General features: G+C 43.2%; 3 protein-coding genes across 5 annotated transcripts; all 3 read left to right on the forward strand.

The window, feature by feature from the left end:
- The first annotated feature begins 20,105 nt into the window (after positions 1-20,105).
- Positions 20,106-36,130, forward strand: LOC142585549 (mitochondrial tRNA methylthiotransferase CDK5RAP1). Of its 2 annotated transcripts, XM_075696384.1 has the most exons (12): positions 20,106-20,486; positions 21,116-21,219; positions 21,282-21,420; positions 22,767-22,895; positions 23,009-23,090; positions 26,157-26,277; positions 27,077-27,322; positions 27,696-27,849; positions 29,801-29,931; positions 33,820-33,969; positions 35,153-35,293; positions 35,934-36,130. In XM_075696384.1, the coding sequence occupies exons 1-12, from the start codon at positions 20,228-20,230 to the stop codon at positions 36,039-36,041; spliced, it is 1,764 nt and encodes a 587-aa protein (XP_075552499.1). In that variant the 5' UTR covers positions 20,106-20,227; the 3' UTR covers positions 36,042-36,130. The 2 variants fall into 2 exon arrangements, with proteins under 2 accessions (XP_075552499.1, XP_075552500.1); XM_075696385.1 differs by lacking the exon at positions 21,116-21,219 and having other exon boundaries at positions 20,319-20,486.
- Positions 36,131-37,620: 1,490 nt separating this feature from the next.
- On the forward strand, positions 37,621-47,667 carry LOC142585551 (uncharacterized). 2 transcript variants are annotated; one of them, XM_075696386.1, is made up of 7 exons: positions 37,621-37,956; positions 39,654-39,723; positions 40,111-40,387; positions 42,435-42,620; positions 43,575-43,943; positions 45,084-45,224; positions 47,454-47,667. In XM_075696386.1, the coding sequence occupies exons 1-7, from the start codon at positions 37,680-37,682 to the stop codon at positions 47,568-47,570; spliced, it is 1,437 nt and encodes a 478-aa protein (XP_075552501.1). In that variant the 5' UTR covers positions 37,621-37,679; the 3' UTR covers positions 47,571-47,667. The 2 variants fall into 2 exon arrangements, with proteins under 2 accessions (XP_075552501.1, XP_075552502.1); XM_075696387.1 differs by lacking the exon at positions 37,621-37,956 and adding an exon at positions 38,929-39,563.
- A 4,627-nt stretch (positions 47,668-52,294) lies between these two features.
- On the forward strand, positions 52,295-97,970 carry Etl1 (SWI/SNF-related, matrix-associated actin-dependent regulator of chromatin, subfamily a, containing DEAD/H box 1). Its single transcript, XM_075696388.1, has 18 exons — positions 52,295-53,092; positions 53,173-53,233; positions 53,751-54,042; positions 56,011-56,196; positions 56,889-57,347; positions 58,562-58,773; positions 62,207-62,397; positions 66,982-67,120; positions 69,600-69,735; positions 71,702-71,839; positions 77,176-77,376; positions 79,211-79,339; positions 89,347-89,442; positions 90,194-90,286; positions 90,603-90,721; positions 92,838-93,020; positions 96,599-96,705; positions 97,728-97,970. Exons 1-18 carry the CDS (start codon positions 52,912-52,914, stop codon positions 97,787-97,789), a joined length of 2,985 nt encoding a protein of 994 aa, XP_075552503.1. The 5' UTR covers positions 52,295-52,911; the 3' UTR covers positions 97,790-97,970.
- Positions 97,971-112,227: the final 14,257 nt, after the last annotated feature.

Raw genomic sequence — 112,227 nt, forward strand, 5'->3', positions numbered from 1 at the left:
TAATTTCGAATATAATGTTCAGCATGTAGTATAGCTTCTGCGTTCTGCACAGTGATCCATTAAATCATAATCAGGCCGTGCAAGCAAAGGAAACGACGGGTTTCAAGTTTTTGCCGTGAGCCAAGAACCAAACATAACTACCCAAAGCCGTGCTTTTGTGGGTTTCCTCGCTCTTTGCAGTTTCGCAAAGAGCGAAAGAGCGAAGTTTCGCAAAGAGCGAACGTACTACATTTCCTAGATATTTTTTTTTCCTGGCCCACTTTAACGTCACGACGCAGCGCGAGAGCGTCAACCAAGACGCGCACGCGGTCTGAGCGGTCGTACAGTACACCCCGAAGTTTATAGCGGGATAGCTCCCAGCGCAATATATATATATATTTTTTCTTGAGGTAGGGCGCGAGTTGAACGAAATTTACGATCTGCGGGATATTGGTGAACGTCTCCCGAAGGTTCCGAAGTAATTGACGCCCGCAAGGAGCCCCAATTCGTGGCCCCATAGGAGCCGATCCTTCATCTACCAAAGTGAGGCCAGTTTCGGGAGCAAACACGTCCATTTCTCGGCCGGAAGAAGTATGGCGGGCCATCAAATCGGTGAGCCGCGAAGAAGAACCGCGTCGACCGCGACCAACCTGCGTCATCAATACCGAGGGGGAAAACGGGTTTGCTTATTACGACTGCTGTTTTGTTTTGCTTTACTTTCATTAACATGGTGTTTGATGTTGCAGATTGGCTTCCTGCTGCTTCTGCACCTGTATGGTTTAATTTTCAGTTGCGTGGACTTGACGTCAAGCTCTGCGGAGCTGGTTGAAGAAAAAAAGGCCTTGATTATGGAACTCGCGAAGATTCGGTGTTGTGCGACAAACTCGAAACACCTCTGTGGTATTGTGCACCATGGAAGAGGTGGAAGATCAACACAGTGCCGACGGAGTACGATATGCTGTCCGGGACTTGGGGACCGCGACTTCTCCACAGGACTTCAACCTGGAGGCAATCCTTTATATAATTTATAATATGTTAGTTTTCCGGCGGGAGATTGTTGGTCGATAATGATCTGAAGTACTGAAAGCGTTGCATCATCGAGTACTGTCTATTGCTGCGCTCACGCGCAAGTAACACGACCCATACCCACAAGGAAGATTCAGCAGCATTACGCGCTCTTCTTTCTCTTCTTTTCATTTTTGTTTGGCTAGGATGAGACAAAGCATTGAACGCTTCGAATTCTATAAAAGGCATCACAGCTCCAGGCCTTTAGGAATTGTACTCGCATCTTGTTGGCCTTCCTACTTTTAAGGAGAACCTTTCTTTATGAATCCTCCGGGACCTTCCTGACTGTGGCTGCTGGATGCTGCTGCTGTCTCGCCGAACGCTCACACTTTAAGAGAATGTTTGTTTTAATTACGTACCAATGGGAGGGATCGAACTTCGGTTCCCCGTCACAAGAGTCCGGTGCTTTAAGCATTAGGTTACAGTCTCACGTGAACTGTATCGTGCCAACTCCCAACTAGCCCCTTGAGATGATCTCCGTCTGTGTCACTTTCGTGTATAGCATTGGTGCGCGCGAAAAGACACATGTGTGAGATTGCGAGTTTCCCTTGCGTCAAAGACACGGAAATCAAGTGGGCAAACTCACAGCATTTGCTTAACCGCTTCACATAGATTGACGTGCTTGGTTTGCTGTGTTTTTCCCTTTGTAGGTGTCTCTGTGTGCATCTCAGTGTATGTTTCCGTTTGCGGAATGAAGGAGAGGGGAGGCTCTTATGCGTGTGCGTTTAATTTCGCGCACTTTCATGCACGTACGTCACACACGCACAGCAGTGCATAGCACGTACGGTAGCATGCGCATACATGAGCTCGACCGCGTGCATCCGCGTACACACCGAGAAACATCGATCTTTGCGGATTGCGCGAAACTGCAAAGAAGTGCCTGCCGGCTCCTGAGAATTGCGCAGAAATATCTGCTCTCCATCCGCGCCACCGTGCAAGACACGCTTCCTTGACGTCATCGTTACCTGGAAAGTAGCTGGTCATGCATCATGCCGTTCGGTGTCGCGCAGAGTGGCACAAACACACACAAAAATGTTGCCTGGGATGGGTAGCCGAGGGATGCGGTTCTGTGGGAGACCATTTTCACTCAGAGCAACGGCAAGAAAATAAAACCGCACGAACCGCGCCGAAACGCGATATTTTCTAACGATGCTGTAGGCGCGAGGCAAGTATAGAAGTTGAGAGCTGGACATTTTAGAGGACGCTCAACGAAGAGGTGTATCATGCGTTTCTGCCGAGGTTATGTGAATTCTCAGAGACAATGCACAGAACAGCGAAGCGGCCTCTGTACTCTAGGTTATTACGCACTCTGTTACCTAGAAGGTATTGGTCAATAGGAAATCGGGCATCAATGCGCTGTGTGCCTAGCAAAGAAGTGTGCAGTGCATGCTCTGACCGCATACTGAACATTGATGATGATCACAGTCAAGTAGCATCGCGCGACATGCAGGTGAGCTTGGCCTGGTAATCCAAATCGCCGACGGCTTTGCCAGAGCCGCTCCATTACTTAATACTTCTTAATGTGAATTCCGCATTCTTTTAATAACAATTGGTTTACGTTCGGTCCGTCTGAGCGGTAACAGGAAAGAAACTTCAGAAGAGCACAGAGCATTTTATGTATATATCAAAGTCTTCTGTCACAAGTTCTACATATATAAAAAGAGTCTAGTGATCCATCATACTTGTAAATCGGCAATCAGGCAATCAGGAGAGGATGAAGGATGCCAGCAAATCATCATGTACATGCATGCCTTAGGTGACCGGCTTTAACGTTGGATCTGAGAAGCTACAACGCATGAATAATTGATTGTATATATATATATGCTAAAGTTACAGGCGCTCTGTCATTTGTTCTTGTTTTTCAGAATTGTATCGGTAGATATTAATATCCAGCATCTAATATCCTTTGCAAATCATTATAAGTAATACTGATTATAATGAAGTAATTTATTCTTATTAATTGTGCATTCATATCAATTATTAATTGATTCGTAAATGGCCGGGCACTGATGCACGTCAGTGAATGTCCAGCAAACTGGTTCTACGACGACGGAGCCACCGAAAGTCTGTCAAACAGGTGTCGCGCAGGTAAGCGACGACGGGACCTTCGGGAAACGTCAAGTTGCAGCAACAAACCGTGGAATTTTACTACTGCCACTGGTTCATATGCCCTTAACTGTTAAAGAAAACTGCCAGCTCCATCCTCCGCAGGACATCGGTAGTGCCGCAGAACACCTGTCACGCGAACTGCAGTAGCAGCGGTAGGTTTGACATTTGGGCGAGTTTGGTACTATATGGATCCATAATGAAGTTTGTGCGCGTCACCTTTATTCCTCATGTCTCGAGCTCCGTCTGATATCGTTCTAATGCATGTAAAGTTTTATTCCTGTACGTTCAATTATTCTTATTTAGTCGTCGCTTTCATTTGTTCCGGTGATTGCATACGTTGCAAGGATTTTGTATTTCTTGTATATATATACACGAGTATGTACAGATGAGAATATGAAGTATATGAATAATGCTCACATTAAATATATATGTGCGTGCGTGTGCGTGTGTGTGTGTGTGTGTGTGTGTGTGTGTGTGTGTGTGTGTGTGTGTGTGTGTGTGTGTGTGTGTGTGTGTGTGTGTGTGTGTGTGTGTGTGTGTGTGTGTGTGTGTGTGTGTGTAGAGAGAGAGAGAGAGAGCGGTGAGCGGTGAGCAACTGCAGACTGGCTCTCTTCAACAAATGTGCAGCGTATACAAGGACGGAGCGTGGCTGCATCCCCTCACTATTCGGCGGCATTATACGGAAGCTGAAGCGCATAAGATTAAAGTATGCGCATAATACGTTTCTTCAAGTAAGCATTTAACCGAGGATTGGGGTAATTAGAGGCTTGGCATGTGAGCGAGCCAGACGAGCCCGAGGCCCGAGGCTGGTTTGGCGAGTTAAGGTTGTTTACTATAAACGCAGCCGCACTCGTTGCGAGAAACAGGAGACGTCGAAGTGCGCTACATACGCTGGCACTTCTATCGCCGCATGTTCGTAAAGTCTCGATACTGCAGATTTTGAAAATGCGTCCTCTCCAGCGTGAAACACAGACGTAACCCCGCAGATATATCTGCCCTGAAGGCAAACAATGGCGAAGCCCCTGCGTTAGCGCGCATAGCTTGATTAACCGCTTTATCGTGCTTTTGACACGTAAAACCCCATACTTTACATTGGTTCTACTCTCAAATATTATAATTAGATGAAAAGTGTCAAGGAGAAAATTGCGAAGCAACATGAAATACTCCCGATACAGCTTTCTGTTGCTCAATATGTGTTATATAAGAGTGTGTTTTTCCCTTGTTCTGATGGGGGCGCTGCGATCAAGCACTCCGCTCAGTGGCCGCAGCGTGAAATGATCTGCACCAGGGAGAAGCAGATACGTTTATGATGTTTGGTCGTGAAATATAGCCGTAACGTACCAGATGGTGCAAGTCCCGCCACGTCTTCTGTTCCGTTGTCACGTGACGTCGCCCACGTTTCGAGAGTCATGAGCTGGGCCACCCTTCATCTGTTGCCACGCCTTCTGCGACAGCGGGTCGTACCACGTGAAACCCGCAGATGACGAAACCTCAACGGCAATAATTGACGAAACCTGACGGCAATAATTGGAAGTAGTGACAATGCACTGGTAATAGGATTAAATGAAAATACATGAATTCACACCAATATATATATATACATATATATATATATATATATATATATATATATATATATATATATATATATATATATATATATATATTATAAGCAACAACAATAAATACCTATACCTACCCCTATACCGACACGTAAAACTCTATAACTTTACATTGGTTCTATAACTGGTGTTGCTTGTGCGCAGGTAAATCAGTATACAGGGCGTCCCAACTGTCATGCGCCAAGATTTAAAGACGTGCAAATGCCACGTAGCTGAACGGAATTACCGTAATTTTGTTTACCGTCACTTCAAGGTACTCAGACTATCTTATTGCATTCTGCCTAATTACACAATTAGTCTTAATTAGTTAATCAACTTCTCAAATGTTATAATAGATAAAAAGTGTCAACGAGAAAGCTGTAGACCAACATGAAAAACTCCCGATACAGCTTTCTGTTGCTCAATACGTGCTACATAAAAGTGTTTTTCCGAGTGTGAAAGAAGCCCGTCAATACGAGAAAAATTGCCGCGCGCGGCAATTTTAAAGCAAACCAGAAGCCAAACAGAGTTAATTTCGAGCGATATTAGGGCTGCGATAGCAGAGCGATCAATTTCAGGGTGAGCAAGTCTTATCGGCAGTGATTCGCCGGGATGTAAGCTGTCAGGGGGGGGGGGGGGGTGAAACATCCGTTTCTCTTATCTCCACACACGCAGCCTTTGCTTCCGCACTATCTCTTCAATAAGCTTCACCACATCCGTACAGCTTTTCTTGTCTTTTATTTTGTTCTGGAATGAACTCATTGCAAGTGACAAGTTCAAAACCAACAAAAATACGTTGATGGCACTCCAGAACCGACGTTATCCTCAGCATTAGTGCGGGCTCTTTCAAAGCATTTCCTCCGATTTTTTTCTATCTCTCTCTTCTTTTTTTTATCCATATTATGTAAGGTACGTTTCTGAGTGTTCTTTTACACGTCTGATGAACCTCAGTGAGAATAAATATATGCAGATTCAACGCACATGTTGGAATCTATGTTAAGCGAAGCTTTGGTAAAGCCGGTAATTAAATGTCATGGAGCTTACGATGATGCGTAGAATTTGTGTTTACATTCGTCGCATGCAACGTGTAAGTTCAAGAAATCCAGCAACCCATGTTTATCCCCCCCCCCCCCACAAAGGTCAAAACATTAACCCCATGCAATTGTTATGTTTATGCACTACAACGCTCACAAGTTACACCCAGATGTAAGCGCCATGCAAACGAGGCGGATGCACAGCGTGTGACGTATACGCAGCGACGTCACGAAGGCGTCACCAAGTCGCCCGGGCCCAGTCAACCTGTCAAAATACAGCTTTTTTGCCCAGGCACCCCTACCAGAAATGTCTATTTTTTTCTGGAAAATAAAAACTGAATTGAATGAAATGAAAGCGATATGCATGATGCTTGTCGAGAGAAGAATGGCGGTGAGGGATGTACGCACGGAGACGTACGTATACGGCACGTCTGTAAATACACAAAGGTGACGATGTTCGCGCTGCAAGCACGTATTGTCGTATGGCAACGGGGTATGAGTGGCTGTAATTACACGACTGACAGTTATGTGAGGCCTATCAGCATTTAAAGAAACAGGACGGTGAGAAGGCAACCAGGCAAAGTGTCGAATATGCGCCCTGATAGCTTCAGTGGCTATGTACGTTGGTATTAGGCGATTTCGCGCTATGACTATCGTCCCCGCTGCAGACGTACACTTCAGAACACCGAGACAATTTCCTGGAGGCTTGAGCCTGTATTTCCTGGAGCGCAGCGCAGGTTCGTTTTGCCGGTGTTGCCTAGCACAGGGAGGCTATGTATCTTGCAAAACCCAGGAACAAAGCATTACAAAGCTGCAGCACCGACCCTACCGATGTGCCCCGTGACTTTACGCCCAGATATTTGGGAATGTGTGTGTCATTGTAGTTAACCTCCTTTTTAGGGCATGAATCGAGCAGGCTCCATGATAAGTTCCGGTTGACAATTACCCCTAAAAAAAGCTGTATTTCTGTGCGTTTGCAATTGCTTGCCCATTGACACTTACAGAGTAAGGCATCATTGCCTTTTTCGTGCGAGTGCAACAAGGCGGCAATACTCTGAAGACAGCTCTAAATTCTGTTTCGCATGTACAACGATGTTTACGTAGCGGGCTTTCATAGCCTCTCTCGTACATGCAGTGGTGTGACGACAGATTCCCAGATGTCATCGGCATAGCTCGGTACTTGGATTGTGCTGGGCAAGCATCGGACGAAATCAACCAGGGGCGCTATAACGTAAAACTATTCCAAACTTTTCTATTCCAATTCTGCAATCAGCCTTACGCGATTGGTTAAGAACTTTTTTGGACCACCCAACTCCGCCTGGCTGTCACGGGACATCATGAAAACCGCGATAGCTACCCGTATGATATGACGTGTGCACACTGATTATGCATGATTTGACTGAACAAAAGCAAAATAGTTATTTCTGATTCGACGCCTTTTCGCCATTAGCGCTCGGCTATTGGCCAAAGGCTTTAGGGCTGCACTGACTTCACCTGCCTGTCCCGCGACGTCACAAAACCACAACCCACCGCGTGAAAGTGACTTGTACGCGTAAAAGAAGCATTAATATGCCTAACAAAACAGAGTTTTCTTCTGAATAGCCGCAGGCAGCCCCGTTCCGAATGGAATAAAAGATGGCTGCCGCCCTACGCCTAGGCACTGGCTACTCGCACCTACCGGAAAGCATGGGTTTATTTGCGTATAATAAAGCTTTCTGCGTGGTCGTGTAATGTTTTCGAGCCCTTTCGGCACGTTTACGACCTCGTTCTGCAAACTCTTCTTTGCTGAGGATCCATTTTAGCGTCACTCTTAAGTTTCCGTTGCATGCCGCCGCGATTTTCGACCAACCACCGCGAGTTAAATAAGGGAAAGCGGACAAATCGCAGATGCCGGCACCACCCTCTTCGTCCGGTTATCGATTTTCAGTGCTGTGGCTCGGCCCCGTCAAATCCCTCTCCACTTGAGCGTGCTCCTCGCCTCTTGTCAGCCAATTAGATAAGATAAGCCGCTCAGCGTAGGCAGTGTTATTCGTTTTTGAAGCAAGCAAAAGTGATCTCCTATGAACGAGGAGAGCGTTTGATTGGTCTGTTCAGCCAACCGTGCGGGAGACCGCCCCATGCTTGCGTCGGCGGTTACGCAAATTTCATGTAAAGAGATTGGAATAAAAACATTTTGGAATAATTTTACGTTATAGGGCCCCAGCACTAGGTTGATAAGTGTCGAGTTCAATCAACACACCGCCTTGCGGCACCCCACGGCATGTTTGGTGATTAGTCGTGGCGAATTATTGGTCATCGCGAAGAATTGTGAGTCGGTCAAAAAGCCGGCAGATCCCATGCCCTGTGGGAATCGGTGTTATGCGAAGCAAAGCGCGGGAAGTCTACCAAGTTAACGATGTGACCATGAGAGCACCAAGACGTAGGCGGGCTCTTTTACGACCTACATGACACACATGTCGTAATATTCATGTCATGACCGATCATTTATGTTCGTCGTACACTCTTGTCATACTATGCCAATGTTCGTTTTGCTGGTGTTTCCTAGCACAGGGAAGCTGTATATCTTGCAAAACCCAGGAACAAAGCATTACAAAGCTGCAGCTTCGTAGTGCTTTGTCGGATGACGGCGACAATGCGTGCTGCTGGCCGAGCGCTGCCGATGAGATAAAGAACGCCCTGCCGCTTCCTCGTCGCCAGTCATGATGCAGCCGACCTTGTTCACCGATCGCACGCTTGAGAGCAGCACAAGACCACTGCGCAAGCACTAGCTCCGTAACGAGACTTTTTTATATTTCGCGGGCTCTCTTTGCAAACCGGAAAAAAGGACCGCGGGAGACGTATCGAACGGAAACAACTCGATCGGTGTTTTCTGAAGGTGCTCTACAAATCTGCGTACCGTACTTGGAGTCTTCAGCCAATAATTAAGATGTTGGGTAATTAAACTTAATTGGTGAGTTATGGGGAAAACAAAAAAAAAATTTCTGATTTACTATAGTCTCTTGAGAATAGTATGCGTTCGATTCAATTCGCTTCCGACGCGCCTTTCATTTTTCAATTCTTGGTTCAAGTTATGTGGGACAACGTATATATATATATATATATATATATATATATATATATATATATATATATATATATATATATATATATATATATATATATATATATATATATATATATATAACCCTGGGAGAACTCCCAGGGGTCTACTAGGACACATAAATACCCAAGAAAGTGGTTGGAAAAACAGCGCCGCGGTAGCTCAATTGGTAGAGCATCGCACGCGAAATGCGAAGGTTGTGGGTTCGGTTCCCACCTGCAGCAAGTTGTTTTTTCATCCACTTTAATTTCCATTAATTTATCGTTTCATTACTTCATTTATTAAGCACAAGTAATTTCCCCTATGTTGTCCTTGGTGTCAGTGTTTGTTGGCTTCTTATGATATGACTAATAAAAATCGGGCCCCTCGGTTAACGCCCTTTCTTCTCGTTGATTATATATATATATATATATATATATATATATATATATATATATATATATATACGCCAAATCTTGGAAGGTATAGACAAAGAAAGAAAAAGAAATTTCAAGCCGCCTAAACTTTCTTTTTTACGTTTTCCACTTTGGCCGGCAAAGGTAATCGCCAAATGCAACCGAGACAAACTTCAGATAAACGAGTGTAACAGACCGAGAAATTAGTGCTTTAAAACAGTTTGTGGTACATAAATACACAAGACATCCCGCCAGAGGTACGTGCATGATATTTCTAGATGCAATTTTGTGGTTCTTGAGTAACCCAAATAACGCTCTCAAACTTTCCGGAGTAACCTTCTGGCTGCGGCGTGCGCAATTCGTCAAAGAAAGCCTAGCTGCTCTCCATGAGGTTGTTTTGCTTTCCTTTTGGATGCAATGTAACTCCTTGGCATTGTTGTGGTTTCAGTGTGGTTTCTGCCACATCATTGAGCCAATTAGTTGTAATTGAGCATGCAAAACTCTTTCAATAGCGCGTGGCGTGTTATGCCATGAGAACCGTGTGCCTTTTGTGACATTGTATATGAGGTAAGCTTAGTTTAGTGTTTTAGCGTGGGCGTCTGTGTGCGAACATGCTTGACGCATGTGTGCGTGTGTGTTTGTGTGCGTGTGTGTACGTCTGCGTGCGTACGTGCTTGTGTGTGTGCGAGCTTGAGTACTTGCGTGTGTGCGGGCGTGTGTGTGCGTGTGTGTGTGTGTGTTTGTGTGTGCGTGTTTGTTTACGTGTGTGTGTCTGTGTGTCTGTGTGCGTGCGTGTGTGTATACTTGTCGCACAGCTGACACTTGCACCTTATATTGCACGGTTTGCTGGCGCAGCGTAATACCAGTCGTGGAAGTGTCGCATATACTGCCGACGTCGTGGATATCAAGTATAGCCAGGTTGCGAAGCAGCGGAAGAAAAAAAAAAGGACGCTGTTCCTAAACGCGTGCTGGCGCGCAGACGTGATGAAATGGATGGCGCGTCGCGCGGCCCTGCCGCCTTATAGAAAAGTGAGGAGTTTTCTGAGGCGAAGCGGCTGGTATTATGTTCCTGCTTGAACTACGCGCATAACTGTCAAGACTCCGCGATATACGTACCGTTTATGCATGTACTCGAAGCATAAACACGGTGATATTATTCGCGGTGCTTCCCAATTCGCAAGTACGCATTTTCTTTTTCGTTCTCCGATCGCGAGTGGCCCAGCAAACCACGCCTACGCCACTCTCCAGCGACGCGTCTCTTCGTCGGGTTCTTATGTTTCACGAAGTTTCGGAGAGCTGTATAGTCCTTGTTTACGCGGCGTGCTCGTCGTAGCCCTCCGCTGGATGCACGCAGTGTATACGTAAATCGATGAACAGCCTCGCGCGCCCTGTGTGCTACGTGTCCTCGTGGTACTTGTGTGCGCTGAGAACGTCCTTGTTATCTACTATGTTTTGCGTCCATCCTTCTTAGTCGGCAGCGCAAGGTTGTCGCGCCCCAGAGCTGCTGCGTGGATCCGGCAATAAGAACGTATGCACGGATCGGAAGCGAAGTCGATGGCGTGGATTGATCTGACGAGGAAACCTTGCTCGTTCCTTGGGGAATGCCGCACGCAAAACCCAAGTGGTGTGTACGTTTATCAGTACGAGAGCGACATACAAAGATTTATATTGAAAATAAATAAATAAATAAATAAATAAATAAATAAATAAATAAATAAATATAAACACCTGTGGTGCTTACGGGGTTAAATCTCAGTTAAACATCTTGTTTTACTCCTTTGCGGTAAAACAGTAATTTGTCGCAGATGGTGAGCGGAGGATCTCTCTTGGAAATGTTGGGTTTATATTTTTTTATTCGGCTGGATTGTCACACGGCATAATGTCAGAATGAAATTACATATAAGCACGGAGGCCCGTTTCATGCAAATACTGATTTAAAAAAGCTGACCATGTGTTTCTTCAGGCCAATCGCAAGGCTTGTAGTTTCGTGCTACATTCCGGCGGATGACATTTTCTTTTTTCCCCTTTCATGCCACTTCCTCTACCTTGCAGAGCTGATTTAGTGTATACTCAGTGTCCTCGTGCTTCGAGTTTTGTCAGTTATTTCGACCTCGCCCTGCGATCTGCTTGTTTCCATGGTTAGCTCAGATGGCAGAGCGACCTCCCCGCAAAGGCGTTGGTCGCAGGCTCGAATTCCGGACCGGGACGAATTTTTCCTCAACTGTGACTGTTTCTTTCTGAGAAACCCGTACAGTGTTTCCTTGTATAGTCTCACGCTATACATTCGGCTGGATTGCACTTTTTTTTTTCATTTCATGACACTTCCTCCGCCTTTCGGGATTCCGCGGTACTGATTTTGCCGCTGCCTGTCTGTTTGTCTGAAGCAGGCCTGCTGGCAGGTGCCCCAGGTCACCGGACCACTCCGAGCGATTAATACATTAAGGTGTGGTAAACTGACTGCACTGGCGTAAAGTTCCTTCTCTGCACCTTGATTTCGCATGCGTGCATTCTTTCACAGAACGTTGGGAGTATAACGGCCCCAGACTGTTCGTGAAGGGTGATGCGATTCGGCAATAAACCAAAGAGGGACGGTTCTGGGGAGGGCTGCTTCGCTCGAGAGCGGTGCTGCAAGAAAGATCTCTCCTGTGGGAGTGATTCAAACTGCGTACGATGCTGCGTGGTGGAGTATACGTCTACACGGATGATCCGAACGCGGCGTTAGAAAAGTTGAGGTGCGAATGAACTTTTCACGCGACCCTTACACTACTAAGAATATAAGAGTGGCAAGAAAAGTTTGATCGTTTAATACCGTGTCTAGCCAAAAGGTTATCGAAAGTCTTACTCAGTGTGTCACCGCATATATATATATATATATATATATATATATATATATATATATATATATATATATAACAGTTTTTCCTACCATGCGTTCTCGTTTCTTATTTTTTTTTTTCTTTTTTGCTTAAGCCTTCTGGAGGAAGATTGTTTTTAACTCATTTTCAAAGCAGTCGTTTGCAAACTGTCGTTAGCGAAGGCTGACGGTCTGTCCAGAGCAGGAACGCGTATATTCTGTTTCTTAAAACCCGTTCCCTCCGTGCCAGACAGTGGCTGCAAACCAGACCACGAGCTGCTAACACTATCCATATAATCGAGTTTACAGCGAGCTAGTCTCCGCCAAACTACAACCAGAACAACTGTCGCTTCCATGCTTAATTCGAAATGCTTTATGCTAATGTCTCGTCTGTGGCATCTTCCAAAGCTTACCAACCTCGTTTCGCCGCCGAATGTGCGTCGGATATGACGTCCCCTAATTGCTCGACACATGACAGGCCTGCTGTCGTGGTTAGCGCCAGGATTATGTCGTTCAAAAAAGCGCTCGCTCTATAGAAGCGTCCTTAATCATGCCCATTGCAAAACCCAGGCTCAAATGCTGCGGTGATAATCTTTTCTTGGACCAAGTAAATGGATGCAATACTTATTGCAACGAAAGACCGCTGGAGTTCTATGATATTCACTGAGCAACTTCACAAATATCTGGGAAAAATTCGGGGTCTCCGCAGCGCCTATTCTACTTGCATGCCCTTATACATTAAACCACTGACTTCTCTGCCTGACGCACAAAATATATGGTGGAGCATTACTTTTTTTTTTCGTCAATTAATGCAACTGCTTGGAAAGTTTAATAGGAATTATAATTGTCGAACTAGCGGCGCCCTGCTCTAATGAGGAAATTATGGGGAAGAAATCCGAGAAATACAAGTGTGTCCTGTTGCAAGCCCGCCAGGATTCGAACTCGGGCCGTTTAAGGCCGTAGCTAAAACAAATTAGAATCGTACAAAAATTAATAAAATTTGAAAGTAAAAAAGAAAACAGAGAAAACAGCAACGCTGTACGCAGCCGCGTAAACGCACGCATCGCAATTACTGAAGTCCGTACGAAATAAAGGCGGATTATAGGTAACCTGTATAAAAAAATTCCGATATCAAATTAGGGACAGTGCGTAGATTGAACAACCTTGGCCAGGCGGCGCTGATGCGCCTTACTAAAAGCGCCCCCTTGTTGGAAAAATGTCACATCGACGGTCGTCGGCTGTTGCTTTACACTGCGGCTCGATACTCTCTCCCTTGTTGCTTGTGGTGCTCGCGCTGTAGGTTAAGCAGCAACGCGTGGATTTGTTGGGAAATACCAATCTGTAGACTACAGTTGCGTCTTCCAGAAACTGTCCGACGCAGAATACGTTTTTTTTTTCGCGGCGGGACAACCAAGAAAGGCGAGCGTCTGCTGTGCCTGTCATTTAGGGCGTCAGGTAAAAAATGTGGTCGCAAGACGCAGTCACAAACACCAAGCGCATTTCGCACACCAGCGGCAAGATCTTCCGCGGCATCGCGCTTGAGGTATGCGCGAGTGCAATGCAACAGAAGCCGCCTATGGCTTAGAAATGTGCGAAACAAAAACGAGTACTGTTCATTCCTTTCCGATGTGAAGCACGCTAATATACATGACGTGCTGAGTGGCATTCATTTTTTGGTAGGTGCAATCGATTCCTTTTTTTTTTTTTCGTCATGCCTCAGAAACATGGGCGCGATGTTTCGTGCAACAGATTTCAATGGCTTTGTACACAGTATATAGCCGCATGTTTCTCCGTGCCCACGCATTTTAAGAAGGAAACTGCATCACAGAAATTTCTGTTCGGCGATTATAACATCGTTGCGCGTTTGAGCGACAGAAAGGAAGGGTTAACCAGCTCGTACTCCGATTTTACGCTGTTCAGAAACGATTCTACTAAGAAACGGCATATCTAAAAGAATGATAAGTTATCTTTGTTTTAGGCAACGGCTACGTCCAGTTATTAGTGCAAAGATTTGCAAAGGCTTACGAAAATAGAATAAACTAAGTGTTCAATGATAAACAGTGCGCAATTGCCTAGTGTCTAAACTGCTATAGCTGTCACGAGACCGCCTCACAAGCTCGCAGAGCGGGAACAGAACTTCCAAAAAAAACAGCCATGATTGCTGCCAGAGCCTGCTGTCGCAAATACAGCGTTTCGAAATGCTCGCATTGTGCACTTGACCACGACATTGTTCTTCCATCAGCTGCTGCTGCAGCGCACTTCTTGAAAGGGGAAAGCGTTAGGCCTCCTCATCGGTGTACTCGATTTGGCTGTACTTTCGGCACTATAGTGCACTAGTGCTGCACTCTGGCGCTCGATTTGGCGAGTGCGGCGCGCCCCACTTGCACTGCCGCACTTGATTTGTCATCGTGCAGTCTTTTTCGTGCACAAATTGGTTGCACGCTGGCGCTCGCTCCGCTGTCAGTTCAGCTCTGTGCACGAGGTCAAGAGTTGTTGCAATCCGGCTGGAGCAGACGACAGTGTCGCGCCGCACTTGCGGCACTTGCACTGACGACACCTGCACGACACTTTTGTGAATTACGTGCAGAAGGCGCATCAAAATCGAGGAGACCTTGCAGTTTCACGAGCTGGTGTCGGCGTTTCGTGTTTTAGAGGTTGACGTGGCACTGAACGACACAAAAATAATGTGTACCAAGCTTGCGAGATGACGATGCCATGATTTCCATTGGGGAAACGCAACCACGAGTATCACGTGCTTCAACGCACACGGACGCGCGGTCGCTCCGACGGGACATGAGGCAACCTATAGACCTAAAAAAATTTGTCCATTAGTTTGAATTCATTATTTAATATAACTTTTCTCTTCAAGTTACGCGCAAATGTTAGATTATCTCATCCTGTCCCATTACTAGATAGTGATGAGCAGCTGCACTTTCGTGCAGCTGCTCGCGGGGGTAACATCTGACGTTTTCAGCTTTATACAGACCACCATACAAGCACTTTTAGTTTCTCTTTAATTACACCAAAGAGTGGCCGGCAGGATCCCCCTGATGTCAAACTAAGATACGTGACCTGCGTACGCTTTCGAGACTTTCCGGTCCCTCTGGAGTGGCCGTCGTGAACACCGGGCTCTCGCTGCATGGCTGAGAGTCCGTCCCGACAAAATGTTTTGTTCGTCTGCATACTCGTTCATTTCGTCTCACTTTCATCTACTGCTGCTCAATCTGTTCTAAGGGCGCCCTTTTCTTGGTTGCAGAGCTTCTTAATGCGAGGCTTTCCTTGTCTCATACCTTCGCACTTGGCAGCAGGTACGTAGTTAGGTAGGGTACTGTCTCGCCTCGTCTTAATAAAAAGAAAGTAATGTGTGTCCGACGGTGCAATGGAACCTCTGCTGTCGAGCACAGCAGCCGTCCCGATCTTTTTTTTTTCCCACGTGGTATTCATTGCCTCACGTATAATACTATATCCGAGAAACGTGCAAGCACTAGCTGGCACGTCACATATTAATGATCTAGAAATGACCTATAAATCACGATAACGAAACTATAGATCATTGCGTCATAACTTGTAAAGATGCAACATTCTTTCGGGATGTGCTTCACAGAACTCTTAAGAAAGACTTCATCTTCAATCAGCATTCCGTCCGATACTTGATTGCACCCCACAGAGAAGGCGTACCATTTGATATGTTGTTTTTCCAATTGGACTACACAGCATATGGAAGACACGTATGTTGTGCTGAATCGCTGAACCCATTGTTTCGTCGAAATTTCAGTGCGCTCAATTGCTTGGTCACTTGGAGGACGTGTATGACCTAACAGAGTTTCAACCGGACTGGTACCACCTCTTGATAAGTTGTCTGTCGTTGCCACTTATTTAAGTTCAAAACTACTTGTAGTGTTTATTATTATTATTATTTTTTGGTAGTGCATGCATAGTGTGAATATCGTGATTTATCCACGATCGCACTCGTGTAGTTCTCTCGTTGCAAAGTCAGCCAGCTCATTGAAACTCTCGGCGCGCGAGCTCCGTGCCGCGTCTTCACATTCTTTCCTTAAGACAGCTCGCGCTCTGAGGCGCCGTGTTAGAATGCACTATCACGGGGACCGGCCTACTTTCCCTAGTACTTTCCTCATGAGACGCTAGGTAAAAATTCTGCGCCGTTAATAACCCGAGTTAATCAGGTTTTAACATCGCTTCGCCGCTGCACAAATGTCATCGTTGTTTCACATAAACCACGTGACGTACGATTCCACAGACATAGTCACTGACTACATCACAATCTGCGTTCCTCTCGTCTACTGCTCGTCTACAACCTATGTAGAAACCTACAATTACCATGTCGTAGGCTCGCGTCGAACGACCGGCGTATAAATCATGTCGTTGTTCCGACGATCGTCTCCAACTTATTCATCGTCGGGGTGCTGTCGTCGTAGAGACGTACTCTAGCGACCCACACCCAATTTACAAAAGACAATTGGTCCACCTGCTATCGCTTTGCTGAACCCGAAACAATGCTAGATAGCCAGGTACCTGCAAACTGCTTCGCCTAACATTGATTCCTGCAGTGCGGGGGATCCGCGAAATTTTCTTTTTCTCATCTTTCGTCCGTACGTGAAACCCCGTTCGTTCATTGCGATGAGCAGTATCTCGCGAAAGGGCCGTTCTGGTTCTTGGGGCGTTGTAATTGAAAACCAGGAAACACCCCTGTTCGCTTTGTCTTGCCTTCCGGTAGCTGGGCGTGTTCGAATAGAATAGGAATATTCGAGAAAAATGCCCTTCGAACGTAGAATAAGATATCGAATATATTTTATTATTTCTAAACAAAGTAAAATATAAAGGTTGCGTCTAGAACGTTAACAACCGTACGTCCAGTAAGCTGCAGAGGAGCTTGTATACGAGAAATTACTGGAAGGTTATTGTATCTGGCGCACCATAACAGGGACTGTAATGAAACGAACGGGTATCACGTCACCAGATAAAGGAAGATCGTTGTTTTCGTTGAGGGAACTAAGTGTAATATTATATACCGCACATGGTTTTACGGCGTATGAACATGATGGATATGGGTAAATTGATTATTGTTCATCTATCGCGACTACAAATTCACAGGCTTTATAAAGGCTATACACATTATTGAAAGACTGGGAATTATTGAATAGAAGCTGTCTCCTCTAGGCGTTTGTTCAAGAAGTGCTTTCACTTCGCAACCGCTCGTGTATACGTCAATAGAGCAATCGGAAACAGTCGCCGCTTGCAACCATCTTTCTGCCTGTAGGTACCATTAATAAATGTTACCGCTTATATCAGAACGGAAACAATATTCGACAATTCCGACTGGAGTAAATGATGGAATCTAATAGTTCCTTGCTATTCGATTCATATTCAAACTTTCAGGAGGATGGCCGTCGCGCTGCTTATTTGGCGGAGCACCGCACGCGTAATGCGAAGGTTGTGGGTTCGACTCCAACCTATGGCGAACTATTTCTTCGAGCACTTTCAGTTCCCTTTGCCTTATTAGCACGACACTTTATGAATAATATACATACACTGTTAATATAAAACGCTTTTTTTTACATCCTGATATTCACATCATTATAAAGCTTCTGTCATTACACGGAGCATTATAAAGAAGGCTTCAACCCGCCGTGGTTGCTCAGTGGCTATGGTGTTGGGCTGCTGAGCACGAGGTCGCGGGATCGAATCCCGGCCACGGCGGCCGCATTTCGATGGGGGCGAAATGCGAAAACACCCGTGTGCTTAGATTTAGGTGCACGTTAAAGAACCCCAGGTGGTCAAAATTTCCGGAGTCCTCCACTACGGCGTGCCTCATAATCAGGAAGTGGTTTTGGCACGTAAAACCCCAAATATTATTATTATTATTATAAAGAAGGCTTCATAAAACCACAAACTGGAGCATTAGGAACAATTACGTAAACAGTTCGTTTGCAAACTTAGCTAGGGCTCTTCGGAGCATACGGGTCATGCGTTATCACATAAAGTTAATAAAGGCAGCCTTCTAGGACAACTACCATCTGTGTGTACCTTCGCGACCAATTGAGAAATGCGTACTGTCTGTGCTGATGGCAGAGCGAAAAAAAAATGCTTTTTCTATAGTACGGATGGTCGCGGCAGCCGGTGCCACTATTGTGTAAAGCATGTTTCAATGAGACGTATTCATATTTAATGCGCTGAGAGAACACGTGTGCTAGCTGCATCTATACATAGTACCAAACAATACCCGCTGCCGAGTGGCGTGTGTGAACATTTTAACGCAGTTTAAGGGCACCGTGTGGCAGAAAATCCGGCGTCGGTGTATCGCATCCTAGGTCGACCGTCGTTTCAGTAGAAATCGTCTCAAACCACGCATACACAACCACGCAGGCCTCTCCACATAGCGCAATAAAGTTACTGAACTAATTAAATTTCTCAAGGTAAAATACGTTAGAAAAATCATAAATTACGACTTACACACAACGAACAGACATGATAGCGTCGGATTGTAATTTGATTATACGAGAAAACATAATTCTGTTGCGCGGAAACTCAAAACACAAACCCCTTTTCCAGAGTTTCTACCATTCACAGAGCGGCCATGACCTCCGACATTTGCGCGCTCAAATTTCAAAGACCCTAAAGCGGCGCACCCGGTTCTTTGCAACACCTGCAGCTGGCGCTCGCCTCCGCCGCATCGCATTTCGTGTTTGTACCAGAAGAGGCTCCCCTTCGTGCTTAGCGTTCGCCGCCAGCATTTCGTGGTAAATATTGCTACACGCGTTACGGTTACATAAGCTGCAGTTGCCGGGAAGCGTGAGAAGCAGTCAGGGAATCTTCGAATGCTATCGTATTCCACTCTTAAAAGCGAAGCTTAGGCGTCCTCCAAATTTTTTATGTCAATGGTCATGTTTAGCTAAAAAAGTATGGTTGCATGTCTGATTGACGCAAGATGTTATTTATTAGACAATGTTGACGACATGTTGACCTGATTGAACACTGTGAGTTGGATGAAAGTTATCACATTATTGCTTCAATTGTATGTTTGATCGTGTGTAGTCGACCTCGTAAAGTATTCCAATAATATTCGAAAAATATTCGGATTTTCGAATTCCGACTACACTCGAACCTCGTTATAACGAAACGGGATATAATGAAGTAAATGAAATTTTCCTTAAAATCCCTATGGAGATCTATGTATGTAAAACCTCTACTTGGACGAAGTGGTATTATTGCCCCGCCAACGGATATAACGAACTCGATTCGTCTCCGGAACTAAGAAATACCTGGCCGTTACGCTCCGAAGACATCGCTTTACGCGTGGTTTGGTGCTAGTTCTCCGCGGCAGTTCAAAGCTCCCGCGTCCTCGCGTCCAGTACGCCGCCGAGCAACACTGGTCTTCCTCGGCCTCCGAGATCTCCCGACGCAGATATGGTGGAGGGGCATAACACCTAGGCCGTGCATTCGCTTCTCCCCGCGGTGCGCCGCGCGGACTAGCAGCTGGGCGTGGTCTCCGAGATTACATTGCCACTGGTGCAGTCTCGGATGCCACGAAATTGCAAGCTCGTTGAATAGACCGGTGCAGAAGCATAAATGTGGATGTCCTGAAATTCCGATGAAAGTCACAGCAAAGTAGCGGTGTTGGGAGCGTAATAATCTACTAGGAGAAAACTTTGTAAACATCATAAACAGCAACGCTTGTACCTTTTGAGCATTGTAACAAGACAACATGAATAAAATCTCTGAAGACGCGCTATGAAATATGGTCTTTCGCGTCATCATGCGTCACCCACGTGCACCCACCTACGTTTTGCACCCACGTAGAGGCTAAGCAGGATCTAGAATTGAAGAGACCACAAAATAATTTTCGAGTGTTTTCTGGTTTTTGAATTGCGTTCGCAGAGAAGCAGCAGCGAGTTGTTGGTCTGGGGTCTAGCAGACGCCAAGTTTTCGGGAGTTATCCCCATCATCACCATCATCATAGCAAAAGCAATATGGCAGCGCCCAGGGAAAGTCAACTGCTATGAACCACACTCGACATGCCGCTGGTGTCCTGTGTGACCTGAGTCCAATTCGCAACAACATCCGCTTTTACGATGTTGTCAGAGAAAGTGCTTCTCTCGAAAGTGCTTTGCCACTTACGGCGGAACGTTCCGATCTGTCGGTGGTTGTGTCACTCTGCCTCGGGCGAGCTGGATCCCGGTGTTAAACAGAGAGTATCCCGAGGTCCTTCGCTCGAGTATTTCATTGCTAACTCTGCAAATAGCCTTGCTGAAACTAAAGTACCATGCTCAACAGAAGAGTTCCAACATCCCTACGTTACGGCCGATGAAGTCCGGGCAAAAGGGAAGAAAGGTGAGCAGATGGACACTAAAGTGACTGTGCCCTTGAGTGCACTTGCGTTAAATATACTAAAAGCTGAGCGTAGAAAGCGCTTGCACGCTTTCTTTCTGCTCCCCCGACGACGTGCTGTAACAAATTAGCGGCCTTCAGCCGAGCACGTCTCTTAACAAGCCCGTGTAGCTGACTGCATCCTAAGCATTTGGAATAGAATTGCTCTAGCCCGAATACTGGTCACTTCGAAAAACAAGAAGTATCAACAAAATTCTATGCCTATGTTGATCTCAATACTGAGTTAGGATGTGATCGTTTTTAATTATTATTATTATTATTATTATTAATGTTGTTGTTGTTGTTGTTGTTGTTGTTGTTGTTGTTGTTGTTGTTGTTGTTTACAATATACTCCGTGCACTTTGTGTGACCCAAGCTGTAGTTGAAACTGCATGTCCAGAAGAAATAATATATATATATATATATATATATATATATATATATATATATATATATATATATATATATATATATATATATAGCAAGATTTGCTTTCGTGTATGATAGAAGGTTTTATTAATTTATAAAAAAATGACTGTGCATATGTGCTTCAAGCTCATTATAGTTATCGGAGCCATTTTATGCTTTTCCAGTACATTTCGAAACATATGGGTGTCAGATGAATGTTAACGATACTGAAGTAGCCTGGTCCCTGTTGAGAGACGCTGGCTTCGAAAGGACCAACTCTGCGAGTGAGGTATACCATTTCAACGTGAAATCAACATCCAGCAGACCATGAAAGTTTTTTTCACATTTCAGGCTGATGTTGTGCTCATCATGACATGTGCCATACGAGAGGGCGCTGAAGGAAAGATCTGGTCGAAGATCAATCAACTCAAAACGCTGAAGAAACTGCGCAAATCCGACAAGTGTGGGCCTCTGCAAATTGGAATCTTGGGTGAATTGTCATGGAAAACATTTTCTAGAAGATTGACATTATAGTGGCTGAAATCTGTAGTATTTATTTACACCAAGCTAGTGCAGGCAGGCAAGAACATATTTTTACTGTCCGTCTTTCTCTCACTGACACTTTGCAAATATTCTTCTACTTCTTCTTTTTCCTGATGTGTATGTATGTTGTAAGACCTGGGGTTTCCAGACTTTTGTTTTATTCTTACTTCATCCTATTAAACAGAAAGATACCTCTTTTGGTTTGCAAAAGTTATTCTACAATATTAACATATTCACTCTGATGTGTGTCACAACAGTTATTATCTCTGTACACTGTGATAATGCAAATCCTTTGTGTAGTGCGTAAGCAACATGCTTGTGAAAAGTAATTCAGCAGAAATAGTTGTAGGACGATTGTCAAAGTCGAACGATAACATCCCTGTTGATCTGCTGAGATATGCTGCTGTGAGCACTTATTGGTTATATCTATTTGTCCGAAGTGTGTGAACGCTGTGACATGCTGGCTCCAGTATCAACCTGCACTACAAACCACATTAAAGACTTTGCAATGACATTTATTGTGACATGGTATCAAGATTAGCCCATCAAGTCACCACCTTCGATTACACTGTCTTCGGGGTCAGCCCAGCTAACTCCACCCAAAGTGTAGAAAGAGCCAAGGAAGGCTTTGCCGTAATAAACACATATGAAAATTTCTTCTTGCCTCCACTTGCAAATGTGATGGCAGCATCTCTATGTTGTTACAGAGAAGCAAAGGTACTTCGAATGACTGAAAGTTGGGCGAGTTGATAGAGATTCAGCTTACAGTTGTGCAGACACGGACACAAGTAAAATTAAAAGGGCGACACAAACGTGTTGTCCTTTTCATTTCTACTTGTGTCCATGTTTGCATGCCTGTCTTTCAGTGACAAGCTAAAGCAAGTGAGTCACAAACAAGCCAGTGAGTCATGACATGCCTGAGGGTTATGACATGTGCCCTACTGGTGGGTAATGGTACACATCTATTCAGACCTCAAAAAGGCTGTAGTAAAGTTATGCCACAGTGAACATGTTAAAGTGCACAACGGAGTACACGGATTAATTGCGTTTTATTCCCTTGCACTTCTCATTTCTTGTATTATGTCTAGACCTGTTGCTGTACCAAAAAAAAAAAAATGTGCAAGAAAGAAAAAGCCCTAATTTCCAACCTGCATACTTCTTTTTATCTTGTGATCATTGTAACATTTGCTCACGGAGTTGTTTTATTACTTTTTTAAAAAATCTGTTATTTTACTCTCATAGCCTACAAGTAGCAGTATGTTGTTGCTTTGTTGAGTCCTGGTTATTTTACAGGTTGCATGGCTGAGAGACTTAAAGAGAAGCTTATAGAGAAAGAGAAGGCAGTAGACATAGTTGCAGGCCCCGACAGCTACAGAGATCTGCCACGTCTCCTGGCCCTTGCCCGTTCAGGACAAGTTGGTGGTATGCTCCTTATTTCTTCTTAGTAATATGGAAGTAGTTGTGTGGCGTATGCTGGTACTTTAATCAAGGAGACATCAAATGTAAGCATGTGCTACTGTGTTTTCCTTTTCCAGTAAATGTTCAGCTGTCTCTGGATGAAACATATGCGGATGTTGTTCCTGTTCGCCTTAATGAGAACTCAAAGTCTGCATTTGTGTGAGTGCATTTTCAGTGTCTCTAAAAACCAAACAGTAATATTTGATTTTACTTCATTTCATTTGTTATTACCTTGAATGCCCGAAGGCATTGCATGCTCTTGAATGGCTTTTGAGGGACAGCCACACTTCATTTGAAGCTTTGCAAATGATAAGAAATGTATTACATACTCAAATGAGCTAGTGCTCTTTCAGTGTGCAGCATTTTTCAAGAAAAACATTTCACAGTGTCGCAACTCACTCTGACCTACCGAAACTACCATACTAACCACCTTTGTTTTGGGAGCCAGTAGTCCATCTCTGCGTGTACTTCCCGATGAAGTGTTAGTGAAGCATTTGGTTCTTGCTTGCATGCATTGAAAGCCTGAAGCGTGCAGAGGAAGAGAAGCGCAAAATGTACAGCACTTGTAAAAAAAAATGAAGCCACTGCGTGTGCAACCACAGCAGACTTCTGGACATTTAGTCAGTGTCCTGTCACATGTACACCACTGAAAGGCTCTGGAAAGGAGGTGGACTGTTCTTCTCATCCACCACAGCTTTCAAAAAGTACCAGAAGCTTAAGAGCTGTGGCACAACATAGTCAAGACTCGACACCATTCCTGCTCCTTGTGGTTTCATTTCTTTAGACAAATGCTCTACAGGATAAACTGAAACACTCATTGGTTTAACTACTCAGAAAAACAGATCAGACAAGTCGAAGTAGTCTTAGAAGAATCTGTGCCTTCATTGTCACAGAAGTATCCAAAACATGCAAGTGGTGATGGAGACACATTACTGCACTACCAGTAGTTCACCTACTCTTGAGACCACAACAAATGCTTGTGCCTCCTACTTATAAACACATGTTTATGTGCTGGTCATTTGTGGTGCAAAATGTGCCTTGAAGCCCAGCGTATGCTGCTGCTGGTCACCGTGATTACTGGTGTGTAGAGCAGTAGCTGCAACTAGAGGTTTTGTTTCACTATGTACGTTATATACAATATATTTGGTGTTATGAAAGTTGCGAGGAAGATAAAAAAATTTGCAGCTTAACAGACAGCCTGCAAACTACAGGTGCACCTCCTAATTGCAGGCACCAGGTAGTATGTATGCTTGCTTAGGTGATGAAGTAATAGTATAAGGTTTCTTCCACACTCCAAACACTTTTGTGAGGAGGTATGGTTTATTTCATGGCGTGCATCTGTGATTAAATTGGCCACCGATGCAGCATGCTGCGCCAAATTCTTAGGTCTCACATCACAGAAAAAACTGCGAGACTGCCATTTGGAGAGCAGGAGTCACTGCTGTGCTTGTTTCATGACTTCATATTAATGATTCATGCACTGGAAACTGCATATGTCTTTTGGGACAACCTCCCACGGTGGTTAAGTGGCTATGGTAATCTGCGACTGAGAAATAGGTCACGGGTTCGATTCTTGGCCACAGTGTGCACATTTCAGTGGGGGGAAAATGCAGAAACACTTGTGCAAAAATTTAGGGCCACGTTAAAAATCTTAAGCGGTCACAATTAATCCTGATATATCCACTAGGGCGTTTCTCATAGCTTCAGTGTTGCTTTGGAGCATTAAACCCCACAAATAGATCAATCAATCAATCTCTCTTTTTGTGCAAGGCTACCAAAAGTTAACCTGAATTCTTTTGTTTTGCAGACTTACATGCAGTTTGCGCAAAATTCAGTTATAACACACAGCGATCATAGATTCACTGCAAACTAACAGCCCATGTTTATCAGTGTGATTAACCATTTCAGTGCCAGGTTTTTTTCGGAGGTGATGCTTCCGCAGCGTGGTTGACCATCCTCCACGTCTTCCTGGAGTGCCGGGAAGCCGAAAGAGACAGGAGGAAACATTTTCCTTTTGCATTCTGCCATTGCGTCCCCCTGCATCCGGCTATATTTCTTGGTGAAGAACTGCTTTTTAAAACTAAAGCACTCCTCACTTTCTTGAAAGATGTCGTGCTACATGTTACAAGCCCATTAATTTCTTAACACACCCTCTTTCCAGAGGATGCCACTACGATAGTTTTCTTTGTATAGCACGTGCCTCTAGGCCCTTGGGTTTCAAGAGCTCTGGTGAGGCAGTAGTGCTCTAGACAATTTTAGCATCTTGCATATTTTGTATATTGCATCACTCTTTTTCAATGCATTTTAGTGTTCATAGTACACGTAATTTGTCATTGCTATAATTTTGTCACACATAGATTTTATGCAATTTACACCAACTCTTTTAGGCGCCTTTACAGCCACGTCACATTAACTTCACAGAACCCATCAGTCCACTGCGAATTCACTAACACTAGCATGGCGCCCTTTGGCCATGCCTGGCCCTTGCGACATCAAACATCATTCATTCATTCATCTACACTGTCTTTCTTTCTTTATTGTCCCCACGTGACTTCCTTCTTCTTCTTCTACGTACAGCAAATAGTGTATGTTTGGTTCTGCAGAAATTGAAGAAAATGACACTGATAATGGCACATGCTCTCTTGGTGTGGTCCTCATATTCCTATTTGACAAAAAGAATGTCAAAAGGAATATGGCAGGGCTGAAATGCAGAAACACACCAGCACGTCAGTGATGCTGAAAGGGTTAATATGTGATTTATATCATCTTTGTTGTGTAATCCTTCATTCCTGTGCTTTTAGCCTTAGTAAAAGAAATTGTTGGGCAAATTGGTACATGTTCGTAACTAAGAAACTGAGCCTAAAATGAAAACAACGACAAGTGAGGTAACTGGACAGTCTGGGCAAGAATTTGTCAGTACATAGCTAAGTGTGTCTGCCAGACTGGACAAGCTTCTCTCTTGCCCTCATCTTGATTTCATGCTCACCTTATTAGCTCTTAAGCTTAACGACCTCATGGGTCACAACTCAGCATTTTTATAAAACTGTCACAAACCTCATTTTTACTAGTGCTTTGCATTAATAACCTTTGTTCGCTTTGTGCTTTAGTTCTTGTTCTTGCATTGACTGCCCTTCTTATGCATTGTCATACCCCAACAAAAGCATTCTAGAAAAGGAAGTGCCTGCAAATGTTTCGGTTGACCATTCACGACTAATTTGTCTACAGGTCCATCATGCGTGGCTGCAACAACATGTGCTCCTATTGCATTGTTCCATTCACACGTGGCCGAGAACGAAGTCGACCACTGGCGAGCATCTTAGATGAAGTGAGAGCCCTCTCAGATCAGGTCAGTGCTGTGGCACCTTAACAAATTCCTCTAGACCACTGGGAGGAATATTATCGTAATTCACTAATTCGGTGTAAAGATTTGTATGGAATAGATATTGGAAAAAATATCATGTTCACCCATGTGTATTCAGCAGTTATAAAGCTTCTGTCTTTGGACCCTAATAGTGGCTACTGATCGTTTCTTGTTTCTTCAAGTTGCACATGCATATGGCTGTAAATTTTCAACCTTTCCACTAGTGATCTGCCAAGTGGCCATTTATCTGCACGTCCTTTAGCACTTGGCAACACTATTCTAAATTATCCACATGTACTCTCAAACCACTCTTAATGCACTCTTAATGGTTTGAGAGTACATGTGGATAATTTAGAATAGTGTTGCCGAATACTTGCAGAGCATCCTGCTACAGGGTTATTCTTGATTGCTTTGCGCAGAAATAATGCTGCATGTTAAGAGAGTAAATGGCAAGTAGGTGCATCAAAGTGTACAAGAGCATTCGAGCCATAATAAGTTAGTGTTTATTGCTATACTGAGTGCCTGATGCTAAGCCAATGCCAGACTGCTACTTCAGATGCCAGCTGAAATGTTACTCAGCTATTTCAGTTCACAGGGGTCTAATATAAGAGAGTTAGGCGCAGATCATGTGTTCAAGTAGTGTAGGTTTCTTGTGATTATGAATCTGAACCAAAAAGTTGATTCAGCCATATGTGAACGACACTTTATGTGTATTAAACCATATCTCAGTGGTCTTGTAATAATCATGCACTTGTAACACTGCCATTCCTTTGTACTGTGCCAGGGTATTAAAGAGGTCACCTTGCTGGGGCAGAATGTCAACAGTTATCGGGACACTTCAGCTGAGAGCCTGGCTCTAATCGAACGTAGCAAGGATGGCCCAGAGATCTTGAGTCGGGGTTTCCGCACCATCTACAAGTTGCCTGTCGGTGGGCTACGGTTCGCCGATCTCTTAGACAAGGTCTCACAGGTGGACAAGGAGATGCGTATTCGCTTCACCTCACCCCACCCCAAAGATTTCCCAGATGAGGTGAGCATAAGACTGTGTGTTAACATTGGGAAGCATATTGTTCAAGTTACCGCTGCAGACAAGTACTCACATCGTGCTTCTGTTTCCTGGAGGTACTCATCACTATGGAGCAACACAGCCAAATTTTAAGATGGTCCATGGTATTAAATGCAGATGTAAAGAAACACTGGCAAATGAGAGACAGAAAGGACAACACAAACTACGAAACGAAATGTTGTACTGTAGCACTAAACAGAAAAAAATGGAGCAACTCTCTGCACTTGCTCAAGCAAGGGCAGCATGAACCCGTCACTTGCATCATTTCTGAAATATGACCTCGTCGTAACTTACACAATTTCCAATTGTTCTGATATTTGTGGTGGACCTTGAACAGGTGCTGGAGGTGATCAGAGACCGGGACAACATCTGCAAACAAATCCACCTACCTGCTCAAAGTGGGAACAATGCCATCCTTGAGCGCATGCGCCGAGGCTACACACGCGAAGCATACCTGGAGCTCGTGCACCGGATACGCGACGTTCTGCCAAGTAAGGCATGCAACCTATGTGTGCTTGGAGATGGTTTTGCCAGATGCACTTTTACAGCAAAATCAATTTTGCATTGTTTTGTTTTTTGTGGGAAATTACATGCACATGGTAAACGTGTAGTGAGGAAGATGCACAGAATAAGGAAAAACATGCAATGTACCTACGCACTTCTACTGTTATACAGTTAAACCTCGATATAATGATGTCGCTAAAATCGGCAATGTCCTTCGTTATATCAAAATTTCCTTGTATTGAAATTCGACCTTTTATGCAAATAAGTACAGCAGCCAATCAATTTTTCTTACAACGAAAATGGCCGCAGAATTTTCAGCATTATCAGGCAGTTGAAAAAAGCAAATTTAAATGAGAAAGCAATGCATTTTGATGAATTTGGCAGTTGGCAACGAATTATATGGTTTCATGCCACGCCGATAATATCTTCACATCGGTGGTATGAATTAAGCGAAGCCAGCCACGCTTTCGCTTGCACTCCGCCCCCGTGGCTGACAGCGTCACCTGCACTGAGACGACGCTATCATGAAAAGTGCCAGCAATGGAGAGCAAATGATTTGTCTGGTTCTCACTCCGGCTGGTCAGCAAAACTCGAGATTACAAAACTTCCAATACTAAACGTGCGGGAAGACAGCTTACATGATGCCACGCCGTCTCAGCATTCCCATTCTTTGCACACGCTGCAATTTACCCCTAAAGCAAGGTGCGCGGCTGCGTATGTTCTCAGCTGTGCTTACAACCATGCGCAGCCACGGCCGAAGCGCGCGCGCCAGGAATCAAGGTGCGCACCAACTTACCCCCCACTCCGACCCCTCGCGCGCTTGATCAAGCTCGCTCCCCTCCCCCTCTTTCCCTATGCTGACATGGGAAGGCAGCACTCGTGAAGCCACCATCTTTCTCGTCTCACCCTTGCACACTTTCACTCGCACCTAATCCACACAGTGCTCGGGGCACAGTAAGATGTTATCGCATTTGGACTTTATGCGGAACATCATGCGGCTCCACTTCAGCGGTCGCTCTTATCACGTGGCACACAATTTGAAAGGTGCGTTTTCATGCAGGCACTTGTAATTCAATCATTTGACCATCTGCATCTGCGGAAGTTCCTATTTATTGTCTCGGCATTCCTTTGTGGCGGCAGTGAAATTTCGTTATATTGAAATTGCATGCAAACACACTGTTATATTGAAGTTCTAAACACATGGTGTTGTATGCACAAGAAATTGCGAAAAAGTTAAATACTTCGTTATAGCAAGAATTTTATTGTACGTGTTAAGTTCATTATATCAAGGTTTAATTGTACATTTTCCTTTGCTCTGTGTCTACTCATTTGTGCCTTACAATGTGCACCTAAACAGTGTGATCAAACCTGCCTACATCATTAATCTAGAGCTTGCAATTCCGTTTAATATGCTCCAAGCCTTGGCCAACTCTGTGTCATGTTGAATATGCTGGTTCTCATCAGATCATGGAGGCTAAGCAGCATTGTGCTTGCTTAGTCTTTGAGAGGGTGAGTACTTGCGAACACTGTGTGCTGATGGCTTCCCTGCTTCTGTGGGACATTTGGGTGTCCACCTTGAGTGAGATATTTACCCAATTTTTAACACACACTATAAACATTATTAATAATTAGTAATACTCCAAGTCATATTCTATTGCCAATGTGCAACCTAGTTTGCTACCACTGAAATGAAAGCTGCTTGGATGTTTACTGCTAAAGAGAATTAAGTTGGCTGCAGGCAAAGTATCTGTGTAAACATACCTCATCATGCAACTGGTGTCCCCGGCTGAACATTTGAGTCTCCCTAAAGCACTACCACGAACAGATATACTTGAAAATTCTGTTCACAGTAACACCACAGGTGGCTTTTGTAGCACACCACAAGTTGTTACTGCGCCCTCCTGTCATATGCTGTATCTCTTTCCTGTTCTACCTCAGATGTGGCCCTGTCTAGTGACTTCATATGTGGCTTCTGTGGTGAGACTGAGGCAGCCCACGAGGAGACCATGTCCCTTGTAGACCAAGTGCAATACAGCGTGGCCTATGTATTCCCTTACAGCCTCAGAGAAGTATGCGTGCTGTCAGCATTGCCCATCTTTTTCTTTATTTTTTGTAACCACGGTTTGTAAACTAACAGAAACTCATTGTCCTTTCCTTGAACAAGCTCACGGAAAAAAATTCAATTCAGGTTCAATGGGTATGTGAGAATGTATGTGAAGCAAAGTTTTGTATAATGTTTGTGCTGAAGTTTATTGATGTTCAAGCTTACACTGGTGTGCATGCTTAAGAAATGGCACCTTCACCTGGATGTGTCTTGAGTACACAAGTTGTTCACGTGAAGTTCCCATAGATTCCAACATGTGCTCTGGAACTGCATAACTTGTTTGCACACAAGTACACTTACATGTTTCGCAGCAGAACATTTACGTGCCTGTTCAGTGAGGTGAGATGCCTCTTCTTGGATTCCACTTCCATGGCAGTTAGAATGCAATTCAGTGCCGTGGCGTGCACCCACCGCTAAACCCTCACTGTCAATGCACAAGTAGGCGCAGCTGCACTAAGTGGTCACGGGACCTACTAGGCGAGGAAACGGCAAGAAAAACCAAACTCCAGGAAACAAGCAAAGAAAGCTTCATTTTAATACATTGAAGTTGTCTATTCGGGCAGATAGCCAGTGGCACAAGTTGTCTACTCAGCAAGACAATGACCGACACATACCTGAGGGCCTAGGTTGTCTCTATATATGTGTTGTGAAATATATCCAGCAAGGAAACTGTGCTTGTCTAGCATCCAACTTGTGTACTCGGCAAGACAACCGTCAGCACACACTCAGTTGCCCAAGTTGCCTATACATACAGTCAAACGCCTTTATAAGGAAGTGCTCAGGACCTCAAAGATCCTTCGTTATACAGGTAACATTGCTGTAATGGTCGTGTACCTTACTGCTTGCACTAGAGCCGGCAAACTACGTTCAACGAAAGAAAAAATTTATTTCACATGAATTCAGGAGAGACTTAGTGAAAAAAGTTTCTAATTTTGTTGTGCACACTTTGTCTGACAGAATGTGCAACTGCAGCCCAACCTTATTGCAGCCAGGTTCACGGAATGCTCTGCGGTGCAACGGGAGCTATGCAAAGTAGAGCTGCAGATTGTCAAGTGCCACTATCGCTTCTCTTGGTGTCAAAATTCTTGGATCGTTTACAGGGTCTTAATTACTGTTGCCTTCATTGACATTTACGTCCTAATTTGCCCTAGCTGGCTTCGAAGACTCTGCCTGCCGGTTTCAGTAACGGTTACGTACATCATTATGTTCTCATCAACTGTGGAGTATTCGTCAGCAATCGTACCTGCTGATGCACTGAAACGAGCAGCACATGAATTGAACGATTCCTGGCGCAGTGCAGCAGGACCACTTCCGAGATTGGCACGCTCTTCAATTGCGTCGCTAGTGCTACTATTGGCCCTAGCGAAAAGTGCGCCCTGGTGATGTTTGCCGAGAGCAGTGGCAGCAATGCTACGGGGCGTTCATTGTAAAGCAAGAAATCAGCTGTTGGGGATTCCTGAATTTCTTCTTTGCACAGACAAATTCGTCGTTGTGGTCTTTGCTATAGAGGTGTTCACAATGCATAAGAAAGCTAGGAATTCTGCTGGGACTTAATCAGCACTTCACTATACAGGTAATTTCACTATTGAGGCATTCGCTGTAGAGGCATTTGAGTGGATACTGTATCCACAAATACATTTGGTGTGGCAACAAGAACGATTAGGTACTAAACCTCAGGGAAAGCAGAACACACACTTTTAAAGCTTCACTTTAAGTTAGTGCTTTGTAAAATGTGTTTGCCCAATAGTAAAAAAAAAAATTAAATTATGGGGTTTTACGTGCCAAAACCATTTTCTGATTATGAGGCACGCCGTAGTGGAGCACTCTGGAAATTTCGACCACCTGGGGTTCTTTAACGTGCACCTAAATCTAAGTACACAGGTGTTTTCGCATTTCGCCCCCATCGAAATGCGGCCGCCGTGGCCGGGATTCGATCCCGCGACCTCGTGCTCAGCAGCCCAACACCATAGCCACTGAGCAACCACGGCGGGTGTTTGCCCAATAGTATGTTGCTCTTATCAACCAATTTACATGATGTTGTATGTGGGGTATGTAGGTGACAGAAAAAGCAAAGCATTACGAGCGTAAACGTGCAATTTGTCATCATGTGGACAGTTGGCACTAAATCTTTATGAAGGACTGGTTGTCATGTGCACTGTCTAAGAATTGTTCATTGTGTCTTGAATAGATTTATATTGCAGATGACATACTTGTACAGGTTACATAATAAACTAACTGATTACAAATAAAATTACCTCATTAAAAGCTGTAATTGTTTACAGTAACCAATTACTCACCCACAAAATTTAGCAATTACTAAAATGTAATTGATTACTTTTACGTTACTTTCCTTCAACCTTTTATTAACATTGCACAGGTAAAGTAAATAGAATAAGCTGGCCTGACTGTTCCAGTGTGTTCATTACAACCCTAGCTAGTGCTTATTGTTGCTGGGGCTAGAGGAAGGCGCTACCGATGAGCGTTATTGAAATGTCCCGTATGTCATTCCAATATTTACAAATTTTTCTATATAGTTCTTATGGGATGTGTATTTATTATGTGTATTCTATTGTAATCGTAATTCTATTGGATGTGTAATTCTATTAAGTAAGTAGGAAGGGCCAGTTAAAAATATAAAAATCACGCATACATGTTCCCTGGCATCAACATTCTGAGTGCCCATCGCTATGGAGCCATAGAAGCACTATTACAATTTGTTGAGCAACGTCTGGTGGACCTTCTGTTCTCATGCCTCACTAGTTAGCCATTTTTACTACTGATTGTAACAAATGCCAGCAGTAATTAACGTCTCTCAAAAAGGCAGTCAAATCTGCAATGTAATTTAAATTGCAAGAATAGTTGTATAGGATTCATGTAGTGGTGGGGGACAGATAGAAACATGTGTATTTGCGGCCAAATACCTCATTCTTTATCACAGAATTTGTAGGCTGCACTAAGTGAATAAGAATTGAGCAGAATTTTTTACCACCTATGAAGCTGCTTAAAAGTTATTCCAAAAGCGGGAGAGAAATTTATTATAAGAGAACAGCTGAGAGGTCGGACTTCCGAGGGAGCTGTGCGGATCTGCAAGCCTGCCAAATCTATGTGATTGAGGCTCAGCTCCAGGGCCCTAACTGTGGGAAGGAGGTAACCCATATACATGTTTTCGTCCCTTTGAATGATGTCAATTGCTGACTGGCAGCATTCTGCTGTAGTTCCCACCAAGTCCAACTGTTAAAGGTGTGTCACCTGTAGCAATTTGTTTCGTCAATAAATTAACTGGTTACCAAAAAAAGTAATTGAATTGCAGTGAACCTTACTGGGTAAACAAAGTAATCTTTATATTATAAGACAGAAAAATAATTGATTACAAGCAATTGATTACATGTAATTCCTTACATACAAGTATGGCAGACTTGTACTGTATCTGGTGACTAGAAGTTGGTATAGGCTTGGTTTCATGCTTTCCAAGTAAGATCATTTGATGTTTTATTCGATACAGTGCTGTTTGACTTTATAAACACATTAACATTTCTTGACAGCCAATGTTTTCAAAACAGATCTTTCCAGTGTTCTCGCATTATTTATTTTTCAATTCCACTGCTCGCATTGTATACCAGCAAAAGATCTCAGACAGGTTTTCACTCATAAGAGAGCTTCTGATCGTATTATTGAATTGTGTATATTGTAATTTTGTGAAGAGCTGTGCAAACTGGCTCCAATCTGTCATGTGTTGCGATTACAGTATTTATTCTTATAGTTTAATAGTCTGTGTTGAATTAAGAAAAGGACTTAAAATATTGTGTCGCACCTGGTCGACTTGCGCGCTTTCTGCACTCTTGCCACTTTGCAGAAAACGCATGCCCATCGTCGCCTTGAAGATGATGTCCCACTTGATGTCAAGAAACGCAGAGTTGCGCAAGTGTTATCCGGCTTTCGTCGTCATGCGAAAGAGCTCTTCGAGCAGCAAATTTCAACACATCAGCTCGTCCTGGTGGAAGGAGTTAGTATGCTTATTCCTTATGCGAAGTTTTGTAGAACAACAGACTTTGAGCACCTGCAGTTATGAGTGTTCCTTAGTGGACGAAGAGCAATTCAGAACTCGCTCAGCAGAAGCATCTTGGATCAGTGCTGTCGACGGCTATTTCTGAAGGAGTCCTGACATGAAATTTCTGAGTTGTTGTTCTTGCTCTCACTAATGCCATCAGCACATATCAGGCTCAGCAATTGAGTAAAACATATTTAATTTTGATGGTAGTGGGGCCAGCCAGATTTCGGCAACTACATATGAACATTGTGATGCGGTAGCCTTCGTAATAGCATTAAGTTACACTGGTTTGCGTGAGACCATTCACAAACGCGGGCACATAGTAAAAAACCTTGCATATGCACGAATGTCCTGTCACTTGCCTGAGTGCCTCATATTCATGTGGCAGCACTCTTGGAACTACAGCCTGACATTGCTTTATGCTCCCCTGTCCCAACAGTCAAATTGAAAAATAACGGCTGCAATTAATGCTATAATTAATTTCTTACAGTGTTCCTCCACTGCTGTTACTTAGAGTTCTTGATGTTGGATTAATTGTCACAGATCAAAGCTGGCGAAAATGGAAAAATATATAGTATTAGTACAATGTTTGTGACACAGGCACTTTAATTTGTTGATAGCAGATTTGTGCAGTAGTATTGCTGTGAAACAGTACAGATTATGCTCTTATTTGCCTCAGTAAGCAACGAGAGCCTTACAAGTGTTTGACAATCACTTACTACCTGCCTGCCAAATAATATAATAGGTTATGCAGGAGGCGTTGTTTTGAAGATATCTATTCTTAAACAGCTTTTTATATCAATTAAAGCAGTAAATGCACCCCTCTCCCCCTCCCCTCTTTTGCTCATTTAGATTTAGAAGTGTACACAGTTCACAGGTACTGTATTAGCACAAATATAATGTGAGTGTTGCTTTTGTTTTTGTTGTGGTTTCAAAATTTTCTAGCCTCAGAATGCGCCTCACATTACACTATTCAGGTTCTTGGCATGTATAATCTTTTTTTTCTTAGAGAGAGAGAGACCCAAATTTCGTGTTTGCATTATATTTGTGGTCGCGTTATTTACATGCCAATACAGTATTTATTTTTTCTTAATTCACTTATGCCCGCTCCCCATTTCCGCACTTTTTTTTACTACAGGATAGCCGACGTTCGCCTGAAGACATGGTTGGCAGAAATGACAACAACGTTAGGGTTGTATTTCCAAAGATTCTTGTCCCAGAACACCCATCATCTTCAGTGAAGAAGCAGATTCAACCAGGCGATTATCTAGTTGTTCAGGTACTCCCACTGTCATCAGAGATTCTTTCTGTGACGGCAACCGGCAACCGGGATGCCATTTGCACATTTCCCTAGAAGCTTCTTGTACTGGTTATTCGTAAATAGGAGCACCAGGTAATGTGACTCATCCTGCTAAACCCCACTTGCTCATTAGTGCTTGTATTTTGCACAGAAGTAGCTTTCTGCAGTGACTTTAGTTTAATACACTACATCTGCAGGCATTACCAGTTTCGCCTACAATAAATCTGAATTGTGTGTCTGCAGCAATGCCACTAAATTCTTTTTTTTTTAATTCTGCTGCAACATAATGTTAATGCCATCCGTAATGTCAGCAGACAAAATACCATGTTCACTGTAGCCATGACAGATGATGCCACCAGTTTGTTGGAGTGAAATTAACATGTCCTGAGTGACAGACGATGTTCACTTGGATTTATTGTTGACCAAACTGGTAAATAATGCCTGTAAACTTTGTTTTAAACAAAACTAACTACAAAATGCAACAGCCCCTGCACAAAATTTCAGCGCGAACGAGCAAGCATTTTGGCAGGAAGAGTCATGTATATCTGCCACTGCTATTTATGCAACAGTCTGTCCTTCACTTGCAATTTACTTTGTGGTGCACTTCATTTGTTTTCAGATTCAAGACTGCTCAAGCCAGGTGCTCAAAGGTGTACCTTTGTATGCCACTTCTCTGCAACAACATATGGCTGAAGAACGGGAGCATGTGCGCTTAAGACACATGTAGTCGCTGTAGCTTCCTCACTGCTTATGACTACAAAAATCTGCGGTCAGGCTTCCTAGTGGCACTTCAATAAAGCTTATTCATGCGCATGCCATCTGTTTTCTGTGTGCATGCTTACATGCACTACACCTAGTACCAATGTAGACCAACGTTGGGAGAGCATTATTTGTCCAATGTAGGGTCAGTGTGGCACACTGTACACTGTTAGGTGTACACTGGCACTGCTTCCTATGCTGGTATGGGCGTATACCTAGGGTTGCCAACTGTCATGAATCTAGCAGGGCAGTCCTGACTTGACCCATTCAGGAAGACCAAATGTTTCGACTTTTGCATTTCTTTTGCTGAATGACAACCAATAAACCAGGTTTCCTTTCTATAATGCTGACAACTTAGTTGCACACTTTTGTCTTCTGTTGCATTGTCCTTGTCAGTTCATGAATTTGATTTCTGTTGCTTTACAGAAACCAAATTCACAAACTGAACAACTACATTTTGCACGAATGTAGGGACATCTAGGGAAATTCCCCATCTGAGTTAGGAGAAAACTGGCTTTGGAGGTTGACAGCACTAGGCTCAGTTACGATCGCATGCGATTGCTTTGAAGTGGTTGGATGCGGTGAGACGTCTTCCTTCAATGCCACCAAAGAAACGTAAGGTTGGTGAAACAGACAAGTAGCGTAAGAACACCGAACTAATACGGAAATGTCGGCGTCCCAAGAAAGAAGATGAGCAACAGGAAGTAGGTGGTAAACAGAAACAAACGGAGGAGCAAAAGATAGAAGAGAGGTGACGTTTAGCAGCTGATCAGCAATGGGAGGGGGGGGTGGGGGTTGCAGGGCATCATTTAGTGAATCGCAAGCTCAAGCCATTCAAGAAAAGGAGACAGCGACACCGGGAATGCAGGGCTCAGCTTCGCCAAGACGAAAAGCAACGCAAAGTGGCTCAGGATAAGTACATTAATGGCAACTTCATTGATTATCACTTTGGTTAGTCTTGCTCGATATGTGACAGACTAGTTTCAAGCAGATGTGAAGAAAAATTCTGCAGAAATTCTAAGAATTCTCTACAAATGCGTAAGCATTCTTTGGCACCAGAAAAGCAATGGGTAGACATCCATAATATAGGAAAAGCAAGTAAGCAAAAACAACCGAGGCAAAGAATGCTTATGCATTAGTAGACAATCTCAGAATTTCTGTAGCATCTTTTGTTAAAGCAGACTTTTTCTGATGAAAAATTCGGCCTGACATAATCGCTCGTTTTAGGCGACTACTTGTCACCTAATACATTTTGTCCTTTCAATTTGTTGCGAGACTTGTACGATTAGTTTCCCAGCAATTTCCCTCAGTCCCTTCTGGCCACGTCATTCAGTGCTTCAGCAGCTTCACCCTCAGCTGCGTTAGTCACAAATACATTGAATGTGATATGTTTGTTGGTTTGTTCTAATTATGGTCTCCCAAGGTCAATCTCGGCGCGCGTTTGACCTTCAGCCGCTGATGCGCAAGTGTGGTGTGACGTCACGTCACGTGATCCGCTACGGAGAAACGTTGCAGCTGCGCTCGCTCGAGCCTCGCCGCTGCGTACCACGTGATTAGGCGAGGCTTGAACAGCTGCTTCGCCGGCACTTGGTCGCTCGGTCTCGCCATGGGTGAAGCACGCGTCGGTGTGAGCGCGTCAACTCTTCGCCGCAGGCGCCAGGCCGAGTCTGATCACCCTGCCGATATAGCTCGCCGGGAAAAAGCACTGAAGAAGAGGCGTGCTAAATTAGCGACAGAGACAGATGAAGAGCGAGAAGCTCGACTGGAGAAGAAACGTAAATATGACCGAGACAGGAAGGCTAGAAAGTTGGCGGCAGCAGCAGCAGCAGCAGCTGCCGTTAACGCAGCATCGACCTCGTCTTCTACGGCAGCTTCGCTTTCTGGTGAGACAGAATCGATGATGTGCCTGCATGTATGTGTGTATTTTTCGTTTGCGCATCTGTCGGGCAGTGCAGCTTAAAAACTTCACGACAGTTTGGAAATGGGCTAGTAGGCCTTCGCTCTACTTGACTCTTCGCGCAAACTACGATATACAAGCTGAACAGATGCGTAACGGTGAAGAGATCGAGGAACAACCTACGGTAATGTGTCCGTCTGCCGTTCAATAACAAGCATGTGAATAACTACAATTTGTGGATTGCTGAAGGGAGCGAAAGTACAGTTAAGCATTCCGTGATACACTGGAAATTTATTGTTCATGTGATTAAGACTTCTGTCAGATTGTTAAAAACACGTAAGCGTGGTAATAAAATAATTGAAAGGCCAACAGCACAACACGACTACACCACCGGGAAACGAAAATTAGCGACTACCATAAAAAACCAAGCCCCGCCACTAGGCAAACTGAACTGCGTTTTCAAATCACGGCTATGCACCGCCTTCGACCGACGCGCCATAGGCGAACGAAGAAAAAACAGGTATCGGGCATATTGCAAAGTCAGAGAAAAAAAAAATGGGGGCACCATTGCTTGTTTCTTCACAATGACAGTGAATGATTTTATTTTTTTTTATCAGCAACGTCCAGGCAATGGTGGGAAATTGGCATTCGCCATAATTTTGCGCCACGGAGACTGAAAGATTCATGTAAGTTGGTGTGCCAGATTGTTGTAACACGGGACGTTATATGTGGAGCACGTACCGAGCATCACTTAATCACTTTTACGAAAGAACTCGAATGCACTGAACCACGACCTACTGGACTGAACAGGCCGCAGTGGACCATGCACGATTGGCATGGCCACTATGTCCATGACCACGTCCAACATCAGACATATGCACATACGATCACAGCGCCACGGTGCCACGCTCGACTCGCTGGAGGAGTGTCACAGGTAGCACTCCTCTATTCTAACCTTGTTTGCCTGTTGCGAGCCCAGTCGGCCCAGTCGAGCTCGATCTGTGAGCTCAAGCCTAAGACACGGCAAAGAATGTTTAACGCCGAGCCGCGGTTACCGCGGGTCCGTGCTTGTCGGCTTGCAATTTCAACAAGTGCCAGAATAATGATTCTACTGTCCCAGTGGTCATGCTTAGCTTGCAACTGTGATAAGTCAGCGCTTTTGTGATAGTTTTTCGGGAAGTGGCGTGTGAGACTTTTGAAGTTGTTTGTGTGCGTACTTAAACAGTGCGGTTTCGCGAGTCAAGTGAGTGCGCTTGTTGCTGTTGTCACGCGCATGTTAGTGTCTTGTGGTGAAGCTCCGACTATGGCATCGCATTGGCAGTTTCAAGTTCAACTCTTCTTCGTCCATGTTGACCATTGACCATCATTCTGAGCGTCGTGAATGTGATTTGATACCCCGGTTACTTCGCATCATGTCCGATTCGCTCGTCAGCAGCGGCACCGGATCATCAAGCCCGTTGAGCACGCTCAGGCAGTTTAGGTTACGAAAGAGATGTTCGCAGCAGAGTCCTGCCTCCGAACAATGTCCATCGCAGAGCAACGAGGGCCAGAATCATATGCATGGTCATCCTTCTGCGCTGGGCCGAATCGAAAGTTAGTTTGTCAACTTTTGGGTGCTTAACTGCCGACGAATATCGAGTGTTGTGCGTGAATGTAAGAGCGGCTCTGTATGTTGATTTGCAGATGATACTGCCAGCCCCGGCGGGACTTCTGAATCGGCACTGAAGAGACCTGGCCGGGACTTGGTCAAAAGGCGAGCGACGTTGTACTCTCCTATTTGAATTAGCATCGTGCTAGCGTTGACAACTTGCTCTTGAAGCGTGTTTGCTTGTTGTCTTGCATGAACGGTCGCTTGCTGAGGGCTTGCGAGCCCCTAAAGTGACGGAAAGGACACGTTTCATTATAAGTGTATGATAAAGCAGTACGATAAACGCAACTCGTTCTCGTATAATATCAATACTCCAAGAATAATACTGCCACATAATTCACACATTGTAATTTATGAAATACATAAAACCATTTACATACATTCAACACAGGTTAGTTAAACCGTTGTTATTTTGTTGTCCTAATAGATATGAAAAAAATAATTCCGTGCCTATTTCTTTTTTCTTTTTTTTTTTTTGCACATTGACTGCAGTGCACAAAAGACTCGGGGCACACAACCAAGTGGCTCAAAAGTCAACTTGGAACAAAGTTCATCAACATCCACCGGAGTTAAGCGAAAGCTTTCAGAACGCAGTGGAGCATCCAGAGGATCAGGACAGCCTGCTCGCAGTGCCTTAAAAAGAACTATCAAGGAAGAGAAAGAGAGCAGTGAGGAAGACAGCTCGGATGATGAGGACACGAAGTATATGACTGACAAAGAGAAAAGTCTCAAGCAGATCATTGAAGAGTTCAAAGAAGCTGATGTTATGGTATGTAGCAACATGGATAGTTGTACTACTTTGTGCTGTTGTGAGCAAAATTTACAGACCCCCCCCCCCCCCAACAGTTTTCAAACCGCGATTGGGCATCTATTGATGGAATAGTTACCATTGATTCTAGTTTCAAGGCATACACGCATGCCTGAAGAACATCCTCACCTGGAAAGGGTGACAACTTTGCTACCTATATAAAAATGGAGGTTAAAGGAATGGTGACATGATATTTCGAACTTGTCATGTGTTTTGTGTTAAGTGAAGGTCCACGTCCTCTTACCTGCCTCCCCCCCCCCCCCCATATATATATCAATAATATTTGGCCAACTTCAGAGTGCTCAATACAATTTGCTATAATACTTTCTACGAACCAGTCTTGGTATTGCTATCTAGGAAGTGGAAGTGTCAAAGTCATGATGCACTGGCTCGCTTTATTCTTGCAATTGTTGTGGCTGCCATAGACAAGCACAGAGAGAAGAAATTCACATGGAACTCTTTTTTTATTAGCCATGTCATACGGTCTAGCCTTGTTGTTACATTACATCAGAATATTTTGCTTGATGTCGTGACACCACGATAATTTCGATGACACCAGGACCATCATTTCGAGACCAACCTTAGTATGAAATTAAAATACCTTGCTAGCGTTTCTCAACCTTCATACTTGCCAAATGTCATTTTTGTACATGTTAAGAGCATGTAATAAAGCATCTACAATTCGAAAAAATATTTTTCAGTATTTCCTTAAAATTAGAGACAAGAGAGGGGCAGGGCATTGGTCATTACTCTTGCACATGAGTGAGTGAGTAAAAACTTTATTGAAAATAAAGTAAGGCATGATGATTGGAGGTTATCACGGTGTTGTGAGCTGCATTGAAAGCAAAATGCAGGAGGTGAAATGGCATAGGTTTGGGTGAGTTAGTCATCTATCTTGACAATCAGTGCAAGCATGACGACACTTGCGAACAAGGCAAGGGCAGCGTGAAATGTTCTTTGAGTGCCACTTCCACACACAAACTTTCTTTGTTGCCTTTTGTCTATGTACCTTCTTTCTTTCCATGTTACTTCTATACTCAGTTGCACTATTATACATGCCCTGGGTGCATCGCAATACATACCTAAGCTTGTGTGGTTGAATAATTCTTAATTGGAAGCTCAGAGCTTTTTTTCGTCCTTGTCCTCATCCCTGGGCTGGTTGTCAGGAAAGCAGTTCCCATGTTCCTCCTCCTACTTGTCCTTTGTCTGTCTCACTGACTGCACCAAAATTAAGATCAGTACCTGCTTTGTTAATCTTTGTTGATGGCTGTAGAACACATCCTTGTTGCTAAAGTATTCAGTATGAAGTCGTTTGCATGGTTGATATTGCCCTGTCGCTGAACTGCATTTTTAGGTTTCAAGCGGTCGTGTTATTTGTAAAAATGAGTCATTGACAAATGTACTGGTACTTGTGAGCATTCCTAAGCAGCACAGTAACAGTGTGAGTATGCACACTAAAGAGTGATCAACCAGAGTAGGTGAACTTACATAAAAGAAAGAACTTGTACATCGAGCAAAATAATCACACAGCCGAGTCATAAAGAAGTGCTAATAAAGCAGCCAAAATGCCATGCATCAGACGAATGTAAGAGAACAAAGTATTCATGATAATCAGCAATATGCATGTACAGCACACCAGATGATACAGTCATAACAGTTTTGTATTGGTTAAAAGAACACGTGGTTTCAGGCGTTCAGTTTGCAGTCAACACAAATGATTACATAAGCATCCCACTGGTTGATTGAAGATCTAGAGTCGGGACTTGGAGTCATGTCTCTGGTCAAATTTATTACAGATAAAATTTACATGAAAACCCCGAGTTGTCTTTCTGTAGTGAGTGCACACAGTTTTATACTATATGAAACTCTTCTGTGTGTTGCAGGAGGCGCATTTTAACATCAGCACACAGGTGTTATGCACTGTATGGAAATATGAGTTGGTGTGAAGAATTAGCTTTCTGTGGCGTGCAAAATGGTTCCCTCTAATGTCAATTACTATGTGTTTCAGGCTCTGCAAGATGCTTTGGTGACATGTAAATGGGACGTCTGTGAGACGCGTGCCTATTTGCTGGAAAATCCACCCCGTCGGATGGCTCCTAACCCATATCGCAACGCACAATTCAATATTTTTCCCTCGTCTGGCAGCCGAGATGTGGATTCTGACAGTGAAGAGGAGGGAGAAGTGACACCTCAGGTATGTCCTCCAAGCAGCAGTGGTGAGCAAGTTGCCCTTGGTGATCATCCTAGACAATAGTGATGCTTGCTTTAAGTTTTCAACCTAAGTGAACGGGTGTCTGCTCTTGGGTGACCAACACTCAGGTACACTTTTTCTTTAATTCTAAGCTTTCATGCTAATGCTTATGGGCAGCCAAACGGTGCTGCAATAAAACATTGTATTGGGACATTTGGTCCATATCAGTTTTACGTAAAATCATAATGATGAAATATGGACGAAAGGAAGCTGCGTATATAACAGATGAGTGCAGAGGCAACAGAACTACATGCATCTCTCTTGTTTATGTGCCTCCAATTTGTTCACATTTCGCTGTGCAGTTTTAGTTCAGAAGGATGGTTCGATGGACGTTTTATGTGGAGTTTTTACGTGAAGCTAATATGTATTTTGGGAGCTTGTGAATGGTAATGTTTTTTTTTTTTTTTCAATGTATTGAAAATTGACATTTGGGAAAGAGTCTCGACATCAATTTCAATGCTGAATATCTGTATATTTCTAAGGAAGTTAAAAAACTGAAGAAAATGTTAAATAAAATGCAAAACCTGAATTAAATTGCTATAAAGTGCACATAGTCAAACATAAAGCTATAATTAAGCAGTACTTGCTACTGAAAACAGCATTGGATGCAAGCTGCTTAATTGCAGCATTCCCATGCATCCAGTGAGTGTCTGTTTAATAATACAATATTAAGTTTTTTAATTTATGCAAATAGAAAAGGCAGACACTTCATTTGTAATGAAAAAGAAGGAAAACTCTGTTTAAAAAGAAAACTATCAATGATAAGATAGATTATAGTTGCCAGTGAAACTTGAAATTGTGTTTCAACTGTGTCAGTCTCAGGGCCAGTCCAGTCTCAAACCTAAATTTAGTGTATCTTGCACTGGTCTGTTGTCACATTTTCACATTAAAATGCAGGAGACAGTCATTACAAGGAATGAACCACCAGTGAAGAACACAACTGGTGGCCTGCCCAATCCCGAAGCTCCCAGCGACACTGATTTGTGTAACTCACAAAAGACAGTGGAGCTTCTGCCAGTGAATGCGATAAAGGTTGAAGTTGTCAGTGATGACGAAGAACAGATTGACGGTGATGTCCACGGTATGACCAGTGACAGTGATGAAAGTGATGAAGAAATACATCGCAAACCTGTAAAGGTTGAACCACACATTATTACGGGCTTCTTGGACAACGCTTCTTCAGATGAACTAGTTACAATCTCTGTCTGCCAACCAAAGGTTGAAGCTGTTGAGGAAAACAGGCCACATGAAATGTGGAAGACTGTGGTGGGTATTTTCTATCTCTTACTTAAAGGCTAACTGTAGTGAAATGTCACTTTGGTTTAAAATACTATAAAGGAGTTTTAGCAGTAGTAATATTGAAGCAATCTTGGCAGAGCTACAGGGTGGGTAATTGTCTTTTTCTCATTAAAAGCCTTTAAGTAACACCTAAGCAAATGTTGCGTGCTCCTGGTGGTTAGTGAATTTGATGCAAATCTTGCACGTCGCCTCTGAGAGTTTAAGCATGCCATAGGCACTGCTTAACCTCAGATGTCAGGCCAAGGAGCTGCGTTGTTTCTCAACCTTCATGGTTCTGCATTATTTTTGCCGAGCAGTAATGGTGGCGCTTTTATTTTAGTATTTTTTTTTAAGTTTCAGTACTTAATTTTTTTTATTTTGCAAGTTTTCATGACACATTCACTCATATTTCAAGCTTGAAACTTTGCACAAAGGCTACTCTATACTTCTGCTGTCTGAAGCTAGGCCTTTATGCAGTGCAAAATTTCTTTGCAGTTGACCTTCTAGCTTCCGAAATTCCAGCTTTGGTGGAAAGGCTCTAACAAACTGATGCTGTTGAATGAAAGAACAAAACAGTACAAAAACCATAAGCACTTCGAGTAACATCCTGTCATCAAGTGTTGTACAACACTGCAATTTCCCTAAAGCATGTGCCTCGCAAATACATATATCTGAACAGCGCTGCACTGTGTAGTGTGTACACGAGTAGTGGTAGTGAGATGTGTAGCAAATGTAGAGGTTGCTATATCTGTGAGAATGCTGTTGAAGCACTGCTTTCTTTGACAGCTTCCTAACATTCATGCTGGAAATGGCACTTTGTCAGCATTGCTGCACTGGGCTTGGTCTTACTTGTTAATTTAAACAAACAAAAAGTAGCTTACCATAGAAGGTAAACATTCTTTTTGTTTAACATTCCACAGACTATTTTCACTAAAAATAGTGAATGTTAAAGGCAGCTCTATTTATGGAACTCTCATTGTTCCTTGTGTAATTTTTTTCCAAGCATAGGTTTGTTTATGAAAAGTTCTTGCTTTTTCTAAAGACAACCTTTTGGAGAAAACAGCACACAAATTTGTGTTATGAAATAGGATCTAATCGCTTTGTTGGTTGGATGTTACCATTCTTCAGACTAGCCAACGAACACCAGAGGACGTGGTTGGTAGAAAAGGCAACAATGAAGAATTTATACTCCCCACGGGTCATGTCCCAGAACACCTGCCGTCTTCAGTCGAGAAGCAAATCAATCCTGGTGATTTTGTGGCTGTTGAGGTACTATCACTGTTGTCAGTGTCTCTGTATCTCTCTAGAAATAATTTGCAACTGCTCCTTAGCTTCGTGTTTCAACATGGTAGCTGTTTATATATACAAGCACCACCGCATTCAGTATAAACTGCAACAAACGAGCCGATGCCGCAGTAATGCTCTCGAGAAAATAGTGAAGGGTCTGCCATTACAGCAGTGCGCATACCCCCTGCTTTCTATCATCTGCCTTCTTCGTGGGACAATAATACACTGGTCTGCTGAGCAGCTGTCACTTCATCGCCAGAGAAAAAGGGAGGGAAAAAAATAAAGAATGAGAATAGTTACAAAGCTAAAGCAGTGGTGCAGCCATGACAAAGCACACTGTGCTAAGGGCTAAGAATGTCCGCACTGCTCTGTCCGCGCTGCGTAGACTATGGAAAGCCCTGGGGTATGGGCGTTCTGGAATGGCGAAAACCTCTCCACTTTTTTGTTCTGAGCATCACTGCGACCACGGCTCGCACATTGCAGATTATATTGAACATGATAGTAGCTACAGCGCATCTAAACTTCTATAGGCATTTAGTACATTGAATGATCAGGACATACGAGTCAGAGTACATAATTGCAGCATTTTTTACAGCGAATAATGTAAGAAAGAGCACGTAAGATGTAGGCAGCACAACTAATGTCATGGCAGCAATAAAAGCTCAGTACCCTTTCACCATGTGAAAAAAGATGACCAGCAAAGCTGTTTATGTGGGCTCCTTAATGGTGAACCGCACCTCTGCAGTGCGTCGGCCCTGTATCGCACTATCTTCGCGATTGGCCCACGTATGGAGAGTGCTTGAAGCCTGCTGCACCACTGCCAAGGATCGGCCCGGTGTTGCACTATTTTCGGGATCAGCCCTCGTATGGGGAGTGCTTAACGTCTACTTCACTTCCGCAGCGGGTCTGCCCGGCATTGCACTATCTTCGGGATCTGCCCACGTATAGGGAGCGCTTAACATCTGCTTCACCTCCGCCACCAGTCGGCCCAGTATTGCACCATCTTTGGTACTGGCCCGCGCATGAAAAATTGTTGGTCAATGCGCGGGCACGATCCGCCAGATCCTAGCCATATACAGCTTTGCTGTATAAAGAAATTCAGCAATTGGTGGTGCAGTAACAATTCACTCGGGGAGGCAGGGGTTGTGTTAGGGGTTCTTCCAGCTGTGGGCATTCCCATGTGCCTACATATGGTCATGCCTCAAAACTAGCTACAATACACAACCTCCATAGTTTCTTCGCGTATCTGCATGACAGTTGTCTAAATGTTGTGTGTAAGCTCAGATTTGTAAAACATTGGCTGTAACAATAAGAAATTCTAGTGGAAACATATTTTTTTCAACTTATTATTGCAGTTACTGCATTGCTGTGTTCTGTGTTTTATGTCATAAGCAGTGTCAGACTGTCACCATAGTAAAAATGATCCCAAAGTAATACCGTTAGCAAGGCAATGGACCCAAAAGTGCTTTTAAAGGAAGTAAACATACAGAGGAATCAAAAATAAATGTGAATGCCAGAGCATACTATATGAGAGCATTGCCGTACTCTCCAAGTGATGGTTTCGAAAGGTTAGGCAATAGTGTGGCTACGGTATTGGGTTAGATATTGCACACATACATAGTTTTTGAAACCTGCAGATAGGAAGCGTGGCAATACTCTCGGACTGCATGCTCAGGCGTTCACATTTCTTTTTGATACCCCTATACACTTCTGTATTGTAAACAATGCAACTGTACTAAGGTGAACTGTAAGGGAACACTAGCTATTGCACATAAACATTCTGTTTAGGGCCAGCTAGGTAAAAAAAAAAGTGAAGTGCCACTGTTGAAGAACCTCGATTTCGTGGTTAACAGGTGGAGCTGCTTCCTTTCATGGCTTCAAGCTCTGCACAAGGTTACTATAGTATGACCAGGCAGTTATTTCGCTAGAATAGCAGCTTGGGCTTGTTGGTTTTCCATCCTGCTAGTAACAGCGCAAACAGCGCATCCTGCTAGTAACAGCGCAGTCTATATTTTGCGCTGTTACTAGCAGGCAGGCAGTTATGGTGCCAAATTGTAGCAGTGAGCGACAATAACAAGTCATTGTGAAAGCCAAGTAGATAAATGGTGGCGTCAAAGTTCTGCTTTTATGCTGTGTCGCTGTTTTTCAAACTGGTCCTCACCTTATCATTTTACGTTGTGCTGCCATTCTTTGTTTTGCTTTTTTTTCCAGATTAAAGAAAGCTCCAGCCAGGTACTCATGGCTGCATCTTTGTATGCCACTGCTCTGCAACAACGCTTGACCGATGAACGAGAGCGCACACGGTTGAGGCATGTGCAGCCGCTGTAGTTTTTCTTACTTCTTTATGGTAAAGCTTTATGCAGCAAAATATGTGTGTTCAGACATCATCTCAAAGGTGATTCATTAAAGTCTACACATCTGCAGACTGATTGTTTTTCTGTGCACACATGGACAGTGGAAATGAATAGCTGCAAATATGATATTAAATTTCATATGTCCAATACAAACACATGCACCAAACTTAGTAACTTAAATATTTAATCATTAAAATTTAGTAGCTAGCTACTAGTTGAATGGTTCTGATTAGCACTCGGCCAGGCTGTGATTGCATCTGTCTATAACCCATTTGTAAATGTAGTATGCACGCCAGATGATGTTTCAACAATCTGAAATAATATAAGAAGTTTTTGAATGCCACGTAAAGTACACTGCAGTAAAACTGTGTGCTTATTATCCCACAACATTGGTGGCTTTGGAAACGGGCATTTACCTTAGGGCTATCCCATTGAAACAAACATCTAGCAGACGCTCGGCAAGTGCATCACATCACGCACATGTTATGGGGGGGGGGGGTACTGTTGCCAAATTTTTTTATGCTTTTCCTGCTTATTTTCATTTACTCTCCTTTATTCTGTAGAAGTAACAGTATGGAGCCTGCATAGTTCCATAACTCGAAAATTACGTCATCGTTTAATCAGACCAATTCAAAATGCATGCCGAGCGTAGTACACCTTCACCGCTAGTGAGTGATGTCGCAGCAATTTCCACTAGCTGTTCTCATCTCTTCACAAACGCACTAGTCAGCTTCATGTCGTGATCTATGGCTACACATTCAAGGTAACTGAAGCCCTGTACATTGTAACTGACATTATCTTACAGTTTGTCTACAAAGACCAACACTACTGCTGAAAACTATATTTGGTATGCTAGGCATCATCTGTGTCCTCCAACAGCCTCCACACATGATGCAGGGGGCTGTTGGCTGCCTTTGTGAGGTGGACAGCCTACTTCATGTCAGCACCTTGCTAAACAAATAAAATCATCCTGCCATGCAACGTGACATATAAGCCAACAAAGGGATCGCCAAAATGAAAGCAACCAAATAAAAGGCAGGTGGTAATATGATGTGGCTTGAAATGGGCCCAGCAACACATTTTATGAATGGTGTCGAGCATATCTGCTATTAAATGCCAACACCTCGAGAATATTTTTAACAAAAGGATTTTGTTTTAATGGGGTTATGAGCGTTTGTGTAAATCTTGTATAAATGGAGTTATCTGCAATTATATGCAGCTGCTGCCACATCCTTGTAGCTTTGCCATTCTCATTGCCATTCGAACTGTAGTGGAAACTGTACCGCCATTTACACAGGAACAATACCCATCATAGCACTGTGCTTTCTTGTGCCATGGCGTCGAGATCACGTGGCACCATCCTTCTCCCCACTACCCTTTCTTGCCTCACCTTCTTACTTTTATTCCTGGCCCCCACCCCAGTGCAGCACCGTTGAGGTGTCCTTCTTTTGTGTGACAGTTACTGTACTGCACAGACCCACTTCCTTTTCACCTTTCCATCAAACAAACAAGAATCTCTAAGTCGGTGTGATGCGTGCTATCGTCTGCCACAAGATGGTGCTGCCCACCCCATGAGTGAGATTTTCCGTTTCTGTCCAAGGCACTGCACACTTGTGACATTTTAAAAAATGACGCCCAGTCACCCAGTTTACTCTCAAGTATGAGTAAGGGGGTGGGAAAAGGGGGGGGGTAGAGATGTTGTGGCAGGGGTTTTCAAACGTTGAAGGAATAAGCAGGCAGCCTTTAGAGTGAAATTGTGAGGACCCTTCTTGCATGCAGAGGGATATTTGGCTCTGATGATCACGGCACTATTGTCTAGCAATCTAAGCAAGTTTATTTACCATGTTTGAAAAATATTCCAGCCCAGTCAAAAAACAAACATTAGGATTTCCAATTTAACAAATTGGTTTATTTAATGCAGTTGCACCCACCTGGACACATTTCTTGTGTATATTTCATGTTTGTACCCCCCCCCTATGTAATACCCTCATGTGAGGGCCCTTAGGGGTAATGTAAATAAATAAATAAATAAATAAAATAACTGTACCCATGGTCTCTCGATTTGACTCGGAACCAGTATGAAAAAAAAATGGGGCTTAATCTTGATACAGTACTACACAGATATACTACTTGAATATCCATTCGACAAGCTTACTGATGAACGTAAACCTTATATGGCAACCCACCACTTGCCACTTCACTGTGAGAGGTACATGTCAGGTGCTATATATATGTAAGCAAAATTTGGTTGACCAAGTGATGCCAATGCAAGAGAAATTGGTAATGTTTCAAGGCAAATTTCTAACCTCACAAAATGCTAAGTTCTTCTCTCCATTGATTGCACCAAGAGTTTTTTTTTTTTTCATTTGAAGAGTCTCATTAGAATTATGCTATTATTCTGAACTGTTGTTTCATGGGATTACTGAGCCAATGACTTCCAATTTGGTCCAATGGAGACCACTTGGCATACCAAGTCCACGCAGTGAAGGCCAGTTGGAACGAAATGAAACTGTCCTACTGCCAATTTGAACTGCAGTAATCTCCAATTGGACCTTTCATTAATCATGTTCAATTTGAGCCTACTGGACCTCCAATGATGTCAAATTGGAATCATTTGGGTCCCATTGAAAAGCCCAATTAAACTCTATGGCTTTTTATTTATTTATTTATTTGTAGGAAAGGCTGCACTTGTGGGCTACGAGAGCCACCTTAGCTGAAAACTCCAGGTTGATTTTAGATTAACTACGCACAAAGCAGTGCTCCATCATCACACGCTCAGTTTCTCCAGCACATTGGAGTGCGTGCTTCATGTTAAAGCTCTAAAATTTGAACGAGCGAAGAACTTTTTTTATTATTATTGTTATGGGCCCTGAAAATGGTAGATGAATAAGTGGACAGCTACAATCAGCAGTTGACCGTTAAATATTGCAGACGACAGCAGGCGAGAAACCGTACGTCGATTTTTCACTTGGGTGACCGCTGCCGCATGCACGCTAATATGTGCAAATCTGTACAGTCCACTGTGTTCTATATCTCTCACATCGGGCGGGTGGCCTTGCCGCTCAACTGGGGAGACCTCCTTCCTCTTCTGTCCTTTTATTCCTCCCACCCCTCCCCTGTGTAGCGCTGTCGAGATGTCCTTGTAGTGAAAGACAGTTACGGCACTGCACTTTTCATTTTCCTTGCTTTAAAAGTCGCATACTATACTAATGCCTCAATCTGTTTATATTATATATGACACAATGCGTATTCTCGCATGTGCATTTGTAGGTTCGTACTCCCCAGGTGCAACAACTCCCCACACTAATTGCCTGTGGAATAAGATGCAATTAGATGCGTGCTGCCCAGCCTTTATGAAACTGCGTGTTCTTATAGTGCCATAGCTTGGAGGACACACATACCATATATATAGTCCCATGTCACGTTTTCGTAAATTCTGTCGGAAGTTATCATACTAATTCTTACACACACTAAGAATTTGAAGTCTTTGGAACATGATAAGCTTGTTTACTTCTTTTAGAGTGATAGCTCTATACTACTCCAGCTAGAAACCCCGAAAACGCCAGGTACCGTAAATCTGACCTTTAAGCTCAGCCAAGGTCAAACTGGGACTTAGCTTAGCCACTATCGCGGCGGCTACTGCGTACGCCGCGTGGGTGCCCTTATCTTAAACGCGATCTGCGATGTGTACAAAGTGTGCCGAGTGCTGGTAGCTTCGTGTGCGCTGTGTTTTCGACGCTTAGTTCGCGTTCAATCGAGACGCAGCATGAAGGTCAATTCGCTCGCCGCTGCTGCTGCGCCGAGCAGCGTCTGTGTCCTTTCCCAAAGCAGGCAAAACCGTGCTATCGCTCGACAAACTTGGCTTAACCGCGTTCAACCACGGCACCTTGTTTTTTTTCTCTCTTTTTTTCCCCATGTCTTTCCGTGATTTGCCATAGTTGAAGAAGAAGAGGGCGACGCACGCACGTTCGTTCGAGCTTTCTGTTCTCGTGCGTTGCAGTAAGCTGTTCATGTGCTTACGAGTCGACGGACAGAAAACGGCATGAAACAGGAGATGGTAACACAAATTTCGTTATCACATAGTGTTACAAACTTTTGCTTTCCTGTCCAACGCAGTTGTAATGCAGTGAAGCTTGATTGGCAGAACAAAATTTGGTTGATTATTTTATGAAAAACTCATCCGAAAAGTTAGATCTGAGTTTATCGGTTTTAGTTTAAAAGTGTAAGCATTTGAATGGGGCCTGAGCCGTGCGAGTGGGAAGCGGGTTAATAGAATTTATTATGTTTATTTGTTTTTGCTTTCGTTTTTGCCGGCTGAAGTCCCTTAACGGTACGCGGGAATGTCCACCTAACCAATTTGGAAACTAAATTCTGGGACACCTAGGGCGCCGTTAATGCTGTTTAGAAAGCTGGCCTGGGGTCGCTGGAACGCCGGCCTTTTGAAAAACTTGAAAAACGTGAGAGTGGAAACACCTGGTGGGACTCGTATGGCTCATGGTTTACGACATATTTAGTTAACATGTAAAAAAAAAAAAAAACCGTGACTACACTTGCTGCATATACAAAAGAACAACAAATTGCGGCATATGGTCGTAAAAGAAAATGCATATTAAAAGAAATTAAAACGCTACGATCACACAAAAGCAAGCAGTTGGTCGAACCGTCGCGGTGCTCCGTGCACTCTTCACTTCCGCGACCGACAAGTAAACCGGATCTGGGTCATTGTAGTTCTCCTTACAAGCTTTATTTTGGTTCGCCCTCTCGGTAACTCCATGGGCACTGACCTAAAGAAAATGGCCTTTTCAAGCAGTGACAATTAGCGGGAAATGAGAAGTTAAGCCTAGTTTTCTAATTCCGGCGGCCAACGAGCCGGCGACCACAGCGCCACGCTTGACCCTGAGCTGCCTGATCGCGTTCAGGCCCGTCTGAGCCGAGCGCTGAGCCGCGGCTACCGCGGGTCCGCGGTTGTCAAGCTTTGAACAAGTGTGTGAATTATGTTCCTGTTAGCGAACGAGTTCCTGTTCAATGTGAGAATCCCTGAATACTAGCGGGGCACAGCTTTTCGTTTGCGTAGGACTTTCTTGAGGTTATGGTTGTTTTGTCTTTGTCCAACCACTGCCGGAATTGACAACGTGCAAGGTTTCGCGGGTGAAGTTTGTCTTGTCACGCCGGGCTAGTAACTGTTGTGTGGTGCTGTCGCCGCTGCTGTGATACAGGTCTGTCGGCGTCGAGTGCAATTCAACGGAGTCTGAGCTGACACGTAGTGACCTATCTGAGTTCGTGAATGCGATCTACTTTCCGGGGTACTTCGCATCATGTCTGATTCAATCCTTGCTAACGGCGCCGGCTCACCGAGCTTGTTGAATACGCTTAGACAGTTTAGGTTCCAAAAGAAATGTGCGCAGCAAAGCCCCGGCTTGGAACCATGTTCATCGTCGAGCGACCAGTGCCAGAACCTGCGACATGATGTTCATGGTTCTCCCGAGAGAAACGAAGGTTAGTCTGTCGACCTAAGACTCGCCCAATATCGAAAACTGTGTTAGCATCTAAGAGCTGTTTGATGTTGTGATGTGCAGATGATATTGTTGTCCCCGAGACTCCCGAATCAGCATTGAAGCGGTCTGGCCCGGATAAAAGGTGAACGACGTTATGCTTCTGGCCGAGTCAACAGCCTATTTCTATCGCGACTCATTCATTCTTTGATGCTTTGAGGTGTGCTAACGTGATAGTGAATCCCGTCATTACAACGCGTTAGCTATAACGCCCCTGAATCGAGCAGTAATGCTGCCACTTAACGCGGATATTTTTTTGCAGTAGACATTACTGGAGAGCGACGCTATTTGCTGCCTTCTTGCCATCATTTTCATAATTTTTTTAAGGCGTTGCATTGTATTTGTTAATGTTTTCCAATTTCCTTGCATGCATTTGCTGGGACATGCCAGTTTTATTTCTGCTTTACATGCTGAATGATACGATGAAGAATTTGAACAGAACTTCATGTCATGGTGTTGTAGGTGTGAGCCTAAAACCTCGGGTTTTTATAAAATCAGCCAGGTTGTAGAAACTGCTATGCCTATTGTTTCTTTTTTTTGCATTTTACATAGAGCTTGATTTTGCGCTCAATCGTTTTTTTTTTTTTTCATGCTGTCAACAGTGCTGAAGAGTCTCCTGATATAGCAGCAAGCAGCTCAACTCCTGACTTAGAAGAAAGTCCAGCAGTAACAAATGGAGTTAAACGAAAGCGTGTCCTCTCAAGCAGCTCTGAAGATGATGCAGCGAACAGCGGCTCAGGGCGACATGGTTCACATGCCAAAAGGAAAACTAATCAGATAGAGGATGACAGCAGTGGTGAGAAGGACTCGGAGGATGAGTGCACAAGGTACATGACTGACAGGGAGAAAAGTCTCAGGCAGCTCATCGAAGAGTTCAGAGGAGCCGACATTATGGTTGGTAACTGCATGTTGCATTTTGCTTGCTTACAGCTGGAAAAGATATGCTTGACTTACTATTTCAAACTGTTACAAAATACATGTGAATTAACAGAGCACTAAATAAATGAAATTGAATAAAACATGGTTAAATAAATAATTTTTATTTACTTATACCGACAGATAATTGTGCACACCACTTTACGTTGACAAGCATTTGTGCAGTGAATCCGGTTAAACAAGTCTAATACCAATTCAAGTTCAGTCAGTTGTGCCATTTCATCAGCATACATTGCAGCCTGATTATTAAACGCTGGCATATGTCGACCCTGCATGCCTTGTGAACATCCTTCAACCAGCCGTGTTTAGCCACATTGTACGAATGCTATAGGGCCACATTAGATCGCAATTATCAACCGCTATGTGATAGCATCATCTGACACTTGCATAACTCTGCTCTCAAAAGCCAAAGTTTGCGTGAACTGAAATTCGTGATTGACTTGTTTAAATCGAGCAATTTAAAAGCCATCCGAAAGATTACATGCCAATAAAATATTTTTAGCTCTGATTGAATTAGTTGCAATTTTGAATTATTCAGGTTTTCATTTACTGGTCTATGCTGAGGCAGCCACATAGTTCTACAAGGTATTTCTTTTTGACAATGCATTGTAGTAGTAAAGTTTGTTAGAAGACATTGCTAATGAAGATTTGACAGGGCCATTATCCTTGCCTTGATGATCAAGACGATAAAACAAAAAATCAGAAGTTTTCTGTTTATCTTGTGGACTACATTTTATGTGTGCCAGTTCACATATTCTTGAGCTGTTATAGGAGAATACTTGATATTTCCAGTATCATAAGATGTCAGGGTTGCTGGTGGCAACGCAACATATCCTAGAACACAGTGAATAAAAAATATATATATTTACATTATACTGGGTGTCCCAATGCAACTTTAGCCAAACTTTAAAAAAATATGCAAATGCCACGTAGCTGGACAGAACCAAGGTAATGTTCGCGATTGCTTGGACATAATGCTCATTATTTTTTTCATTCTGACAAATTACATAATTAGCCTTAATTAATCAACTTTTCAAATGTTATAATTAGATTATAAGTGTCAGTGAGAAAATTGCAGAGCAACATGAAAAACTCCCAATACAGCTTTCTGTTGCTTGGTGCGTTCCACATGAAAGTGTTTTTCCGAGCCTGAAGCCTGTGAATACTTGCAAAATTGCCACTTGACTGGCCGCTTGAAGCACTTTGCAGGCTTTCACGCTTGGAAAAACTTTTATATAGCACATGTTGAGCAATAGAAAGCTCTGTCAGGAGTTTTTCATGTTCCTCTACAATTTCCTCATTGACTTTTTTAATCTACAATATTTGAGAAGTTCATTATTTAATTAAGGCTAATTATGCAATTAGGCAGAACGAATAAAATAATCTGAGTTTCTCCACGCGATGAAAAACAACATTACCTTGGTTCTGTGCAGCTACGTGTCATTTGCATATTTTTTAAAGTTTGGCCAATGTGGGACGCCCTGTATACAGGAGTTCAGCGGTTGCATTAGAAGACAGTCGTTGGTGGACTCTCTTCTTTCCTTTCTTCTATCTGCCATGATAGCATGGGCATTTGCCTGCTGCTTTTACTTCTTAGCCTGGCTCTAAAAGGAAGAAATATTTAACACAAATGTTTCTTTGGACAAAAATTTGCATGCATGACAGAAAAACCAAGTTATTTGACTTTATTTGTGCTCACTTTGTCATTAAGCAGCATTTAACTTTCCAGCGTTTGGGCTTTGTCCTTCTGAGCTTTACATTGCAACATGCAGCACGCAGCAAATTTCTGTTACCTCTTTAAAACAGAATGTTGTTGTGGAATCGCAGTTGAAAACCTTATAGCCCTGTTGCACTCAGTCGGAATCGCCCTTTAGTTTGTCAGAACGGGTGCTCGTCTTGTGCAGCACAAATTTCTCTCTAATCCAGGACCTCCAAGACGCTCTGGTGGCATCTAAGTGGAACATTTGTCAAGCTCGTCTGTACTTGGTGAGAAACCCACCAAACCGCAAGGCCTGCAGCCCACATCGCAATGCGCGGTATAAGACAGTTTCCTCATCTAGCAGCAAAGGTGTGGACTTTGGTGGTGGAGAGGAGAAGGAGGTTACACCAAAGGTATGTCTCCTAAGCTGCAGTGGTGTGCAGAATTCTCTTGTGATAACCTAAGATCTGGTTGAAATTAGTTGCAGCTTTTAGGCACATTTAGGTAACAAATTGCAGCCCAATCACTCAACCTATTGCCTTTACCCACATTCCCTGAGACTGCTGCATATTATCTGTACTAGCTCTTTCTTTTCTGCATGTTTTGTGCTTTAAAAGCCTAATATACTTTAAATCACCATCTGACATGCCTTTAAGCATGTTAGCAAAATAATGTACTATGCTTTAAAGGAAATGTTTATTTTACGGAAGATAACCGAGGACAAACGTCTATTCTTGAAATCAAGGCACATCACCCATGACATCAGTGTAACCCCACAGATTTACTATACACGAAAAGTTGTTTCTAAAAGGTTGATGTTTCGCTACTTCAAGTTCTATGTAATCTTTTATCGATGAACACTTAACTAGCAATAGAACGATGCTGGAGTCGATGACCTTGCAAGAAGCTGGTGGGGGAATTTCAGTTGTCGCCATCTGTACTTTGTCTCTGTGCTCCACCTGGTTTACCAAACCTATCATACAAAGATTGACTTTTCCAACATTCCATAAGTGAAATATACCTATCTAGTTTAATATATTGATTCTAAACAGTGTCCATTTGACCTCTCGCACATTGATGTTCTTGTTCGTTGCCACATTCGCAGGTCAAGCTGCAGACATATGTTGCTACAAAAACCGAGTCAGCAGTGAAGAGCTCGAGTGCTGCAATAACTGAGTCACCTGTGAGGAGCTCAAGTGCTGCAATAACTGAGTCACCTGTGAAGAGCTCGAGTGCTGGTCTTTCCAAATTTAAAGCCTTCAATGACCTCAAGTCACGAAGCTCCTACAAGAAGGTGGCACAGCGGCCAGCAAAAGCACTAAAGATTGATGATGTCAGTGATGAAGAAGAATATTGTAATGAGGACATCTATGGCTCAGCCGATGACAGTGAGAACAGCGGTGAAGAGTCAAATGACACACCTGCGAAGATAGAAACCAAGCGTGCTATCACAGAGTTCTTTGACAATGCCTCTTTTAATGAACTACTTGCGATCCCTGGCTGCAGCCGGAAGAAGGTAGATGCTGTTCTGGAGAACCGACCATATGAAACATGGAAGAATCTGGTAGGTTATATTACTCTCAGTGATAAAGTTTTTTCTAGAAAGGCGATGTTTAGCTCACTGTTTTCATCGCTTCAGTCATATTAAGTAGCAAAGTAAGCGTACATTCCATACTCCTTTCCTTAAATCCTGGTGCAAATAGAAAATAAATGCTGCCTTGATTTGCTACTTTAGTGTTTTCTAGTGTGCGGTTTTGAAGTTGCGCATGCTTGGAGAGTAGTACCATTTGCATCCATGCATGGACAGAAAAAAATGTGGTACATTATGTGCCATTGTCTAAGCATTGCAACATTTAACTATTTTCTTGTATTGCAGCATTTTGTTCTTTATACTCGCAACGGTTTTATACAAGTAGTTGATTTTGTTTGAATTTAAGACTTGCACTCAAGGACATTGCACCTTTGTTTGTGTGGTTGTAGCAGATGGGCTGCCTGAGAACAGATTCTTCAACATTCTAATTGGCTATATGTGCATGTGTGTGAACAGAGGAGGTATTGTGTAAGTTTCCACCTAGTGGAAGGGTGGGTACGTTTTGTCTGCTGCTGAAGTGCTGATTAGCTGGGGGCACCTGTCTCCTTCTGACACATACCTAAGCTCAGCCAACCAGAACTTCAACCGCAGACGATATGGACATGTCCACTAGATGGACGCTTACAGAATACACCCCCAGTAGCGATTCCGATAGAACTGCATAGTTTAGTCATAGTGCTATAATTCATAGGTTGTACAATGTCATTGGCAAAGCACATGATTGTGACATTGTAGTCATGCTCTGATTGACTTGTAATTTTTCTTATATTTGTTTGAGGTGCGGAGATACTACAAAGGTTATCCAGTGTTTGTGTTAAGCCTGTAATACTTTTATCATAATTTGAAAATTTTATCATCTGCTTATTCTTTGAGACATAGTGAGTTGTTATCATAGGAAACGTTCAACTAACAAATTAGTAAGTTTGGGTGAGTGAGCTGAGCTTGTCCAAAATGATTAAAGACAGTACAAAACAAAGGACGCAAGAGACAACACAGATGTGTCACCTGAGTCAATTGCCCTTTATTTGCTTCATGCTGTTTGATTTTGATGTTAACCTACCAACGCGCCAGCTTGCCGCCATTTTGATTATAAAAGCAGCATTTCACAATTCATTGCTACCTTGTTTGGGAGCGCATTGTTAAACTAGCGGCGTTTGCCAATGCAAACTTTCACTCTCTTTGTCCAGGTGTATAAGTTTGAAACCTGCAAAAACTTGACGCCCACTATGCTGAACAGTTCCAAGAACTTGCTTCATACACGTGGTGTGGTCAATCGCCTGATGGCCCGCTGCCAGAGCATCTCAGACCAGATGCAGGAAATTGTGTCACGCCTTGTGAGGGGTGAGAGTGAAGACTCTGACGAGTACATCAAGACCCAACCATCCCTGCTCAACCAAAGGTTGCCCATTCATATTTATTTCTCTTGTTTTCTTTTTTCCTCCTCTTCCTTTTCTTTTTTTCTGGCAATTTGTTGAGTGATCTCGTACACCAGACAGTTTTGCATGAGTGGTTGTCAAGGAATGGCTGAGGTGTATGCTCATCCTGAATGATATTTGCTATGCTTAGACCAAGCTGTTGTGTTTTGGATTACCTCCTTTCATACCGTGATAGTTTGGTTTAGGCTGGAGATTCACTCCATGAATGGAGCTGCCAGTGTGCATCTTATCTACGGCTCATTGAATACAGTTATATCTTGATTTAGCGAAGTCGATGCGACCAAAGAATTCCTTAATCAAATCAAGAGCCTCAGTAAATTGCAAACACTCGTGGGAATAACACTACATTAATGAAGAGCTAAAAAATATGTGTTCACCACCGTATGAACTTTTCATAGACAGTAAGACCGTGAAGTGCATCTTGTGTTTCTGCATGAAGTGGGAAACCTTAATAGGTCAAGGGTGTCCATCACCTAAACTGAAGCTCAACGTAATATTAAATGCATAAGCATTTCTACTCCTACCCAACAAGAAAACCCATCTGTCCATCTCTCGCATAAGACGAATCGCTATAAAGAAATTAATGTATAAAAAATTAATTTGGAAGGGAAACGGCAGTGGTGAGTTCCGAACGTACAACCCCACATTTATAAGCTGAGTGTCTTACCCACTGGGATAGACACTAATGCTTGCAGAAGGTATATTGAAGATATCTGAATCATATGAATGTGTTATTCCGGCAGTACAGAAGAAATGTCAAATAACAGTTTCTGTGAACGCTTTGTGGAAAGATTTAGTGATGGTGGAATAAAAGCAATCTCTAGGACTTGGAGTGTTGTACACATAAAGAATATTTCGACTTTGCAAAAATTTAATGCCAAACATTTCACATCCCCTATGCATTTTGGTGGTCGTAGGATGCGGCTTCCATTGGGACATTCTTTTACCGACCGAAATGCCACCGATCTCTGAGGGATCATGCATTTCACGTCGTGCAATACTGACAGATAAGCATTCAGTGAATTGATAAGGATCATAAGGAGCGATGAGGGGTATATGGGTCTCATCACAGTTGATAATGGTTCAACGCAGATGGATAAGGTGCTGAAGAATGATAAGGGCTTATAATGATCGAAGCTATTCTGATGAGGATTGATAAGGATAAGATGATTGCGATGAGGTTGGTAACCGATAAGGGTTGATAAGGGCCATGTCTAGTCCAATAAGGTTGATGACAACTTAAAAGGTTTGATAAGTGTTTTACTGGTCAGATCAAGTTTGATAAGATTGATAATTACACTGGGCTGGGTGGAGATAACCAAATGGCACAATGCTTATAGTGCAACTTCGGTGTTTCTTTAACCATATTAGGATATTGTTATCTTCAAATGGCATTGACAGTCCTGTCAACGGTAGGCTGGCTCAGTTTACTTAGAAACTCATTGATAAATTTGAATAACAAATAAATGAGGTACCGAAACTGTAACGGGTAGCTGCTTCATGGGACGTCATGATCAGTCGATCTCATCAGATCCTACACCACCATATTATAGACATGCAGAATGCGTGATAAACGCGCAGTACACATGGTGCTAATGCCAAAAAGGCGAAGCTAACAACGTCTTCTGAAGACACGGGAAAGTTTTTCACCTCTTTTGAACAAGACAGTTGTTCACAATATAAGTGTGGAATTGTTTTAACGTCATTCATGGTGACGTGGATGATGACCCTTCCATGTTCGACATGGCTAGTGCGTTGTGTGTCATGAGGCCGTTTGCAGGAAAGTGGGGCTTCATGGAAAAACTGACTCGCAGAATTGCTGAGTTTGAGGATGCCATCATTGCTGTAAGGCCGCCACAGTGGCAAGTGAAAATCAAATTTTTGTGCAGCCTGCTTACAAATAAAACTTGGAGGCATGTTTGTTTGAGTGAGAATTAAGGTCTCTTTGGCCGGAAAGTCTATATCCACTCATCTGCCATTGTCGGTTAATTCATACATTGCTTAGTGTGTACCTCATCCACGTTTCTCGCTAACTACGTATTAACGAGGTTTTACTGTAGACAGTGCACTTCCTCTGCAAACTTGTCTTTGCACAAAGCATGGAGTATAAATTCACAAACCACCAGCAAATCCACCTGCAGATGAATGAAGCAGCTGGTCAGGCCTATGCCATTTTGCCATATGGCTGACTGGATGTTTACAAGCGAGAGCTGCTTTCACCGCTGTCCCAGCTCTAGCTTGTAATCTTGCGTTCTGATTGGCTTGCAACAAGTGCCTTTTTCTCCACTGACAAAAATTAGTCTGGGACTGATTGGCACAAGGGCTTTTTCACCAGACCTATCTGTCACCAACATAGATTTCTTCTTCGCTGATCTAAATAAGTGACTGGCAATCCCGCAGCCTTTAGATCGTTTGCTAGAATACTGCTATCACTTGACCCCTGGTCCATCTTAATTCTGTCTGGTTCTTTTCTGCCAACCCATGAATGATTAATTACCATATTGGCACTAAACTAATGCACACCTTTCTTAAAAAAGAACAGTAGGTCCGAAAACTGCCTGCGCATTACATTTAGATACAAAGCCAAAACCGCATTCGTCATGTTGGCAACTGCCTACTGTCATAGCAGTCAGATGTAGCATCATTGCCATGACGAGATGGTAGTAGGGCATGCTTTCTTGAGAGTATGTGGGGGTTTATTTTGTGCTTGACTACGATCACTTTTGGAGATACAGCACTACCACTTTTGCAAGGCTTCGTGTGACTCGAAAACGCACATATCAGCGCATATGGCCAGCAGCGTTTCTAGTGCTGTGTGAAGCTCGCTATATGCGCAGTGCGCCAGGAAGACTTTCGAGCACCATATTATGACAAGTCCATGCAGAGTCATGTAAAATCTCATTAAAGTGATAGTAGTATTTCTAAAAGTGATTGCTCAAGAATGCCGCCTTATGTGCTTGGTATCTGTGGCCAGTGAAGCACAATTGGCGACAATGACATGCTGCTTTCCTTATGAAAGCTCATGTTAAAAAACGGTTTCTCTTCTGTGAAAGGTAAATTCTGCATGTCTTGTTTTTCTGATTGCGAATATGGGGACTTTGTATATTTTTCTTTTATAAATTGACCGCATATTACATTCAGGTGCAGCTTGCATTCAGATGCACTTTTCTTTTATTCGGGCGTGTTTTGTGTGTGCCTAAAAATTATACAAATGTGGTAGTCTTCTGTGAAGTATAGATGCAAGCTGTCGCTTTACACTGCTCTAGTTAATAGCCAGAGGGAATGAACACATTTGTCACAGCTCATTGCTATGTCTCTTCATCTAAGCTTGTGCAGGGAATGAGTGAGCTATGCATGGAGATTATGGATTATGACCTCAAACTGTCTCCTTTCCAGCTTACATCTCTCCCCATATCAGCTCATTGGCCTCAACTGGCTGGCAGTCATGCACAAACAGGAAGTGAATGGCATCCTTGCTGATGAAATGGGCCTGGGCAAGACCATCCAGGCCATTGCATTCCTGGCCTACCTGCAGCAGCAAGGGGAGGCTTCGCCACACCTGGTCGTAGTGCCTTCTTCTACTTTGGGTACGGAAAGGCTGTTTGACCTACTCTTCGCTGCAGATAATCTTGTGTGCTGTTCATAGTCCACACAGTGGTAATGACTGATTCATTGATCGGTTGATCGATTACACACTAATGCTTTCTCACTACTGTTGATGAATATGCTGATAGAGTACAGTAAAACCACATTAATTCGACCCTCTTTGATTTGGAAAATTAGTTAATGCGGACCTGTCCTCTGGCCCTGGCAGGCATGTGCATTATTTAATGTGATCAAACTCATGTTGGTTCAGATGTATTTGGCCGCACATAGGTCAATTCGGACAACTCTCGGAGCTCGCCAAGCATAGGGCGGTGCAAACGTGCAATGCAAAAGAGCAAAAACAACACTAGCATCCAACTGAAGTGAAGCGGCAGGGCACATCACCATAGTCATCAGCAGAAATCGTATGTGAATGACAGCAGCGGCATAACACTTTGTCCATATTTGTGCCTTTATAGACCAGAACACCGTGAATTCAAAGCGCGCCGCCATATTGATGAGCGCTGGTCGCGCCATCTATCCTAAGCGCCGCGAAGTAGCAGGTCTGGGCTGCCACGCCGGGAGATGCTACCCGGCGCAGAAGCGAAACTTGGGCTTTTTAGCTGGGCGGAAGGCGTGTTTCGCGTTTTTTCTAACCTGTCATTTTCGCTGTCTCGATCCAATCAAACTTCAAGACCTCATGCAAGTCCGCAATGGCCACACTGAGTGCTGTGCAGGCTGCAGAAGCGAATACATCGGGCAAGTACGCTATTACGTTTGTACAAACCGCGCGCTATGTGCTAGAACACGTGTGAGCTGTAATATCTCCGCATTTTTGGCACGTAACCTGTGAAGTAATATACAGCACTCTGCGTTGGTGCCATATATTATTAAAGCACGCAGAACATTGTCCTCTGCACTTTCAGTTTGGTCTTGTTTGTCATGGTCACTACTTGGTTGGCCGAGTTTGGCAACCAACTGGCGAGGTCGTTTGACTGGGCTTATAGCCTGCCTGATTAGCAGACGCCTGCCCTTCACGACCTGCACATTGAAAACAAAATACATGTTATAGTAAGAAGGGCTGTAGTTCTTTCCCATGCCATCACTGTTGCGAAGATATAAAGTCCTCTGAAAATGAAATAGAAAATACACCAGGCCAGTTGTATCGTGCAGTTTATCGTACAATATTCAGAACACAAGCCTACAGCACTCGGAACAAGCAGCATATATGATGCTAAACCTAAACTCATTGGAAAATGAAGAATTACAGTAGTTATAATGTTAAACTACGTGTGCAGACAAAGCCCCTATAACAGGGTGAGCATGACAGCTGCAGGTGTTGTACAGTTGTTGCACAAACCATGACAAGGCAATAAAATTACCATACCTACTTTAAGCTGCATCATCGGGGACCCCTTTGGTACAACACAACAACCGCACCTGCATTCCAAGAAATTAGCCTCACCAACTACAGCTACCTGGTATCAGACCTGTTTCACTTGTGCGAGGCCATATCGGATTGTTGGCGCTCCCTTAGGAAAAAAAAAAAAATAAAACAGTAAAAAGAAACTGGCGAGAACGAGCAAAATTTTGTTACAAAATAAAACAATAATTAACCACCTTATTTTCCTCGCTATAAGAACGGAAAAATCTTGTGCTTTGCCCTGCATAACACCCCGCACGCAGTTAAGAGCTCAGGAGGCTCAAATGAATTCGTTACGAATGACACCTGCAGCACCAGTTCGTAAAGACAGGCGCGCTGCAAGAACACCTTCGACGACGAGCAGTCGTCGTTTACGTTTTTGTGGACGCGTGCTACGTGACTAGCAGACTTCAGTTTACTTTCATAGCAATAACGCTCACCAGCAGGGCAACATTCTATTGCCTACATCTTGTCGTTCGCGCCTAATGGTCATGCCGTGCACCAGCTGCAAGTATCGCTAACCGCAAACTCAACTGTTCCGCTTAACTGTCGAGGGCTCTGCATTACTGAAAACACGAAAAGGTTTGCCTTTTTGTAATAGCCAAGGCGAATCACCGGCACGGGATTCTTCCCTGTAGGCTTGTTGTTCAGAAAGTGCTCGGAGAAAACCTGCGTGTTGCACATATTACGTTCGTAGGGCGCAAAGTTGAACGTAGCACTAAAATATACACAGATCGAATACTCACTTGTGTATTTTCACTGGGTTGGTAGTTCTTCCTATTCACTGCAGCTTTCCACCGGTGACGCAGCTTGGCATTCTTCGTTGCGGATGGAAATCGGTGCAGGCTGAAAACACCGCACCGGCACGATTCCCTACGTGCGTTGTGCTCTTCGCAAACAGCGCTAAGCAACCTGCTCCTTTTGCGCTGGTTGTTTTGGCATCCAAACACAACGCAATGATGCCTGGATGACTTCTTGTACTTTCGATCCGCGTGAACGGGCACATTTCCGCACTTTGGAGTCCTAGAGCTGACGCTTGCCATGTCTACCGGTCGCCGGCGAACACACTTCGGCAGCCCAGTACAAAATGGCGCCGGTCGACCGGGCAACCCGGTGCGAGAGTATGCGTTCGGTTAGCCTGCGTGCGAGGCTATCGTGTTCTGGTCTATAGCCTTCATTCTTGCATTTACTGCCGCGCATAACACGGTTTCGTCCGCAGCGGTACTGAAAAATGGTAGTTTCGTTTTGACTCGGTGCATGCATCGGCTGCATGCCCACAGAACCGCATGTCACTGTCCATGATCGTGTTGATAGTGATTGCGGCAAACAGTTTCGTTCTGACTCAGTGCGAAGCTGTTGAGGGTGAAGAGCGCCGGCTACATCACAATGAACAGATGATCTATTGGAGACCAGTTCACTTGTGAAAAGATAATTGGGATGTGCGCGCGGTAGTAAGAAATGTGTCTCAGATGAAGACGCACACTGTGCCTGCGCTGCGAGCGCTAATCAGTCACGAGATAACAAGAATTGTAGCTTCCGCACTGCTTTTATGAAAAATAGAAATGGGATTTGCAAATTCATTCAGTAAATAAAAGCATATCGATGTAAGCATTTGTTTATTGTTTTATTTATACCCTCGATAATTTCGCATTTGGTTAATTTGGAAATTTTTTTTAGTCCCATGACATCTGAATCAACTAGGTTTTACTGTACATATTGTAGGTCTTAGTCTGATCTGGAATGAAGTCTTTTCTCTCTCTCGCTCTCTCTCTGTATTGTGATGTGCAGTTAGGCTGCTGCCAGCATGTTCTCATTCACCTGCATAATGAACAAGTAGTCATTGACTCACTCGCCCGCTCTATTGATTGATTCATTCATTCATTTTGTGAAGCAGCCTTTATCTGCATCTTTACACTTATGTTGCTTCCATATGGGTAAGCAATCTGTTGCATGTCTTTTCTTGCAGTGATGCCAGGAGAGCTGATAAAATGTGTTTACAATGAGGGGTTTCATTCCTTATTGCCTTGAAACTTGGCAGGCAGATAAAATTTTCATCACAAATTCAGCATTCACGAACACACTAAGAGGGCACCCTAATTGTACCATATAGCAGGGGTGTGCGAATATCAAAATTTTCAAATTCAAATCGAATACGAATACTTAGCATCGAATATAATAGCGAATATCAAATAATGATATGCACATGCATTTATTAGCAAGTTGGGTTGATTTGTTATGTTGGAACATTGCAGTTGCATTGTCAATGTTAAAAAATTAGACTAGTAAGTCGTTTTACCGAAACATTATGTATTTGGCTCATGTTAGCTTGGAAAATTTAGTAATTCTCGCTAGCTGTCCTTGCCAGCCTGTGCCTTATTATACTGCAGCAAACACTTGTAAACTTGTAGGAATTTGACACTGTGCCATTTGTCACACATCGAACTTACTGTCAAGCAATAGACTCAAAATTGGGGGTGGCGCTGCACAAAAAAAAATAAAAAATGGAAAAAAAAAAGACCCTTTGTGCAAACCCATGCCCCTTGCTACTAAGAGGCTGGCTTTCCCGCAAAGTTTTGACGTCTAGCGGGTAAGTGTGCTTTACGGGTGAATTTCGCTAGCAGCACTAAATCGTCACGTCACGAAATCCAGCACAAAATCGCCACTAGCAGTCTTAGATCAGATAGAAACAAATGCTAATAACTGCATTTGCTCCTGCATAGCCAGTAATATAGTCGATTTGATTTGAATATTCGTATCCAACCAAATATTCGAACATTTTCAAATATATATTTTTTGAATCGAACACAAATATTAAAAATATAATATTCGATAATGTTCGAACTTTAGAATATTCGTACACCCATACCACATACATATAAACTGTTGGGCAAAAATTTCAAGAACCACTGAAGAGGAACCTAGCCACCAATCAGTGAAAGCTCCTGCCCCATCTGGCTTTGAGCTGTGCGTTAGGTTACCATATGTAACCCAAATCGCATCAACTTATCACAAAAACAGGTCACAATATCCAAGTGGAAGAGCAGCTGCTTGTATTGTTAAGGCTGCCGCGAGACACCAAGCTTCTGCTTTGGTGGCCCTCTCTACTTTTCTTGTCATTATGGTGTTCTTGAACTTATGGACCTTCTTGATATGTTTCACGCAGAGAACTGGATGAGAGAGTTTACGCTGTGGTGCCCCTCGCTCGACATTCTTGTCTATCATGGCAGCCAGAAGGACCGACGGGAGCTCAAGTACAAGATTCTTGGGGGCGAAGTGGGAAACTTTGATGTTCTTATTACGACGTAAGTGCATCTTAACCGCTTAAGAAAAATGTTGGCTGTAGTAGAGTAATTTTATATGCTTACTTTGAATGTAGGGGCCATCTTTGTTAGTCTCATTTGGTTTAAACTTGATACACGTTTTATTTACCTAATTTTTGGAAAAGTTTGCAAAAGATATGTTAGTCAGATTTTGCTAAACAGGATGCAGGGTGTATAACAACTGGGAAAACTGAGAATTCTCAGGGATTTCGGATAGTCTGGAAACATTTAGGGAACACTCGGGGACTTTGTGCTTCTATCAGCTGTAACTTTATTGAAAGGGAATGAAAGACATGGTAATGCTGGCTCGAGTAACAGAGAGGAATCGTAACCAATTGTCTTTGATGCCGTGTCGCCGGCTGGAGGAGTTGCCAGCGCACAGTCAACGACCGATTTTCCAGATGCCTGATAATTCGGACAGCTTCACGTCACTACCATGTACCCGACAGAGCCAACGTATCAGAACGTCTGAAATTTCGGACACAAAAACACTTCGCAGTATGATTTTCCGGACTTTTTGCCATGACCGCAGGTCCGAAACGGCATTAATCACAGCCGCCATCACCGCCATTTTGATTACCTCGCCGCCAGGAACCGGCGCTATCACATGCAGATCCGCTGGCAGCCATAGCCACCATTGCGGCAATATGCTCAGCTGCTTCAATGTTCGCTATTAAGCTTCTTGCTCTGTGCCATGTTTTTCATTGAAAGAATTTGCCTCTGTCAACCATGGCGCTGACTCTGCCTTTGTAGTCCTCGTCAATCGCTTCAAAGCTCGGAAAGCACGTTGCATTACATAATATTGGTTCCCAAAAGTCAACTTTTCCTCGGTATAGTGGTGTTACGCAGTGAAGTACGACACGCGAGACGGGGCAATTGTCACGTGTACAGTATGCATTCCTTAATTATACATGAGTGCACCCGCGTCTCTTGTCACAGTACAAGGTTCGATATGCCTAATAAGTGTACTGGCAGGTCGTCAGAGTTTTTTCGGATGTGCCTGTGTCAATTTCAGCCCTTAATGGCAATAAAAGACGGGCGTTCATTTTTTTTTTTTTTTTTTTTTCGAACTGTCTCATTTTTCTGACGTTTACGCTTGCCCTAGGGAGTCCGAAAAATCAGACGTTGGCTGTACAACTGACCAAGAGGATGCTACAAATGGTCCATGGGGCAAACGTGCATTGAAAGGAGGATGAGCACAGAAAAGACCTATGCGTTGAGGAATGAACAGGAAAGGAAACGTGTTGCCGCTTCTTTGAAGAAGCTTGAGCTCAAAAAACCAGTGTTGGCTGACGCCGAGATGCAGGTGTCCCTCATAGAAACCAAAATAAACTCATTAAAGTGGGGAAACGCAACACTGAGGCGTTGTGCGCAGGCTGAAAGTATGTCAGGACAGTTGAAGTTGACTTAACAGCTGTTGAGAGAGAATCTCACTTGTGACAGTTCGGGCTTCATACCAATGAGCTTGCTATCAGTTGATAGAAATCGCTCACACTTGAAAATATTTACTTTGAATGCATCTACTTTTTAGTCATATTTGATAATGTTCGACTCGATTTACCATACTACCATACCATACTTTTTGAAGATAATTTTATTCACTGTGCATTTTAGTAACCCCTTCCTTCTCTTTTCTTTTTGAATAAAATAAACATTACTTCTTACTGTTCAAACTCGATTACGTTTTTAAAATTTTTTTAACATGCTCATTAGAGAGTGGCAGCATCAGGCGACATTGTGTCAGCCCGGCTTGACATAAAACAAAGTTCCGTGTTGCTCAGGGAATCTTGCAGAGGCACTCAGCGAAAACCTGGAAAACTCGGGCAATTTTAAAATGTCAACTTGGTAGACACCCTGGGAAGTTAATGTCAGGGTACATTGTGCTCTTTAAGCCGCTTTTTTAAATACTCATTCACTAAGTTGAGACTGACGCTTTGTTTTTAGCTTTCACATAGATTTTCAGACGTTGACTATTTTGTGGCTTTATGTTGTATTAATTTTGCACATGGTATACTTATGTATATTGAAAGCAAATGTGCTATTATTTGTTACCTCGTACACGTAAATTCCCAGATATTGAGCAGCAACATTTTTCATAATTTATTCACAAGAGACCAGTTCATCATGTATGAAAGTACGTTCTGAAGTGCGGCAAGGTTAATAGAACTGTGACTTCAGTTGTATCAATGAATTATGGTCATGCGAAGAGTGTGTGCCAAAGATTTCACAATGGTGATCAATTTGATTGTTGCTAATATGGAATACGTCATTGGTATATTATTGCACTGACTAGTCTTTAAGCCTTGAAATGCAGAAACATTAAAAATCCAATGACTGCATCAAGAGACACTGTTGGCAGTAGTATGATTGTTTTTTTACTTTTCTCGTGCATTGTTTGGTGCCGCTGGTGACACACCTAATTGGTGATGGCTTGTTCTCTCTCTATGCCTTGTCGAGACAGGTACAACATGATTTCTGGAAATGGAGAAGACAGGAGCCTCTTCAAGAAAGTACCATTTCATTATGTGATCTTTGATGAAGCCCACATGCTCAAAAATATGGCCTCACAGCGCTATGCCAACCTCATGAAGATCAGTGTGAGTGCAGCTTCATCACCTGTACCTTCGCTACTACTGCTGTAATTGGTTAAAAATGAAATACAATCAACAACCGATCTTTAGGACGTTCCTGATCATTTGAATACTTTTGCAGCACCGCCGCAGACCCCACAAAGCCAATCGTAACAATCTGAAGTTTTGGACACAAATGCTCTTTGCCCTCCAATTTTACCGGCTTTTATGCGTTGCATATTGCAATCACTCAGTTCAGCCCTTGGGCGCGGCCGGGCAGCCACCATTGACCTTTAGGGCAACCACGTGACGTGGCGTCACGACAGCCGGAGGGAAAGCTGGGCCCCAACTCGCGCGGTCGCGCGCGGCCGCAGCCACCACCTGACTCCCGCTCCTCCCGCTAGGGGCGCTGCGCCGGCACGTGACGTCACGGAGGAAAAGCTGGGCCCCAACTCGCGCGGTCGCGCGCGGCCGCAGCCACCACCTGACTCCCGCTCCTCCCGCTAGGGGCGCTGCGCTGGCGCGTGACGTCACGGAGGAAAAGCTGGGCCTCAACTCGCACGGTCGCGCGCGGCCGCAGCCACCACCTGACTCCCGCTCCTCCCGCTAGGGGCGCTGCGCCAGCGCGTGACGTCACGGAGGAAAAGCTGGGCCCCAACTGGCGCTGTCGCGCGCGGCCGCAGCCACCACCTGACCGCGCAATATGCAATGCATTCTTGGCTTAACCAAGCTAAGCCTGGCCATTTTTTTGCCTAGACTGCAGGTCTGAAACAGTATTAATTGAAGCCACCACTGCCTCCATTTTTATTATCTCACAGCCTCAAACCCATGCTCTTGCAAGCTGATCCACCAGTAGCTGTATCCACCACTGTGACAACTATAGACCTAGCTGTTTTGATGTTCGCTGCCAAGCTTCCTGGTTTTCGGCGCCACATTTCGTGTTGAAATAATTCGCCGCTGTCGGAAATGGCACCAACTCCGCCTTTGAAATCCTGACCGATAGCTTTGAAGTATGGAAAGTACAACGTGTCACATAATGCTGGTTCCCAAAAGTCAGCTTTGCCACAGTACACTGCAGCATGCACGGTGTATTGCAGTGAAGCATAGCAAGAATATAAAGGGGCAACTGTCACAGGATACATTATGTATTGCTTAATTTTACACGCATGCACTTGCTGTCTCCTGTCATAATGCGAGCACCGACATGCCTAATAAGTGTACTGGCAGGCCTTCAGAGCTATTTTGGACATGCCTGTGGCAATTTGAGCCTTTGAGGGCAGTAAAAGACGTATTCATTTTTTCAAACTGCCCATTTTTTGGAAGTTGTTGCAGTTCCTAGGAAGACCGAAAATTCGGATGTTGACTGTATATTGCAGTAAGATTTAGACATTGCTCTGCACACAAGAGAGCTTGTTAAAAAGAATTCACTGTCCGAATCAGGCACTCAAGCAAGGAAGTTGCAGTTTTTAGAAAAAAGTTTAAAATTTGCTTGGTAGACCTCGGTAGATAGTCACTTCCATTGTGTAATATCCTTTATGCAAAAATAAAATTATAGAAAAGGAAAGAAAGCACGTACAGCTTAATTACGGCCTGGTAATTTGGTGGTTTTATGCAGTCTTCTTTTAATGGTTTACCTACTTTACAATCAGTATGTTGTTCATGTGAACATACTGGGAGCAGTCAACTGAGAACCAACCTAAATCTGTGAGTTGTCCTGGGTGGCTGAATTTGTTGCTTCAAGGGAAGAGACAGCTTTCACAAAGCTTTTCTGCTGCAAAACAGTTTAACAAAAAGTGCTTGTGCACCTTCTCCACTCGAACCACCAGACGACTGCTGCCAGTTAAACTTTCTGCGTTCGCAACATTTAGCTGTATGAGTCTTGCATTAGCCTTGCAGGAACAAAGCATTATGGCAGCACACTTCAAGAGATAAGACTACTTATTTGAGTACATAAGATTGTATATTTGATTGCATCCCACTTTTCTGCTTGCAGGCAAAGCGAAAAATTCTTCTTACTGGGACCCCACTGCAGAACAACCTTGTGGAACTCATGTCCCTGCTCACATTCGTCATGCCCAACATGTTCTGCAAGAAGGCGGACCAAATCAAGCTCATGTTTTCTGCAGCTTCTGTGAGTCCCACTTGTTACAGTTAATCTCTTCTAGCCTGTTGTCCCGATTTTGCAACACATCAAATTTTAGCTCATAAATTCAAAGAGAACTCTAGAGGAATCCTGATCTTGACATCCTGTGTGGTCATTCATCAAAAACGCATCAGCGCACCAACTCTGATACAGAAAACAATGCTTCATACATGGTGCTTCCAACAAGGGTGAGTACTCCAAGAAACTGAGGAACTGATGTGGCTGCGTTCATTCAGATGCATAAATTGAAGTTGCCATCTCTGCAATACCGTGTGTCTTGCAGACTGCCATAAGATGGGAGACAGTTCACTTGCAAAGTTGGCGTTTGTTCGGTGTGAAAACATGCAAATATAAAGGCATCGGTTTTTGCTTTGTGCTAGATGCCCTTTTCAGTTTAGTTTAAGCGAGTCTACAAATCTCACCTGAAGTAAGAAATAGTGAGTAATTTTGGATGTTCTTAACTCGCATAGAAGTATAGTAGAACCTCATTAGTACGTTTTGGAAAAACTCGCGAGAAAGAACGTACGATCCAAATTAACTAAAAAAAAAATAACGTACTGAACTATCGTTGACATCTACGTAATGCGAAGTGTGGCGCTGATCGTTGCAGCCCAAGAGTGCTGACGCGTGTCGAGCTGGTGGTGCTCCGGTGGCCTGAGACGCATATTATTGTTTTCCTATTGCGTGTTAATTTAAGAGGGTGACGGGAAACCGAAACGAAATTGAGCTGGTGGGCGATGCCGGACGCCGTCGAAGCAGGGAACGGCGGTATGTTTGGATTACCGCCTATTAAAAGCCTACCAATGGCACTACGCACCATGCGCTGTAAAACAGGTAGGTGAAGATGCTTATCACACTAGGTTGGTGGCAATAGCTGTGAATGCAGCATGCAAACACCTGGGCAAAGATTTGCTGGTACCGGAACAAGAAACTGTGCTCACCATCATTTTCACTTGAGGTGGGCGACAATATACTGCTCCCGAGCGCACGCGCCTCGCGTGTGCAAAACACGTGCAGTCAGGTTCCGGAACGGCGGTGCATATCAGTTATCGCCCTTTAAAAGTGTGTGCTGCGCTTCAGACGGCACCACGTGCTGTGAAACAGATAGGCGAAGATGCTTATCGCAATAGGATTGGCGGTGATTGTGGTAAATGCTGCGTGCAGTGACCCCGGCGAAGATTTGCTGGTATCGAAATGAGAAACTCAGTGTGCGCCAGTGTTTTCACGTGAGACGGGCGGGCAAGTATTGCGGTGAAGCTGCCGCGGCAGGCTGCTGTATACTGTTATCGATCGCGTGCGCCTCGCGCATTTTCTTGTTTACATAGGATCTACTGGCTTGACAACGTATCATACGATCGCAGTTTGGCGATGTACTGAACATTTGTGCCGAAAAATCAAGTTTTCCAGGAACATATGAACCAGTAAAATACGAGCGTAACTCTATTGGGTCATTTTTTTTGTTCTCGATTGCGAACATTGGCACCGGGAAAATGTACGTAATAGAACGTATCAACGAGGTTCTACAGTAGCCGACCGATTTTCCAGACCTGGAGGGGACTGAAAATTAGTCCGAATAACTGAACAATCCGAAACATCCATGAGTCATAAAACCGAACTTCATTACAGCTAAACTGGACTGAAAAAGTCGCGGATGATTCCTTGTTTTAAATTCCTGCTTTTTGTAGCAACGTCTGCTTGCATCTGTGCCAGCGTCATGTTCTTGTCGTACACACTAGACAACAATATTAGAGTGTTGACAACGTCTTGCGTTGATGTTTGCGGGTCGCCAGAGGTGTCGTCGTCGGAGTCCGAGTCGCTTTGCGGCGATGCAGTCACCTGGCACACGATCTCGTCATCCGTAAGCTTGCTGGTGGCGATGTCTTCAGCGGTGCCGTTTGCCTCTTTGGTCGCGGGCTTTTCAGAGTTGCAAAATCCAGCATGTCTAAAGCAATCTGCAATCGCCGAAGGCTGAGCAGCCTTCTAGGCATCCACTAGCATGCCGAGTTCCGAGAACAGGTTAATGGAGTAAGTCTTCCTGTTGTCAAAGCACATGTCTTCCTGTTGTCAAAGCACATGAGTGTGGCCATATAGACAGGCCTGGTAGTGGACCTTGAGGTTTTTAATGACCCCTTGATCCATTGGCTGGAGCACACTCATTGTATTCATTGGCAAGAATTCAAGACGAACAGCTTGCAGGTTGTTTACGGCACCGTGCGCCCCGCAGTTGTCTACGACTATTACCACTTGCCTCTTCTGGCGCTCAAACATCCGGTGCAGACAGCGACATGATCTTCGAACAAGCTTTGTGTAATCTAGGCCTTTGCATTACTGCTGTACCACACAGGCAGGTTCTTCACACCCTTAAAGCAAAGTGGGTTTTTCGCCTTCCCCATCACTAGAAGGGGCAGCTTCTCGGTGCCAACCGCATTTGCCCCAACCATGACAGTTACCCTCTCCTTACTATGCTTCCCACCAGCGCAGGCCTCACCAGTAAAGGAAAGTGAACGGTCTGGCAGCATTTTGAAGAATAGGCGTGTCTTGTCACAATTAAAAATGTCTGCAGGAGCATTCTCTTGTAGCAGAGCCTTCAACTTACTCGTCCGGTAATCCATGGCAGCAGATGGATCCACGGCACCGCTCTCCCCGCACACTTTATTGAAAGAGACTCCATGTCTTTTCTTAAACCCATGAACCGACCCATCAGTGAACTTGAAGTCCTGAATGCCCATTTTTAAATTCAACATCTCGGCTCTCTGCTTGAGCATGTTGCCCGAAATGGGGAGGTTCTTTGCTAGGACTCCTTTCAACCACAGCTGCAGGGCCTCTTCAAGCTTCAGATGCTGTCCTTTCCGGTCATTTTTTGTGGTCTTGCAATGCAACTGGTCGAGTGCAGACAAGATCAATTCTTTGTTTTTCATGTAATCAGACAAGGTCTGTTTGGAGATATTAAACTCCTTCTTGACGTTGACTTGGGTCAGTCCTTGCTCGATAAGCCTGATGATGGCGGCCTTCTTGTCCAGCGCCATGGTTGAATTGCTTCAACACATTCGGTAGAGGCGGGTGAAAAGCAGGGGCCATGACATTGAGAACCCGTCACCGTTGCGCTGAATGAACGGCAGCAACACACTGGAATAGTGATGATAAGTTGTATGGCAGCTAGTGATGGCAGGTGATGATTTCAATTGCATTGTACTGGATAAAAGCAGGCAGATCACTGCTGGACGAAAATGTGCACACCATCCCCTACGACACTGAGGCAAAACTGATGATGATGATGGTTATCATGAGCATCACCTGACGTTCAAAGGTGGTGTCCAAAACTGGCCTTGCATGACTGGTTTCCGGCTCTCAAAATCGCTTCCGCCACAGGCTACAGGCAAAACCATAGCCTTTAAGATTGGCGTTTCTTACAACAGGCGCCACTATTGCCGTGTGTATTTGGATGCCTCCTATACTTGCTACTCAAATTACTCTACCAATCCAAGCCACTTCATGTCCGATCCGAAGCTAGTCAGGTGGCTCAAGATTCAAAATGGCGTCCTCCTTGACTCATAGTGCGGGTCCATCGCAGCAAATTTTGGCTGGAAAATCAAACTTCTGGCTTTATGTTGTCCGAAAATTCGGTCACGAAAATGCATTAGCTCTAGGTAACCCCGATGGTGCATGTATGAAGCCCGGAATCCATCCGAATTTTTGGAGTCTGAAAAATCAGTCGGCTACTGTACTGTATTTCTAACTGCGATGTGAATGTTGCTCTGAACAGTGGTGCAGTTGTAGTTTCCTTATTCAACACTGTGCTGCCTGCTAATAACTAATAACTGTTCAGCATGACCAACTTGCAGTTTTCCACAGTGCTGCTTATACCAGCAATGAAGCAGGCACAATGCTAATGCTTACTCGCTAGGTTTGGCATTCTACTCCGTAGAGTTCTTAGTGTGTATGTTCAAGTATTGTCTGCTTATTACAAGTCACTGGACAAGAGTAACCTTGTCTTCTAGAATAATCAGGTGTAAAATGTTATTTCAAGTTGGCGCTGAAAGCAGGAGTGTCGCTTCCCAGGACCTCATCAATGCCACAGCAATTTGTGCCTGCTCGGTTATCATGTTTCATATTTTCACATTCCATCTTGTTTTGTGCGATTTTTTGCATCTGCATTTTTGAGGCAGATGCAGATGCTCTCAGGGGCAGGATGCGTCAGTTTCCACAGGCAGCGGCGTTCGAAGTGTGTTCCTCACGCATTTTCTATGCCGATCCTAGACAACAGTCCCCGATTGGTGGCGCTACGGTGAATTACAGCGCATTTTATGCACGCGGCAGGCTGCAAGTTTTTTTTTTTTTTCTTTTCTTTTTGTCCCCCCCCCCCCCCTGCGATTGTGGTCTTGGCCCCTGCAACTCTGCTCTTTTGGTGGCAGTAAGTGGCAGAGGTAATTAGTGCCATCCAGCAAGCTGATGAGAAAGCAAATCCACCTCCCTCCTGCCCTTCCTCACAGTTACGCTATCCTCCCCTCCCTCGTAACTCCCTCACCTTCGACGATCTTCGCGTGTGCGCGCCTCCCTGCTGGTGCCAGATTAGCCAGCTCCTTGAAATGTCGTTTTCTGCCGTTATCAGGAAGCGAGCGTTGGGCTAGCGTGGGGCTGTTTCATGGTCCTCATTCATTGTGTGCTTGTGTGCTATAACATTTCACGACTCGCACTATTCGTGCATTGTGCTATGGTGCGCGAATACTTCAAAAACAAGTCCTTATTTTAATTCGAACAAATTTTCGGGCCCTTACGAGTTCGAATTATTGACATTCGACTGTATCTGACAACCAGCTCCTTCATTACTCGCATTGACTTTTCAGAGACTAGCCATCGCTCAAGTTCTGATATAGATATTTTGCCATAGATGTCTTGAAACCGATTCTAATGTTAGGATTTTTGCTAAATGAGTGCACTTATTACTTCCTGGCCTTAAGTTCTGAAATTTCAGCTTGTGTTTTAGTGTAAACTGTGTGGTTATTTAGTGGAATGGTAAGTTAGCTAATTAGGCATTGTAGTTTATCATGCAAGTATTTGCCTATTTCCATAATTTACCTGAAAAGGTGGAATGTCACAATATGATATAGTTTACAAATGTTAAAAATTCATTTTATGTGAAAAGAAAAGAAGGGGGGGGGGGGAGTAGGACACCTGGAATATGTAGTAGTCAGTGTTGGTGACAGCTCTTGATTTTATAAAAATGAGATGGTGGGTTGCAAGGAGAGCTTAGTCAAAGTTGAGGAGTTGTGGCTGCAAAGGTAGAGCTGGTTGAACGACTTCAGTTGTGTTACCTCTGACTGCAGAAAAATGAGGAGGAGCAGAGTGGCTTTGAGCGGGACCGAATTGAGCATGCCAAGAAGATCATGCGGCCGTTTGTTCTGCGGCGCCTGAAGCAGGATGTGCTGCAACAGCTTCCAGTCAAACATGAGGAAGAACGATACTGCACCATGACTCCTTATCAGCAGACCTGCTACATCAACATGGTGGCTGCACTCTCGAAGGAGGTGAGTGCATAGCACTGCACAAATGCCTATGATTGGATACTGCACTCACCATGAACATTGAAGAATTTTCTGCATCTTTTGTTACCACTCCACTCCAACTCCAACTCTCTATATTGACTTAACACCCGTGTACTTAGATTTAGGTGCACGTTAAAGGACCCCAGGTGGTCAAAATCTCCGGAGTCCCCCACTACGGTGTGCCTCATAATCAGAAAGTGGTTTTGGCGCGTAAAACCCCATAATTAATTATTATATTGACTTGTTATCAAAATAGCAAGACAATCGTGCAAACCTGGGGCTACTGTGAGCTTTCCTGTGGGCATGAGGATGTATAAGGCATGCTCTTAAAACTGTTTTCAGTTTCTTTAAATATAAACTCGCTTTGTTTATATGTCTCGACACTATATTGTGTGAAATATTTTCCATTATGTTGTTTTTCACATTCTTTTCGGAGCCCTAATTGTGATGACTCCTCGGTTTTGATGTCATCTCAGTTCTGGTGGAGCAGTACCCTAGTTTTAGTACATATAATGCATATTTCTTTTAAAAGAATAAACACCTGTATTATGCAATAAAATAAATATGTCTGGGATTACTTTTAACAAAACCTTCTTAAAATGAATTATTTTCTATAGTGCCTGAAAGAGATTTGACTCCCAAAAGCTTTTTGTCCTATAATCTTGGTTCAAGTTAGCCTAGAGCTTTACTTTTTCTTTAATGTATAAGTCAGTTACTATTATTGCAATGCAACTTACGTTGAGTTGTCTGAATCATGTATAGAACTGTTGCTTTCCCACAAAGTATTATGGGTACTACAGTCAAACCTACTTACAGCAATACCGGTTTTAACAATATATTGTACATTAAAGCAACCCATGCACCGTCAAGTTTTGTAGGTGCTCTATGGTAAAATGAACCACTTACTACAATGCTCCCATGAAGTATTATTAGTTATAACAATAAATTTGGCTACTGGGTGTGCACCCATAAAAGAAAAAAAACAAATCCTTGAAGAAGAAAAAAATCCGTGCCTCTTCGTCACGCCTGTCTTTGTGCAGCGCACCCTGTACACGGCACACCTTCATCGTTACATTGCCTTAGGGGGGAAAAAGGCACGCTGCTTTGCGACACATGCCTTTGTGCCATGCAACACGTATTGATTGCACACCTTTGTTGCATTACATTGCTGGCCTTGTGTGCCCCTCTCCTGCCTCCCTTTCACCCACTTGCCAACATGGGAGGGGTGGAAGGAAAATGGAAGAGGAGTGACGAAGGCTTGCCATTAGGGTGCATGGATCAAAAAAACGTGTCGAAGTGGCTTATACATTTTTGAAAAGTTTTCCTGGGTTTCGCGTTTCTTTACATTGCAGTGCTGACACCCAGTAGCCAGATATAATGGTTAAAGCCAATAATGCAGCATGGAACCGTTGTAGTAAGCGGTTAACAGTGCAGCAGCTGCCCATTGTTACTTTAGAGTGTTGTTAAAACCAGTAATCCTGTAAGTGGGTTAGACCAGTACTTCTTTCTGTATAATTAAAATCCTTGAATGTTAGTCCCCTCTACTTTTTTCGTGCAACTCAGTTATAACAATTATCGGTTATAATAGTGGGATTTTCTTGGCACTTGAACATTGTTATAAGTGGATTCGTCTGTAGTAGCACTTTGTCGCCTCTGAACTCTGTTACACTTTCCGGCATGCATCTTGGACACTTGCTTTTGTTTGTGTTCTTGTTCATGTATTTGTTCCTTGTCAAAACTTACCATGTTTTCTATAATAGCCAAGATGCTGAACTTATTGAGGTGTTCATGCTTAAAAAATATGGTGCTACTGCAGTTCAAGGAAACTCAAGAGGGTCAGTCAGGAATGCTGATGAAATTACGACGAGCTTCAAACCATCCACTGCTTCTGCGCAACCACTACGATCTTGAGAAACTGAAAACGATGTCCCGTGTCCTGCTGAAGGTAGTATCTCTAATAGACTTCATATTAGTTTTTCATGCTAATGCCACTTATTACTAGAACTTATGTGAACCATTTTCACAATCAAGCATATTTCCACCAGGTGACTAGTTGGGAAAAGGCAAATGTTATGCTGCCATAATGTGGTATTGTCTGTTAAGCTGTGTGAGCGTAGAGACACACATACATATCTTGGTGCAAATTTTAACCCTGTGATAAAAAATATTGCATGTAGTTCGTTAGCCTGTGTCAGTATTTGTGCCAAGTTCTGTCACATTTAGAACATTATAGCGAAACGGCTAGAGTGCCACAATAATTCTAATTTATATCCCATCAACACAAAGGAAGAGGGCAACAAGAAAATGCAGACTGGAAGGAATCAAAAGTGGTCTTATAAGGTACACCTCTGCCTAGAGAGAAAGATGTTTGGACCACAAAATTGTCTACTAGAATTACTAAGGGGAGCTCTGGCACTGCGATCATTGAGCTTTGTTAGGAATGATGGTTATCACATGAATTTATCTGATCTTTCTGCTTGTGGCTTCACATGTTCTCGTGGATTTGTTCACTATACTTTACCTACCTTTATTGGCATAAATTTGAAGCAAGCCTAGTTTTGTAAATGCAGAAGGCAACAAGACAACGCGCACATGCATATTAACCGAGAATGGTGATATTTATGACGCAACGTGCATTGTCCAAATTCTCACTACAGCCATGGTTGCCTCTGAATAACAGAAAAATATCTCGAAGGCTATGCTTTTGCTAACTGCTAGTGTCAAAAGCAATTTTGTAGCCGGAAGCATGTCATAGGCACCATGTTTTGAGCACCACTTTGTTGCGTTTTGTTGAAAATGATCAGTTAGCAAAGTCACGAAGCCATTTGAAGTCAGAAGGATGACGTTAAGGCAAATTCATGTACAGTTGCCGATGGATTTTTTGGACTTGATGGATATTGCGGACTTTATAAATGCACCCTCAGGGTTCCCATGGCGCTGATGCCTTTTTTCGACTGATCTTTTAGATATCTAGGCCCCAAAGTTCGATTTTCCGGACTAAATCGCTCGTTCCGAGCCAGGCTACCCAATCTTGCAGGCCGCCATGTTGGATTTTCCGCTGGCTTAGGCAGGCTTGGCTTCCACTGGCCCGCTCTGTAGCCTCCAAGATTTGGATGTGCATGCTTTTCATAGAGAGCGGGGCAACATCTAGTCTCAGAGGCCATGCCCGCTCTTCCTTGGCTGACAAAACGCTCTGGGGAGGGCAGTTTTTCTTGTTTATTTGTTTTTTCGGTCAGCACTGTCGTCATAATCACTTAATGCAGAATCCATTTTTATTCATTTACTTATTTTAAAGTATTAGTTCTCATTTGCACGAGGTGTGTCCAAAGAGAAGGCGTGTCTCGGAGGCGACATCGCATCTTTGTGTGTGTTCATGCGGCATCGCATTCGTGTGATTCGTCGAGAGCCAGCTGTTGCGAAGAAACGTGGCTCCTTTCTTCGATCTCTACGGTGATTTCCGGCAACGGAGATCGCAGATCACCAACGAGGTGATGCTCTTGTAAGACTGTATACGGAGACGACTTCACTCTTGTGCATATCCAGGCAAATCTGATCGCTTCCAAGTGCAGTATGAGGCAGGACATTATCAGAGATTTCTTTTTTTTTTTGCTGTTCTACGCGTAATAAATTTCATTTATTTGGCTGAATGAGTTTTTCGGACTATTTTTCGGTCCCCACGAGGTCCGAAAAATTGGTCAGCGACTGTACATGCTTGCCATTACAGTGAAACCTCGTTAAACCATAGTTGGCCGGAGCTCGGGAAAGGTACGTACTAAACGGTAGTACTGTTTAACCGAATAGCATGAGATCGCCCACTTACCTGTCGAAAACGGAACTCAGAGAGAGTGCGATGAAAGGGGAAAAAACATGCAGTATTTATTCACTTCGCGCGACAAAAGCGTTATTTTCATTTGATGCCGCGGCGGCCTAGCACGCCGACGACAGCGGCCTCAAACTTACTTGAAAAGCTGCGTGCCAGCTTTTCAGCCAGCCCCCTCTTCTCGGCAAACACTCGCATGGCAGATTCCTCGTTGGCGTTACGTATTCACCGTGCATGTGCGCAGTAGTGCTGCAGAAGTCCCGGGGGCACCTTTTTCATTACGGGTGCCGGAGTTTGGAATAATTTCCATTCGGAATAGAGTTACGTTATCGCGCCCCTATTGTCGTCGCGACGATTGCATTCATGAGGCTGATGCAACGCGCAGCTTATGCCACTGTCGGGCCTGAATCGCCCGTGCTATCGCTTTCAGTGTCGTCCTCGTCACTGTCGCTAGTCGACACTTCGGCAACAACAGAGGCAACGATGGCAAAAAGTCGAACCTCGTAGCCGACATATCTTCGCGGTCGCAGCAGCGCTGCCGAGCAACTTCTTCACATTCCAAATGCCACACACTGTAGTCAACAGCAGATCCCTGTTGCGTGTCAGCGCTGACTTCTTCATGTCACGTTCGATAGCACGGACGATGTCTAATTTTTCTTCTATGCTGAGCACCCGGCATCTTTTTTATCCAAGCTTTGGAACGACGTGAGTCCTCGCTTGCACGACGCCATAACGCTCTCTGGCACCGCGTCGAAATGATGTTGATGTTGATGTGGCTTCACGCGCAAACGCACAGGGCGCTTGGAGGCCGTTGTTCCGTTCTCTGAGGCGTGTTGTTCTGCCGGGCCGCCCGATGGAGACGGCGCAGCGCCGTGTTTACGCGACGAAAAATTCAAGCGCTACGTTTTAACCGATGCGTACGCAGTAAGCTGGTACGGTTTATGCGGATACGAAACACATTATGTTCAATGGCCGCTGAGTCGGGGATTTGACTTTACTACTTTTAAAACGAAACTACTGTTTAAGCGGGTACGGTTTAACGAGGTTTTACTGTATTCTCATGTATTCTCATGTAGCCATGCAAGCATGGCTGAACCGCCATGCTTGCAGCTTCTGCAGACACTAGTGCTAGAGTTCCCTCTAGTGATTTTTAGAGAAAACTTTATGGTTTCTATGGAAGGAGTTTCCTGACAAAAACAAGTCTCCTGGATGAATGATTGGCTCCAGAGACGTTCGTTGTTCGGCTGTTGTTTATTTATTGCCAATGTTCTATTGTACAACTACAGCACTTGATAAAGAGTTGATAATTCGATGTGAAGAAAACCTATGGAAAGCTGTATGTGCTCAAACAAGAAGTATAATGGGTTTGGCAGTATTCGGTACCAAATATGTCTGTCTTTGTTTGGCATTATATCCAATTGTTTTGGACACACCAGCTGAGCTGTGTCATGTATGAGATATACATGGGTGACACAGCAGCGATTCATGTTCATTAGAGAGATTTTGCTTGTCCCAAAACTTGTTACCAGGTGTGTGCGAATAATGAATAGTAGATTTTGAATCGAATATATAAAAATTTATCACAAAACTTGAGGCTTACAGGTTGTGTGAATGTTCAGAACTTCCGAATACCGCAGTGATTAGTATCATATTCAATTTGACCTTCATATCGAATAGAAATATTTGAAAACTTATATTTTCGAAGCATTTTGAAATTTGAGAATGCCGGTATGCATCCCTTTATTAGAACTCTATGTTTATCATTTTATATCTACCCCAGTTATAGCCTTTTCATGCGACTTTTTTGAACAAGCATACCGATTCACAAATTAAACAATATTGATAATGATGGTGATGGCTTTTCTTAAGTTTTAAAGAAAACATTTACTATTACATTTTTAGGCTCTGAATGTAGCGTAACTGTAGCATCATTATAATACCTGTAGTTTGTACTTATTTATACTATACCTTGCAGTTGTAAGATATAATATAAACCATCTTAACATTGGCTAATGTATAAAAAATGGTAATCTAACCGATAGTAGGTATTCAGTCTGGCAGCCATGTGCTAGATTTCTAGAGCCTTTTGTTTTTTTAGATTTCCACTTGCAAACATGCTTGGTGCATGTTTCTGTCGCTGCAAGTGTTCAACTTTGTTCACGCTTTGGTTCGTCTTTCTGCTCAATTGTGCGCACCTCTGAACTAGCCAAACCATGGACGAGTTGGTTCTACGGGTGTTCCGGAGTGCCATCTAGTAGTTCTTTGAGTGCAGAGCCAGTGATGCAGGGTGCCGCATGTGAAAGTTGCACCTTAATGCCCACGGGCACTACCACCACTCTCATCAATCGCCTAAAGCATCACTCTGATCCATTCAGGCAGTTCAAGAAGCTCCATTCTACCAAAGGCTCAAAACAGACGATTGTCCAGTGCAGGGAAATAGAAACTGAGTGTAAAAAGTACTTTCGTTCTGCATATCATCAGCGCATTCCACTTCACGCAGCATTTTTTCTTAGTAACGAACCTCTTTTTAACCTGAAAACAGTTGTTGGCTTCTTGGATGAAGTTAACACCTTAGAAATCATTTGGCCGGTCATGTGTCATACAGCCTCACCTTTGAGGCTGTAGCTGCACTGATATAAGTTTTTACAGCACGTGCCTCTCAACTCTTGCTGTACATCAGGAACCCTGTGGAGGCAGTAGTGCTTGAATTCATCCTTTTGTATCACTTCTTCAGACCGAAACTTTTCTCCATATGTTTATCATGAGTCATTGTCATTATTTTGAAGCCTACATATTTTATGCAGTTTTCAGCTGCCCATTCTTAGGCCTCCTTACAGCCACATCACATCTACATTTGCAACTCAGTTGGCCATTTCGCCTATATTACTCACACAATTCATTACCATATGTCATGGCGCTCTTTGACCATAGCTGGCCCTAGTGCCATTAAACGCCATACATCATGACCATCATCAAAACAGACGACAGACGCTAATAAGGCAGAGGCAAGCGCTGCGAGCTGTGGCTACTTCAAGCCGACGTTGAAAGCTGACAGTCAACGTGCAAAAAAGCTAACACTGGCTTGCACTTACATTTTATCGTGGAGGAGCCAGGCTTTTCGTCTTTGATGCAGGTTACAGTGCCCGAGTACAAGGTTTCATCGAGGACAATGTTTTCTGGGAGTGTCCTGCCAGAACATTGCACCAAGGAAAAAGAACAAATCAAAAGTGAACTGTGCAATCACTTCAGCTACGGAACCCCCCTGCTACTCAGTCATGACGGGCAGGTGGACGTTGAGGCCCATGGATAGCTATGCCTCCTTTATGTGCCACCTGGTTGATGAAGACTTCTGGTTTCACAGTTATCACCTTGCATGCGAGCACTTGACCAAAGTCCATACATCTGGCAACTCTTTGACTCGGCAAAGTAATGGGGACTGTCTCAAGATAATGCAGTTTTCATTGTCACTGACAATGCTAGAAACTTCCTGGGCGTAGCATCGGGAACACGATGGTCAAACATGCAATGCGTTGCACATACGTTACAATTGTGCACCCACTGCGAGAAGAGCACACTGAATTTTGAACGGCTGTGTGCCAAGGCTCGGGTAGGGCACTACAAGAGAAGCTGCCAGGCCAGGAGTCACCTCAAAGAGGTTCAAACTAGCATGCACTTAGAGCCCCTAGAAGTCATTCAGGATGTCACAACACCACAGGAACAGTGAATATGAAATGATGTCTTGCTGTCTAAAGCTTCGTCTGCAATGCAGTTTTCTTGGACCTGTCGGAGCAGGACACATTAGAGAAACCAACTTCAGATGAATGGTGTCTGATGACATTTGTCAAATCAGTCCTAAAAGGTGTTGATGACGTGACAAGCACCAAACTCTTTCGCAAGTGGTGGGGAGGAGTCTGTTTTTGCAGGAAACCTCCTTTGTAGCATCAAGTCCAGGTCTGTGAACATTTAATTGCAGGCAACATATGCCTTGAACACGGCATTGGACCCCGATTTAAGGCAGTCTGTCACGACACCACAAGTGAGGAACAGTGGCTGAAAAGTCAACTCTGCTCAGCTGTGGAGAAGGGTTTGCCTCAGGAGGGTGACAAGGAGGTGTCCAGTGTCAACTGTGTGTACCTGCAGTAGCTGTGTCTAGTGATGTGTGAAATGCTTTTGGAACTGTTTCTACCAGCACTTCAAGCATTGGTTCCCAGCGACGGATGGAGGAGTTGGAGGAGTAGGTACTTCTGTGCATCTGTTCAGCCCCGCTTGAAGAATCGTTTAGTGTGGTGGAAGAATTTCGGCAAAGTAAAGTACCATTGCTGTCCAAACTAGCTCAGCTATACTTCTCAGTGCCAGCAACCCAAGTGTCAAGTGAGAGGCTGTTCTCAACAACAGGGAACGGTGTCACTACTAGAAGAGAACACCTTCTCCCCGAGCATGTTGAGTAATTAGTGTTTATACACAGCAACATGCACTAGGAAGAGAGGCTGGGTGAGCAGTTCACAGTGGTCTGAATAAATTTAAAAATGAAAAGTCTAGCACCTCATGTCTGTTTCTGGTTGTCTCACTTCTATAGTAGTTCAGAAAAATTTACTGGATAAAACAGCCAGCAAATATCATTGTGACAAGCTAATGTAGTTCACTCTCAATTTTTCTGTTGTGTACTGGTGGTCTCAGATGCTCACTTCGATTAAAAAAGATTCGTTACGATTAAAAATAGTTCGAATGAGGTAACTAGTCGCGCTTCGTATTCGCTTTGAAGTGAACAACCACTTATTCGCACATGCCTAATGCTTACAAATATTTTGCAATAAAACACAGTGCTTCACATGCTTGGGAGTCTCCTAGCATTGCATAACAAGAATGTAGCAAGCGGTCAGTAACTTAGGCACATGGAAATTAATATATACAGTACAGTCTACTCATATTATAGGAAACTTCAAATTTATATGCCAGCACAGATTACAGCTTAGTTCTAGTATACGAAGGTCTGGGAAATACTTTTTTATCAATATAATGTCTGTTGAGTAGAATGAAGGGCATTTTTTCTTCTGAAGCTAAAGAAATAGTGACGTTATGTTGTACTGAATACTATTGAGGTTGCTCGTTTAATGATGGACTTGTGTGTTATGGCAATCTTATATTCCATAGAGAGATTTGCTTTCCACTTTTTCTCCAAAATACTGAAGGGCTGAAGGGCTCCAAAATACTGAAGAAAGGCCAACCTGCGTGACAGATGAAAGTGTGGACTGCACATCTCGTGACTTGATACCCACTCTGCGCCTAGCTATTGTTGGCAGTGCGTGTGGTCAGTGCCGACTTAAATGCGCCTTTTAATTGTGAGGTTCGGCAAGATTTGCCAGCTGTCAATGATTCTGAAATCTAGGGTCACAGCTAGTTTCACACGACACCCCCCTCCCTCCCCTCCTTTCGCTTTCCATACTTCATCTGTGCAAATGTATGCAGTTGAGTAGTCGGCACACTATAGCCACATGACGCTTCTGCATCCGCCATGTAAGTGCAGAGCTAGTTTTGTGACGGGTTGCTCAAAAGCTATAAAGAGACTGGTGCATGTCACCGAATGGCGCTGGGAACGATGCTGTCGTATAAATGGTGTGTCGCAAAGATGGCGGCTGTGAGCAACTTCGTTGCCATCGCATACACTCGCTTTCATTTGTGAGGTGGTTTGCTGGCTTTCCAAGTGTAGCGAGGCTGCTACGGATAGAGCTGCGTCAATTTTGCACCAAATCGTACGTCACCGACACCTGAAGAAACGGCGCCGGTTAGGCCTAATGCCCTAGGCTGTATGGCCATGATGAAAATTCGCCACTGGCCAATGTGATAAGAGGTCGCAAGACATCACGAAATGCCTGCCACTAAAATACATGTGTTTGTATAGGTGGCTCTTCAGTGATCGGGCCCGAGATTGTGTGTACAGGTCAGCGTTATGTTTGTCACTGCATATATAATGCAGTCTATATGTCTTCGCTCTCCCCGAAGTATGCGCTGCTTTTGTTGCCGTTCCCTCTGTCTGCATTGCGTTATCATTTCAATCAGTCCTGTTTACTTGAATGAACCTTGCAGAGGTGGCCCCGGTCAATGCAGTGCCGTACAATCCCCGCATTGGGCCGACGTCGGGGAGCTCATGCAGTACAGCAGAATCACTTGCAGAAGCAAAATCCATGTCGCGCTCGCCGCAAATAACGAAGTGCTTGCTTGCGTGGTGTCAAGCATCTCCTCAGTGCAAGTGACAGGCGGCACTGCGTGGATCTCTATACTGATTGAATATTAGAAAAATATAATCGTATATGTTTGATTCTGGATATTTGAGTATTTTCACACCCCTACTTGTTACCCTTTACAGAATACCGGATTACCAGAGTTGAGGACAGTAGAAATACTGGTAACGACATCTTGTGATAATTTCTCCAACTACATGTTAGACACGTCTTTGTGTTACATGGGTGTTTTTGTAGAAAAAAAATATTTTTAATAAGCTACATGTTAAAAATTGTGTTCCTGAAGACACTTAACACCTGCAGCTAAGTAGGATGTGGTAACCGATTACAATAATAGCTCCGTGTCCTCTTTGGTTAAACGGTGCGCTACCAGGCTGTGCCACCAACCCAGCTTGCTCATGTTTATGTCTCCGCTGACCTGGTACAATCAAACTTTGTTATAAAGAAGTTGTATTTGCAGCGAATTTCATTAATTCAAGGTTTTAAAGTTTAAGCAGTAAAAATAAGTTCACAAATTCCCAGAACATTTCTGGTGAATAGTATCTTGTCAGTAGGCACTTGTAAACAAATCGCAATATCGCAGGAAGATCACGCCTAATGGTATAGTTATGAGCGCCAGCGTGTGCAGTGTGGATTGTGCCAGGAGCAATGCATCAAGGTGGCTCACGGTGCCCAAATTTGCTTGTGTTGCGTCGTGCGGCATCGTAAATCTTTGACACTATGGCTGACTGGGTTGAGTGCCCGCAGCAATCATCAAATGGTGCCCAGAAATTAAAAACAACTGTAAAAAGATATGGGTATTTGTCCTGAGAAAAAAAAAACAATTTCGCAGTTCCGTCATAAAGGTGAAGCTTCAATGGCAATAGCATAGAGACAACTACACAAGTAAGGTTCCTAGTTTTATTGGTTTCACGTGTGCTCAAGCAAACATGAACAGGTCTCACTCGATGACCACGAACTCGCTGTCACAATGAGTGCGAACGCTTTGCATTGTGTCTCGGAAACTCTAGATTATGCAACCGCCTGCGCTAGATGCGTGGGAACATAGCGCACATCAAGGCACCAACCGTCTCGGCTTGGCCTTTACGCTTGCAGCAGATTACATCCAAGATACAGCACGTGGCCTGCATATGGACAGCCATGTGCAGCCAGAGCAAGAGTAGAGGAGGAGACATGTGTGCTCTTCCTCAAGCGTGTGCTCCTTCTCTAGCTCGTGCCCTCCTACTGCATGCTTTACAATGCTACCGCGCATTTAACCCCTTGCATTTAAGGAATTGTTAGCGCTTGTGTTTCTCTGAACACTCCAACCTGTTGCGTACCCACAGCCTCCACGAGTTGTTTACCAATATAACAAATGGCGCAGCTGTGTTTTCAGCATACCACGTCCCTGTGCATGGTATTCAATGATGTTTATGCCGCTCAAACTTTTTATGCGGAAGGACGCTTGCAAACAACTTTTGTATTGGCCAACATTTTTCTAGTTTTTCGCTAGGTTTGCCAGCCATATAGGTTCCCAGTACATGCGAAAAGGTTAATTAAATCGAAACAGTGTTACAAGATTACTTTGTTTTATAGCAGCAAAAAAATATATCCATGGTATTCAATGGAAATAAGATTGGGAAAGAAAAATAGGAAATAGGAAAATTTCATAAAACCTGTGTTCGTGATATTGAGCTTTGACTGAATTCCGTAAAGGGTGTAGGTATGCAGACAAGCTGAATCTCAGACAGTAGCACCGAGGCATTGAAATATAGAAAGCTGCGCATTGCTTGCCATGTAGTCTTCATTGCTTGTGTATGATCGGATGTGGCACACTCCTTGCATATGTTTGTGTGTAAATATTTGTTGACTTCGATTTTTCCATATGTTGCTATGTTCTTTCTATTTTCTCAGGAGCCAACATACTTTGATGCCAATCCCGACTTAATATTTGAAGACATGGAAGTGATGTCGGACTTTGAGCTGCATATGCTCTGTGCCAAGTTTCCTGTAAGGAAAAATTTTCTTATTGGTTATCTTACCTGCCATTTTCACCTGTTGTTTGCATTTGCTGGATGGGCTTGAATACTGTGCACTCTAGTCTTAATAATATAATTTTTCATGAGAACAAATTGTAGCATGAGCAAGAGACAATACCGAAAATGGCTCAACCAGCGCTGTTTATTTGCTACCACGCGTTGCCAAGTAACCCAAACCCACACTTAACATGTTTGTCTATTATTGCCTCATTACTGTTACTGCCTCTGGACCTTTAGATGGATGGACTTTTCACAATAATGTGAACTGCACCTTGTCACTGCTTGTACAAGGATAGCAGTCATCTGACTTCCTAAAATTGCATTCTGAACCACACGGTCCACTTTGGGGCCAATACGTGGTGAATCTTAATATGATTTTCTGAGTGGAATTGTTTCATATAAAAGAAATTGTGTATAATGAAGCAGCTGCAGCATTTGGCTTGTCTAGATTGAAGCCATTGAGAGGAGGTGCTATTGCTGTGAGACAGGTGCTCTTTGTTGAGGAAATCTTTGTCTTTTCTCAGTTGCCTGTTGAGTGTTTCATACCATTATTGCATGATGGGAATGTTGTTTTTATTAACGTACATGCGAATATATTGCAAAAGAACAACAATTGTATTGAACATTGTGATTTAACCACATTATCTGAGCCTCTTGTTCTTCCTACACTCTTATCTAAACATGAGGCACTTATTTTTTTCTGATTTTCCCACACTTCACAGGTCCTTCATGAGTTCAGGCTTGATGACGACAAAATTCTTGACTCGGGCAAGTTTATAGCATTAGATTCCTTGCTAAAGGAACATAAAGAGAAGGTGAGTTTGTCTCTCTTTCTCTCACATCTGCAATTGAGAAAGAATTGCTTTGTGTCTTGTGCTGCAACTAAATTCTGCATGAGCCTTGTTACAATTCTTTATATTGTGCAGTCTTAGCACTAAGACAGCGTTCTGTGTGTGCCTGCATGCATTCGCCTCGTTGTTAGGCCTTGCATTCAACCAGCAAAAAGGTTTAGATACTGATAGTCCACTTTTTTCCATATGAAAAAGCTAAACTGTCTTGTGAGAGGTTACTCTTGTGGCTTGTATAATTGTCTCACATTCTTGTTCCATTTCTGTGTATTGTTCCCTCCAGAACAATCGCGTGCTAATATTCAGCCAGTTTACTATGATGCTGGACATCCTTGAGGTGTACCTCAACATTAGGGGCCACAAATGGCTGCGTCTCGATGGCTCGACTTCTGTGGCCGACAGGTAAACACTGCCATTTTGGGATTGGGGTACCTTTGTCTTATTTGCTGGGCAGACGCTATGAAAGTATGCTGGATATCTTCTTTAAATCTAAAGCTTCATGTGAAGTTCAGCAGCATGCGAAAAACTTCACAACTTCACAATGCCTATTTGATATTCTGTCTAGCCAAAGATGATCAGAATTTAAAAGATAAAAGATATGCCTAAGTGGGGACGAGGGTCTTAAAAATTTTGTTTTTGTTTCACTTATCCTGATTAAATTTGGCAAGCAGGTGCATCCTTGAATGGAGATTTCAAATATCTCATCTAGAAAGGAAGATATGACGAAATGCCATACTACAATTAGGTAATTTCTTATGGGTCGTTATAGTAATTTATGATTTGAAAAGTTATTTTTCAGAAATATATAGTTGCTCTCAAAGGCTCACCAGACAGACTAAAGCTAGTAAAATTTTATACAGCTATTATATGGTTGACTAAAAGTAATTTTTGAAGTTGGAGATAAAAAATTACCCCCTTGCAATAATTGGCTTGCATATAACCTAATTACAGATGTATCAGTTTATCAAAAAAAAAATGAAAGCTTTAGCCTGTAGTTACTGAAAAGAATGATACATGTACCAAGTTTTTTCAAATCCGTTCATGGAAGCATCACCAAAACTTCCCTGAGGCACTTCTCAAAAACAACACTTGAGAAAAATCGCATTCAAAGTTTTGCAAATCTTGGAAATTTTTTCCATTGAGCCTGTGATAAAGAGAATGCCTTTAGAATGAAGCTCAGATTTTGCTGAACACCATATTTATTAAAATCGGTTCAGGGAAACATGAGGCACCTCCATTAGTTTTCTTCTTTTTATTTAAAAATGGGTAAAGGCCCTGCTCAAGTCACAGTTTTCGTTTTCAAAGTGCAAAAACAGCACCCATGCCGCAAAACACCCCACGATCGACGATACATGCATGAGCCCACGTCTTGTTCAACACAAAATGTAAGCCAAGGAAACAGTCGCATGTCATTCACATTTCTAAGAGCCGCAAATGTACTGTGTCTGCTAATGGCGACGTTATAGATGTGCTACCTAGTCTCAAAACGGGGTCTTGACTACAAGAACTCTTGGTTACATGGAGAGTCACGGGAATTAGCGCCGGGGGCACCATCTATGGTCATGTACACCATGCTAAGTAAAACGGGATGCCTGTGACATCTGCGTCGTCACATAGTCCATGACTTATGACACAGGGCTTTGCTGTACTATAGCAAAACTGCTGACGCGATATGGGAGTGCATGACACATTGGTGACTTTTACGGTCCAATAACCGGCACGTACTCGCCGCATGATCAGATAATGGCTGCGCTTGCTTTCTGTACGCAAGTCCAGTTATAAACTTCTTAAAATAAGCATCTAATAACTGCTGCTTGCGATCACAGTGTCATAAACAAAGAAACAGCATATCAACTTTGAAGCAGGCCTAGTAGGTGAGCAGGCTGCCCATCGCATCGCTTGCACTGTTGCCGTAGAAACAGACAATCGTAAGAGGCCTCTTGGCTTGCTGCCATGATGAGCCAATAACAGGGCCGCTTGCAATGTGAACTTTGTCAGACTGGCCTCTGATTTCTTTGTTTGTGCTTTTTCTATGCAGCCAATGTAGGCAAGGAGGGCGGGAATGAAAAAGCGGGAAATTAGAGCTTTCAAACGATGCCAAGATTGCAGCACTCAGCGGCAGTAAAGGCTAAAGATGGCTCCATGAATGCCCGTTCCTGCCGTCACACTGACAAAATATATATATATTACATTAGAGTACGTTTTCGGCTAAATCGCTCTGATACAGCATAAATTAAGCATTGCAGATGCTGAAACGAGTGGTTTCCATAAAGGGATTTTTGTCGGTACCTTCAATTTTTTAAAACCCGTGTCCCCTCTTAATAACACTACGAAGTTGGGTTTTGGTTTTGGTTGTAACTACTACTAGTGTGTGGAATCATCTGCTTTTATTTCATCTCTCATCTGTCTGCTTTCAGTGCATTGTTTTCAACGTGTCTTACTCTTTTCCACCTTTGATGTCCGTGCGTGCATTGGTGTTCCTTGACTCATTCGCTTTCTTGTGCTCCTGTTATTGCAGGCAAGACTTGATAGACAAGTACAATGAGGACGACAGCATCCTGGCTTTCCTCCTCTCCACACGGGCGGGAGGTCTTGGGATTAACCTCACGTCTGCTAATGTGGTCATCATCCATGATCTAGATTTTAACCCTTACAATGACAAGCAGGCAGAGGATCGTTGCCACCGGCTGGGCCAGAGCAAGTAAGAGTCAATGCCTGCATTCAAGGCTTTCTTTGGTCCGCTAAATGCCGTCCTCGTTGCGGCGCACGCAAAAAGCTGCTGTCGTAGTCCCCTCCAACGACGGACATTTTTCTCGTCAACGCCGAAGTCCCGTCCGGCTTGAAGGTTCGACAATGCCTCTGCGGCTATCACAACTTTTCACTTGAAAGCGGCACTGTAGTGGCATCTCCTGATTGGTGCCATCGTGATAACACCATGCCGCACACCGATACGGCCGACACGATACAGGTCAAAATGACGACCTCGCTTGTGTACGATTGGCTACTGGCACGGCTAGTAGCGGCTGGAATACTCACTTTTCTTGATGGCGCGTCTTTCTTTAAATCCTCGAATCTAAGCCAACCCTAGAGTTTGGAATATGATTATTTAAAAAAAAAACTATCGGCCTAGATTCGAATAAATATGGTAATTAAAAAAATGAAAATTTCATTTAGATGGCGTGAAAGCAATATGAAGCTCATCTACCAAGGCAAATGTGATAATGTCAAGGCTAGCTCAATAGTTACAATAATGTCGGTGTGCAGGCTAGTTAAATAACGTCGGTGATATATAGAATGCCGATGCAAGCCATAAAATGTGAGCTGTCGAAGTAGGTGGAGAAAAATGATATACTGGGGAAACTACAGAATGAGTTCAGACCAGGCAGACGCATAAAGGATAACATCTTTGTACTAACACAGTGCACAGCAACACAAATAGCTCAAAATAGACCTTTATGGATAGCATTTCTAGGTATGATGGGAGCTTACAACAACATAGACACGTGATTGCTATGGGATATTCTCAAGCACGAGGGCATAGACGATGATTTCGTGGAGCTGTTGAGGCAGATGTATATAGGAACAGCCGAGTACAAGTCACATGGGTAGACTGGAAATACAGTGAAATTGTGGAAATTCACTGGATACTGAAGCAGGGATGTCCTCTGTCTTCATTATTGTTCGCAACTTATGTTAAGAGCATAGACAGATGAGTGGAAAGCAGTGAATTAGGTTTTGATCTATGCTACATCCGAAATCAGCAGAAGGTGCAACAGAAAGTTCCTGGGACAGACAACATGGTGCTACTAGCGGACAATGCAAGGGATTTACAGAGACTTGAGAATAAAAGTGGCAATGCAGCGACAAATCTAGGCCTTATGTTTAGCACAGACAAAAAGGGAATTTTAATCTTTAACGCAATAACGAAGCAATAACACTTCATTATTAAGCAATAACGAAGAGACAATAATGATGGGGTACCAATTCCAGATGAAGTCATACCCATAGTCAAGCAATATAAATACGTGGACATGTGCATAAACAAAAGAAAGACCTACTCATGCATCCACCAAGATGACCTAAAAATGAAAGGATAGCGGAATGCAGCAATAATGAAACATAGGGCACGTTAGGGCTTCTATAAATACGAAGTGGTGCGAGGAATTTGGAAAAGTGTAATGGTGCCAGCGCTATCGTTTGCAAATGCAATTATGTGCTTTAAATCAGAAATCTTGTCGGGTTGGAGTTTAACCAGAGGTCGGTGGGCCGACTGGCTTTGGGGGCCCATGATAAAACCACAAATGAGGCATTGCATGGCGCTATCGGTTGCGCTTCTTTTGAAGTCTGAGAAGTGCAGAGCAAAATTTGTTTTGAGAAAAGATTGAGGAACAGGCATGAAAAGAAATGGCCTGCTAAGTGCACGAATGCCTGTACCCAAAAAATGTGCGCACTGAATGGTGGAAAAGTTCAAGAAAGTTGGCAGCGAAGTACAGGGTAATTGAAAGTGTATGTGGACAACCAGAAGTCGTCAGAAAGAAAATGAGAGAAACAGCGATGGTAAATTGGATGCAAAGGATGGAAACAAAGTTACAAAAACAACAAGGAACAATCGGGAGGAAAACTTGTATGATAATGCAAAGGGCAGTGCCTTGCTATTTGAGGCCTGAGCTGTCTGCCTGAGGACAAAAACATACCGGAGCAAACATTAGCCACAGGATGAGGCATGTGTGTGTTGCAAAAAAAGGATGGAAACGACTGGGCGCATCGTAATGGGAGGCCAAGATATTCACCTAGAAGACCTGCAGGGAGTGTCCACCTTCCAGAAGCGTTGGGATTCAAAGAAGATGGAATGATTAACTGGTCAGCAGTTGAGATAAGTAAGAGACAATTGGAGTATTGCTTAAAAAAAAAAAAAAGCAGGGAAATATTGTTAGAACCAGAGTCATTACAAGCGTAAGTAATGGCACACATAGGGATAGAGATTTTAAATATGAAAGTTCAAATTCAGATCAGGTTAGAGGCTAGATCGCAATAAGTGTAGTAAAATTTGAATGAATCGAGCAGGCTAGGTGACCATTTCTCTCCACCCTGTTTCAAAGGGCATGCTAATAAGCATCATCATCATCACTTCCAGTTGTGGCGCAAGTGTTAACTACGCGTGGCAGGTGGGAATTCTGGCAAGAGCCGGCAGGCCCTGCATCCAGAATTGCAGCAGACGTCGCTGTAATCTCGGAAGCAGGGGCACGTGATTTAAGTTGGGAGCACTCACAGTCGCCATAGATGGAGAGGAGGAACAAGAAAAGGGGCCGAAACCAGCTACACAGCTCGCATGGCAGGCATCTTCTAATGGGGGCATTCATTATGCTTTCAGTTTTGACAAACGACGCCATTCAGATCACTTTGTCTCCTTTTGAATATTCTTCAGGGTGACCTATTAAAGGCATTGTCGAGGGATAGCATGCATTCTTGCCTTTGTGTCAGGATTGAAAGTTGTGTAAATCCTTGCATGCCTAATAAAATTGCATGAATTTTTAAAATAAAAATTTTATGTAGCTTGAATGTAAATGCAGTTGGGATAAATTGAAAATGCAGCCCTTTGAGCCATTTATTCACAAGGTACACAAAGGTACTCTATAAGCAGTTGTCACTGCCAATGTACTGCGGATTGCGCATGACAGTTTTAATTTCTGCTTGCTTCAGCATCCAGAAAAATGAATAGAAGTTACTTTCTTGGCTCCACTGGCCCAAACCTCGCAGGTCTAAGCATCGGAGTGGCATAACTAATTTACTATAATTGTCTACAAATCAGTTTCAGTATCCAAAAGGTGGATGCATCGTGTCATGATACACTGGCGTTTATACAATCGCTGTAGCTGTCACACATGAGCTCAGCCAGGATAAACACACGCTGCCCTCTTGTTTATTTTTATTTTTTAAGGACCAATGGCATCTCGCCTAGCCTTATTGCTACACCATGTAAGCAAATATTTCTAATGTCACAATACTGCCAGGTCTGGCATTTACAGAGTAACTTTAGGATCAAATTAATGTAGTGTTTTACGTTTTCCAACATTCATACTTGTCAAGTGTCATCCTTTTACGTACAAGAAACCTGTGAAAACGTTTCTGCAACTCTGAAGATATGTGTTGGCACTCCTTTAAGCTAATGTCTCAACTTTTTACTGCATATGGTTGCTCAGTCCCCAGTGCAGCTTCGTTATACAATACATATTACTGCATCACTTTCTCACCTGGCATATGCTCTCCTTATTTTTTCAGGGAGGTTTTCATCATAAAACTAATTAGTAAAGACACCATTGACGAAGGAATTCTAGCTATTGCAAAGGACAAACTTAAGCTTGAAAGAGACATCACAGACGACACAGGTGAGTGTTGTTTCTGAAGGCATTCTCTTTCTCATTGGCATTGTAATGTGTTGTAATATACAATTCTCACTCTGGTTTTAAGTATGCTAATTGCTTCAACACTACTGTTTATTGATAACGCACTTTCTCTCAATATCCAGTCTTGTATAAGGTAGCCATGGCACTCGGTCACAGGCTACATTGCCAACTTTTGGTTCCTTCATCGTCCTATCTTTTTGCTTGTGTATACTTCCATCACCATTGAAGCCTGCCAGTAGATGCACTAGGGTTTGAACAAAAGCCATGAAAGCACATTTAGTGACTGGATGTTCAATATACCAAATTAATTAATATAATGAAATAAATCTAAAAGGTTTCTTGCTGATATCAGCATGTAACAAATAATATGCTTCTAACTGATATCCAGTACAACAAAGGTATTTTCGTGTGGGATGCAAACTACGTTGTAACAAGGTTTGATTGTAGTAAAACTTATTGACAGTATAACTGGGATGATGTTAATGTATCTAAGTGCTATAAATGTAGCTTTAGAAGTATGAGTAGCTTGATCATAGGTTACAGTGTTCTTGCAGCAGTATAGACTTTCAGATTGTGCACAATATGCGTAATGCTGTTCTGTTTTGGTCCTTGCCAAAATGCAACTGTCAGGGCATAGCTGCCATGTTATTTGAATCTGTATGGGCATTCAAAAGTTAGATTTATGTAGTAATAGAAAAGGGCACACCACTTAACTGTCTGAGCTTAGAAACTGGATTGTGAGACACCTTGCTATAGGGGCTATAAGAGGCAATGAAAAAGTTAAATTTAAGTGATGACTTTTTATCTTGTAGTACTGGTAGGCAGTCCACGACAAGGTCAAAGTCAGAATTCCAGCCCAGTCTTCATCTACCAGTGAGGAGTGTAGCTCTATAGAGCTTGTAAGTGTAACAGAAGCGCACTAAATGATGCCTGATTTTTTAACAAACTTTTATTTACTTTGTCATTTGCTCTCCCTGACTTTTGGCTTTGTTCATTTCATGCAGCCAAAGAAGACGTGGATGTGGCCAGCGTTGCCCAGATTCTCAAAGCTGCACTGAGCAGCTAGTTATTTTCTTTACAAAATGGTCTTTCATCATTTATAATATTTTTTTTTTCTTCAAAGACACTTTGTTCTTCACTGAGACATATTATGCTGTGACGCAGATCTGTTCTTTACTCTTTTTTTTTCACTGTACAATTTTGTGATATACATATCGTTCTTTTATAGTAAAGCTCTACAAAGTTCAGCATGTTTCCTTGTGCAAGTTTGAGCATAACATGCATGCTGGCAGCTCAGGCTGACGTGACTGCATCATATGAAGTATCACGAAGTCGTGATCTTATGAACTCAAATCATTAAAAATGTTAATTCAGGCAATTTTGAAACTGTTGTGGGTGTATTTTTATTCCTAATTCAAAAGAGGTCCATCTGGTGTTTACGTTAATTTGACTGTCGGAAATGGACAGCAATAAAAGATATAAATTTTATTAAAGTTCTTCAGCAAGTTTCATTGTGTTATCAAATGTGGACTCCTCACCTGCGCTTTGGAAAATATTTGAGGTATGCAAACAAATTTGATTATCTTGTGTGCAGTGTACCTGGAGAAAAACCTAATCATTTCAGAAATTCAAATTTGCAGCACATCTAACCAGAAGTCTCATAAAATAAATGCACCGTGTTTAGCAAACAGCGCATCTGGCCCTGTTTGCTGCTGCTTAAGAAGTGACAGGGAAATGGGGCAGCAACAGAGTCTCATGTGCAAGTTACACCAGTGATGTGTTTCCCTCGTGGCGGTTCATGATAGCGATAAGCAGACCAGGAAACACACGAGGCTAAATGTGCTTTTCTTTTATGGCACTGCAATCATGGTAGGAAGTTTTGCCCTAGTGTAATACTTACAAATTGGGCTAATTAATCTTGACTAATTATCCATTTAAACAGAATACAAGAAATGGTGTGATATGCTTTATGCAATAGTCAACAACATGCATTTGGCCGTGTCCTTCTAGAGTTCTTCGACATAATTTTAAACTTCGGTTAAAGTTAGTCGGGACACACAATATGCAGGTTGTTCCACATAACTTGAGCCAAGATTTTAAAAATAAAAGGCACGTCTGATGTGTCTAACCAGACACATTCTATTCACACTGGTCTATAGTAACTCAGGCAATTTTTTTCCTCTAATAAAGTCTTAATTGCCCAACATTCTAATTATTGGGTGGGGACACCAAGTATGATACACAAATTCATAAAGCACCTTCAGAAACCACCGATCGAGTTGTTTCCTGTATGATACGTCTCACATAGTTGTTTTTTCCGGGTTGCAAAGAAAGCCCGCGAAATATAAAAACGCCACGTGATGGAGCAACTGCGCTGTGGTATCATGCTGCTCTCAAGAGCACGTTTGGTGAACAAGGTCAGCAGCATGCATTTGCCCTGTCATCCAACAGGAGTCGCTGGCCCAGCTGCCTACAACCATCATAACACCCTGCCGCCGCCTCGTTACCAGTCACAATGTGGCCTTTTGTGAAGCAGCGAAACCGAAACAGGACGGGGCAGGCTCCTAAAATGTTGGCACTACATTAAAAAACGTAGACGCGATGAAGGGGCTTTAGGGCAAGCCATGTACAATCACTTCTCTCGAAAGCACTGGTTCAGCACATACATCACCAGTATTGATGAATGAATGGATATGCGCAGCTTGGCTTGTCTGATGGAAAAAAAAAACTAAGCCTATGCTCATCACAAAGTTTGCACCGTCATGTCCAATCAATTCTCCCGAAAGTGCGTGGTTCGTCGCATACATCACTCCCGAAGCACGTGCTGACACCAATTAGGCGATGAATGGATATGCGAAACTTGACTTGCCCGAAAAAAAAAAAAAAAAAGGTAAGCCTATAGCCCATTACAGTCCTGGCCCAGCCAGGACCATTCACTTCTCACGAAAGGGCTGGACGGGGCATGCATGACTCTCCATGCATGTGCTGTCGCCGATTTAAATGATGGATAAATGGATATGCCCAGGTTGGCTTGCTTGATGAAAAAGCAAAAATGTCACTGCCCATTCCAGTCCGTGAAGATAGTCAAACAGCGAAGCTATGTTAGTTACACCGAGTGTTGCAACATGCAAGTCAAACTTTGCAAGCGGTCTATATTGTAAATCTTTTTGTTTCACGATTCTTTCACCTCATTTTTGCTTTTGCGTGCTTTGTGTAGTGAACATTCTTTAGGAGTGTTTTTCTTTTCGGTTCTCCCTTTCTTTCTTCTTTTTCTTCTTTCGGCGTGGGGTTTCTGTTTGTGTTTCGCTGTGGGGTTGGCCTCGGCGCTGCCGTTGAGCTTCGGCTTCTCAGGCGCGCAACCTGAGGTCGGTCCTATGACGACGAGCCCGTTCACGAGCCAACTCTCACTGACGGTCACGGTAGCTAGGCAGCTTCTTCCCCAGGAGTGTGCACTACACGTGGTCTTCCCATAGTTGTAGCTGGGATGGAATGTGTGGAAACACTAATCCAAAGCTCCGTATATTGGGTGCAAGGCCCACCACTGGAGATGTGGGTGCTGCAATCGTTTTGATAGTTAGTTGGATTGGTGTGACGATTGACGTGCTCCTGTAGTATCGTGTTTCAATCGCTGGGCACTGTTCGTTGGCTGCAAACCGCCAGAATAACATTTCTTTATTTTGCGCTAGGGTGGGATGAATCATCAATAAATTCAATGCTGATCTGGCTCGAGTGCCGAAAATGCACCGTGTGACAACCGTATAAGATTCGCGTATACGCATTCTCACAGGGGAAAGGGGCCGCTGCAACCCCCGTCTCCCCCTGTTTAGCCCTGCTAGGCCACGTGGCCCCTTTTTGGCGAATTCCGACAATGACGGCACAGGGTTCGCATAAACAACTTTGCTCTAAAAGAGAGGAAGCCTAAAGCCCAGTACAATGTTGGCCCAGCCAGATCCAATCACTTCTCTCGAAAGTGCGTGCTTAGTCCCATACATCTTGTACTCGGTAATTCTAATATACGTGATGGATAAATGGATAGGTGCAGGTTGGCGTGCCCGAGGAAAATATATATATATATATATATATATGTGTGTGTGTGTAGCCCGTTACAATGTTGCCCCGCCAGGTGTGATCACTTCTCTTGAAAGCGCGTGCTTCGTCGTATACATAACTCCCTGAGCATGTGCTGATGCCTTCGCATTGAATAAATGGATATGTGAAGCTTGGCTTACCCGGGAAAAAAAAAAATAAAGGAGGTTATATAGCTCATTACAATATTGGCCCAGCCAGGACCAGTCATTTCTCACGAAAGGGCTGGACGGGGCATACATCACTCTCCATGCATGGGCTGCAGCCGATTTACACAATGTATAAATGGATATCCCCCTCGGAAGCACAGATGAGATCACCCAAGCGGATGTCGTGGCCACCGGGAACTCGACGCATGCACAGGCCGTCTCCCCCCCGCTCTACCCGCCGTGGTTGCTTAATTAGTGGCTGTAGTGTTGGGCTGCTCAGCACGAGGTCGCGGGATCGAATCCCGACCACGGCAGCCGCATTTCGAAGGGGGCAAAATGCGATAACACCCTTGTACTTATTTAGGTTCACAGTGAAAGATCGCCAGGTGGCCCAAGTTTCCGGAGTCCCCCACAACGGCGTGCCTCATAATCAGATCGTTGTTTTGGCCCGTAAAGCCCCATAATTCTTTCCCCTCTGCTCCTGCGCTTTCTGTCTCTCTTCGCTATGGCCTTTCTTTCATCTACTGCTGTGCTCCGCGTTTTGCTTTCATTCTTCGCAGCGCTCGTTCACTCGGTTACGCTGACGCTTGCCACAGGAACGAGCTTATTAAGAACTGCGCTCTAAATGGAAAAGAAAAAGGTGGGTGCCTGTTAAAGTGTTGCCGCAGCTGTGTCCACTCATGGCAAATTAAACGATAAATAAATGGGCATATATGCACATTGGCGCACCCGGAAAAAGAAAAAGGCAAGCCTATAGCTGTTGCAGTGTCGGCGCAGCCCAGTCCAATCATTTATCTTGAAGGTGTTGGTTCGGCATATACGTTGGCATATACGTCATCCCCCCTCCCCGTACACGTGCTGATGCCGATTCATGCGATGAATAAACTGGTATGCGCAGATTGGTTTTCCCAAAAAAGGAAACAAAAGGTAAGGCTGTATGGCCCATTTCAATGTTGGCTCAGCCAAGCCCAATCAGTTCTCTCCAAAACACTGTTTCAATGCAGCGTCACTCAACTGTTGCGCTGTACCAGTTTTAGAATGCAATACCAACTCGCCCAATCCTCAACCCTAGTCACTCAACTGCACGTGCTGACGCTGATTTACATGATGACGAAACGTATATACGCAGACTGGCTTGCCCGAAAAAAAAAAAGGAAGAGGTAAGCATGTATAGCCAATGTTGTCCCAACCAGGTCCAAACACTTCTGACAAAAGGGCTGGATGGGGTATACTTGTACATCACTCCCCGTGCACGTGCCGACGCCGATTTATTACCAGATAGCTACACGGATATGTGCAAATTAGTTTGCATTTCCCCCCTCCCCTTAAAAAAAGAAATATGGTCGATATAGTCCATATATGTTGGCCTGCCAGGTCCAATCACTTCTCGAAAGTGCTGGTTTAGTGCATACATCACCCCCTATACATATGCTGATGCTGATTTACGTAATAAATCAGTGGATATGTGCAGATTGGTTTTCCCCAAAGAAAGCAAATAAAAATTAAGCCTAGGGCCCATTACAATGTTGGCTCAGCCAGGTCCAATCAGTTCTTCCAAAAGCACTGTTTCAGCGCATAAGTCACTCAACTGCTCGTGCTGATGCCGATTTAAGCGATGACTAAACGTATATGAGCAGATGGGCGTGCTTGAAAAAAAGAAAGACAGGAGAGGTAAGCATCACGCTCGCCTACGTTCCACATTTTCAAACAGTAATCACCATCATCAGGCTCTTTTATGTCCACTGCAGGGCGAAGGCCTCTCCCTGCGATCTCCAATTACCCCTTACCTGAGCCAACCGATTCCAACTAGCACCCGCGAATTTCCTAATTTTATCGCTTCATCTAGTCTTCTGTCATCCTCAATTGCGTTTCCCTTCTCTAGGTACCCATTTTGTAACCCTAATGGTCCAACGGTTATCTAACCTGCGCATTACATGACCTGCCCAGCTCCATTTTCTTGTCTTTATGTCAATTAGAACATCGTCTATACCCGTTTGCTCTCTGATCCAAACCACTCTCTTTCTGTCTGTTAACATCATGCCTAAAATCTTCGTTCCATCGCTCTTTGTGTGGTCCTTAACTTGCTCTCAAGTTTCTTTGTCAGTCTCCAAGTCTCTGCACCATATGTCAGCACTGGTAAAATGCACTGATTGTACGCCTTCCTTTTCAATGATAATGGTAAGCTTCCAGTCAGGAGCTGACAATGTCTACCGTATGCGATCCAACCCATTTTTATTCTATGAATTTCGTTCTCATGATCGTGGTTCCGTGTGATTAATTGACCTAGGTAAATGTACTCCTTCACAGACTCTAGAGGCCAACTGGCGATCCTCAACTCTTGTTCCTTTGCCCGGCTGTTTATTATTATCTTTGTCTTCTGCATATTAATCTTCAACCCCACTCTTACACTCTCTCTATTAAGGTTATAAATAATTTGTTGTAATTTGTCTGCATTGTTGCTGAGTAGAACAATGTCGTCGGCAAACCTAAGGTTGCCGAGATATTCGTCGTCGATCTTTACTCCTACGCCTTCCCAGTTTAATAGCTTGAATACTTCTTCCAAGCACGCAGTGAATAGCGTTAGAGAGATTGTGTCTTCCTTCTGACCCCTTTCTTTGTAGGCATCTTCCTGCTTGTGTAGAATTAAGGTAACCTCTGTAGATATCTTCCAAGGTGTTTACGTAAGCGTTCTGTACTCCTTGATTACGTAGTGCCGCTATGACTGTTGGTGTCTACTGAGTCGAATGCCTTTTTGTAATCTATGAAAGCCATATAGAGAGGCTTATTGTACTCTGCGGATTTCTCTATAACCTGATTAACGACATGGATGTGATCCATTGTGTAGAGTATCCTTTCCTGAAGCCAGCCTGTTCCCTTGGTTGACTAAAGTCCAGTGTTGCCTTACTCTATTGGAGATCATTTTGGTAAATATTTTATGTAATACTGGGAATAAGCTAATGGGCCTATAATTTTTCAATTCTTTAACATCTCCCTTTTTGTGGATTAGTATAATGTTTGCACTCTTCCAGTTTTCTTGGACCCTTGCAGTAACAGTATCAGTAAATTACTACATAAAACCTAAAGCATTGTCTTCGGTCATATAGGTACCTCTAAAAGGCAGAGACCCTTTAATAGAAGAGCGTTTGATTTTCAATGGTTTCGTTGCTTTTCTTTTTCTGCAAATGTGTCAAATGACCAACTGAGTGAAAAAGCCGGCGCGTGTCATCTTTAGCAACGAAACTGCAGGTAAATTCCCATTGGCTGCGATGCCACATCACAAGTGGGCCTTGTCAGAGCAGAGCTGCACCTCGGTAAGGCAAAATCAAAATGCGCCAAGCGTCTCAATGTGCTTGCTTGCCCGTGAGGAGTTCATAACTCCAAGGACCGATCAACGGCATTCAAATAGACATTAATCCTTTTGCGTTCACAACTTATAAAGAGTGCTTAAGTGTCCTCTGATATTTATTCTTTTGGGGGGGGGGGGGGGCGCCCCCATTCTTGGGACACCAGGTAGGTGCCACTGTTGCGTAAGGGCTAAAAAAACCTTACATGTATTTAAATACTGTGTCAAAGTTTTCCCTGCTTATACCTCTCCTCACCATTCTTTCCTCAATGAATATCACCTTGATCCTCGTGATGTTCCATGTCCATGTCTGAATCTGCGTCGGCATGTGCATAGGGAGTGATGTATGAACTGCAGTTTGCATTTAAGCATAACTTTTGGATGCAAACTGCAGTAGTGCATACTGCAAACTGCAAACTGTAGTGCATAAACATAAACATTATTTGACAATAAGATAAGACCTGTGTGATGTATATACATAAACATTGCATGAGATTACAAGTTGCATTGGATTAAAATAAGCCATAGGTTGGCATACTCACTCACGAGTATGACTCATACTTGCTTGTCTACACTCCTGTCACAGGTGTGAGATGGTATGTTAGTGACAAAAGGTATGAGTGGACATGTGTATGGACTGTGGTGAGTGCCACCGAGTTTGAGTGAATGTGTATATGAAGAGGAGTGAGAGCTGGTTAACATAGGTAATAATGAAAATCAGTGACTGCAGTTTTGAGTGGACATTAGTATGAACGTGAGAGACTGTTGGCGAGTGCAAGTGTATGAGTGCACAAGTATACAAGTGAGTATCATGCATGCAAGTGAGTGGCAGTGAATGGACACCACAGCATGAAAGGGTTTTGGTAAGTATGAATGAAAGTGACTACGAACGGTGAGCGAGTGTTGACGAGTATGAGTGAGTGCCGGCAAGTTTGAGTAAGCATGAGTGTGGGCGAGTGCTATAGGCTCCAAAAACATTGGCGAGCAAGTATCCTCTTACTATGTTGTCCTACAAAACAAATGCTATTGTATGAATTGAATTATATTACAGAGCATTAACCATTTCGTTTCGATTCCAACAAGTGCTCTGGATCTTTTTTTTTCTCAGATCTGCACAGACCGCATGCTTGTACATACTTCGAGCTGTAGCATAGATTTTTAGGGGTGGGTGCAAATATTTGAAACGTTAGAATAATGAATCGAATAGTGTCCTATTTGATTTGGTCTTTAAATCAAATAATGACTATTCGTAAATATGAATATGAATGTTTTTTAATAGTTGTTGTATATTTCAAAGTATCGACTGTGTGCAATGAAACATAAATGTGGAGCAAAAGCACGACAAATCTTTATGCTAAAGCATAAAACATTGAGAACTTAAGTAGTGGAGTAGGCTATGTCACTCGGGGAGCCCGACTTTATCGGCTATACAGCAGTCATTTGCATTCTACAACGAGTCCTTTGTAAGTGAACGAATTTCTTATTTGTGAGAATGGCTGTTCATTATTCAAAACCTATTGGGAAAATGTTCAATATTCAATTCACTTATAGCACTGTTTGATTCGTATTCGATTCTGTCTCAAAAGTTATTATTCGTAAACCCCTAGTAGATTTTCAAGAAAATGTGATGGACAGCAGATGCCACAAATTGTTGCAAACAAAGTTTATTTGCATCATCGCAGCTTGTCTGCGCATTTTTTAAACTAGCATGTTATCGCAGTAAGACATTCAATCATACACAATGCCAAACAGCCAGCACACAGGTTTTCAATGTCACTAGTACTTCTGAGAAGCACAAGTGCTTTCATATTGAAGAGTTTCAGCTTGAATGTATGTGCTACAATTACCATACTACTGGAATACAAGGATGTAGCCATAATATAGCTATGAGCAGGTGTGCTGCTGGTGACATCTTGTAAGACTTAGCTGAAGCATTGTATGTAGCATGCAACGTTTGTTCTGATTAGATGTTGGCTTATAGCTATCACCAGAAACGTAGCCTTACCAAAACTATATTTTGCCTTTTCTTGCCAAGAACAGCCATTCAGCACGAACATGAAACATACTGTACAACATACTGTGTAAAACTTACTGATTAAACTAGATAATATGTTTAACCTTTGATGAAGACAATGTCATGAAGTAGATGTCACTGATGCTGCCCTTCATGGCTACATGCCAGTATTCCTAGATTATGATAAAAGTAACATATATATATTTCAGGCTAAAACTGCAATATTTTCACTGCTATCAGAAACAAAGAAGGAAGCATAAATTGCTTTACAATTGTTTTTATATATGTGAGCAAAAAAAAAAAAAGGCTTCTGCAACATACACCAGCAAAGGAACATGCAGTATACAAGTATAGATATATTCCATTTCACAATGCCAGCACTATAGGCTGTTGAGTCAAGGCAGGAGATCAACTTTTTTTATTATTATTTTTTAGTTTTTAATTTATAGACATGTTGACTACTACTCCACACACCTACACAGCATTCTTGATGGTTGCATTTGGGCAGTTTGCTCACTGAAAAATCACAGTGAAATGTACGCATACAGCAGACACTCTCTGCTATACTTTAAACACTTCAGTGTTTTCAACATGTGCACGTCACATAACAACTATGTACAAGTGATAAGCATCATATGCATCCAAGAACCCGATTTATATTGATCACCGGAATCTTGTTTTCAACTTCCTATTTAACAGCCAAGCTATGGCCAATGCTCTGCATAACAAAACTTTGTGGCTCTTCTAACATATGCGCACAACAATTGCTGGTATGTCTATGAAGCTTGACAGCTCCAGTATGATCGTAAAATACCTTCCTTCATAAAGGGTAGCCTTTAAAGAGAAAATGTCAATTTAGATCACAAAACAAAAGGTGCTGATATTTCCAGGTTTTATTAACCTGAACAGAACTTTAAACATTTTAAGTGAAAGGCAGGTGCTTTTAAATGTGGCGCACAGTAGTCAACGACATGCAAGTTACGTCCACGGCGTGCAAACTAGAAAATCCTTCCACCTACATTACAAGTGATACTTGCAAGCCTATGACATTTCTGTCGGGACACTCGAGTTGAAAAAAAAAATCAACCCAGAACAGCTTGTAGTCCAGCAGATAATTTTGTTTTGCACAGGTTGGCTCCTGAATCAACTAGCTCAACGACAGTTTTGGCCTCCCATGCTTCACTGTCCTATCGCTTTTGCCAGATACACGAGGCAACTTTACACTGAGATCAAGCTCGGAACATTGTTTTTCTCTGGCAGATTTGGAATGAAAAACCAGTGTCTGACACGAGTGCTCGGTCGAAGATTCAGGTAGCTTCTCCAATATACCCAGCAGAATTTGCCAGCAGTTCCCAAAGAGCCAAGCTAGAGACTACGCATTGCAACATGCAGCTTTTGGGGCTAAAATTTGCTGTTTTACCAACCAAGTTGCATTATTATGAGTGCAGTTTCTTGTGCAAATACAGCTGAAGCAAAGGCAGCAGAAAAGTAATTCACATAAGTTGGCAAGATGAGTTGTATGGCCCCAGAGAATTTATTTTAGTTGTTGTCCATGCATCTTATTGTAAATAGATTTTTGACGCTTATATCACTTTTAGGTTATCCATATAGCACCCAGTGAACTGAGAAGATTGTCCAAAATAAAAGATAAAGTCTGATAAATTTCCTCAGCTGCTGTTCTCAAGATAAGCACATTTTGATAAAGTTCGCCTTTTGTGACCATGACATAGCAACCTAAATTTTTAATTCCAGCTACCTAGTACATATTTGATTATATAAATAGTCTCAAATACCTTCTCGCAGATACTTTAACCTATATTTAACAAACAAATGTATATGCTTCTGCTTCACTTAGCGTTATATTCGTGTTATGGTGATGATTATTTACGATTTTTATGGCGCAGCAGCCGCACAGGCTATAATGCACCAAGCACAATATTAGTGTTAAGCTAATAGCTTCAAAATTAAGAAATTTCTCTGTTACACCAATGTTTTCAAAAGCTAATTTTTCCTTCATGCCATCAGCAAGTGGAATATGTTTCCATCTCATGTTGTTGATGGCCAAAATACATTGTAACTCTAAGAAATATTTCTGGAAGTACAGTCCTTTGACTAGAAATTGATAATCTTTTCTTACAACATTGTTTCACTGTTTACCAGGGCTTTGCCTTCCTAGCCATATTTGATTCTGTGTAGTGCACTTTCACCCATGCGAAAATGGTGAAATGACATTACAGGAAACCTTTATAAAATGCATGAGAAATAGTGTTAATAACGACTCTATTCTCACTGTTAAAAAAGTAATAAATAATTTATAGACAACTTCTGCACCTCACGCCGATTCCATACTCAACAATTTTCTTGAGTTTAAATACGTACTTTAATGTTCAGCAGCTGAGGCAGATTTAACAGATACACAAGGGCTAGAGATATAAATCACGTGTTTGAAAAGTAAAGTTCAGTGAAATTTACAAGTCAGAAACATAGTCATCCCAGTACCCAACATGCAAGTACACACATTTTTTTTAATTATAGTTTTTCTGCGGCCTTCATATTTGGGTCCATTTGTGTTGGTATGCAAACACACACTTTCGCTCTCAGCTTGAACACTGAGAAGTGAAATCAATGAGAAATAATCATGTTTACAAACGTTTCTAAACCAAAATCTGCGTGATTGTGCAGAATGCACTTTCAGTAGCTCAGACGTTTATGTGCTGTTTTTCTTAGGCTTTTTATATAACCAGGTACGTTAAAAGAAGCCCGGTGGATTAATTACTGCACTTACTGCATACTGTTTTTTTTTTAACTATCTAAGCAAGCAGTACAAATCTGTATGTCTAGTGTTATTTTTCATCTCTGCTAAGAAGAAATATCAGCTCAGTTAATTTTTTAAGCAATTCTATCATCTTAGCTAGGTCAGAATAATGTAACAATTTCATTCCTATTGTATTTTCATTTCAGACTTAACCACTGGCCTATCTAAATTATTACCAAAATCAGTTCTTTTGGAGCATCAGATAAAAGAAGATGTTGCTTTATACTGGTCCTGACTTCTTTAGGTTCATCAGGCTAATCAAGCATGTTTGATTTTTTCTTTCTTTTTTTTTTTTTTGCAAGCACCGATGCTTGGACAAGCCTGTTCAAAGAGCTTAAAATGCTGTTTGCACAGAGCACCTATTCGAAACGTCAGGTAATACAAAAGTTGAATGCTATTTATGGCAGAGCTTTTATCTGGGGGAAAATAAAAGCTTGTGTGCCAAGCTACTATGCCTTAAAACAAATCAGTCAAGAGAGGATGATTGGCTCCTTGGCAATTATCTGGAAATCTGTATTTGGAAATCTCTCTCTTATCAGAAGTTTAGCCTCACAGCAGCGCCAAGAATGTGTGGGAATTAAACACAGGCCCTCATTTCCGCTCACATTATCTGGAAAATTTGTATTAACAGAATGAGTTTGAAAAGGAGCTCACTGTTCTCAAACTATTCATTTTATCACATGTGCCATGGCCTACATGAGAAGAACACTTCAAGAGTTAAAGGAATACTAATGAAAAGCACGAAATCAGTTTAGACAGATAAAGTCTTCCTTCAAAACTCATTGATCTCGCAGCAAGATGTTGCGTACTAGAAGATAAAAGGCCCACACTTCCATGACTTCACGTTGATATTCCAGTGCTGGTACATTAGTGTGACGTCATGGATTTCAAAGCAATTTCTCTAACCTGGACCATCATTATGCAGTAAAAGTTTTAGAACATTTCAACATCAGTCTTTGGTTCTTTTAGAATGCAATGTTGCCCATCTATATTGATAAAAATTTTGCTAGGCTCGAGCATAAGCCGATAACGTCTATGATGTCACGGTGAGCTAGCGTGGAAACTTCGAAACGGCACTGCCACTTGTATTTCGTTTTTGCAGCTTTTCTGGCTTACCAAGTCTCCTCTCACAGTAAGATTGGCTTCTTCTGGCAATACGGAAGGGTAGTTAAGTAACACAGCTCACATAAGTGTTATCTTTAGTGTCCCTTTAAAACAGGACTGTTCCATTCAACAGACCACTCTTTCTACCACCAGTATTGTAGCCAAAGTGCAAAGGACACCTCAAGGGCTAACGTCACTGCTGCATATTCCCACACAGGAAACCACACAGTACACAAGTGACTTCACTCCTCTGCAAATGTGCAGTACATTAAGTGCACGTTTGTGACGTTTACATTTGCACCCTCTATGCTGTTTTTTGAGCAGGCACTCTCTTGTTGGCAGCTTATGTGAAACAACATTGCTGAATGACATTTGTACAGCACACAACAATCACTGGGCATAAACTATGTATAATAACAAGAAGTTGACGGACACAGCCGCATTGCCAGTTTCATCCACAACATTCACAAACGTCAAACCCTCACAAACGTCGCAAACCCTCAAACTAGGCACAACAGCTATTACACATGCATGGGACCACAATGTATCAAAATTGCGCTCGTATTCCAAAACACTCCTCTACTACACCGATGCAAAATTAAATGAAGAAAAGGGACCTCCACAGTAAAAACTTGATCGAGACAAAACATAATCCAAAGACTACACCCAAACTCGAATGCACATTCCAAGACATGTAACACTGACGAGCAAGTGCAACATCAAAGTTGTGGAAGGTACAAGTCCAAAGCCTCTACTTTCCTTCATGTGGGCAGGGTTCAAAAGCCCAGTATAGAAGCAAAACAGTGCTATTATTATTAAACTCAAAAGCAAGTTCGAGAAAGTGCTTTTGCTTTCTGACACAAGTGTCTAAAACATGCACATACTGATAGAAACTTCGCCAAATCCAGTTTGGGCAACCCCACCATCATTTCACGTATCAATGTACACTTTCACAAAGGAATAGTTTCAGGACTCGCAATGTTCACACACTGAAGAAACTTTTCAACACACCTATATGGCAAGAAAAATTGCTAAGAAGGGCACAAGTGCAATTCTCCCACACCAAAGAGAATGCACCACACCACTGTATACGCACTCGCACTACGATGTTATTCATCGGTACAACACTTTCACACTGTCCAGCAGAGCATGCTGCAAGTTATGTACATACAAACCATCAGGTTTTACAGTTGCGGCAGTGTGTGACGTACATTTGAGGCCATACTAGCCATGTTACGTGTATATGCGCATGCACGGAAGTGCAAGCCTTTCAACAATGAAGAATAAGAGAAAGAAACAGTCGATGCACTGTGCAGAAAGCGTGCCAGGCTGCCAAACACGAAGAGCTTGCACTTTGCACTAGACAAAGCAGTGGCAAGTTTCATCCTAAGATCCGCTGATGCTTGCCATGGTGCATTTTATTTCAGGTGTGAATTACTGCCACAATCTGTAGTCTGTGGGTCAGCAGCACGGGGTACCATCAGCTGCACATGTGCTTAAATTTCCAGCTCATGCCACCAGTGCTGCTTTGATACATAGAACTTCAAACACTCTGTAAACACTTTGTTTACAGCACTCCTGGCTGCTCGAGACATACCCTCCCGTGCAAGCACTGATAAGATAAGCTATAAGTGTTAAGAGTGTTAGTCCAAAATGTTGAAATTATCCATCACACTGAGAACCGGGCTTTTGTGAGCCAGAAAATGATGCAAGCGTAGGGTAGGATTGGTGCATCACTAAATATACGGTGCCAGAGCCCTGCTTGTAATTGCTAAACAGTAGTCAATCGCTGGCAACAAAAATAGCTGCATTGCATTTCAACATGAAACAGAAAACAGTCTGGCCAATTTTACTGGATTCCCATACAGAGGAACTTGCTTATGTTACCTCGCTGCATTTCTACGTTGGCACCGTTTGTAGGAATGTCTCTCTGCTTGGAAGTGCCAGACTTCCTAGACAGCTGGTGCAGCACACGATTCCTGTTCACATCGCA

Source organism: Dermacentor variabilis, chromosome 6 (genome assembly GCF_050947875.1).
Source record: "Dermacentor variabilis isolate Ectoservices chromosome 6, ASM5094787v1, whole genome shotgun sequence".
In the NCBI taxonomy this organism is placed as follows: Eukaryota; Metazoa; Arthropoda; class Arachnida; order Ixodida; family Ixodidae; genus Dermacentor; species Dermacentor variabilis.

What these genes read in the sequence shown, in the direction of transcription:
- Etl1 (XM_075696388.1), top strand. Translation starts at nt 52,912, where the DNA reads ATGTCTGATTCAATCCTTGCTAACGGCGCCGGCTCACCGAGCTTGTTG. An exon ending in TGGCTGCACTCTCGAAGGAG is followed by an intron (nt 77,377 to 79,210) that starts GTGAGTGCATAG and finishes GTGCTACTGCAG; the next exon opens with TTCAAGGAAACTCAAGAGGG. An exon ending in AGACATCACAGACGACACAG is followed by an intron (nt 96,706 to 97,727) that starts GTGAGTGTTGTT and finishes CATTTCATGCAG; the next exon opens with CCAAAGAAGACGTGGATGTG.
- LOC142585551 (XM_075696386.1), top strand. Translation starts at nt 37,680, where the DNA reads ATGGGTGAAGCACGCGTCGGTGTGAGCGCGTCAACTCTTCGCCGCAGG. An exon ending in TACGGCAGCTTCGCTTTCTG is followed by an intron (nt 37,957 to 39,653) that starts GTGAGACAGAAT and finishes GTTGATTTGCAG; the next exon opens with ATGATACTGCCAGCCCCGGC. An exon ending in ATGAAATGTGGAAGACTGTG is followed by an intron (nt 43,944 to 45,083) that starts GTGGGTATTTTC and finishes ACCATTCTTCAG; the next exon opens with ACTAGCCAACGAACACCAGA.
- LOC142585549 (XM_075696384.1), top strand. Translation starts at nt 20,228, where the DNA reads ATGTTGTCAGAGAAAGTGCTTCTCTCGAAAGTGCTTTGCCACTTACGG. An exon ending in CCGGGCAAAAGGGAAGAAAG is followed by an intron (nt 20,487 to 21,115) that starts GTGAGCAGATGG and finishes ATGCTTTTCCAG; the next exon opens with TACATTTCGAAACATATGGG. An exon ending in GATACGCGACGTTCTGCCAA is followed by an intron (nt 27,850 to 29,800) that starts GTAAGGCATGCA and finishes GTTCTACCTCAG; the next exon opens with ATGTGGCCCTGTCTAGTGAC.